We start from the raw sequence: 144,179 nt of genomic DNA on the forward strand, positions 1-144,179 counted from the left end.
TTTTTACTGAGGGGACTCCAAAGGAAGGAGAGATCACTTTGGGCTGGTGCAATCAGGGAAGATTTTATGGTGGAGGTGGGACATGAGTTTTACCTTGAAGGATGAATGGAAGAGAGCATTTCAGGTAGGGGTAGGATTGGTAGTGGGGTGGAGAATTGGGAAGTACAAGGTATGCTTGTGCATCAGTTTGATGGAGCAGTATATTTTCAGGATATAATGAAAACACTTTCAAACATTCTGTAAAAATGCAACTGAACTACTCTGTCACCTTGGCTTTTATTTTCATGTCTAAGCTAACTGCTCTGAGCTGGAAGATTCTTGGCAGCAGCTTCTTCCCCTGAGCCCACTTTTCTGTAACTTCTCAGCCTTCCCCAATTTAGTTTCCCTTTCCTTTTTTTCCCTCCATGTATATTCCATATCACCAAGTGCCTGCTAGCTGACTCCACCTGGATGTCCCATAGGCACTTCAAACCTAATGTGTCCAAAACCAGAACTTATCTTTCTTCCTAATCATGCCCCCCTCCAAATTTTCTCATTTCTATCAAGAACACCAGTGCACTTCCACTCATCCATATTCTCAAACTCAGGGTTATCCTCATCCTTTCCTTTTCCCTCACGCTACATGACCAATTGGTTACCTAGTCTTGTCTTTTCTACCTCCACAACATTTTCTGTATCTGTCCCTTTTTCTCTACTCAGGGACACCACCCTAATTTAGGTTCTAATCACCTCTCACTTGGACTACTAAAACAACAACAACAAAGAAACCCCCCAAATTTTCTAAGTATTTAAGCTTTCCTTCCTTCCTCCCTTCCTTCCTCCCTTCCTTCCTCCCTTCCTTCCTCCCTTCCTTTCTCCCTTCCTTCCTCCCTTCCTTCCTTCCTTCCCTCCTTCCTTCCTTCCCTCCTTCCCTCCTTCCCTCCTTCCCTCCTTCCCTCCTTCCGTCCTTCCCTCCTTCCCTCCTTCCTTCCTTCCTTCCTTCCTTCCTTCCTTCCTTCCTTCCTTCCTTCCTTCCTTCCTTCCTTCCTTCCTTCCTTCCTTCCTTCCTTCCTTCCTTCCTTCCTTCCTTCCTTCCTGTTTCAACAATCTGGCTAGCAGCTGTTGTGGGGGTAAAAGACCAACACAAGCTCAACAACAAGCATGCTGCCATGCCAAAGCCCAGGTTCTTTTGATCTGCTTTGCTAAGGAAAGTAACATTAAGGGGTTGACAAGCTTACTTTAATTCAGCATACAAATACCATTCACTTAGTTCAGGGGAAAAAACCAGCACCCTGAACTTCGGAGCAAATACAAACAAATTACAAACATCAACAGACAGACCTTGTCTGATTCAAATCCCAATACATAGTTACCAGAGTTTAACAAAGTCCCAGCATCCGGGTTTACAAGCTGGAGGGCTCTTAGCTACAGCTGCCAGGAGTCTCCATGCCACCAAGAGTGAGAGCCCTGCACAAATGGCTCTGTATTCTCTTCTTATACTGTTTCAGACGTCATCAAATGTCATCTGAATGGCCAGAATTTAGGCTCCTACGATTGGCTCTTGAGTTAGCACCTCCCCTTAGTACCCTGGTTGCTTCATACCCACATAGGCTTAGCACCTAATAGGGGTTTGGGCCTGGGGCTTAGCACCTAGTAAGACTTAATGAAATACACTGAATTACTCAAAGGAAACAAAAGCCAAACTCTTCAAGGACACTTGGTTGAACTGAGTGCTAAGAGCCCATCTTGCTTACCAACACACTTCCTTCCTTCCTTCTTTTATCAGTTACTTCTATTACTTAGTTACTTTGTAACTATTATATAGTATTAAATTCTATTGCTTAGTTATTTACATAGCTATTACATAGTTATTTTTATATTATAGTTACTTATCTCACCCTCAACTCCAAGCAAATCTCTTGTAACAAAGAAAAACAGTTGAGCAAAAACAACACAGAGATAATACCTGACAAAATACACAATATCCAGCACCTGTTGTCCCTCATCTATTCAATGAAAAGAACAAGATGCATTTTGTCATCTTTCCCAGAGCCAAAATTGTTCATTATAGTCATATGGCCTTTACCTTCTTGTTAGGATGCTTTTCAATTATAATTGGTTTTTTTTTCCTGCTACTGTTCTTTTCCCTGTATAATACATCATCCACAGAGCTGCCAAGTTGGTATATTATTAAGCCCAGGTCTGACCAGGTTACTCCCTGCTTAAGAAGCTTCCATGGATCCCTTTTGTTTCTTCTCCTTCTCCTCCTCCATCTTCAATAATAAGTTCTCTCTCTCTCTCTCTGTTTTTTTTAATCCTAGTGCCCAGGATGGTGCCTTGTTGAATTAAATTTAAAGAGTTCACAAAAGAAGATTCTGTTCTTAAGTTAAACAGTGCAGTATGGTATAGGTAGGCTTCCCTCTAAGTAATAGATAAATAGATGAAATAGATAAAAATCCAGATTTAACCAAAGATAAATTAAATGGTAATTCTTCACTTTATGAAATTATGTGCGCTTATTTATATAATAGTCAAGTTGTAAAGAACTATGACCAATGGAATGAATCATGAGAGAGAAGAAACAAAAAAAAAAAAACAAAAGAGAAAAAAAGGAGAGCAAATAATCTGCCTTAATCTGCATTCAGACTCCATAGTTCTTTCTCTGTATGTAGATAACTCTCTCCATCATGAGTCCTTTGGAGTTGTCTTTGAACCTTATATTGCTGAGAAGAGCGAAGTCTATCACGATTAGTCATCATACAATCTATATATCTGTGGTTGTGTATAATGTTCTCCTAGCTCTGCTCCACTCACTCAGCATTGTATTGTGTAGGTTTTTCCAGGTTATTATGAAGTCCGTATCTTCCCCATTTCCTATAGCACAATAGTATTCCATTATATCCATATACCACAACTTGTTCAGCCATTCCCCAAACGATGGGCATCCCCTTGATTTCAATTCTTTGCTACTGCAAAAAGAGCCACTGTAAATATTTTTGTACATATGGGTCCTTTTCCCACTTGTGTGATCTCTTTGGGATACAGCCCTAGAAGTGGTATTGCTGGGTCAAAGGGTATGAACATTTTTATAGCCCTTTGGGCATAGTTCCAAATTGCTCTCCAGAATGGGTGGATCAATTCACAATTCCACCAGCAATGTAACAGTGTTCCAATTTTCCCACATCCTCTCCAGCATTTGTCATTTTAGCCAATCTGAGAGGAGAGAGTTGTTTTGATTTGCATTTCTCTAATCAGAAGTGATTCGAGCATTTTTTCATATGCCTATAGATATCTTTAATTTTTTCCTCTGAAAACTGCCCTTTCATATCCTTTGTCCATTTTTCTATTGGGGAATGACTTGTATTTCTATAAATTTGGCTCAGTTCCCTGTATATTTTAGAGGTGAGGCCTTTATCAGATACTAGTTGTAAAGATTTTCTCCCAATTTTCTGCTTCCCTCCTAATCTTTGTTGCAGTGGCTTTTTTATACAAAAACTTTTCAATTTAACATAATCAAAATTACCCATTTTGCATTTTGCAATGCTTTCTGTCTCTTGCTGTGTCATGAATTCTTTGCTTTCCCATAAATCTGATAGGTAAACAATTCCTCGCTCTCCCAAATTGCTTAAAGTATCAGCCTTTATTCCTAAATCATGAACCCATTTTGACTTTATTTTGGTATATGGTATAAGATATTGGTCTATGCCCATTTTCTGCTCTACCATTTTCCAATTTTCCCAGCAGTTTTTGAGAATAGTGAATTCTTTGCCCAGAAGCTGGATTCTTTGGGTTTATCAAAGAGTAGATTGCTATAGTCGTTGACTTCTCCATCTTGTGTTCCTATCCTATTCCACTGATCCATGCCTCTGTTTCTTAGCCAGTACCAAGTAGTTTTAATGACTGCTGCTTTATAGTACAGTTTAATATCTGGTATAGCTAGGCCACCTTCCGTAGTATTTCTTTTCATTAATTCCCTAGATATTCTAGACCTCTTGTTCTTCCAGATGAATTTTGTTATTATTTTATTCAGCTCTGTAAAATAATTTTTTGGTAGTTCAATTGGTGTGGCACTGAATAAATAAATTTAGGTAAAATTGTCATTTTTATTACATCAGCTCGGCCTAACCATGAGCAACTGATATTTTTCCATTTATTTAGATCTGACTTTATTTGTGTGAAAAATGTTTCGTAATTATGTCCATATAGGCCCTGGGTTTGTTTTGGCAGATAGACACCAAAGGGATGAATTTCTAACTGTAGGTATATCAGACACCTGTGGTAGATGGGTAAATGTGATTTTGATTGGAGCTGGGAGAAATGAGAAAGGGCAAGGAAGATTTTGCTCTTCAAAGTTCAGATATCTCTGCCTTGAATACAAGGCCCTTGGCACAGCTCTACCTTTTACATCTTACCTCACATTGCTTCCCTCCACATTCTCTCCCTTCGGCTGGAGGGGACTAATTTCTATCTGCTGAACAGGACTTGGCTTTTCCTGATTTTATTTCTTTAGCTGTGTTATTTTATATGTTTATAATGTAGCACTGTGGAAATAACAAGGATTGGTGTCAGAGGATGTGGGTTATGAATCCCAGCTCTGCCACTCCCTGCCTGTGGGATCTTTGTGTCTGGACGTTCTCATTTTGTCAAAATGAAGTTCTAGATTGGAGGTATCAAACATGGAGATGCAGCAGAACAAGATTAAAATGTAATTGGAAAATATTTAATAAAATATAATAAAACACAGTGTTAAATTGTGGCTTTCTAAGTCATTATGCTGGGGGCAGATACCACTATTTTAGATGAACTCAAAAGTCCCTTTCATCTCTTAAGTACTTTTTTTTTAATTTGATCATTTTAATTTAATATTTTAGTTTTCAACATTGATTTCCACAAGATTTTGAGTTACAAATTTTCTCCCCATTTCTACCCTCCCCCCATTCCAAGATGGCATATGTTCCGATTGCCTCCTTCCCCAGTCAGCCCTCTCTTCTGTCACCTCACTCCCCCACACCATCCCCTTTCCCCTTACTTTCTTGTAGGGCAGCATAGATTTCTATGCCCCATTCCCTAAATATCTTGTTTCCCAGCTGTATGCAAAACAGCTTTTTTTGAGCATCTGCTTTTAAAACTTTGAGTTCCAAATTCTCTCCCCTCTACCCTTCCCACCCACCCTCCCTAGGAAGGCAAACAATTCAACATAGGTCACACATGTATCATTATGTAAAACACTTCCACAACGCTCATGTTGTGAAAGGCCAACTATATTTCCTTCCATACTATCCTGTCTCCCTTTATTCAATTTTCTCCCTTTACCCTGTCCCTTTTCAAAATGTTTGCTCTTGAGTACCTCCTCCCCCATCTGCCCTCCCTTCGATAGTCCCCATTTTTTATACCCTTCCCCTTACTTTCCTGTGGAGTAAGATACCCAATTGAGTGTGTATGTTATTCCCTCCACAAGTCAAATCCTATGAGAGCAAAATTCACTCATTCCCCCTCACGTGCCCCCTCTTCCCTTCCAAAAGAACTGCTTTTTCTTCCCACTTTTACATGAGATAATTTACTCCATTCTATCTCTCCCTTTCTCCCTCTTTCAATGTATTCCTCTCTCACCCCTTAATTTTATTTTTTTAGATATCACCCCTTCATATTCAACTCATTCTGTGCCCTCTGTTTATATATCTATATCTATATATATGTATATATATATACACACACACATATACACACACACATATATATGTGTATATATATGTATGCATGTATATATGTATATTCTTTCAACTACCCTAATACTAAGAAAGGTCTCATGAATTACACATATCATCTTTCCATGTAGGAATGTAAACAAAACAGTTCAACTTTAGTAAGTCCCTTATGATTTCTCTTTCTTGTTTACTTTTTCATGCTTCTCTTGATTCTTGTGTTTGAAAGTCAAATTTTCTATTCAGCTCTGGTCTTTTCACTGAGAAAGCTTGAAAGTCCTCTGTTTTATTGAAAATCCATATTTTCCCTTGCAGAATGATACTCAGGTTTGCTGGGTAGGTGGTTCTTGGTTTTAATCCTAGCTCCATTGACCTCCAGAATATCATATTCCAAGCTCTTAGATCGCTTAATGTAGGAGCTGCTAGATCTTGTGTTATCCTGATTGTGTTTCCACAATATTCAAGCTGTTTCTTTCTGGATGCTTGCAGTATTTTCTCCTTGACCTGGAAACTCTGGAATTTGGCAACAATATTCCTAGGAGTTTTCTTTTTGGGATCTTTTTCCGGAGGTGATCAGTGGATTCTTTCAATTTCTATTTTACCCTCTGGCTCTAGACTATCAGGGCAGTTCTCCTTGATAATTTTTTGAAAGATGATATCTAGGCTCTTTTTTTGATCATGGCTTTCATGTAGTCCAATAATTTTTAAATTGTGTCTCCTGGATCTAATTTCCATGTCAGTTGTTTTTGCAATGAGATATTTGACATTGTCTTCTATTTTTTCATTCCTTTGGTTCTGTTTTATAATATCTTGATTTCTCATAAAGTCACTAGCTTCTACTTGTTCCAGTCTAATTTCTAAGGTAGTATTTTCTTCAGTGGTCTTTTGGACCTCCTTTTCCATTTGGCTAATTCTGCCTTTCAAGGCATTCTTCTCCTCATTAGCTTTTTGGAGCTCTTTTGCCATTTGAGTTACTCTATTTTTTAAGATGTTATTTTCTTCAGTATTTTTTGGGTCTCCTTTAGCAAGTCATTGACTTGTTTTTCATGGGTTTTTTGCATCCCTCTCATTTCTCATACCAATTTTTCCTCTACTTCTCTAACTTGCTTTTCTAAATCCTTTTTGAGCTCTTCTGTGGCCTGCGAACAATTCGTATTTTTCTTGCAGGCTTTTTATGTAGGCTCTTAGACTTTGTTGACTTCTTCTGTCTGTATGTTTTGGTCTTCTTTGTCACCAAAAAAAGAATTTAGAGTTTGAGTTTGAGTCTGAGTTTGTTTTTTGCTGCCTGTTTGTGTTCCCAGCCAACTACTTGACTCTGGAGTTTTTCATTGGCGTATGACTGCTTGTGGACTAGAGAATACTTTGTCCCAAGCTTTAGTGTCCAAGCACTGCTGTTTTCAGAACTACTTCTACTCCACAGTCACTGCAGGCTCTGTCACAGCAGTGCTCCTCCTCCCCCAAGCACCACCAACCAGGACTGCAATCCAGATCCACTCAGGGCACAGGAAGAAATCCTGCCTCTGTGCCCACAAAGTGCTGCTTGCACTTCTGCTCTGATCTGCTGCCAGATTCCTCACATCATCTGAGCCAGGGACTTGGCAAGCAGCCTCAGGAGCATCCTGGTGCCGCCACCACCAATGGTACACCACCTCCGCCACCTCCAGGTATCACTCTAAACTCTATCCCACAGTTTCCCACTAACCTGCTGTAATATCAATTGAGTTGGGACTTTCTCACTGTTTTAAAATGATTAATTAAGTGTTTTTGAGTCTTACTAGGTGCTAAGCCCCAGGCCCACTTCCCAATTAGGTGCTAAACCTATGTAGGTGTGAATTGGTAGCCAAGGTGGGGCCCCAGGTGGGGCTAACTAAGGGAGGGTCTAGTTTACACATGAGTTTGAATAATAGGTTTGGGATATCAGAGGCTCTTAGACCACGTGGGTTTAAGTCGCCTCTTTGTGACGATTTTAGGTCACATGGGTGAGTCACATCTGTGACTCACCCTTGACCCTGAAAAAGATATAAAACCAGGGGTTGGCTTTCTCTTCCCCGGAGCTCTTACCCACAGCAGTGGTGGCGCAAGTGACTCTGGGCCAGCCCACATTATGAGCTCCTGGGCTGTATTTGGTCTGTCTGTCGATGTTTGTAATTTGTTTAGGGCTCTCACCTGTGCTGGTGTGCTGATTCGGAGACTCCAGGTAGCTGTAGCTAAGGGCCCTCCAGCTTATAACTGGGATGCCGGGGCTTTGTTAAACTCTGGTAACTATGTATTGGGATTTGAATCAGACAAGGTCTGTCTGTCGATGTTTGTACTTTGTTTGTATTTTGCTCTGAAGTTCAGGGTGCTGGTTTTTTCCCCTGAACTAAGTGATTGATATTTGTATGCTGAATTAAAGTAAGCTTGTCAACCCCTTAATGTTGCTTTCCTTACTACAGCAGATCAAAAGAACCTGTGCTTTTGCAGCGTGTTGGCAGCTTTCTGGGTGCTGGTTGTGTTGGTCTTTCACCCCCACAACAGCTGCTAGCCGGATTGTTGAAACAAATGGTGTAGTTGGTAGGATCTGACTTTAAGAGGAAAGCATGGCGTTTTGGGGTACTGGGTTGGTTGAATATTTCCCTGTTTTTGTGTTGCTCTTTGTATTTGGGGTGGCTATGGTTCTATGGAGCCCCAGGAGCAACAAAAGCCTGAAGGAAAACAGGAAGGTGGAAATGCTGGGAGTGGTCCTGAGAGATAATCCCTTCTTCCAAGGGCTTAAGCTGATAAGCCTGGCCCAGGAGGGCTGTGCTGCAGATTTGGCAGGAAGGGCTGGTGAGGAGAAAGAAGAAGCAGACAACGGCTGCTGAAATATTGATCCAGAAGAACAGAAGACTGCCTGCATGGGAACTTTGGAAAGTTGAAAGTGCTGAGCTGCCTTGGAGTTGACTTCAGTGAGAGGATCGAAATGGTGGAAAATTGCTTACGTTCTAGAAGAAGCCAGGTGAGGCCAGCTGGAGTTGGAACCCAGGAGCTTGGAGTCCAGCCCTGGGGCAAGATGGAAACTTTGCAGCTAATGCTGGGTGCGCTTTTTCCCTGCCTTCCCCAGCCAGAGCAGAGAACTTTGAGGTGAGCAAAAAGGTGGAGAATCACCTACATTGCAATCCAGATTCTGGCAGAAGCCAGGAGAGGCCAGCTGGAGCTAGACCACCAGGAACCCAGGGGCTTGGAATTCAGCCCTGGGGCAAGATGGAAACTTTGTAGCAAGGCACTGAGTCTGCCTTTTTGGTCCCTTCAGCTTGGGCTGCTTGGGATCCAGGAGGGAGGTATGGATTTGTTTTTGTTGGGGTGGGGGAAGTGCCTTGGACCCCCAGGACCCCACTCTGTTGGCTTTATTGCCCAGCGGACCCTCAGGACTTAGAGCCTGGGACTGGAACATAATGGGGAGAACAGACCCCAAAAGAACTTTGTTTGGACTCTTTATTTGAAATTGGGACTTTGGGTGCCACATGGAAGCCTGCAACGGCAGTTTGGAGAGAAGGAAACATCCCCAAGACAAGTCTATTTGTTTGTTTGATTTAGGACTTTACTAACTAAAGCATGCCCATGCCTCAGGGTACTAGGAAAAAGCTTGCAATGGCAGGGTAATCCTCAAGAAGTACTTTATGAGCTAAAGAGATTAACTTGTTTTGACCTAGGGGTGGACTTTTGAATTGTAAACAAGTATTTTGGGAATGATTGATTGTTGAAACACCTGCTCTTTAGCACTTGTGGGTTGAGAAGTCTGGTAACTGCCACACCTCAATGACTCATGGCCCTAAGGCCTGTTCCAGCCGGCTGACTCCTGGTCTGGTCTGTCCTGGTGAGACCCACCGAGCTGTGCTCCACTCCCAGTACTGTGTGAAAGACCCTTCCCAGGGACCATCCAGGCTCTCCTGGGCTGGAGATCTGTTTCCCTCTGCTATTTTGTGGGTTCTGCAGCTCTAGAATTTGTTCAGAGCCATTTTTATAGGTGTTTGGAGGGATTTGGGGGAGAGCTTAAGCAAGTCCCTGCTTTCCAGTAGCCATCTTGGCTCTGCCCCCAACTCTTAAGTCTTTGAAATGTGAATTTCCATCTCTTTGCCTGTTGAGCTCCTACTGATTCTTTAAATTATAACTCATTATAAAATCTTTTCCTTGAAAGCTTCCTTGATGTCACTCTCAAGTTTGTAATATTCTCTCCCTTAAATGCTACAGCTTTATTTTGCATTTCTTCAATGTTTATATTTTTTAATTTTGTGTATTATATTTAATTATTCTGTGTGTTAGATCTCCCCTACTAGACTCTAAGCCTTGTAAATGAGAGGACTGCATCTTATGTAAATTTCATATTTCCCCCAATGCCTAGCACAGAGTATCAATCAACCAATGAACAAGTATTTATTAAACACCTACTATGTGCTGAGTATGATGCCAGATGCTGGGGACATAAGTATAAGGAATGAAACAATCCCTACTCTCAGGGAACCTATATTTTAAGGGGAAGACAAGTACATGTAATATAATCTGACACGAAATAATGTGATATAATATGACATGATATGATATGACATAATCGATCACATAATATGATGTGATATAATGATATATAATTATATTATATAATTGGAATTATATACATGTATTGTTGTTGTTGTGTTTGTCCTTCATTCTTGAAGAGGACCATGACATCAGGGAAATGATGACATGACTTGCAGTTGACTTTGATTTGAGTGAGTGAGGGCTGTGCAGGGTCACCGGCCTCACCTTCTCCTCCAGAGCCATCTGGGTCCAGTGGCCTGACATTCATATATATATATATATACAGCATAAATATGAAGGAACAAATACAAATATAGACAAAGCAGACAAAGTGGTTTGGGAGGGTGGGCACTAGCAGTTGGTGGATAAGGAAAGGTTTTGTACAGAGAATGGTGATAAAATGTCAGAGGTGGATCACGCTGAGTTGGGATTTGAATCCAGGTCTTTCTGACTCTAGGTTCCATGCTCTGTCCACTACACTACACTGTGATTTGAATCCCAGCTCTATTTGCTACCTGGGTAGCATTGGGCTAGTCATTTAACCTTTCTTGGCCTCAGTTTCTTGTTATGTAAAAATGATGGGGTTGGGCTTGTTGACCTCAAAGATCCCTTCCAGCTCTACTTTATTGATCTTCGATCTTCCACTTTACCTTTTGCATTTCTAATTATCCTTTAAAATGCAACTCAAACATCACCTCCTCCAAGTATCCTTCCTCGATGCCCATTAGTCCACAATGATATTTCGTTTGAATTGTTGAATTAAAATCTCACTACATCAGCAGTTACCTACTCCTGGGCCAAGCTTTGAAAACAGACTTCCAGCAACTATGGCCTATGAAACAAATGGGAATTTATGACTACTGGTCTGTTGTCACATCATCTTAATGAATATCCCACAGATAGTCTTTATCCTTGGTGAAGTAATATTAACATTGGGCTTATAATTCAGACGTTGCTGCTGTATCTTGGAAAGTCTTTAATCAATTGTCTCCTCTTCTAATTATTATGAAACCTTAATAATTGTACCATGAACTGAGCAGCAGCTTAATTCATTTACATTGGGCCCAAAGGTCCTGAATCAGTTGTCAGCTTGCAAACAGGAGTTCAAGGATGCTCGGGGTAAGTTTCAGGCACAGACAGGAATGCTTATCTTATTTATGTAGGCTAATTCCTACCTATGGCATGCACCTTTCCCAGCCCCCTCCCAACCACGTTTTCTGTTCTGGCCAGGTACTAGGCCTCCACAGAAACGGCCAAGCCATTTCTAAATCATGTTCCCCTTGCCAGTGTTCCTCTATTAGATTGTAAGCTTCTTGAGGCCAACCATTGTCTGGCTAACTTATATAAGGACCCTCAACACATAGCACAGTGTCTGGCACATAGTATGCTCTTGATAGATGCTTTAAAAGAAATTTACATGATAATTTTGTTGTTGTTGTACATTTAAAAGGAATAGCAAGCTGTACATAGTAGATTTGCAGTTTCATGTGCAATCATCTTTTTTATTATACTATGTTGTGGAAATACTTGTTTTATTCCATAAATTAAAAATGAAATAAAGCTTTAAAAGTGGAAAAAATGCTTTATCATTCATCATTTCTTTTCTGTGATCCCCTTACCCTCTTTGTCATGGATAACGATTTCTGAATGTACTTTTTTTTCCTTTAAAGCACATCTGACATTACTTTCTACCTAGCAGACAGGTTTGATGAGGGGTGAATTTCTTTGCAAAACTGTTCCTGTGTGACACTCCTATGTCATTCCAAATCAGAGCCATGTGCAGTGCTGAGGGAGGGCCTAGTTCAGCAGAAAGGCTAATTCTTTTCACAGCTGAAGGAGCTGCCTTCTCACGTGCATCTCTTGAACTGAGAATTGATTGCACTGGAGGTACTATCTTCCTGGGCTTCAGGAGAATAAATAACCTCATTTAGAATGTAGAGGTGGGGGAAAGGAGCTATTGAAGACCAAACAGGATCACAGAGAAGCAAATAGATACCTGGAGTTGTCCAGATGCTGGACTTTTTGTATATTCCATCAGCATAAGAAATACGATGGTGGGCAGCTAGGTGGTGCAGTGAGTAGAGCAACAGCCCTGGAGTCAGGAGGACCTGAGTTCAAAAGCAGCCTCAGACATGTGACACACATACTAGCTGTGTGACCTTGGGTAAGTCACGTAACCCCAATTGCCCTGCCAAAAAAGCAACAACAACAAAAAAAAGAAATCCAATTGCTCAAGGGTTAACAGAGAGGTCAGCTTTGAAGGTCACTAGCCTACGGGACCTAGAAGACATCCCCCACTTTATAAGTGTTAGCACCAAGAGAGGACAACAAACACAGTAGTAGCAGTCTTGGTGATACAAATGAGGCCTGCTGCAGTTTAAAAAAAAAAAGCTTCCTTGCTTCTAAGCTCCCACTCCCCTCCCAAAAAAATCCAGAGCCCCAAGTTGTTTGGAAAACCGAAAAGGGAATATGAAGGAAGCATAAACTCAGGTGTTTCTATGAGGCCTAGTGCCTAACTTTCTCTAAACTCCCCCGTTTGCTTTGTTGTCCATGGCATTTCATGTAGCTAGCTCAGTTGGTTGACACTTTGATCGTTGCTGAGTGCTGAGGCCAGAAGCCTGCGTCCTGTCCTAGAATGAGAACATTTCTTTCTTCTTGGTTTCAGTACCCCTACCAGTCAACTCACACTTAGTTGCTCTGGTCTAAAGGGAGGCAAAGAGGGATTGTGGCTGGATTCACCAAAGCCATCACAACTACTGGAAACAGAAGGGGGAAGGGAATATGGATTATTTAAATGCTGACTATTGTGACAAGTACTTTGCAAATATCATCTTATTTTATCTTCACAACAACCCTGGGAGGTAGGTTCTATTATTATCCCTATCTTATAATTGAGGAAACTGAGGCAGAGAGGAGTTAAGTGACTTGTTCAGGGTCACACAGCTAGTAAGTATCTGAGACTAGATTTGAACTCAGGTCTTTCCAGCTCTAGGCTCAGTACACTATCCACTTTATTATGTAGCTACCTCAGACAGAAGTCAAAGGGCATGTTCTACTGATCTGAGTAGATTATATTATTTTTATTATGTCAAGAACATTATGTATTCATAATATCTAATCCCCCTTCTACCCAATGCTCCTTTAAAGTTTTAAACAACTAAAATTTGATTTTTGGCATCCATGCTGTGTATTAGAATTGTTTTGGTCCCCTATGCTGGCCTACCATCTCATTATCATTTTTAATTATGCAATATTCAACGTTAAGTGCCGAGCACATTAATTAAATTAATTGAACTCTTTGGTATTCTCAATCAGGCTTGCCAAGAGCACTAGTGTGACATACTCTAGTGTGGAGGGAAGCAGTACTAATAAAACAACCAGATAGGTTTGATCAAGGGGTTGGAGGGAACCTATTTCTGCTCAGGCTTGGATGTCCAGAGGAAGCACTCCCTCTTTGGTCAAAGGATGAGGATTAGTAAGTTCTGTTGTTGTTGTTCAGTCATCTTTCAGTTGTGTCTGACTCCCTGTGACCACATTTGGGGTTTTCTTGGCAAAGAAACTGCAGTGGTTTGCCATTTCCTTTTCCAGCTCATTTTACACATGAGGAAACTGAAGCAAATAGGTTTAAGTGACTTGGCCAGGGTCACACAGCTAGTAAGTGTCTGAGGCCATATTTGAACTCATTAGGATGAGTCTTTCTGACTCCAGAACCCGTGCTCTATTCACTGAACCACCTAGTTGCCCTAATGAGTGCTATGGAGAGACTAAATTAGAGCAGGAGGGGGGTTTAGGCACAATATGAGGATGAGTGCAATGATAATGATTAATCAGTAGATGTGATTCCTCCTTTATTGCTCACCAGGTTGGGTCCCTAGGATAGAAGGGCCACACTTTAATTCCCCCTTTATGCCTAAGCATAGAGGTTTTGTTTGGTGCCCAGAACAACTACCTCAAGTCATACATGAAACAAGTGGCACAATGTGAGCTTTCTGTTGAGGTTAGTGGAGAGACCTCAGGATTCTGGTGCTAGCCTGCTGCTGGGGAAGCCATCCCATATTGGTTCAGGGATGGGGAGAAGGACAGGGTAAGGGAAGAGCTCAACCCAGTAGGGTAAGCACCAGAATCCTAACAAAGGTGGGACAGTTGGGGCTCTGCCTCAGGGCACCAAATTTAGAGGGCGCTGACATCACTTGCAGTCCTTCAGCATTGCATAAGAACATACTTCTAGTTAGAAGGAATGATTCATTAAAATAGAGAGCTCTCAGCTTGGACTGGGTTGACCTCTTTCCCTTCCCTGCCCTGTAAGCCCCTTGAAGGCAGAGATTATTTCTTGTTTTGTCTTTGCATTCCCAGTACCTAAGACAGTGCTTGGCACACAGTAGATACTTCATAAATTCCTGTTGATGGAATGATTTGTGTAGCTCTTTCATCCTGGCTGCTAGACTGTAAGCTGGGGATGGAATAATACGGAGAGACAATCTCTGGATTTGGAGATAGAGGATTTGCATGTTTCACATCCTAGCTATGCAAATTTTCACCTGTGTGAAATGGACAAATGACTAAATGATTTGGGCAAGTCATTTTGTCCCTGGAGTGTGAGTTTCTCATCTGTAAAATAAGAAGGTTGGCTTACACAGTTTCTACACTCTAAATCCGTGATCCCCAGGGAAGAATAGCTGTATTATATTTGACCTCATATTCCCTACAGCAACTCATGTAGCATTTTCCACGCAGTAGATGCTCAATCGATGTTTGGTGGATTGTATTACAGTTATCCCTTCCACATCTTAGGGATTTTGAGTGTGCCCCCCCATCAGGAAAATCTGTGTAAAATTTTTTGGCCCTCCCTTCATAGCAGAGAAGTCTGATTTTTTTCTTTTTCTTTTATGGGACATTTACAATACCTTATTGTAAAATTTGGGTTAAGTATTTGATCATAGACTCTGTGTCATCTGCTGGCCTTCACGTGTCATCTTTGGCTTCTGCAAAACTCCACCAAAACTTCCATTTAATTTCGTATGCTGGCCCGCAGTGTATGGAGACCATGATGGAGAAAGTCCCGATGTGGAAGGGATAACTCTATTGTTACAGTGCCTTGAAGGTAAACTCCCTCTACCCCAAATGATCAGGGCTCATCAATTAATCATAATCATCCTTTTGTAAAAGGTGAAATGTGTTATAGAAATGTCATGTTATTGATATTGCCATGTAAAGAAAAGGTTTCTTTGGTGCTAATTGAAAATATGTGCAACCACAAGAGAAGTTACTATCAAGTGAGAAAGAATGGTTGGCTGACTCTCTGAGTTGCCACGTGGGAATTTTCTCTAGTTTCAGAGCACTGTTCCCATCTATGTGTAATAACTCGAGGAAAGCTGTTGTGCATTCTGAAGATTAACTGGGAGCAAAATGTGGACAGGAAACAGAAGCGATGGTTGGCTGTGGCATCAGCGTCTCAATACAGAGTTTTGGAATGAAATGAATGAGCTTGGAATGAAAAGGCCTGAATTTAAGTCTTGGCTCTGATATTAATTATTTGACTATTGGCAAATCACATGAAATCCAACAACTCAATGGCCTGAGCAATGATAGGTATCTCCTGGAATGGGTGGTTATGGTAATGCCTCAGGAACAGGCAGATGTGATCCTGACAACATGAGAAAGGAAGAGTTGGTCCTAAAGCCCCTTGGCTCCCTTCTTCCAAAGGGATCCCTTGATCTTCTAAGATAAAAGGCAAACTATTCATCTTTTAGAGTCTTTTACGCCTGACAGACTGGCCTTCTTATTGTCCCTCATACATAACAATACATTTCCTATGAATTAAAGAATAAAAAAATATATTTATTTGGCACTTACTGTATGCTAGGCCCTGTGTCAAGTTCCAGTGCAACAAACACAAGCAAGCTAGACAGTTCCTATTCTCAAGTGGCTCACATTTTAGTGGGGTTATAACATATACAGGAAAGGTAGTGGTAACTGTGAAGGAGTATTTTAGACAGAGAAATCAGAGGGAATGGTGACTGGAGCCATAGGGCAAATGATTGGCATGTCCTTTCTAGAAATAGCAATGTTGTTTTGATTATTATTCTGAGAGGAAAATCTGGAGGGAGGGCAGTAAATGGGGGAAGGTAGTTACAAAGCAACGCGATATATGGTGCTAGCTGAGGAGTGGCATGGTGGGCTGAAGACTGGGTAAGACTGGGTAAGATACCAGTCAGAGACCAGAGGCACAAGGGTAGGAGCCTTCCCTGTACCTTCAATTAATTCCATATTTTCTTCTACCTCTTAGAACCTGAAGTCTCCTTCAAGATTCAGGTCAAGTACCACCTGCTTTACAATACAACCCTGAATCCCTGCTGGTGTAGCTAGATTTCAGATTGTCTGAAAAAGAATTCAGGGTTGTATTGTAAACTGAATCAGAGTCAGCAGGATCATATGGCAACCAAGAGAGGCAATGTTTAGGTTGCACTGAGAGGTATGGTGTCCTATACTAGGGAGGTGATGTTGCTATTTAGTCTTTTCACTCATGATCAAATCCTTATGACCCCATTTGGGATTTTCTTGGGGTTTGCCATTTCTTTCTTTGGCTCATTTTACAAATGAGGAAACTGAGTTAAGTAACTTGCCCAGGGTCACACAGGTAGTAAGTATATAAGGCCAGATTTGAACTCAGGTCTTCCTCACTCCAGGCCTAGCACTGTGTCTGCTGTACGACCTAGCTGCCCAAAGGGAGGTGGTAGTTCCAGTCTATTCTTCCCTGATTAGACTATATTTGAAGTATGGCATTAATATTTTAGCAAGGCTGAAAAGCTGGATAATTCCTAAGAAAGCTAACCAGGATGGTAAAGAAACTTGAGTTGCATGCCATATGAAAATTGGTTGAAGGAAAAGAGGAATTTTAGGTTGGGAAAGAAAAGTCTCAGTGGAGGATGTCCTCAAGCCTTTGTCATGTAGAAGAGAGATTAGATTTGTATTGCTCAGCCTCAAAGGGAAGAATGAGGAGTGATGAATGCAGGTTGCAAAGAGGCAGATCATGTAAAGAATAGCAACAATCAAAGTGGTCCCCAAAGGTGTGCACTACCTCCAGAGGGAAAGGGTTTCCCCTCCCTGAAGGTTTTCAAGTAAAGGCTGGCTGACCACTTATTGGGAATATCATAGGGGACATTTTTATTCAGATGTAGGTTGGACTAAATGGACTTTGCCACCCTTTCTCTTAGATTCTGTGACTCCTTTTAGTTTTCAGTTCCTCATTTGTAAAATGGCAGCAATAAAAAATAATACCTACCTTGTAGATCATAAGCAACACTTTTTGTGCTTTGTAAACCTTAAAGTACTATAGAAATATTAGTTGTTCTCAAATATAATTTAACTAACACAAATCTAATATAACCAACATGGTGGACAGAATGCTAGACTTGGAGCCAGAGGAGCCAGGTTCAAATCTCGGCCCTACCACATATTAAAGTGTCCTTTGGCAAGTTAATTAAGCTCTCTGGGTTTCAGTTTTCTCATCTGTAAGATGAGAAGGTTGGACTAAATGACTTCTAAGGTCCTTTCTAGCTCTCAATCCATGATGCTATGAGTTTATTTGGTAGGCATAATGGGGATACAAAGAACCATTGGGACATTGTTTCTGACATCAAAGATGTTGTAATTTATCGGGAGTGTGGTGAGGTTGGGGAGTGGGAAGAATAGACAGGACATAAGTGAAAAGTTGAATAATAACAAAAATTTTTAAAAATAGCAGTTTAAGAAGGTATGTCATGATCAATGGCTGGCTTAATTGTCTAGGCAATAATTAATAGAATATTTCAGAGAAAAGAGAAAGCCATGTGTGTAATTAGGTGGTTATACAATTCATTGTGAAAGATGTAGGATTTTAACTGGGCCTGGGAAGATAGGTAGCTTCTGTCTTGGGAGGAAGCTAGGACCAGAGTTGGAGGGTGGTTATAGTATTCCAGTTCATAGATCATAGAATTTATAGATAGAAGGGATGATTACCCATAATTTAGTATACCTGCCTCACTTTTCAAATAAGAAAATGAAATTTGGTAGGGATGAATGTAAAAACTTATACTTGGGTTCAAAAAATTAACTTCCCAAGTAGAATATGGGGAAGGTGTTGCTAGATAGCAGTTTATCTGACAAAGATCTGGGGGTTGTAGTAAACTGCAAGCTCAACAAAAGAGTCAGAAAGGTGCTATGGCAGCTAAAAAGTCAATGCCATCCAAGGATGTTTTAAGTGGGCTATAGTGCCCAGGATTCAGGATGGCCTTATTTTATCAGGGAGGGAATTGGGGCCTATAGAAGGCAAGTGATTAGCCAAAAGTGAAATGGTTATGAGTAAAAGTGTGATAGGTGGGCAAGCACAAATCATTTTCAGAGGACACAGAACATGACTATGATCACATTGCATTTGAGCATTTAAGTATAACTTCATTCTAGGTGAGTAGGTTATACGGCTAAAGAGTTTGTAGGGGGAACACATGGTCCAGGTCCAGTGGGAATCTTTGAATGTCAGGTTAAAAAGTTGGGACTTTATGCCATAGTAGATAAAGTGTTATTATAGATTTCTGAGTAGGAAATGGCATAGTTATCATTTAGAAAGATGTAATTGGTAGCAGGGATCAGGATAGAATGAGATATAGATACTCTAGCAGTAGAGAGACTAGTTTAAAGGCTATTACATAGTTCAAACTTTTCATTCCATTCAACAAATATTCATTAAATGCCTACTGTGTGCACAGAGTGATTAGGATTTGAAAGGCAAGGTCATTGGGAAGAAGGTAGAGCCAAAGAAAAATGAACAGGAATTGCTATTAGGTTTCGTGTGCCTATAGCTCGATCTCCCTAATTAGACTGTAATCAGCAGGGCAAGAGACTTTATTTCCTAATTGCCTTGAATTCCCCCAGGGGAAATGCTAGGGGAAAGAGTTCTGCTCAGTACACGTTAAATGTACGCTTGTAGACTGACTGACTGACAGAGGTTGTGACAGTATGGACTGTGGCTAAATAGACATGTGATACATGATGCAGACATTCTGGCTCATTCTCAGCTGATCTCATAATTTCTGAAGCTTGTGAAGGAAGAATTTTTTTTAAGGTTGTAGAATTTATTTTTGATCTTGAGCAACCAAAAATAGGTTGAATGCATGTGCACATACTGCATAATAGAAGTTATTTCTGTATCTATCTCATTCTCCTTGGAGGGGTCATGGACATGCTATCATCACGTGTGGTTCTAGGTGTGGCTAAGAAGATGGGTCAGACCACCAATTCCTTCCAAATCCTCACAGAGACAGTAGGTAGGTGGTGCAGTAGGTAAGAGCACTGGACTTGAAATCAGGAAGATATGAGCTCAGATCCTGCCCCTGACACTTTTAGTTGCATGAACCTGGCAAATAGCTTCATTCTCTCAGCCTCAATTTCTTGATTTGTAAAAACAGGGATAATAAAAGCACCTCCCTCATAGGGATGTTGTGAGGAGGTAATCAAATGAGGTAATGTTTATGTAAGGCTTTGCAAACCTCAGAGTTTTATTGTATTTGCTGAGCTTGGTACTTAATTCAATGCATGTTTTGCATGACATTCCTCATAACTGCTTCTATCCCTTTTACGACTATAGAAGATATTTGTGTATTTAGTTGACTTTAAAATATTTTATTGATGGCTTTTGTTTTATGGTTTAGTCATTTGCTAAGACACTCTATCCACATCGAATCCTTTTTGTAAGATAGAAAGATACGCAAATCCAACTGACAAAAAGGGATCATGTTTGATGGTATAAGAACCCCCTATAACTCTTTGCCTTTCTCTAGAGAGGAAGGAAGTGTATTTCATGATCTGTTCTCTGGTCATTTTAATTAATCAGTGTCTGATTTTTTTGTGTTGTTTTCATTTACTATTCAGGTTATGCAGTGCACTGATTCTGTTTTTTTCATACTGCATTAGTTCATACAAGCTTGATGTTTGCTCAATATCCATTATGGTATAAAAATATACGGTCACCTTCTAATGATTTATTCAAAGTAGCTGTGCAAAGACAGAGATATGAGAAACTTAAACTATTTTGTTTCATGCTGGAAGACTCACAATTGGTGACATGCTTTATATGTGCTATGTATGTCTATAGTCATGTATGTGTTTCAGGGAAGTCTGTGGTCTAGCAATCCTAAAAGAGGCATTCTAAAACTGTTTTGATTCATGGAGGCATCAGTGGAATAAGTATATCACTTCTTCATATGTCTACTTTAAAGGGGGCAATGCTTATATGAATAAGTTTTATTGATACACACATAACACATATAATGTGTGTCATCAAGTATGAGGCTTCTAATAGGAAACAAAGTAGTTCCTTAACACAAAAAGTTTAAGTATCTCTTGCTCTGTCTTTGTCCTTTGATCAACTGTATTGAAGTCGACTGTATGTTATTTACACCATCATGGATGTGAAGGAAAGGCCAATTGTATAAGCTGTTATTATAACAGGTTATAGAGGATGTGCCTCCTTGTATAGAAGGGTATGATGAGATGGACCACACTTTACTTGTATGTCAGTTACCTCTTGGTCTGTCACTTGACTTGTTATCTGATTTTTCTTTTAATATTATGGGCTTTAGAGAAATCCAGGAATATATTGTGATGATTGATTTCTCATTAATATGTAATGAGGTCTGGCATCCTACTAGCTTTCTCAGCTGAGGAAGTCTTTCTTCACGGAGATATAGGGTAAATGATTCCTGGAAGAGTTGTGATAATGGTTAATTGCTGTAGAGAGACTGTGGAGCTTTCACAGACATTCTGTAACTGGTTCTGATTGTCTAACCACAAGTGAGGCCCATTTTTCAATTGACTACATAGGTGCAATTGTTGGTATCTTTGAATGAGCCTGAGGAAACTTCAGCTATCTTTTTGTTTCCTTCAGTTCTGGGGAAGTTTGATGACTCTTTTGCTCAAGGTGTCTGCTGAGAGATCATGTGGTAAGAGTAAGGACTACAGGGTCTTCTCCTCTGAGACCATATGTTCCCTGAGAAATAGGCTTAATTCTTGGTCTTTTTATTTGGTCTTTTTTTCATTTTAGGTGAAGGGAGTGGAACTAAACAACTTAGTGAATTGAGAGGTTGACATGAAGGTCTTTCAACTTTTTGTCACACTAGAGCCTGGGTTGTAGACTAAATGTTGCAGGTGGAGCCAGAAGCAAAGAGTGAGGATCGACCTTCTGGACACATGACGTTGAAAACTGAATGGCAATGACACTGCCTTAGGATGCAACATTGGTGGGATCAAGGCTGCGTGTGAATGAGATGTGGTCAAGTAGGAAATAAGTTGTGAGACAATTCTCCCGAGACAGAGGTGCTATAGTCTGTAAGTACTGGAGAGATGTACGCTTGTTTCTGCTACATCTTTAAAATAAAAATCCTTTTATAAGAGCCAATTGATGGATCAGATGAGATAATATTTGTAAAGTGCTTAATACAACACCTAGCACATAGTAGGTGTTTAATAAATACTTGTTTATTTCCTTCCTAAAATAGTTAAATGGAACAGGGATGTTAGTCATTGCTCCCTAATAGCAGGGGAACACAGGCAGTGGGAGCTAAAGCCAACAGTAGTAGAAAGTTCCACAAACTCCTCGGGATACCCTGAAACCCTTAAGGGAATTGTAGACTGCCTGACTCTAAGGAGTGTGATCTCTTTAATTAATTAGCTCAGGACTCCACCCCAGTTTATTAAATATTAATTATTTGATGAGCTGAACAAATCTCCTTTTTCAATAGAAATTAATCTTCTTTGTCTATAAGTAAATATTAAAATTACTGAATATATAATTTATTAATGAATACTATTAATAACAAAGAACATATATAGCTATTCATAATATTTTGATTATGCAGAAATTTACAGCCATAGTTTCCTCATACCCTCAATACAACAGTAAATATTTCCTCTTTGTTTGTCTAGAAAGTCTCACACTAATCAATTTACTCTAGATACTGGTTAAAATCTCTTACAAATCTTCCTATTTCTCTTTTATATGAGTTAGATTCACTTTCTTGGGGAATCATCTAGATTAATCCTTTTAAAAATGATCTCTTCAATAATTATCTGGAATTGTCTTTCCAGAATACTCTGTACTTTCCAGCTCTTCACAAACTCTTCATAAAGTTTTGCCTATAAGATTTCTTGGTAACATATCACTTAATGACAACTCTGGTAAGGAAGAAGTTCCATACTGCCTTCTTTTACTCTCCACAGTTTCTCCCTAGATCTGCATAGATTACAGCCAAAATATACACCTTGTACTTCACTCCATAGGAAGAATACTAAGTCATATCTCAACTCTCACTTCACTTCAAAACTACCAATATTAATTGCTTTTCCCCAGAATCCTCTTTGGCTCTTAAAGCAATAATGATAGTATCTCTAGTCTGTAAGATAGACATTTGAACATGGTTACATCGATTAAAAGAAGTCACTCACTAGTTTATAGTTCTGATGTGTATATTTAGTTTACTCATATAGCAGCCTTTTTGAACATATATGGAGACATGTGGGCCTGATGGTATTACAGTTAGGTAGATGGACCAGTAAGTTAGATTTGAAACTAGTTGAATGGCCAGACACAAAAAGTGCTCATTAATGCCCACATACCTGAATGAAGCAAAGAGGTGGCTGAAGCTCATTTAGGCCCTTTGAAGATACTCACAGTTCCCCTATGCAGCCAATCAAAAAAAAAAGGTTTCTCCCATACATCATACAGCCAGTCAATCCAAATTAGTTACAGAATATCTACACATGCTTCACAGCCTCTCCAAGGCACTTCCCCTTACACATCATGGCTCTGTGCTGTTTGACATTTCATTTAACATAGCATCTAACTTGCTTTGGATGAGTGCATAGATGCCACACTTATCAAATTTGCAGATAAATCTGGGAGGTATAACTAATATGTTGATTATCAGAAATATGTTTTAAAAGAATCTTAGGAGATTAGTGAACTGAGCTAATAAGATAAAATTTAATAGAGATAAATAAGTATTGAACTTGGGTTCAACAGATGAACTTCACAAGTTCAAAATGGAGAAGGCCAGTTGGACAAGCATTTGTGTGAAAAAATATCTGGGTCTCTTAGTTTGCTGCAAGATTAATAACAGTCAAACACAGAAATATGTATTACATGATTGCACACATATAACCTATATAAAATTGCTTACTGTTTTAGAGTAAAGGGAAGGGAGGGAGGAGAAAATTTGGAAATCAAAGTTTTAGTTAAAAAGAATATTAAAAATTGCCTTTACACATAATTGGAAAAATACTATTTAAAATTAAAATAAATAAATAGAAAAAGATTGATAGCAGTCAACAATATATATTAATATCTTATTCTTAAAAAGTATTTAATTTTTTTCAAATTGACATAAAGACAATTTTCAACATTCATTTTCTTGAAAGATTTTGAGTTCCAAATTTTTCTGCCTCCCTCTCTCCCTGCCCTGCCAAGAGAGCAAGCAATCTGATATAGGGTATCCATGTGCAAAAATGTAAAAAGGTATTTCCATGTTAGTCTTGTTGTAAAAGAAGAAACAAAACAAAAGGAAAAAAAACATGAAAAAAACCCAAAGTGAAAATAGGATGCTTCAATTTGCAGTAGGACTCCATCAGTTCTTTCTCCAGATGTGGATAGCATTTTCCATCATGAGTCTTTTGGAATTGTCTCGGAGCATCGTATTGCCGAAAAGAACTAAGTCAATCATAGTTGATCACTACGCAGTGTTACTGTTACTGTGTACGATGTTCTCCTGTTTCTATTCACTCCACTCAGCATCAGTTCATGTAAATCTTTACAGGTTTTTTCTGAAATCCTCTTGTTCATCATTTCTTATAGCACAATAATGTTCCATTGCATTCCCATACCACAACTTGCTCAGCCATTCCACAATTGAAGGGTATTCCTCTTCATTTCCACTTCTTTGCCACCACAAGAAGAGCTGCTGTAAATATTTTTGTACATGTGGGTCCCTTTCCCTTTTTATGATCTCTTGAGGATACAGATCTAATAGTGGTATTGCTGGATCACAGTTTCATAGCCCTTTGGGCATAGTTCCAAATTGCTCTCCAGAATGGTTAGATCAGTTCACAGCTCTACCAACAGTGTATTAGGGTCCCAATTTCTCCATATCTTCTCCAACATTTTTCATTTTCCTTTTCTCTCATATTAGCCAGTCTGATAGGCATGGATGGTACCTCAGAGTTGTTTTAATTTGCATTTCTCCAATCAATAGTGATTTAGAGCATTTTTCACATGACTATAGATAATTTCGATTTCTTCATCTGAAAACTGAATGTTCATATCATTTGACCGTGTATCAATTTGGGAATGACTTGTATTCTTGTAAATTTGAATCAGTTCTCTATATATTTGAGAAATGAGGCCTTTAGAAGAGACACTTGCTATGAAAATTGTTTCTCATCTTTCTGCTTTCCTTCTAATCTTAGTTTCATTGGTTTTATTTGTGCAAAAGCTTTTGAGCTTGATATAATCAAAATTATGTATTTTGCATTTTGTAATCTTCTCTATCTGTTGTTTCATCATAAATTCTTCCCTTCTCCACAGATCTGACAAGCAAACTATTGCTTGCTCTCCTAATTTGCTTATGGTATCACCCTTTATGTGTAAATCAAGCATCCATTTTGACCTTATCTTGGTAAATGGTGTGAGATATTGGTCTATACCTAGTTTCTGCCATGCTATTTTCCAGTTTTTGTCAAATAGTGAGTTCTTAGCCCAGAAGCTGGAGTCTTTGGGTTTATCAAACAGTAGATTACTATAATCATTTACCATTGTGTCTTATATGCTTAATCTATTCCATTGATCTACCACTCTATTTCTTAGCCAGTACCAAATGATTTTGATGATTGCTGCTTTATAATATAGTTTTAGATCTGGTACTCCTAAGCCACCTTCCTTTGCATTAATTCTCTTGATATTCTTCATCTTTTGTTCTTCTAGATGAATTTTATTATTTTTTCTAGCTCTATAAAATTATTTTTAGTATTTTGATTGATATGGAAATGAATGAGTATATTAATTTAGGTAGAATTATCATTTTTATTATATTTGCTCATCCTACACATGGAGCAATTGATATTTTTACAGTTGTCTAGATCTGACTTTACTTGTTTGAAAAGTATTTTGCAATTGTTTTCATATAGTTTCTAGGTTTGTCTTGTCAGGTATACTGCCAAGTATTTTATATTGTCTACAGTTATTTTGAATGGAATTTCTCTTTCTACCTCTTGCTGCTGGGCTTTGTTGGTTATAAATAGAAATGCTAATGATTTATGTGGGTTTATTTTATATCCTGCAACTTTGCTGGAGATCTTAATTATTTCAAGTTGTTTTTTAGTTGATTTGTTAGGATTTTCTAAATATGCTATCATAGCATCTGCAAAAAGGGATTCTTTTGTTTTCCCATTGCCTATTCTAATTCCTTCAATTTCTTTTTCTTTTCTTATTACTAAAGCTAACATTTCTAGTACAATATTGAATAATAGTGGTGATAATGGGCATCCTTGTTTCACCCTTGATCTTATTGAGAAGGCTTTTAGCTTATTCCTATTACAGATAATGCTTGCTGATGGTTTTAGATAGATACTATTTATCATTTTAAGGGAAGTTCAATTTATTTCTATGCTCTCTAGTGTTTTTAAACAGGAATGAGTGCTGTGTTTTATCAAAAAATTCTTCTGCATCTATTGAGATAATCATATAATTTTGTTGGTTTTGTTATTGATATGGTCAGTTATGATGAGTTTTCCTAATATTAAACCAGCCCTGAATTCCTGATATAAACCCTACCTGCTCATAGTGTATTATCCCAGTGATAAATTGCTGTAATCTCTTTGCTAATATTTTATTTAAATTTTTACATTAATATTCATTATAATTTTATTTCTCTGTTTTGGCTCTTCCTGGATCAGGTATCACTACCATATTTGTGTCATAAAACAAATTTGTTAGAATTCCTTCTTGCCTATTTTCCCAAATAGTTTACACAGTATTGGAATTAATTGTTCTTTAAATGTTTGGTAGAATTCACTTGTAAATTCATCTGGCCCTAGGGATTTTTTCTTAGGGAGTTCATTGATGGCTTGTTAAATTTCTTTTTCTAAAATAAGGTTATTTAAGTATTCTATTTCTTCTTTTGCTAATCTGGGCAATTCATATTTTTGTAAATATTCATATTTTTACTTAGGCTGTCAGATTTATTGGCATATGATTGAGCAAAATAGCTCAAAAGTATTGCTTTAATTTCCTCTTCATTGGGGGGGGGGGCGGGGCCAAGATGGCCGCATGAAAACAGCATCTTACCGGAGCTCCCTCACAAGGTCAGTCAGATTCCCATAAAGAAGTGAATTTGGGCAGATTTGAGAGAGTTAGAAACCGCGAGCAGTCTGAGTGGGGCAAATTTCCAAACCAGGAGAGTCTGAAAGGCCAAAGGCACAAATCTGTAGGCTTGGAGAGTGCTCGGTGTGCGGAGCTGCTCCAGACCAAACTGGAAGCAGCCAGTAGGGAAACCCACGTGGGAGACAGGCTGGGAGAAAGCTGGGCACCCGAAACCTGCAGAGATCCCCCGGCCTCCCAACACAGGACGGCAGTCTGTGCCACCAGCCACGAAATACCAAGTCCTGAGGCTTGCAGCCCAAAGTCATGAAACACGGCTTCTTGAACTTCCAGGAGATGTAATGGCCAGGTAAATGGCTTTAATCCCTCCCCTCCCCAGCCAGAGAATTCCTTGGGGGGGAAAAGAATGCTGGAACAGAGGAGAAAGAAGTGGGGCTTCAGTGGTCAAATAGTAGAAGTTCATTAGTCCCAGAGGGGCAGAGCTGGCAGGGGTCAACACCAGGAGCCCAGATGTAATCTTGCTCCCCCAGGGGAAGTGCCAGACATCAGCTCAAACAACAAACAGCTGAGACCATTGCTGAAGAGCAACAGTGCTGGAGAGCACCCCTAGGGAAAGAGATGTCAAGGAGCCAGACCACTCCCCCACACCTCAGGAAACTGAAGGCTATAATTCTAGACTCACAATCCCCAGAATAAGAAAGCTGGGACAGAGAGCCCTGAGCCCCAAAGGTAGAAATCTGTTATAAAGCCAGGAAAAGGCTAACCAACATGAAGAACACAAAAAACCCGAGGACCATCAACTCTTTTTATGGAGACAGGCAGGATCAAAATACCAATATGGAAGAGGACAGCAATGACACTATAGATACATCTGATACCTCAAAAGGTAATGTGAACTGGTCTCCAGCCCAAAAAGCACTGTTGGAAGAGCTAAAGGAGGATTTTAAAAACCAAATTAGGGAGCTAAAAGAAAATATGGAAAAAAATTGGCGAAATGGCTACAGAGATTCGGAATCTAGAGAGAGAAAATGACACCCTGAGAGGCAAAATCAAACAATTGGAAAAGGAGACTCAAAAGCAAAATGAAAACACTAACTCATTAAAAATTAGGGTTGAGCAAGTGGAAGCTAATGAATCTATGAGGCACCAAGAAGTTGTAAAACAAAATGTAAAGAATGAAAAAATAGAAAAAAATGTGAGCTATCTGATTGGGAAAACAACTGACCTGGAAAATAGATCCAGGAGAGACAATTTAAGAGTTATTGGTCCACCGGAAATCCACAATGAAAAAAAGGACCTTGACAGTATCTTCAAAGAAATTATCAAAGACAACTGCCCAGAGGTCCTAGAACCAGGGGGCAAAATAGTCATTGAAAGAATTCACCGATCATTCCCTGAAAGAGATTCCAAACTGAAAACACCAAGAAATATCACAGCCAAATTTCAGAACTACAAAGTCAAGGAGAAAATACTTCAAGCAGCCAAAAAGAAACAATTCAAATATCGTGGAACTACAGTCAGGATCATGCAGGATCTCTCAGCTTCCACATTAAAAGAGAGGAGAAATTGGAATATGATATTCCGAAGGGCAAAGGACCTGGGACTGCAACCAAGGATCAACAACCCAGCAAAACTAAGCATAATTTTTCAGGCGAGGAGGTGGATGTTCAACAAAATAAGGGAATTCCAGACGTTCCTGACGAAAAGGCCAGAACTCAATGGAAAATTTGATCTCCAAATACAAAACTCAAGAGAGACATAAAAAAGTAAACAGGGGGGAAAACCCCCACAAACATTATTAATCAATAAGGGCAAATTATTTGCATCTTTGTATAGGATTATATCATCTTATGTATATTTTATATATAGACATATATATGTCAGTCTTGAGAATGGTACAGCTATTATGACAATTGAAAGGGATACACATAGATTGTGAATGCCTGTATAAAATAATTGATATAAGGATAAAAAACACAAGTAAGAGATGTAAAGGGAGGGCTATGAGAGAAGAGGTAAGGAGGTAGTAGAAAAGGGTAAATTACACCAACTGAAGAAGCACAAAAACACATTTCAGTAGAGGGAAAGAAGGGATGGAGAAGAGCAGTATTTGAGCTTCACTGTCATCTGATCTGGTTCAAGAAGGGAACAACATACCCTGATAAGTATAGAAACCTAACTTGTCCTACAGGAAGTAGGAGGGGAAGGGGGGGAGAAAAGGGAGGGGGTGGTTAGAAGGGAGGGGAGAAGTAACAAGTGGGAAACAATAAGATAAGGGAAGGGAATAAAGAGGGAGGATAAACTGAGGAAGGTGGCAGGCAAAAGCAAAACTTTGTTGAGGAGGGGAAGGGGAAAGGGAGAAATAGAAGCATAAACAGGGGGAAATAGGATGGAGAAAAAGACACAGATAGAAATCATAACTGTGAACGTGAATGGGATGAACTATCCCATAAAACAGAAGCAGGTAGCAGAATGGATTAAAAACCATAATACTACAATATGCTGTTTACAAGAAACACATTTGAAACAGGGGGATACACACAGGGTAAAGGTAAAAGGCTGGAGTAAAATACATTGTGCCTCAGCTAAAGTAAAAAAAGCAAGTGTAGCAATCCTAATCTCAGACAAAGCAAAAGTAAAGATAGATTTAATTAAAAAAGATAAGGAAGGACATTACATCCTGCTGAAAGGCACCATAAACAATGAAGCAATATCATTGTGTAACATATATGCACCAAGTGGTATGGCATACAAATTCTTAGAGGAGAGGTTAAGGGAGTTACAGGAAGAAATAGGCAGCAAAACTATAATATTGGGAGACCTCAACCTCCCCCTTTCTGAACTTGACAAATCTAACCTCAAAATAAATAAGAAAGAAATTAAGGAAGTAAGCAGAATTTTAGAAAAGGCAGATATGATAGACCTCTGGAGAAAACTGAATGGGGATAAAAAGGAATATACTTTCTTCTCAGCGGTACATAGCACATACTCAAAAATTGACCATGTACTAGGGCATAAAAACCTCACAATCCAGTGCAGAAAGGCGGAAGTAGTCAAAGCACACTTTTCAGATCATAATGCAATAAGAATTATTTGTAACAAAGAAGCATGGAAAAATAAGCTAAAAATTAATTGGAAACTAAATAGTCTAATTCTAAAGAACGAGTGGGCCAAAGAACAAATCAGAGAAACAATTAATAACGTCATTCAAGAGAATGACAATAATGAAACAACATACCAAAACTTATGGGATGCAACAAAAGCAGTTCTTAGGGGAAGTTTTATATCCCTAAATGCTTACATGAATAAAATAGGGAAAAAGGAGATCAATGATCTGGACATACAGCTGAAAAAGCTAGAAAAAGAGCAAATTGAAAATCTCCAATTAAATACCAAATTAGAAATACTGAAAATCAAAGGAGAGATTAATAAAATTGAAACCAATAAAACTATTGAATTAATAAATAAAAAAAGAGCTGATTTTATGAAAAAACCAATAAAATTGATAAACCTTTGGTCAATTTGATTAAAAAAAGAAAGAAGAAAATCAAATTACCAGTATCAAAAATGAAAAGGGTGAGTTCACCTCTAATGAAGAGGAAATCAAAACAATAATTAGGAATTATTTTGCCCAACTGTATGCCCATAAATTTGACAACCTTAGAGATATGGATGAATATCTACAAAAACATAAATTGCCCAGGTTAACATAAAAGGAAGTAAAATTTCTAAATAACCCCATCTCAGAAAAAGAAATTGAGCATGCCATCAATGAACTCCCTAGGAAAAAATCTCCAGGGCCAGATGGTTTTACATGTGAATTCTATCAAACATTTAAAGAACAACTAATTCCTATACTTTGTAGACTACTACCAAATACTACAAATATGGTACTAATACCCAAACCAGGTAGAGTCAAAACAGGGAAAGAAAATTATAGACCAATTTCCCTAATGAATATTGATGCAAAAATTTTAAATAAAATATTAGCAAAAAGATTGCAGCAACTTATCACCAAAATAATATGCTATGACCAGGTAGGATTTATTCCAGGAATGCAAGGCTGGTTCAATATTAGGAAAATTATTAGCATAACTGACCATATCAACAACAAAACTAGCAGAAACCATATGATCATCTCAATAGACGCAGAAAAAGCCTTTGACAAAATACAACACCCATTCCTATTAAAAACACTAGAAAGCATAGGAATAAATGAAACCTTCCTGAAAGTTATAAATAGCATCTACCTAAAACCATCAACAAGCATTATTTGTAATGGGGATGAGCTAGATGCATTCCCAATAAGATCAGGGGTAAGACAAGGATGTCTATTATCACCCCTATTATTCAATTTGGTACTAGAAACGTTAGCTGTAGCAATAAGAGAAGAAAAAGAAATTGAAGGAATTAGAATAGGAAAAGAAGAAACTAAATTATCACTTTTTGCAGATGATATGATGATTTATCTAGAGGATCCTAGAGAATCAAGTAAAAACCACTTGAAATAATAAACAACTTTAGCAAAGTTGCAGGATATAAAATAAACCCACATAAATCCTCAGCATTCCTATACATTACTAACAAAGCCCAACAGCAAGAGATAGAAAGAGAAATTCCATTCAAAGTTACTGTAGACACTATAAAATATTTGGGAGTCTATCTGCCAAGACAAACCCAGGGCCTATACGAACATAACTATGAAACACTTTTCACGTGAATAAAGTCAGATCTAAATAAATGGAAATATCTCAGTTGCTCATGGTTAGGCTGAGCTAATATAATAAAAATGATAATTTTACCTAAATTAATCTTATCTATTCAGTGTCATATCAATTGAACTACCAAAAAATTATTTTACTGAGCTGGACAAAATAATAACAAAATTCATCTGGAAAAACAAGAGGTCTAGAATATCTAGGGTATTAATGAAAAGAAATGCTAGAGAAGGTGGCCTAGCCATACCAGATATTAAACTGTACTATAGAGCAGCAGTCATCAAAACTACCTGGTACTGGCTAAGAAACAGAGGGGTGGATCAGTGGAATAGGATAGGAACACAAGATGGAGAAGTCAACAACTATAGCAATCTACTCTTTAATAAACCCAAAGAGGCCAGCTTCTGGGCTAATAATTCATTATTCCACAAAAACTGTTGGGAAAATTGGAAAATGGTAGGGCAGAAACTGGGCATAGACCAATATTTTACACCATATACCAAAATAAAGTCAAAATGGGTTCATGATTTAGGAGTAAAGGCTGATACTATAAGTAATTTGGGAGAGCAAGGAATAGTTTACTTATCAGATTTATGGAAAAGAAAAGAATTCATGACCCAACAAGAGATAGAGATCATTATAAAATGCAAAATGGATACTTTTGATTATGTTAAATTGAAATGTTTTTGTACAAAAAAAGCCAATGCAACAAAACTAAGAGGGAAGCAGAAAATTGAGAGAAAATCTTTACAACTAGTATCTCTGATAAAGGCCTCATTTCTAAAATATACAGGGAACTGAGCCAAATATATAGGAATACAAGCCATTTCCCAATTGAGAAATGGTCAAAGGATATGAACAGGCAGTTTTCAGAGGAAGAAATTAAAGCTATCTATAGGCATATGAAAAAAAAATGCTCTAAATCACTACTGATTAGAGAAATGCAAATCAAAACAACTCTTAGATACCACATCTCTCCTGTCAGATTGGCTAAAATAACAAAACAGGAAAATGATAAATGCTGGAGAGGATGTGGGAAAATTGGAACATTGTTACATTGCTGGTGGAGTTGTGAGATGATCTAGCCATTTTGAAGAGCAATTTGGAACTTTGCCCAAAGGGCTATAAAAATGTTCATACCCTTTGACCCAGCAATACCACTTCTAAGGTTGTATCCCAAAGAAATCACACAAGCAGGAAAAGGACCCATATGTACAAAAATATTTATAGCGGCTCTTTTTGTGGTAGCTAAGAATTGGAAATCAAAGGGATGCCCATCAATTGGGGAATGGCTGAACAAGCTGTGGTATATGAAGGTAATGGAATACTATTGTGCCATAAGAAATGGGGATGATACGGACTTCATAACAACCTGGAAAAATCTACACAACATAATGCTGAGTGAGTGGAGCAGAGCCAGGAGAACATTATACACAACCACAGATATATGGATTCTGTGAGGACCAACCCTGACAGACTTCGCTCTTCTCAGCAACACAAGGTACAAAGAGAACTCCAAAGGACTCACGATGGAGAATGCTATCTACATCCAGAGAAAGAACTATGAAGTATGAATGCAGATTGAGGCACACTTCATGTTTGCCTTTTTCTCCCCCTTTTTTTTCTTCTCTTTTGTTTTTGTTTTTGGGTTGTTGTTTTTTTCTTTTTTGGTTCTGTTTCTTCTTTCTCGTGATTCATTCCATTGGTCATAATTCTTCTCCACAACTTGACTAGTGTATAAATTAATTTAATGCAAAAAAAAAATAATTTCCTCTTCATTGATGGTGAAGTCACCCTTTTCCATTTTGATTTTGGTAACTTGGTTTTCTTCCTTCTTTTATTAAAAATCAAAGTAATCAAAGATTTATCGATGTTATTGTTTTGTTTCCCCCCATAAAACCGGCTCTTAGTTTTATTTATTAGTTCAGTAATTTTCTCACTGTAAATTTTGTTAATCTCTCCTTTGATTTTCAGGATTTTTAATGTCATGTTTTGGGATTTTTAATTTGTTATTTTTCTAGCTTTTTTTATTTGCATGCTCAATTTATTGATCTGTTTATTATATCGATGTAAGCATTTAGAGAGATAAAATTTCCCCTAAATACTGCTTTGGCTGCATCTCATAATGTTGTTTCATTATTGTCATTCTCTATTGTGAAATTGTTGATTGTTTTTATGATTTATTATTTCACTCATCCATTCTTTAGGATTAAATTGTTTATTTTCCAATAATTTCTAATTTATCTTTCTGTGGCTCTTTATCAAATGTAATTTTTATTGCGTCATGATCTGGAAAGGATGCAGTTAATATTTCTGACTTTCTACATTTGATTATCAGGTTTTTAGAACCTGATACATGGTTAATTTTTGTTTAGGTACCATGTTTCACTGAGGAAAAGCTATATTCCTTTGTTTCTCCACAGATCTCTCGCATTTAACTTTTCTAAAATGCTATTCACCTCCTTAACTTCTTTCTTGTTCATTTTGTGGTTGGATTCATCTAGATCTGAGAGGGGAAGGTTGATGTTCCTCACTAGTATAGTTTTACTGTCTATTTCCTCCTGTAACTTATTTAACTTCTTTAGAAATTTGGACGCATATATGCATTTGGTTCATACGTTTAGTATTGCTATTACTTCATTGTACCTTTTAGCAAGATGTAGTTTCCTTCATTGTGTCTTTTAATTAAATCTAATTTTGCTTTTGCTTCATCTGAGATCAGAATTGATCCCCTGTTTTGTTTTGTTTTTTACTTCAGCTGAAGCATAATATATTGTGCTCCAGGCTTTTACCTTTACTACATTTATGTCTCTTTGCTTAAAATGTGCATATCGTAGGATTCTGCTTTTTAATCCACTCTATCTGTTTCTGCTCATCCCATTCACATTCACAGCTATAATTACTAACTGTGCATTTCCCTCCATACCATTTTCCCTCTGTTTGTACCCTACCCCCTTTCTCTCTCTTTTCACCTTGTCCCTCCTCACTAGTGTTTTGCTTCTGACCACCACTTCCCTCAATGTGCCCTCCCTTCCATCATCCCCTTCCCTTTTTTCCCCTTTCCCTCCCACTTCTCTATAGGGTATAATAGGTATCTATACCCAGCTGAGTGTGTGTCATTTCCTTTTTGAGCCAAGTATGGTGAGAGTAAGGTCCAAACAATGCTCATTCCTCTCCCTTCTTTCTCTCTACTATAGTAGGTCTTTCACACCTCTTCATGTGGCATAATTTACCTGATTCTGCATCCTCCTTTCTTCTTATCCCAGTATAATCCTTTTTTCACCCTTTTTTAATATCATCACATCAAAATCAATTTATACCCACATCCTTTGTCTATGTAAATTCTCTTTCTAAATGACCAGACAGAGATAACAATTCTCAAAAGTTACAAATATCATCTTCCTACGTAGGATGTAAACAGTTTAACCTTATTGAATAACATGTTTTTTTCTTTCCTCTTTACCTTTTTATGCTTTTTTTCGAGTCTTATATTTCAATATCAAATTTTCTGTTCAGCTCTGGTCTTTTCAACAGTCAGGTTTGAAAGTACTCTATTTCATTGAATATATATTTTCCCCCTGAAAGATTATGCTCAATTTTGCTGGCTACTTGATATTTGAATTATTTCTTTCTATCTGTTAGCAGTATTTTCTCCTTCACCTGAGAGTTCTGGAATTTGGCTATAATATTCCTTGGAGTTTTCATTTTGGAATCTCTTTCAGGAGGTGATAGGTAGATTCTTTCAATTACTGTTTTACCCTCTGATTCTAAGACATCAGGGAAGGTTTCCTTGGTAATTTCTTGAAAGATGTTATTCAGGATCTTTTTTTGATCCTTTCAGGTAGTCCAATAGTTCTTAAATCATCTCTCCTGGATCTATTTTCCAGGTTAGTTGTTTTTTTTTTCAATGAGGTACTTTATATTTTATCTTATTTTTTCATTCTTTTTATTTTGTTTGATTCTTGATGTCTCATAGAGTCATTAGCTTCCACTTGTCCAATTCTAATTTTTAAGAAATTATTTTCTTCATTTGGCTTTTGTACCTCCTTTCCCATTTGGCTAATTCTACTTTTTTAAGTTGTTTTCTTTGGTGGATTTTTTATCTCCTTTTCCATTTGGCCAATTGTACTTTTTAAGTAGTTGTTTTCTTCAGTAGATTTTTGTACCCACTTTTCCATTTGGCCAATTCCACTTTTTAAGGAATTGTTTTCTTTCTTTTTCTTTTTTTTATAAGCTTTTGACTTTTTTTCATGGTTCTCATGTATCACTCTCATTTCTTTTCCCATTTTTCTTCTACCTCTCTTATTTGATTTTTAAAATCCTTTTTGAGTTCTTTCAAGATGACTTTTTGGGCTTCAGAGCAATTCATATTCCTCTTTGAAGCTTTGCAGGTAGGTATTTTGATATTGCTGTCCTCTTCTAAGTTTGTGTTTTGATCTTCCCTGTCACCATAGTAGCTTTCTATGGTCAGGGCTCTTTTTTTTGTTTGTTTTTTGCTCATTTCCTAGCCTATTTCATGACTTTTAAAGTTGAGTTCTGCTCCTGGGCTGCAGATGGCACTTTCCCAGGCTTCTTGTACTGAAGGCCAGGGGCCTGGTCACTGACTTTCTGCACCAGGGCTTCCAGGGATGGCAATTTGCCTTCCACACTGGGGCTGGAGGCCTCACAACTGCCTGTTTTGCCACTAGCCTTCTGAACCAGGACCACGAGGCCTTGGTTGCTGATCTGTGCTGAGGCTAAAAGCCTCCTGATGACTTGCCTGGACATAGCCTGCACTGGGCTCTGCTCCCCTTTTATCCAAGTGAGACAGGTCTTTTCTGAAGTCCTTCTAAGTTATCTTGGGTTGGAAAATTGTTTCACTCCATCTTTTTTGTGGGTTCTGTCACTCCAGAATTAATTTAGAGGCTTGACTTAATGTTGTTTTGAGGGGAGCTGGAGAGAGCTCAGATAATTTATCTCTGCCATCTGGGCTCTGCCCTCTGCTCTAATGTAATCTTAAGTTTTATCAAGAAAGATCTAGCATAAAGAAATCATCTCTGAAATAGTCTGTTCAATTCTGGTCACCACATTTTAGAAAGGACATTGGAAAGCTGGAGAGTATCCAGGGAAAGACAACCAGGATGGTACAAGACTGGACATCATGCCGCACAAGGACTGGTTGAAATACTTTGAGCTGTTTGTCTTGGAGAAGAGAAGAATTAGTGGGGACATAATAGCCATTTTCAAATATTTGAAGGTCTGTCATATGGAAATTGTTATTGGTTCAACAGGACAGAAGCAGAAACTACAGGTGTATATTACAGAGGAAGATTCACATCTCTGGTGTGCCAAGGAGAGAAACATGTGTAATCCTGCTACACAAAGGTAAATGGCCTAGATACTATTAGACTCCTGCCTTTGACCCATGATTGTCTTCCTGTGCTGATTATTTGCTGTAACCTTACTAAGGCTTGTACTTTTTGTCCTCATTCTTTGGTCCAGACATTTGGGAGCAGGTTTAATCTGGCTCTGGCCTTGTTCCTTTACTTCTGAATAGATTTGTTCTCTGATATCCCTTGGTCTAGTCCCCAGGCTCATGGGTGGGTTAGAGTTAGTTGGTGAAAGCTAGGATGAACTCTGCTGGAGGCTTGGCTCTGATCCTCCCAAACCTTTAATAACAAGTTCCTCATCTTTAATGAACTGGCACAAACCAAGAGATCCATTTAACACCCAGGTGCTCAGGGCCTGGATTGAGGCCCAGAGGTGGATCACTCAGGAATACCTGCTGGGTGTGGAAGGCAGAATTTCCAGTTTCTGGCAGCAAGACCCAATCACAGCATTTAACCCCATAGTTCCCATAAATATCCTTCTCCCTTGCCCCCTTCTTGGTATCTCTCTACTCCCACTGAAGGGGCAGCAAACATTTAAAAACTACTTGCAGCTTCTGTATATTGTCTTCCCTTATTAGAATGTAAGCTCCTTGAGGGTAAGAACTTTAAAAAAAGTATATTCCCAGAACTTAGCACAGTGCCTGGAACATAGTTATACTTAACATGTGCTGTTGTTACAAGAGTTTGAAAGAAATTTTAGCCTCTTCCAAAAGTCTCTGGACTCAGGGCAAGCTAGTATTCCTCTTTTCTTCTGAATTTGATTATGATGATGATAGCATTTATAGAGCAGTTTTTAAAGAATGCAGAGCACTTTACAAATATTATTTCATTTTTTCCTCACAAAAATCCTTGGAGGCAGGTGTTATTGTTAACCCCATTTTAGACATGATAAAATGGAGAGAGGTTAAGTGATTTTCCCAGGGTCATACAGATAATAAATGTCTGAGGTAGAATTTGAATTCAAGTCCTCCTTTCTCCAGGTCTACCTTGCTCTCTACTGTAGCACCTTCTTCTGTAGCCAGAGCCCCACAGAACCTACCTGCCACAAGAGAGAAGAACCAGCAACTCTGGTCTGGTTGAATTGAATCCAGGCGATGAGAACTGGTCATTATCCCTTAGTGTTATAGGGGCCAAGAGGTTAGCCTTTTGGATGAAGTAGATCCAAGACTCAAGGGAAGCTGTGAAAATTGCTTTTATATCCTTTCCCTAATCTTAGCTTATTAGGGAATATGGCAACATTTGGTGACTAGCTTATCTGGATAAAAAGGGCTGGACTTGGGAGAGAAAAAGGAGAATTAAACTTTGAAAAAGAATCAAAGCTATTGCTGAGAGTAATAGATAGGTTAGAACCTGAGGGGTATGGTGGTAGGGGACTAAAATAACAAATTTATTTTAGTAACCACACTTAAGACTTAAGGTACATATATGTCAAGGGAGCTTGGCCCTAGATTTGGCAGGGATCTGTGTTGTTCAGGAAGCTAGGGATCTTTTGCCAGAGGGTAGGGACAGATGGTGCAGGGAGAGCTTGGCTGGGATGATACCCGTGTGTATAACAAGGAAGGATAGTAGGATTTCCTAGAGTCTGACATATAGTAGGCACTTAATAAATGTTTATTGATTGTTTGATTGGAAATTTTATTGGTTTGGGAGTGGATGGCATTCCCTGCTCCTATGACTAGAGTGGACTCATGTGGAACAATAAGGCTTCTTAGATGAACCTTTGAGAGGATTGATCTCTATGTTAGCCTATGACTTTGATCTTCTCTTAGTAGAGAGAGGCTAAAATAGGAATATGGGCTCAAGGGCTGACAGAATCACCCTTCCAGACATTCTACCTGTCTCATTGGTTACTATGAGCAAAGTCCTTCATCAGCCTTAAAGAATAAAACAAACGTGCTCTGTTAGTATTGATATTGTTTTAAAAACACTTTTGTTATTAATAATTATTTTGTGAGCTAGTCAAAGAATGAGGGGCCCATTACACCTGGTCATAATCTTAGCATTGTAAGATCATAGACTTAGAACTAGGAAGGAATTTAGGGAATCATCAAGTCTGACAAGGCCATTTTAAAGATGAAGAAACGGAGGCCCAAAGTGATAGAGTTGCTTGCCCAAGGTAACACAAGTAGTAAGTTGCAGAGCTGGGGTTCAAACTCAGGCCCTCTGCTTCTAAATGCAGTGGTCTTTTCACCATACCATGCTACCTCATCTGGCTTTGGCTATCTTCATGCCATCCCTCCTTTCTTCCCCTTTCTATCTTTGGCTCTGGAAACAGTAATTGAATCAATAGTACCATTCTTCAAAGGGACCTGTCAGTCACTTGTCCTGTAGATTGACTTACCATCACTTTGATTTACTAGTACAAATACACAACCCTGGACACCACTCCTCTATATGTATTGTCTTCCATAATTAGAATGCAATCTTCTTTAGGGTGGGAACCCTTTTTTTGTATTTCTGGCACTTAGGATAGTGGCAATCGTGTATGTAGTAAATATATTATTCCATCCATCTATCTATCTTTCCATCTATCCATCCATCCATCTATCCATCCATCCATCTATCCATCCATCCATCCATGGATTTTAATGATAGTTTCACCATTTAAGAAGGAAAGAGGTTATTAGAGAAAAAGAGTATGTATCCCGTGACCAGTACTGCTGTAGGCTGCCATGGTAACAGCTTCCTCAGGTGGTCAGGTGCATAGCCCTGACAATGGCTTTCCTTTCTGAAAACCTGTCTGGGGAGAGCTGTGAGTGTGGTGTTACAGCTGTCTAGGAATGAGACAAAGTGATTTTAGGGACACTGTCCCTCCTCTTGCTCTCACTCTCTAGTCACAGAATCATAGACTAGTAAAGCTGCAAATGACTTTCAACATCATCCATTCCAATCCTTTCCATTTGCGGGTGAGGAAGCTGAAGCTCAGAGAGGAGAAATGGTTAATTGAAGGTTCCCTGATAAGCTAGTAGCAGAGCTGTGTAGAGGACCACATCTCACGACTCCTTTTCTACTGGATTTTCCTCACCATCGCATTACCACCTCTATCTCCTCTGCTTGTTTATTGATGTCAGAAATCCCTCAAAAGGAGCAGGAGGGGATAAAATAAAAAGAAAGCTTTTCATTCTATAATTAGAGATAAGACTGAAAATGCAAATGCCCCTAGACGAGAGAATGCAGTAATTTAAACTCATTTACACTAAAGCATATATGATGGATGCCCCTCTTTTGCTAAAAGCATAATGATTTGGGAATAAGTAGGAAAATAGCCATATGCAGGGAGAAAATCGGCCACCATTTCAATGATTGTTCAATTTTCAGTGTGAGCATTTGCACCTTGGAAATTGGTAAAGGTTACAAATCAGGACTTGATTTATTGCTTTGTTGATTGTCTAGGCTTAAGAAAGTGATGGAGAAAATGTTAATAATATAGATTAAAATTTTAAAATGTATCATGAATACATATATACACATGTGTGTTTATGTGTGTATGCATGTATATGTACATACACATGTGTTTATGTGTATGTCCCTGGAGTAGATTATTAAAAATTTACCAGAGCTAAGTGGTTGCACCAGATACACATTTCCAAATTTTTAATAAGTCTGACCAATGGGAAAAAACATCTAGGAGTGGACTCTAAAGAATAAAGGCCTTTATCTAGCTATCTATTTATGTATGTATATATGTATGTATGTATGTATGTATGTATGTATCTATCTATCTATCTATCAATAGGCCTGAATAAAGATAGAGCAGCAGATGAGGCTTGGAAGCAAAAAGGTTAAAGTATAGTGGGACAATCAAAGTGAGTCTCTTTTGCTTAGTTTTATTTTCTTTTAATTTTGTGAGTTCGAATCTCTTCAATCAATCAGAAGTTATTTATCCAGAACCTTCTATGTTCCAGTCACTTTGCCAGGGATACAGAGACAAAAGTGAAAGTCCCTGCTCTCAAGAATCTTACATCCTATTGGGGGAGACCACATGTGCATTTGTAAGTATATATGAAATGAATTATGCCAAGAAAATAAATACAAAAAATGAAGATAATAAATACAAGGCAGTTATAGGGAAGATCGTTTGAGAGGTAAAGTGTTGGGGGGATTAAGGAAAGTGTCATATAGAAGTTGCTGCTTGAGCTTTGATGAGAAGAGACTTTGACATAAAGGGACTGTATGAGGTGGAGGTGAGGAAGGAAGGAATTCCAGTTGTGCCCAATGGCTGGTGCAGAGGCATAGAGATGTGGGATAGAGAGCCATATGGGGGGAACTGAAGAAAGGTTGGTATGGCTGTACTGAAAAGCATGAAAGGGGTAGTCATGCACAAGAAAAAAAGAAATGAAAAATTGGTTCAAGGGTATGAAAGGCTTTAAAGCCTGAAGAAAGGAGTTTACATTTGCTCCTAGAGGCAATAAGGAGCCATGGAGGCGATTGAGTGGGAAAGGGACATGTTCAGATCTGGACTTAAGGAAAATGACTTTGGCAGTTGTGTGGAGGATACAGTGAAGTAAAGAAAAGACTTGAAACAGAGGCCAGAGATGATGAGGGCCTGAATTAAGGTGGTGGCTAAATGAAAAGGGAGAAGGGGTCAGATGAGAGAGTTGTAATGGAGGCAGAAACATCAAGATTTGACAAGTGATTGGATATGTGGGGTGAGTAAGAGTGAAGAATTCAGGGTAATAACAAGGTTATGAACTTGAAGGAAGAATGGTAGTGCCTTCAACAGCAATGGGAAAGTTTGGGAGAGATATGTAGGTATTTTTTGGGGGGAGATTATAAGTTCTGTTTTGAGTGTGCTGAATTTGTCATGTCTCCCGCACAATCCATTTTGGAATGTCCAAGAGGAAACTGATAATATGGAATGAAGTTTAGGGGAGAGACTGGGACTGGATACAAACACATTGAGGCATGCACATGTATGTATGTGTAGATAGAAAGAGAGAAAGATAGATAGATAGATAGATGATAGATAGATTTTAGACAGATAGATAGATGATAGGTAGATGATAGACAAACAGATAAATAGATGATAGGTAGATGATAGACAGATAGATAGATAGATAATGCTTCCCCCATCCTCTCCCCCTTATCCAGCTCTCACTCTCAATTGAAGAAGAAGTCCCTACTGCTCCTCTCAGGGGGCTATCACTAGGTAACCCTGAGGGTCATGGATTTCAATACTCATGATTACCAAACCCTATGTGCTCCCCTCCTCCAAATCAACCAGTTGACATCAATTAACTTTTACAAAGACAAACAGAAAGACCATAGATTTTTTGTTGTTGTTCAGTCATCCAGTCATGTCTGACTCTTTACCGCCCCATGGACCACAGCACCCTAGGTCCTTCTCTCCTCCATTATCTCTGAAAGTCTGTCTGAGCTCATGCTCACTGTTTCTATGACACTATCTATCTCATCCATTTCCTTTTACCCTCAATCTTTCCCAACATCAGGGTCTTTTCCAATGAATCCTGTCTTCTTATTATGTAGCTAAAGTATTTAAGCTTCAGCTGCAATATTTGACCTCCCTGCAAATAGCCTGATAGAACATTTACTAAGAGTTTAATCTATGTCAGGCACTCAGGAGATAAGGAGACTCTCAAGGAGCTTATATTCTAATGAGAGGGAGAAAACATAGAAAAAGAGGTGGAAAATAGGGTTAGGGTGTGGGGGGGAGGTAACCTCAAGGGGGAAAGACATGATGTGGAGGTGAGACAGAGACCTGTTGGGGAGAGGAATGAAGATAGACAGGACATATACTGAGAAAATACAAGAAAAACAGGAGTTTTTATGTTCTCTGATAATATACAATACATAATATTATATATACATATGTACACATATATAATACATATTTATATACATATATAAAATATATACATATATACATACAAATTCACATATATGTGAAATTAATTAGGGAGAATTGAAAGGAGTTGGAGTGAGGGCACTAGATCACATGGATTTATAATTCACTCACTTAGCATAGTTGTGTGAATTCTTCCAACTCCATTTAGGAGCAACCTAAGTAGGAGCAGAAGAGGTGGATGGTGGGGATAATCTGGAGCTGAGGTTTGGCAAGGGATGAAGGATGCTAGGACAAGGAAGCAAGGTCTTTGAGAAGAGAGGATAATGTAGAATTGAGGGAAGAAAGTGAAGTTAGAGAAGGGAGAATGACCCGAGAAAGGATTGAAAGGGGTAAGGATTGGAGATCTCGGTGGGGGAGAAGAATGCATTTGGTAGTGGTGAGGCATAGGGGGAGAGAGTGTGTTAAGAGGTTACGGTAGAGGAGCAAAAATGTTGGCAGGTCCTATCAAGCTGGGCAGGCTTTGAATTCAGACCAGTAATGTTCTATATGTCTATATGTAAAAACAATAACAGCAGTAGCAACCACAACCACAACCACAGCAGGCATTTATATAACACTTTTAAGTTCACAAAACCTTTCTCATATATTATCTCATTTGAACTTCAGAACAACCCTCTGAGGTATACCGGTGTGTGTTGGTAGGCAAAATGGCCTTTGTTTTCTTTGAGTAATCCTTACTAGGTGCTAAGCCCCAGGCCCAAACCCCTATTAGATGTAAAACCTTAGTGAGTGTGGATTGGCAACTAATGTGGGGCCCAAGGTGGGGCTAAGTCCAGGGAGCGCCTAGTTTACAAGTCTGGGACAGCAGAGGCTCTTAGACCACGTGGGTTTAAGTCTCCTCTTTGTGATGATTTTAGGTCACGTGGGTGAGTCGTATGTGTGACTCACCCCGACGCTGAAAAAGATATAAAAACCAGGGGTTGGCTGTCTGTTCCTTGGAGCTCTCTTACCCACAGCAGTGGTGGCGTGGGTGACTCTGGTCCAGCCCTTGTTCTGAGCTCCTGGGCTGAACCTAGATGTTGGTAACTATGAATCTGTATTTGGTCTGTCTGTTAATGTTTGTTTGTAATTTGCTTCCCCTGAAGTAAGTGAATGATATTTGTGTGCTGAATTAAAGTAAACTTGCCAACCCCTTAACCTTGCTTTCCTTAGCTAAGCAGATCAAAAGAACCTGTGCCGTTGGCAGCTTTCTGGGTGCTGGCTGTGGGTGGATCTTACACCCCCACAGAAGCTGCTAGCCGGATTGTGGAAACACGGTGTTATTATCCCCATTTTACAGATCAGAAAACTGATGCACAGAGATATCAAATGACTTGACCAAGTGGCTCAGCTAGAAAGTTTTAGAGACAGATGGACCTAGTTCTTCCTAACACCAAGTCTACCACTTTGTCTACCATATCACATTGCCTCATCTAAACTCAGAGAAGCTCTTCACCACAACACTGGCCACTATTTGAGCAGTCACTTAATAGATACACTTTAAATCACCTACTAAGGCATATCTTGTGATCCTGTGACATGTAGAGGTATAAGAAGTATCAACAGAGATGCTAAAGTATGGCAAAATTTAGAATTTCGTTTATTTTTGCTTATTCAAGATTTGTCCTCTTGTATGTGCGGCTTTAACTCGTGTCTATCAGTTGTGCTCTTTGTGTTTGATTATAAGTTTTTTGAGGGCAAAGATAGTTTCTGTAGAAGTCTGCAGAGCAGCACAGTACCTATTCCTTTACTTACAATGAATGCATTAAGACTTTCCTTAACAGCTTCCTTCAGTGAATCAACATGTATCTGTTAAGCACCTACTATGTGTCAGGCACTAGGTTAGGCACCAAGAATACAAGTAGAAAGAAAGAAATGTTCGCTATTCATACTGAGTTTACAATCTAATGGAGGAAACAAAAAAGTAAATATAAAAATATATACAGTATAGAAGTAAAGTGAATAAATTCAACATATATACAAAGTAGTTAAATAGACTACTAAAGTAATTTGGGAGGGCAGGCACTAGCAGATGGGGGAATGAGGAAAGCTTCATGCATAAGATGGTACTTGAGCTGCATTTTAAAGAAAGAGGGACTCTGTGAAGCAGAAGAAGGGAGTGCATTATAGGTATAGGGAAATGGAATACTAACTCCCAAGTCTTTTTTTAGGGGTTTAGATGAATGACCAAGTATTCTCTTATGCTTCTGGAAGAAGAAGGGTCATATGATCCACTCAGGGAAAATGACAGGCTTTTTTCTAATGCTTTCTTATCATACTCCAACTACAGTCAGCCACATATGATACATATGATGCCTACGATGTTGCTACAACAGACAGTCATATACAATCAGCTGCACTGATTCCAGAATGCACCTAGCCTGCTAATTACTATTCTTGGAGGGAGTCTCAGTCCTTGTCATATGTTAGGGAGCCAGTACTGCTCATGGACTCTTGATTCAGAACTCTATATGAACAGGACCAAGGTTACAATTTCTGTCTGTGGGCTAACCCTATGGTTTGTACTAGCCTCTGGGCACATCTGGAAGGCCTTCCTTCCTCACCTCCATTTATAGAGTCCCTCTATGCCAAAGTCATGTTTTTCTTGAAGAAACAATGGAGACATTTAGGCTAAATGACCATATGATTAGATTCAGAGCAGCGATCAAACCCCAAAAGAAATCATTAATTATTGGATGCAAACTTGAAAGGAGTTCTCCAATGGATCACCTCAGGGATCTGTGTGTGGCTTTAGACCACACAACATTTTAAAAAATCAGTGACTTGCTGTAGTAGCAATTTAATTAATTAATCAAAAAATCATTTAATTAATTAATTAACAGGCAATCAAATTAATTAATTAATTAATTGGCCATGTGACCTGCTTACATCACAGGAGGCCTAAGTTACATGCAGTGGGAGGAGCTTCCTGACAGGAAAAGGAAGTTATGTCACAGGAAATGCTGAGAGAGAGAACAGTTATGGCTACTAATGGCTGCTAAATGGCCACCCTTGTGATTGTTAGAACTTAACAAGCTGACTTAGCTGTACTGTGAGTTTGTCTTTGGGGAAGACCCCAGCAGGAGGACAGAGAGGTTTTGGGATGGGGAGTCTCCAGGTTGTTATATTGTGTGTGGAATGTTTTACTGATGCGATAGACTGGATAAATGGCTTGTGGGATATGGGTTCTCTGGTGCCTGAACAAATGGTTTACTTCTTCTACCTTCTATGTGGAGAGTCTCGTATACTTTGCAATACACAGCTACATAGGCATTTTGACAATTATCATCTACATTGTTATTATTGCCTTACTGTTTAACTTGCATAGAGGCATAGGTAGCATACTTATTAAATTTTCAGATAATACCAAGCTGGGAGGTATAGCTAACACATTGAATGACAGATTCATGAACATACTAGATTACAGATACATGATTAGAAAAGATCCCTATGGGTAGAACATTGAGCTGAAACTAATCGGCTGAATTTTAGCAGGCATAAATGTAAAGTTTTCAGTTGGACTCAAAAAGTCAATTTCACAATTACGGGATAGGAGAGGCATGGTTAGGCAAGAAATGGTGTGAAGAAGCTCTAGAGTTTTTTAGTGTATTGCAAACTTAACAGAAGTGAAAGGTTTTGTCAGCCAAAAACACAAATGTGATTTTGGGCTACATTAAGGGAGGTATAGTTCCAACAATTAAGGAGGTGGTATAATATCAATTAAGTTAGGACTTTTTTTTTTTTACTAATTTAGAATGATAAATTAATTGTCTTTGATTGAGCCTTACTAGGTGCAAAGCCCCAGGCCCAAACCCCTATCTACTAGGTTCTAAGCGTATGTGGGTGTGAAGCCCTCAGCATCCTAAGGGGAGTGGCTAAGACCAGAGCCAATAGTAGGAGCCTAAGATCTGGTCACTCAGATGACGTTTGATGATGGCTAAAGAGTATAAAAAGAGAGAACAGAGCTATTTGCTGGGGCTCTCACTTACTGGAAGAGTGGTGTGTGACTGGAAAAGACTCTGGGCAGCTGTTAAGAGCCCCCCAGCTTGTAAACCCAGATGTTGGGACTTTGTTAAACCCTAGTAACTACTCATTGAGATTTGAATCAGACAAGGTCTATCTGTTGATGTTTGTAATTTGTATTTGCTCTGAAGTTCAGGGTGCTGGCTTTTCCCCCTGAATTAAGTGAATGATATTTGTATGTTGCATTGAAATAAGATTGTTAACTCCTTAACGTTACTTTCCTTAGTAAAGCAGATCAAAAGAACCTGTGCTGTTAGCATTCTTGTTGTTGGGCTTGTCTTTCACCCCCACAGCAGCTGCTACCCGAATTGTTGCGACAGGTGGCGATCATTCTGTACTCTGCCTTGGTTAGATCACATATGACATTTAGGTCTAGGTGCCAAATTTAGCATCGATATAGCTGGACAGTATCCAAAAAAGGACATCTAGGATGGTGAAAGGCTTCAAGTGCATGCCATAAGGGGAACAGCTGAAGTAAGTAGGGGTGTTTACTTTGAAGAAGAGAAGACCCAGGACAGATATGAGAGTTGACTCCATATTTTTGAAGAGCAACCATTTTGCCTTCAATTCATTCATGAAGATGAAATAGACTTGCTCCATTTGGCCTCAGAAGGCACAACTAGGAGCAAAGGGTAAGAGCTTCAAAGAGGAGAATTTAAACTTGGTGTAAGAAACAAAAATAAACGAACAAAAACCTTGCTAACAAATGGAGCTATCCCAAAGTTGAATAGTCAGTTTCAGGAAGATTTTCCTTTTTTGGAGGTGTTTAAATAAAGACTGAATGGTTACTTGTTGGGAATGTGGTAGCAGGAATTATATGAGTTGAACTATGGTACCTTCCAACTGGGATGTTCTGGGGTTCTATGTGCTGTATTTGAAGGCTAGGGACCTGGGTTCAGTCCCATCTCTGCTACCTAATACCTGTGTGACTTTGGGCAAGTCACTGAATCTCTGCTGACTTAAATTTTCTCATCTGTAAAATCAAGAGATTAGATAATTTATAAAGTTCCTTTGTGCCCTAATCTCTGACTATTCACTACCTACATGAACTTGGGAAAATTATTTAATCTCTTTCAGACTCAATGACATTGTGGCAATAGATAGTCTCTAAGGTATTTTCCACATCTAAATCTATGACTGTTGATCCTATGACAACTCCAAGGTCACATAGCTTAGTCAAGGTCAGAGACTGGACCTGAACCTGGGTCTTCTGATTTCCAAGTCCATTGCCCTTTCTATTAAACTAGGCTGCAAGGGGACAAGCCATAATGACTCACCATTGCTTGCCTAGACTTTGTTGTCATACATTAACTGATTTTGTGTATGGATTAAACTTATTCATTCTCTGTGCTATTTATTGAGTTTATGTCCTCTTTAATGTATGTAACAGAGGTAACACCTCATAGGTGGTAGAGAGCTCTCATCAGATGGAGGATAATTTGGGTTCAAGTCCAATCTCTGACACACGTCTTAACCTCATAGTGACCTATTCAGTTCTCCAAGACTATGAGTTACAGGGCAATACTGACCTATATTGGCAGAAGGAGTTTCCTCACTGGGGGCTACCTATGCTAATAAAATCACATATGATTTCTGGAGTAATACAGAAGCTACTTAGCTCTAGAGAAATATAGAAGTCATTTAACTCTGGAGAAATACAGAAGCTTCTTAAAGAAAAGTGCCCTGAGATTCCTCCAGGCAAATATATTTTCAGGCCTTAGAATAGGCTTACATATTTGGGAAGGTAGATTTTATGGAAAGGATACCAGATTGGGAGTCAGGAGACCAGGTTCTAGCTCTAGGGTTGATTAATTAAATGACCTTTGGTAAATGTTGATATAATTACTACCTCTTTTTACTTTATAGGGATCTTATTGAAGATGAAATTAGATAATAATACTATACAAAAGGAAGTTGTCTTTAGTAATCATGTCAACAAAAACCACAGTGATAGCAAGTCTTCGAGATAAGAAATTGCAAAGAAGTTGCCAAACTGCAAGGGGAGAGAGTGTTTCTTTATCGGTGAAATCATTTGGACCCCTCCCTTCCCAAATAACATTGATGATAGTTTATGATATGTGTAAGTTTGGGGAATTCCTTCCATAAAGTATGATTTCAAATTGTTCCTCTCTGTGTGGGAGAATCCCTGCAAAGCTGTGAGCCAGAGGCAAAATATTCCTTCATTTTATCTAGCAGGAACTGACTTGTTGCTGTTAAATTCATGGGAGGTAGTAAAATTACAGAAAACTTGGTGGCCCGGGATTTATTTTCAGATAAAATATCACTGATTTTTCTACTTCCATGGCTTTCTGCAGAAGGTGTTTTCTACTGAGCTTTGGGGTCACTATTGGAATTTTGAGAACTGGGTTACTAGAACTGAGTAGTGGAGAAGACCAAGCTCCTTGTCTCTCCCACTGCCTCCCCCGATCTGGTTACTGGCCCATTGACCTCTTTGTTGCAGGTTCAATAATGGCTTTTGGAAAGAAACTCTATCTTGTTTTGGAGAGGAGTGGGAATCAAAAGGAAGTGGGAAATGGGAAGATATTCCCTATGGGGAAAAATGATTGTCATGGCTATTCCAGGGGCATAAGCTCTGGGAGTCTCTATCAAGTCAAATCAACAAGTATTATTAAGCAACTTACTATGTGCCAAGTACTATGCTAAGTGCTGGGGCATAAACATAAACAGAAAGAAAGGTATTTCCTGCCCTCAAGGAAACTATCTCACAAAAGGGAGTTGAAAATGGCAGGGGTGAAGTGTAGGAGGGAAGGTATCCATTTGGAAAAAAGATGGCAAAGGCTACACAGTCAAAAGTGGAGGAAGGAGAGGAAAGAATGCTAGATATCTGGGGCTTTCCCTCAAAATGTAGGTTACAGGGGAGAAGAAGGCCAAAGGGGAGGGGGGATGTTCCAGGATGAGGAAGACAAAGGTACTGAGAGAATTTCCAGGGTGAGAAGGCAATAGAACCAGGGCAATGAAATCCAGAGAGTCAGAAGTAAAAGGTATTAGTTTGAAATGTGGGCTTAAAGATAGATTACCCAGGAGAACATAAACTCCTTGAGAGTAGAGGTTGTTTCATTTTTGATTTTATATTGCCAGTGACTGGTATAGTGACTGGCACACAGTAGGCATTTAATAGATACTTTTTGAATTTTTATGGTTAGATTGTTGTCCAAGGACCAGGTAAATTCACCAAGTAAAATGAGAATTTGCATATATATTAGAACAGATAAAGAAGATTGTACATGAAGTTGTGAATCTCCATTATGTCATCTTGCTTTTCTTTCCAAATGTATGATAAATTTGACATATACTATTCATTGGGTCATGGATTTAGACCTGGGAAGGACCGTTTAGGTCAGAGTCCAATTCTCCTCATTTTATAGATGAGGAAACTGAGGATGAGAGATATTAAGTGACTTACCCCAGGATCACACAGGCAGTAAGGGTCAGAAGCAGTATTTGAGCTTAGGACTTTTTGACTCCATGCCCAGCACTGTATCCACTTCGTCACCCAACTACCTCCTTTTAAAGCTGTTGAGAGGCTTTTTGCCAGATTGGATAGAGGTTTAAGAATTGTTTTTTGATAACAATTCTTAAAGACTGTCTACTTAGTTATGGGGGTTATGGTCTGCCTTGGTGGAAAGGGTACCTGCACCAACAAAATTACATGTCTTTAAATATTGATATATTTGGACTGCAAAAGAAAAATGAAGGCTTCAAGCTTGAGCTAGAAATATGTTACTGTCTTTGGGAAGAAAGCATACCCCAAATCCTCTGTGTTAGGTGGGAGATGTTTTCAGCATGACTCAATACATCTGTTCATGGTTTCTTTATTTTCCAAGGGTGAGATTGCTCCTTTTGTGGCTGTGGATTGAAAACCCTATTCACCATGACTGTCCCCACTTCTCAACTGGTTAGAAGCCAGGAGAAAGCAGTAAGTGTTGGGGGATTTTTGCACCCTGCTGACCTATGGAAACCCAGCTTGGCTGCTTTTCAGGTCTGGGATTTGGTGTATCAGGAGGGTGCCTTTCAGGGAGAGCCAAGGAAAGCACAGACTTCATTATAATGCCACTCATTCCCTACCCTCCTCTGGAGCTCTCCTATTCATTGCTAAAATGTGGGGGCCCCATGCTTAGAGAAAGACAGCTGTTCAGATGTCTTGGTGGGGAATTATTGTGGAAGCATATTTATATCCATGTGGTTGGCTCAGACATGTCAGTCACGTAGCATGACATGATGCCAGCTCAGGAACTGTCTGGGATCATGGACTTTAGTGTTGGGAACAGAGGGCCTAAGGGAAAAATTTACAGGCATGCCTTCTTTGGTTGTTTGCCCAGCCAGGATAGCTCTCACTGGACACTCAGGAGTCTGTTAAGGCTTCATAGAAAGAGGTCAAAGTATTCAAACCAGGAAAGTCACCTACAAATGATGAAAGATTATGGGGTCAGTATCCTGTCAAAGAATTTTAAAAGTTGAAATTGGCATTAAACTTTCCTGCTTCCATTGAAGGCTATACATGTTCTTTAACAAATATGGCCATTTCCTTTCAGCTCAGTGTTTGAATCTTCTTTCTTCTTCTGAGACTTTATTAAACAAACAAACAAAAACACCTTAAAAAATCCTCATGCCAGCCCTCCCACTCTCTTCTGTCCCTTTGATTTTTATTCAGTTTTCATTGTAGGCCTGATGGCGAAGAGGCCAATGTGTTAGTCACTCAGTGACTTTATTTCCTTGGGAATAGAGGTAGCCAGGTAGACAATGTGATCTGGCCTAGGAGTTAGGAAGGTTTAAATTCAAGTCTTATCTTTCATGTATATTGGCTAGTACTGTAACCTCTCATGCCCCAGCATCTCTCTTTAGACTAATAAGTGACAGTAGATCATCTGTCTTAGTGAAGGGAATTTCCACACTGAAGAAATCTTAAAGGTGCAGAATGAGTCACAAATTTTTAGACAGGGCCAATGTGCTGATTTGTTTTGCTTGACTAAATTTGTTTTTTGTGGTCAGGGGAAGTGGGGGTGGGGATTATGTGAGAATAAGTTAGTGGGTAATAATAGAAGTAGAAAAAAAGTGTTAATAAAACATAGAAAAAACATACAGAAGAGAAAGTTCAAAAAGGGACGCAGACAAACCAGGCAATTTTGTTACTCCCTTATTAAATTTAATGTATGCTTAAAAAAATCTACATGACAATTCTTGAGTTCATACAAGTCTTTTATTACTTCTTCATTGCACATTGAAATGTTTGTATTCATTGATGATTGTTAAGTATATACAAAGAAAATAAAAAATACAAGTCTGGATCAAGAAAAAGCAACAATACCCCCAAACTCTTTTAATGTTTTTTTCTTGGTTCTCAGCCCTCAAGTGGTGACACAAGGTTACCCCAATACTCACTAGGAAGTCATGGAACCAAATGATAATTTAGAAATAGCTGGTTAGCCATTCTATTCCCTTGACATTTTTGGGGGGGAAATGATTGCTCTGTCATATTTACATAGTTTATCACATCTAATTCTTTGGGACCAAGATCTATGAATGAATTTTGTCATAATTATGCTATGTGCTTCTATGTATTTAAATAATAAAGTCTTCTATTTAAATAATACATCTACTTTCCCCAGAACTTCTCCTAAGAGCTAGAATTACTGCTGGGTAAACAGAGCTTTGTCCAAGGTCACTAACAGTTGGAAAAGGGATACTTCTCACCCCACCCCCACCCCCCAGATCATTTACTTCCTCCTTGCAGAGACCACTGGTACACTGACTATTGTCAGTGTGCCTTGACTTACAGTCTTCTGTCAATCTTCTCTGGCTCATTGTTGTGGCACCCTCTTTTAGGCCTACCTTATTTCTGCTAGTCCTAATTCCCTATATTGATGAAGGCTCAGGACGATTTTCTTTTCTAATACAACTACCTCTATGGTAAGACTGTTGTCTTTGCTTTCAACCTGCCAACTCAACTGCTTTTGACTTAGGTAAAAAAAAAATTTAGTTATAGATATACCTTCCCTATAGTCCTTTGGAGTGCACAGTTCCAATGTAGGATTAGGCCAGACCCCCCACCCCTCAAAAAGATGCCAGCCTAAGATAGTGTAAACTGGATAGTTTGAGGAATACCGGAAAGGCTCTCATAGCAGAAATTTCTCTCACTCCATTAGTTGTCCTTAAAAGATGCCTCAAGTAAGGAGCTGTGAAGTTTAAATGGGTCAAGATATAGTTACCTGGAGGTGTAACACATTAGCGAGGTAACTCTGTCATTGTCAAAGCATAAAGCAAGACCCTAAGGAAATGGTCCATAGAAAAGGTAAGTTATTGGTTGGAATTTAGGCCACTTCAGAATATGAGCAGTAACCTTATATTCTTTGCCTGTTTCTTGGAAAGGAAATGCACACGCACACACACACACACACATGTATGTATGCATGTATATAGAAAAATTAATTGTATTTTCCTACCATCTCATTTTGGAGACAGAATTCCCTAGAACTTCAAAAGAGTCTATGTGGTTAGGGAGGAGGTTAACACATACATGTTACTAATTTGCCATTTCCCTTCTCGTTCTGATCCATAGGGTAACCAACCACTCACTTGCTACTCTATAGGACTCACTGTTCTTACAATTAATTCCTATTCCTGACTTTCTCACTCAAAGTTTCAATCTTAACATCATCTCTTTACAAACGGGAAGTAGAGCCTAAATTGTAAGACAACGTACAACATTTTGGGGAGAATCCTTGGTGATTTCCCCATCAACCCATTCCTAGAGGCTTTCTCTATCTGAAGGGATGCTGGAAAAGCAGGGAAGGAGAGGATGTTGATGAACCTGGCCGTAAGATCCCAATTCCTAACAGAATGAGGACAAAGCTACAGGGCAATCTCTTGAAGCTTGCAAATTTGGTGAAAGCTAGGGGGATGTCTAAGGTATGGCCATTTATGTTTATGTATGCTTGAAGCAGACAGGAGACAGAGGTTATAGGAGTTGGGGAGTGGAAGAACTGGAAGGGTGTTGGAAGGGTGTAGGAAATTGGATGAGGACGACTGTAAGTTAGGTATTGAACTTATTGGGGGAGGGAAGTGACCTGCTTATTCATAGAAAAGAGTAACAAAGACCTAGATAGGATGGAGTGAATTTTAAAGCAAGAGTGTGCTGAGTGAGAAAAGGGAAGAAGTAGGGGTTGAGAGCAAGGAGTATGCTAAATCTTCCTCCAGGGCCCTTTATGTCAGGGAATGTGAGAGAAGGAGCAGCAAACACTGGCGGAACATGCCAAGAGGTGTGGTGTCTTTGGAGAGAGACAGCACCAGAGGAAAGGAATGCAAGAGGAAGGGATTTAAGATGAAGGGGAGTTTGTGAATAATAGTGGAGAGATACTGAGGTATAATCCCTACTAGTAGAAGTCTGGGACTAGTCAACCACTTGAGTATGGAAACTGAGGTGTCATGTGGCTAAAACCAATGGGGGTCCACACCAAATCTGGCACTCATGTGATGATCCTCTGGGAGTGGAGAGCCACCAGGCTGCTTAAGGAGGAGTGAACCAGCCCAGGTGAAAAACAAATAAAGAAGAAGCAAAACAACAGAGCAGGTTAAAACTTCTATGACAATCAGTATTGGGAGTCCAACCTGGCTGAGACAGGAAGATCCAATCTCAAAAAACAAGAACAAAAGGAGCAGCAACCCACAAAAACTTCAACTCCTTCCTCTCTTCCCAAGGCACCCCTAAATCTGACAAAACAAAAATAAACCAAGAATAGATGATGGATAAACCAACAATAGATGAGAATACAGAGGGGAGAGAGAGACAGAGACAGAGAAACACATAGAGACAGAGAAAGACACACACACACACACACACACACACACACACACACAGACAGAGAGAGAGAAATGACCACTGCTCTGTGCCACCTTTGCTACATATCCCTCCACTGATTTCTGTACTGATCCTACATATCTGAGGCACAGTTCTTCAGGCTAGATAGCATAATGGGGGCAGTCTGTCCCAGTGCAAAGGTTGGCCATGGGAGAAGGGTATATTGGCCATGATACTCCAGAGGAGTGACACCCAGTAATTATGTAGAGGAGTAGGAGAGGAAGTGTACTTTCCTCCTTTTCCCCAGATAGTGTTGTCTGGGCCATATCTTCAGCTGCTTTGTACTGTTCTGTCTCTGCCTCCGGGGAATCTGCCTCCCTTAATTTGTAGCACTAGGTAATAGAAGTTCATGGCATAGATTGTTTGAGCATGAGTATAGGCCAATGCTATTCTTCTGTTGCTAAGGAGATGATGGAGGTTTTAGTTGTGTCTGTGGTTCTAAAAACACGAATATAGGTGCAACCTATGAACCGGCACAAACAAGTTCTGGGCTTACATAGTTTGGAGCCAGTCTTGAAGGCCATCTTTAAAATATTGAACCTTTATTCTATTTTCAGAAAGTGCAACAAAACAAGACAAAACACAAAAGCCTCATAGCAAGTCATAAATGAACAATACAATTCTCTTTCCACTCTGGTGAGTCCTACTTTGTACAGGGTCCTAGAGTTCTACATGATCCACTGCTGTTTGGATTCTTCCTGAAAGGGAAAGGGGGAATAAAAGAAAAAAAAATTGGTGTTTCTAGATAATACACCAATATTTCAGTGAGTCCCATTTTCACCAACCAGAGAAGCATACACAGGAACACTTTGCTTTATTGCACTTCACTTTGTTGAGCTTTGCAGATTTTTTTGACAAATTAAAGGTTTGTGGCAATCTTTCATAGAACAGTCTACTAGAGCTCATGTGCTCTATTATGTCTCTGTGGCACATTTTGGTAATTCTCACAATATTTCAAACCTTTTCATTATTATTATATCTGTTATAGTGATCTGTGATCAGTGATCTTTGATGTTACCATTGTAATGGGGCACCATGAACCATGCCCATATAAGACAATGTACGTAGTTAATGTTGTTTGTTCGGATTACTCCACCGATCTGTGATTGCCAGTCTCTCTCCTTCTCCTCAGGCCTCCCTATTCCCTGAGACAATAATATTGAAATTAGACCAATTAATAATCCTACAATGGTCTCTAAGTATTCTAGTGAAAGGAAGAGTCAATCGATGCCATGAACTTCATTGTTTTCTTATTTTAAGAAATTATCCCAGCCATCCCAATCCCGATCAGTCAGCAGCCATCAAACAAGCCCCTCTACCAGCAAAGATTGTGGCTCAAGGAAGAATAAGATGATGGTTAGCCCCCCTTTTTTAGCAATAAAGTATTTTTTCAAAATTAAGGGATATACATTTTTAAGACAAAATATATTGCACACAATAGACCACAGTATGATGCAAACATAATATAATGTAACATATAATGTTACATATAATGTAAACATTTATTAGCACTGGGAAACAGAAGTAAATTTGTGACTCATTACTATATTTACTTTATTATGATGGTCTAGAACTAGATTTTTAGTATCTCTGAGGTACACTCATATTCATCCAGCCTTATGTGCTACTCGGAGACCTTAGATTCTCCTGAAGGGAAATCATACCTGGGGCTGCTAAACAGGTAACCACCTTTTCAATCAGTCCCATGCCATTTGAATAACTTGTCATAATTGAACACAAAGCCCAGCACCCTTGCTCTCTGATATCATGGTTTAGCTTTAAGGGGAGAGGGCACACATGTGATTTTTCCCCCTCTCTCCAAGAATCTAACTTTGGTCATGAACTCCTCTGCTCTCTGTAGGAGTCTATTACTCTTGAATTTGGGGCTGCCAGAGAGGCAAATCCCAAGAAGGACCTGTCAACAATCCTCCAGAATTTGGGTTGAAAGAATTCCCATCACCCAGGTCTCATGGTTCCTCTCTCTCTGACTGCCAGTCATGTTGTTGAACACATTCACCTCTGCCACTGTCTTTCCAGGACTGGGTTCAGATACTTTTGAAACTCTACTTACTATCCCAACTGCTAGAATCTCTTGGGCTGACAGCTTATCATCTCTGCTGTTCTGGTTATATGATTCACCTCTCTATGGATGGCTGCCATGTAGTTGAGATCATGAGGCTGTTCCATACTTTGCTTCAAGACATCTAGTATAGGGTATTTGGGGAAAACACTTTCCCATCCCACCCAGGACCCTGATCTGATCCTAGAGTTGCCAAAAAACAAGAAGACAAAAAGGTATCTTTTGGATTCCTCTTCTAGGCCAATCAAAAACGTGGATCCTCCTACAACCATCTGTTCCATATCAGATTGAGACATCCAATTCATTTCCCATTAGTGAAACTCATCTTCCCAGAGGTAGTAAGAGACATGTCCATATCTTCCAAAGAAGGAGCTTTTAAAGTCTGAAACAAAGTCTTATTTCCCTATAAATTTATCAAGATGATCAAGGGACTCCATTAATCAACATCCTACCTTGGCAAATCATATTTTTATAGAATTCAGGTTGCTTATATTCAGACCAATACCATGTTTTGATGGTTTGGGAGGCAGATTGGAGAGAAGATTGGGAATATAAAATACTGCAGTGTAGAACTTGGACAGCTAGGAGGCAATAAGAATGAACTAAAAATAGGGGGAGAGAATATCAAAAACAAAGAATGGATGGAGCACTGGCAGGATGGTACTCTAATAATGAATTTTAACTGGTGTTGGCTCAAAATAGGTACTGCTTTGTGACTGTCAATACAGAATTTATGGAGGATAAATAAAGAATTCCCTGCCCTTGCCCTGGCTTTCTTATTGTCTACCTGTATTAGGCAATATCACAACCTATCTGCTAGGTGAGAGAAGGGAAGGGGGCGAGAAGGAGGAGGAAAAAGAAGGGGAAGAGGAGGAAGAGGGAGTCAGAATGAGATGTTTTCTTCCTGTCATTAAAAGAAACAAAGAAAAAAGAGCAAAATAGAAAGTGAGATAGAATAAATATAGGGAGACACAAAGAGAAAGTAAAGAGAAAACTAGAGAAAAAGAAATTTAGTAATAGAAAGGTAATAGAAAAAGCTAAACAAAGCAGAAAAGAGAGTAAAAAGAGAAAGAAAAAGGAAACAGAGAGAAGCAAAGGAAGCAAAAGATAAATAGCAAAATGGAAAGAAAGATGAAGGAGATAGGAGAAAAGAGAGTAAAACAGAAAGATAAGAAAAGGTTTTTTATTTTCTCTCTTTAAAAGAAACAGAATCAGAACAGAAAGAGTAAAAGGGAAAAAGAAAGGGAGAAAACTAGAAATAATGAGGAAAAAGGGATTCTCTTTTCTTTCCCTGTTTATTTCTTTTGCCCTATAAACTTTCATATTTTTAAAGAATTGAAAGGAATCTTTTTTTTCTTTTTTTAAATTAAATTAAATTTATTTAATATATAGTTTTCAGCACTGATTTTCACGAGAGTTTGAATTATGAATTTTCTCCCCATTTCTACCCTCCCACCCACTCCAAGATGGTGTATATTCTGGTTGCCCCATTCCGCAGTCAGCCCTCCCTTCTGTCACCCCACTCCCCTCCCATCCCCCTTTCCCTTCTTCTCTTGTAGGGCAAGATAAATTTCTATGCCCCATTGCCTGTGTATCTTATTTCCTAGTTGCATGCCAGAACTTTTTTTCTTAAAATCTGCTTTTAAAACTTTGAGTTCCAAATTCTCTCCCCTCTTCCCTTCCCACCTACCCTCCCTAAGAAGGCAAGCAATTCAATATAGTCCACATACTTATCATTATGTAAAACCCTTCCACAATACTCATGTTGTGAAAGTCTAACTATGTTTTGCTCCTTCCTAACCTATCCCCCTTTATTGAATTTTCTCCCTTGACCCTGTCCCTCTTTGCAAGTGTTTCTTTTGATTACCTCCTCCCCCTGTCTGCCCTTCCTTCTATCGTTCCCCCTTTTTTATCTTCTTCCTTTATGTTCAACTCACCCTGTGCCCTCTGTCTTTATCTATCTATCTATCTATCTATCTATCTATCTATATATATATATATATATGTATGTATGTATGTATATTCCCTTCAGCTACCCTAATACTAAGGTCTCATGAATTATACGCATTGTCTTTCCATGTAGGAATGTAAACAAAACAGTTGAACTTTAGTAAGTCCCTTGCAATTTCTTTTTCTTGTTCTTTTTCTTGATTACCTTTTCATGCTTCTCTTGATTCTTGTGTTTGAAAGTCAAATTTTCTATTCAGTTCTGGTCTTTTCACTGAGAAGGCTTGAAAGTCCTCTCCTTTATTGAAAATCCATATTTTGCCTTGGAGCATGATACTCAGTTTTGCTGGGTAGGTGATTCTTGGTTTTAATCCTAGCTCCACTGACATCCGGAATATCGTATTCCAAGCCCTTCGATCCCTTAATGTAGAAGCTGCTAGATCTTGTGTTATCCTGATTTTGTTTCCACAATACTCAAATTGTTTCTTTCTGGCTGCTTGCAGTATTTTCTCCTTGACCTGGGAGCTCTGGAATCTGGTGACAACATTTGTAGGAGATTTCAATGTGGGATCTATTTGAGGAGGTGATCTGTGAATTCTTTCAATTTCTATTTTGCCCTGTGGCTCTAGAATATCAGGGCAGTTCTCCTTGATAATTTCTTGAAAGATGATATCTAGGCTCTTTTTTTGATCATGGCTTTCAGGTAGTCCAATAATTTTTAAATTATCTCTCCTGGACCTCTTTTCCAGGTCAGTGGTTTTTCCAATGAGATATTTCACATTGTCTTCCACTTTTTCATTCCTTTGGTTCTGTTTTATAATATCTTGATTTCTCATAAAGTCACTAGCTTCCACTTGCTCCAATCTAATTTTTAAGGTAGTATTTTCTTCAGTGGTCTTTTGGACCTCCTTTTCTATTTGGGTAATTCTGCCTTTCAAGGCATTTCTTCTCCTCATTGGCTTTTTGGAGCTCTTTTGACATTTGAGTTAGTCTGTTTTTTTAAGGTGTTGTTTTCTTCAATATTTTTTTCAGTATTTTTTGGGGTCTCCTTTAGGAAGTCATTGACTTGTTTTTCATGGTTTTCTTGCATCATTCTCATTTCTCTTCCCAATTTTTCCTCTACTTCTCTAACTTGCTTTTCCAAATCCTTTTTGAGCTCTTCCATGGCCTGGGACCAGTTCATGTTTTTCTTGGAGGCTTTTGATGTAGGTTCTTTCACTTTGTTGACTTCTTCTGGCTGTACGTTTTGGTCTTCTTTGTCACCAAAGAAAGATTCCAAAATCTGAGACTGAATCTGAGTGCATTTTCACTGCCTGGTCATGTTGCCAGAAAACCTACTTGACCCTTGAGTTTTTTGTCGAGGTATGACTGCTTGTAGAGTAAAGAGTACTTTGTTCCAAGCTTGAGGGAATGCGCTGTTGATTTCAGAGCTATTTCTATACAGCCAGCTCTGCCACACCAGCACTCCTCCTTCCCCAAGAACCAACAGCCTGGACTTGACTCAGATCTTCAGCAGGCTCTGCATTTCTGCTCTGATCTGCCACTTAATTCCTCCCACCAGGTGGGCCTGGGGCCAGAAGCAACTGCAGCTGTAGTTCTGTAGCTGCATCACCCCACTGCCCCTAGGGCGGTGGCTGAACCGGGAACTCTTTTCACCCTGTCCCCCGCAGCTTTTCCCACTAACCGTTGCTGTTGTCTTTGGTGTTTGTGGGTTAAGAAGTCTGGTAACTGCCACAGCTCACTGATTTAGGGTGCTAGGGCCTGTTCTGCCCGGCTCCTGGTCTGGTTGGTCCTACCGCCGCCCATGTTGGCCTCTGCTCTGCTCTGTTCCCAGCTCTGTGTATGATAGACCTCATCCAGCAACCATCCAGACTGTCCTGGGCTGGATCCCTGCTTCCCTCTGCTCTTTTGTGGGTTCTGCCTGAAGGAAATGTTAAAGATCATCTTGTTCAACTTCTTCGTTAAAAAAAAAAAAAACTTTGTTTATGTCATCAGTTCTTATATTAAAGTAATTCCTAGAAATACAACTTCCCTTTCCCTTACCAAATGAATCTTTCATTATAACAGAGAAAAAGTCACATGAAACCTAAAGGCAAAGGATATAAAAGGATATAAACCGTTTTACTTTTAAAGTCACCCTGCCCCCCCCCCCCCCCATTCCTTACTACATGTATGGGAGTTCTACCACTTCTCCTCTCTGGGATCATGATTAGTCAGTAGCATTACTCAGCATTGGCTTTCGATGTAGTCCAGCCTCTCTATTTTGTGGATGAAGAAATGGACCAAAAGAGATAGGGTGATTTTGCAATCGAGTTGGGAACTTCATACCATTTCTTCTGACTCCCAATCTCTGGCTCTCTTTTTGGAACTACATTACCTTGTGGAAACAAAGCTCCCCTGAAGTAGAAAGGATAAAAATCCTTTCTAAATTAAAGCAACTGGAAATTAAAGCAACTGAAAGTATGGCAGCCATGGCAAATGAGTGACTCACCAAAGATGTTTGAAGGACCTCTGTGTAAGAGACCAAAAATGTCATATTAAAAGAGTTTCTAGCATTTCTGGTCATTTCTACTCCCTTATGGTCCCTTGGAAAAATGCAAAGGATATGGAATATCTATAGAATCTTAAACAAATAGAACTTTGGCATCTGGAGTTATAGGAAGATGATCTTGAAACTTAAAAACTAAAGTTCTACTTTGTTTCGAGTGAATTAAACAGATCGTTATCACCCCCAAAATTGGCATGGTCTTCATGTTTACCCACATTCATAAAAAGTTTACTTGAAATCATGGAGCTTTAACATAGGTCTATTTCCTGGACATATTCTGATAACTAAAAAAAGATAATTTTCAGGCTTGGATATGTATTACATGTTTGTGGGAAAGGCAGTTTTATATGAAGTATTGCTTCTTTTCTCAAATTCACTGGACTCATATTTGGTACAGCCTTAGTGAATTGAGCATCGGGAAAATTTCATCCTGTTTGTCATGGTAAAAAATTGCCAGGAGATGGCACTAGATAGCTTATAAACAAATCTGAGAGGAGCTAATTGAGCTGGGTAAGCATGAACTAGGAAAGGCCACCCTGAATGTGAAAGAGGGGTACATATCATCTTCCAGAAACACTGGACTGTTGCTCTGAAACCTTTGCTACACATTAAGTGATCCATGTCATTTATTTATATTCAGAGGCCAAGACTTTAAAACATCTCTTCAGTATGAGATGCCTTGTAGCAAGTGTTTTAGAACAGGTAAGTTATTTAAAGCAAAAAATAAGAAAGGGAGGTCAGTTTCTCATAATGGAATAGTTGGAATGGGAAGAGTATACTTCATGTAACAAAAGTCATAGGGTCAGAGATCAAGAATTAGAAGGGACCTCAGAGATGATTGAGGTCAATCTTCTAGTTTTACAGTTGAAGAAAATGGGGTTCAGGGAGGTTAAGTGTCATTATCATCATCATCATCATCATTAAGCATTTATTAGTGCCTACTATGTGCCAGGCACTATTCGGCACTGGGATACAAATACCACAATCGTTACTCTTAGCATACAGGCAGTGACAGAACCAGGATTTGAACATATTCTTGATTTCAGATTCCATTGAGTTCAAATCCAATGAAATTTCTACTGTACTGAATTACTTCCTGGCTACTTAGCTGATACAGCGTGATGACTTCATTCAGTACTCTCTTTGAAGAGAGACAAAGTGAGAGGTGAGGATATGAGTGAGGGCTATTAGAAAAGTTGCCAAAACTACTTGCCCTGTAAGTTTTTGTGAGTCAGCGTGCCCAGGAAGGGTCAGAGTGGCTAATACATTTTTCATAAGATTCTATTTTTGAAGAAAATCAAGTAGAGAGAAAAGCAAACAACACAGGCCTCCTCTATTCAAACAATAGAGAGATGTGCCCCTGGCTATCGTAACCCTCCTCAGTGAGAGACAGGGTCAGTGTCAGACCCAAACTTACACTTCCCATACTATTGGACGATGTCAACAAACTGACATTTTTATGGGCCTTTTCAGCTTTAAGTTCCACAACCATCAATCAAGCCTCACACTCGAAGCTAGAAATCACTTGGGAGATGCCCCTGTGGTCTGACTTCATTCTCCCTCCCTCAAATCTTCCTCTCTCTATTAAACATATATTGAATTTGTGTGGGTGTTTTATTATTATTATCATTTTTTGAAGATATGTTTGTAAATGTTATCAAAATGGCTGGTTGGCTCACAGCCTAGCTTAAGCTCCTTAGAAGCTGGACTGAGAATTCACAGATCTTTCAAAGGGTCCAATTCAAAGACAGATTCTCTTCTGCATTTGCCTTCTCTGGCTCCCAGCAGTGCCCCTATAAAACTCTTGTTTTTTTCTTCAGCAAGTACATATTTCTAAATGTCTTTGAAGCTGCATGTTGTGTGTACCCAGTAGGTCACTTTTTTTTTCAAGCCTGTCCTGATAGCTTCATCAGTTCTTTTGTGGGGAATGTGGTGGGGCAGGGATGGAGCTAATCCATTGTACCAGACACCTTGAGTTTGGCTACATTATTAGGAAGGCCTGAACTCAGATTAATCACATGAGTGGGCTGTGGCATTTTGTCCCAGGAAGGGGAGCGGCTCTCAATGTAAAGCCATACAGAACTTATATATAAATGGAGAGTCATAAAAGCATAGGACAGAAAGGAATCTGAATTTTTAGAAATGTGAAAGAGAAAGAAGGGAAGGTCAGAAAAGGAGGAAAGGAGAGCAGCAGAGAGCAGAAGAAAAACGAACAAGAAGAAAATTATGATGAGCATGTGGCTTGCAAAGGCTGCCTTGTCCACGGGGAAAGGAAGATAATGCAATGATTTTTTCACAAATGGCCCTAAGTTTAGGCAGCTGATGAACATCTGGGGTTGTAAACTCTCTCCTTATGTGGGAACCATAGGGGGAGATTGGGAAAATGAGCTGGAAGCATCCAAAACACCATGGTCTTTTTCAGGTTAGACACTGGGATTTAGTGCCAAGAGTTTTCAAAAGTTGCCTCAGATTGTCACCAGGACCTTTCTAGACTAAGTCCAACAATTCAGTCTGGCATGTTGAACAACAGATGGAGACAGTTAAAGGGCAATGGCAGGTGTGAGGGTCCCGTGGTATTGAGTTATGTATGCACATTAAAAGATAGTATATGGATGGCCCGAAGGGTCTATTCCTGTTCTTTTCATGATCGGCATAAAAGCCACTTACTTAAAAGAGCCAGACTCTGATATCTATTTCTATGTAGGGAATACCATCTCTTTAATAGGCCTTAGTGTATAGGGCTGGGTTCATGGCAGACTCCTAGCAGTGCATTGAATTATTAGCATAATGTAAAAGATGCGCCTTCTTTGGTTCTGCTTTTCTTCTCTGTGAAAGGGGGAGGAGAGGAAGCACGGAGGAATAGCTGGTCATAGAATCAGGGAGTCCTGGGTTCTTCTGATCTGCTGTGGGACCCTAGTCAAATGACTTAACCTCTCGATGACACAAGTAACCCACTGAGACTAAGAGTTGCAAAGAATTTGCTGATATTCATGAAAAGAATTTCCTCCTGGAATCCCCTAATCAGTTGGAGGCTTGAGACTGGAAGTCAGGAGAGAAGCTAGGACTGGATAAATAGATCTGAGAAGCATATGCAGGTGGTCGAATACATGGGACCTGAGAAAATCACCAAGTGAGATATTATACAGAGAGAAGAGATGAGGCCCCATTACAGAACCTTGGGGGACACCCAATTTTATCAGGAGTGATCTGGTTGAAGATCAAGCAAAGGAGACTGAGGAGAAGCGGTCAGGTAAGAGAAGCATCAGGAAAGAGCAATGCCACAAAATCCCAGAGAGAAGAGGGGGATCCCTAATGTCAAAGCCTGCAGAGAAGTTACGAAGGATGAGGACTGAGAAAAAGCCACTGGATTTGGTGATTAAGAGATTATGGATAACTTCAGAGAAAGCAGTTTCAAATAAATGATAAAGCTGAAAACCAGACTACAAAGCGTTAAAGAGAGTGAGAGGAAAGGGGGTGGAGGCATCCATTGTGGATAGCTTTCTCTAGGAGTTTAGCTACAAAAGGGAGAAGAGATGTAGGGTGATAGCTAAGAGGGATGGATGGATCAAGGGAACATTTTTTTAAGGATGAGAGAGACATGGGTATGTGTGTGGAAGTAACAGCCAGCAGACAGAGAAAGATAGAAGATTAGTGAAAGAATGAGGATGGTGGGGGCAATTTGCTAGAGAAGATGGGTGAAGGAGGAGAGAGTTGTATAAGGTGTCTGAGTGATATGAGACAAGTTCACTTCTCTGCTTCCCAGCTTCCTCAATTTTAAAGAAAGAGCATTGGGCTAAAGTTCCTTGTAGGTCAGTCTTCATATCTGTAAAAATGATGGGGCTGGATTAGATGACCATTACAACTCTTTCCAAGAGTAAATCTGACATATTCCTATCTAGTCTAAAAATTCCTTGAGGTCAGGGATGAAATCAGAGGGTTTTTTGTATCTTTCACAAAACTTGTTAGGATTTTAGGTACATAGTTGGCACTCAATAAAGATTCTCCTCTTAGAAACTTAGTTGCTTCCAACAACCGTAATGGCTGACTCAGTGTCAAGAAGTAGCCCAGACTGAGAAAAGATAAATTTGATTCTGTTCTTACAATGACTAAAACAACTGTTTAAAATGTATCTGTTTTAATGACTAAATTACATTGACTATCCAGCTCTCTGATATGCTCCTTGGCAATTGGCTCACAGGTGATCAATTCAAGTGAGTGTAAACATATGGCCCAAGCAAGTGGTATTTGGCAAGCATTAGAGCCAGGAAGTTTGCACTGAGCATATTGGAACAAAAAAGGGTGAACTTAACCTCCAAATGTGTCCGAATTACTTCCAGGGAATAAATTACTTAAAGAGTCATGTTGGATTTTGAGACCTATTCAATAGGAATTCTGCTAATGGGAAGTACTATAGCAAAAAACAGAAAGTGGGGGTAGAAGGGGAGGACCTGCTGCAAACCAGCTGTGTGACCTCGGACAAGTGACTAAGCTCTCTGTTTAAAAAAAGGCTGGACTGGGTGATCTCTAAGGTCCCTTCCAGCTCTCAGGCTTTAACTCAGTTCTTCTATTTTAGAACTTGCCAAGTACAGGCATCATTTATCTTGGTTTATTTTCTGAAATATAACTGCCAGAGAACATGCCGTCTGCCAGGCACCCCGCATGAGAGGACAACAGAACCCTGGTCACCCCAGTTTTGGGACCAGGTGCAAAAATCCCTCCTTTAAATTATCCTCCCAGAAGGAGGGGAAACTTGAGAAATGCTGATTGATGCAACTAGTATGTGTTTTATTTTTCATCACCAATCTTGACTGCCAAAAATCTTTTAATGCTTGATATAGGTCTGTGTGTGTTTTCTTAAGTGTAGAACACACTGAAAGGCAATCCGGAAATAAATACTTATGGATACCTGTTGGGGAAGAAAATAGACAAATATTATCTGTGTCACCATAATGGTAAACTCTGCAGGACGTCTATTTTCTAAGCAGCACTAAGCTTTTCACAGGTGTTCACATTCAGTTCTACACCCATCTCATTTTTAATGTCTTACAGGTGGAAAACAGACTTTCCCCACCCCAGTTGCATGGTCCTGGTTAGGCTGTTGAATATAAAGAAAGCTATACCTGAAATCCGGCATAGTACAGCAGAAACAGTGCTAGATTTGGAGTCGGAGGGTCTCGGTTTAAATCTTAGCTCTTCTACTGGGCAAGCTATGTGTAATTAACTTACCTTGAGTAAGTTACTCAACCTCTTTGAGTCTCACTTTACTTACCTAGAAAATTAGGGTGTTAGACTAGATGATCTAGAAGGTTCATTCCAACTTTAGACCTGGTAATCTAGTTAATTATTTGAAAATGTGACATTCCTTTTTGACAAAAGCTATCCATTAAATATAGCTATGAGGGGTATGAGTTTCCATAGAAACAATTTTGGGGGGGGGGTTTGGTTTTTCTTGGACTAGACTTTTGATTTCATTGGTCTAGGCAACTCCAGGGAAGAAAATTCCTCCTATTATTTCAGGTCCATACCTAGTCTGCAATTTATAATCTTAGGGAATTGCTTATGGTCACTGAGAGGTTAAGGGAATACTCAGAGCCATAGAGGCAGTACATGACATAGGCAAGATTTGAACCCAGGTCTTCTGATTCCAAAGCCATTGATGCCTCTTTTCTCTAACCTTTCTTTGGGAGACCTTTGGTGATGGTAAGGATACAATGTGGTACAGTGTTAAGAGTGTCATTCATTTTCTTCATCTGTAAAATGTGGGGGTTGGACTGAATTGCCTCGAAGGCCCTTTCTAACCAAGTCTATGAATCTATAAGTCTGTTTGCTCTCTGCCACATAAATTTAGAACTCTATTGAGTAGAAATCCCCTCACTTCACAACATCATGGATGGGTGTCTAGGGGGCTTTTTGCAGACAGATTTTTTTTTCATGAGAAGAGACCATTTCCTTTTTATTAGGGTGCTTTGCCAGAAGGTAATGTTTGCCTGGGAAAAGTCCTTTGGCCAGTTTAAGTGTGTGTTTAAAACTAGAGCATTTTGTTCCTTGAAAAGGTTTTATGAAGCCTCTGGATTGATCACCAGGGCTTCTAGGCCTCTAGCACTCTATGTAGTCCTTCGTTGCTGGGTTCCATTAACCTCCACATGGGGAGTGATAAGCTATATTTAATGAATAGTTTTTGTCAAAAAAAGAACACACTAAATTCTTCAAAATTAGAATGTAGAATTTCCCCACTGTACACTCATTCATTTTAAGTAACTGCAGAACTTAATTTAGGGGTTTAAGGAATTGCCTTGGGATGACTGAGAAAGTGCCCTAATTAATACACTTGATTCTGTTTTCTGACTCTAATAACTTAAAGGAGGAAGAGATTAGTGAGGGGGAAAGAACAAGTGGAGAAAAACTCAGGGCTATGATTAGGGTGAAAACCCTGAGTAAAAGTCATAGGGAAATGGAGAGAGTACTGTTCTTTGGGTTTAAAGCCAAACCCTGGGGATTAATGGAGCTGGGAGCTGGGATGTAGGACCCAGAGGTTAGGAGCTGTTGTGCTGTTAAGCACCAGCCTCTATAAAGAGACCCATGGGGTTCAAAGCAGTAGAGTGGGATTTGTGCTGAAAGAGCAAACACAGGCACTTCCTTGGGCATCCTTCAGTTTATTGTTTGTATGATTCTGGGCAAGTAACTCAGAACTTGATCAGGACTTGAAAAGTTGCATAAGATGGGCTTTGATTTCATTTTTTTTTCAGAAAGTCTCTAAATCATCCCATTACCTTTTCCCTTTCCCCCTTAAAATGCTGGGACAAAGGATTCTACTCCCAACTTCTCCAACTGAAATTATTCACAAACTACCCTGATTTCTTGCATTCCCCTCACTTTTATTATAGTGGAAAGAGCCCTAACTCTGGAGTTAGATCCTACCTCCGATCGTAATTATCTGTGGAAGTGTCATTTAAACTTATGGGCCTCAGTTTCCTCAATTGTAAAATGAGGAATTGGATTAGATGGCCATTGAAGTCCTTTTCAGATCTAGATTTATGATCCTAAATCCTTGCTTTATCAGCATAAACATGGTAAAGAGCGAAAGGGCTGAAACATTTAGAAGGCAAACAGAGCAAAACCTTTAATTTTATTCTAATTGGGTCAAGCTGGACAGGCTTTCACTTTGCACCTTAGGAAAATTAGCTTCAAGATACTAACCACTCCCTCAGAGTGAATCAACTTAGCTGACCCCTTTGTGCCTGACCTCTTTTGCTAAAAAAAAAGTTCCATTTGGTTTCCTAGATGGGTCAGTCAGTAGTGACCATCTCTCAGCAGTACAAACACTGCTATATTGCTTTGTGGATGTCTCCATGAGAGAAAAAATTTACAGCACTATTTTGTCCACCAAAAGGTAAAAAAAGCTTAGCTGAAAGAAGGGAGATAAGAAAGTCATATTCTGGAGGAAGTAGCAATAGGATTTTGTCCTAGATAGAGAAGTCAAGGATGCCAAAGTGGTGACAATTATTTGAGGTTGACATTGATTGTTTCACTCCAGCAAATACAATAATCATTTACTTGAGGCCTATTAAATATCAGGCCTTCACTAATGTGACTTTGATGTCTCATAATGGTGAACAGGTGACTCTGGGCCCCAGAAGGCCATGCTGAAAGAGCTGAAGCTTGAGAAGGTCCTAAGTATCTAGAGAGACTCCAAATGGGACCTGGGCATTGGACTATAACTCTGTGGCTTAAAGACTAGAGAAACCAAGTTAAGAGAGGCTCATGACCAAGTTGACTACAGGAACTTTCTTTGAATGCCCAGAGTTTACCATAGTGCCTGGCATGAAGGAAGCACTTAATAAATGCTTGATGACTGATTGATTGAATGATTACAATATATTTTTAGTCACAAAGACTTTCAAAGATGATTCATTAAGGGAAAGGGGCATGTGATCGATCTTCACTGGTGGAGGGACTATACCAGTGGGTCAGTGATCTCACCGATGTGGGAATTCCCACAAGTGATGCAGGTTACTGCCCTTCCTGTGCCATTCTCCTCCATGTCTTCCCATGAGTTTGCCAGAGGAGATCCACACAACATTCTGGGGTCCATGCTCACAGTGTCTTGACATCCAGAAAATACCATCAGACATCCATTGGTTATCTAGCCTTAGCTTGCATTACGTGATCAGCCCATCTTCCATTTTGATCATATATTTTTATGAGATCCTTCACACCATTTCTCTTGTACAATTTCTCAAATGTGATGAGTTGCAGCCCATTCATGACCACCTTGCCCTCTCCATTGTCCTTTTTAGCATCTCCTTATATTCAATTCTTCAGGGGTTATAGTATTGTAAAATGCATGTTCATAAAATAACATTGGAAGACTATGGTGTTAAAAAGATGGCGACACAGTGACAAAATGATAGATCCATGTAGCATTTCAGTAAATACAAGGTCCTGTTCTAGGCCCTATGCAGCTACAACCTAGATGCTGCCATCTCATCAAGTTTTTGGGCATCCAAAGCTCTTTACAACCTGACTCTTTCCTACCTTTCCAGTCTTCATACACCATACACTTTGTTATCATTCAGTCATTTTTCAGTCATGTCTGACTCTTCATGACCCCATTTGAAGTTTTCTTGGCAAAGGTACTGGAGTGGTTTGCCATTTCCTTGTCCAGCTCATTTTACAGATGAGGGAACTGAGGCAAATGAGGTTAAGTGACTTGCCCAGGGTCAAGCAGCTAGTAAGTGTGTGAGGCCATATTTGAACTCAGGAAGATGAGTCTTCTTGACTTCAGGCCCAGCGCTCTATACACTGTGCCACCTACCTGTCCTCGATGTCTTTTTACCTTTTTTTTTATTCCCAGCATTTTAGCATGGTGCCTGGCACATAGTAGGCATTTAATAAATGTTTATGGATCAACTGGGAGTAGACACTTAATAAGCTTAATAAACATTTATTGAGGTGAATGAATCCATGGTCACACAGCTAGTAAGTGTCCGAGTCCAGATTTGAACTCAGAGAGATGAGTTTTCCTGGCTCTAGGCCCTGTACTCTATCCACTGCACCACCTAGATGCACCAATACTTTATTTGACTTCTGTGAATTCTGTGATTCATCTATATTCCCATTTCCATACCTTTGCATCTTCTATACTTTCCATCTTCTATATCTTTGCATCGGCTCTTCCCCTGCCTGGAATGCTTTCCTTTTTCGCTTATACCTCTTAGAATACCTTCAAAATTCAAAACTCAAATGCTGCCTTCTAAAGGACACCTTCCTGATCACTACAGTTGCTAAAGATTTCTCCTTCAAGACTTCCTTTCACTTAGTCTGTATCTTGTAGACCAGTCAAGAAGCATTTCTTTGTGTTCAGCACAATGCCTGGCACAAAGCAAGTGTTTAGTAAATGCTTGTTGATTAATTGGCAGATGGAAGAGAGTGTGGCATGCTCTATGCTCAGAGTGGGAAGCGGGCTTAGTCAAGGGATATAGAGGACAGATGAGGATCTTGATCTTTGCTAGATTGATTGTGACTTGTAGGCCAAAGCCCATATTTCCAACCATAAATAAGGAGGTCAACAATTACTTGCAGGGAGAAAAAAGTTTGAGACAGCCTTTGGTTTGAACAAGAAAAATAAATCTCTGCATGCCTCTTACTTTAATGCTGAGAAAACTCTGGAGGTGTGACCATGCCTGTAGGTGCCTTTGGGCAAATCAGGAATTTACCTTTTCCCTGCTCTCTGTTTAATCAGTTCTGGTTTCTGGGGTGTTGAAGGAAGATGGGAAATCCAGAGGAGTATGGTGGCTCCCTCTAGGTACAGAAGACATGAAAACCTGGCTTTCTCTGGGCTGAAGCTTCCATAGGTTGACTAGTGAAAATTCTTCCCTCAGTGGACTTGGGACTCATATTCTTCTCCCTCCATGGAATGTATTGACCTCAGACACAAAGCATAAGGATTTTCATTCAGTTAGTTTCTTTGATTCTAACTTCTTTTATAACCTCTAAATAGTAATCCCTCCCATATGAATAATGTTTTCAGCTTTTCAAAGTGCTTTCCAATCTATTATTTCATCAGCCTCCCATACCTCACCTTCTATATCCCCAATTTTAAGTAGCTCAGGTATGATTATTTCCTTCGATAGACTCAAGAATTGACTAAGCTGCAAAAAAGAGATGTGCTAAACACTACACAGATAGTTACTGTTAAAGCTGAAATTAGATCTTGATCTCCAGACTTGTGACCTTTCCACTAAACCATTCTCTCCCATTGATACGTCATTGATCAGATTGAAGACAATTTGTGTTACACTGGGCATTTGAAGACCTGGATTCTAATCTTGGGTCCACTATGAGAGTGCACAAAAAAGATTGAGAGAGGATATTTATTGAGTACTTACTATGTATTAAGCACTGTGTTAAGTGCTAAGGATACAGACACAAAAAACAAGGTAGTCCCTAGCCTCCTCAAGAAACCTGCATTCTAATCACTATTGATTAGAGAAATTCAAATTAAAACAATTCTCAGGTGCCACCTCACTCCTGTCAGATCAGCTAATATGACAGAAAAGGAAAACAACAAATGTTGGAGGGGATGTGGAAAAATAGGGACATTAACGCACCATTGGTGAAGTTGTAAAATGATCCAACAAACTGTGGAGATCCTTTGACCCTGCAATACTACTCACTAGCTCTGTATCCCAAAGAGACCAAAGGAAAAGGAAAAGGTCCTATATGTACAAAAATATTTATAACAGGTCTTTTGTGGTGGCAAAGAGTTGGAAATTGAAGGGGATGCCCTTCATATGATTGTGATGAAATACTATTGTGCTATACAAATGATGAGCAGGATGCCCTCAGAAAAACCTGAAAAGACCTATATGAACTGATACAAAGTGAAGTGAGCAGAGCCAGAAGATCATTTTACACAGTAATAGCAATATTGTATGATGATCACCTGTGATTGACTTAGCTAGTCTCAGCGATACAAGGATCTAAGACAATTCCGAAGGACTTATGATTAAAAATGCTATCCACCTCCAGAGAAATAACTGCTGGAGTCTAAATGCAGATTGAAGCATACTTTTTAAACTTTCTTTGCTTTTCCTATTCTCCCCCATGTCCTTTTTTTTGGAGGGGGGTTCTCTTTTGCAACATGACTAATATGGAAATATGTTTCATGTGACTACATATGTATAATCTATCAAAATGCTTGCCTTCTCAAGGAGTTGGGAGGGGAGGGAATTTGGAACTCAAAATTCTCAAGAATGTTAAAATTGTTTTTACATGTAATTAAGAAAAAATAAAACAAAAAGTTTTAAAAAAAGAAACTTGCATTCCAATGAAGGAAGACAAGACAAGCAGGGGAAAGACATCATGGTCAGGCATGTGACAGAGATGGAGAGTGGAGAAGGGCAACTAATTGAAGAGCAACTGTGTATTAAATGACCTTTGGAGGTGCCTTCTAACTATAATTTAATTTAGGTAGCAGCCTTTAGAGAAGAAGGATATAGAAATTATTTTATGTTGGTGAGTGTTTTTATCCACTATTTTGTGAAGTTAATAACTTTAGGAAGGCTAGATAGAGCATTTATTAAGCCCTTAAATTCTGGGGATACAAATAAAAGCATTCTGGATAATCTTTGGCCTTGGGAAGCTTACATATAAAGGAGAGTTTAATCTAATCCCTTCTAGGAAAGGTAGGATGGATATGGTCACTGTTCCCAGATCTGTTTGTGGAAAAGGGAAGAGGGAAAGCTGGGAGGGCCAGAGCCCAGGACAGGAGTGATTGTTCAGAGTTCATGCCAAGAGTATGTCATGAAAATGGCCTCTTATTTTGCTGAGGGTCCAGTTTTTTCCCCATGAAATTGGCTCTTCCACCCTCCTCACCTTTCTCCCTCAATCTCTGCTCGTCCTGTCTCTCCATATCTGACGCCAGTGAAGCTGGGACTCTGGGGTTCAGTCAATTCAGGCCACTTTGGCTATCATCCATCCTTGTGCCTGCAGAGACTCCCTGCCACATAATCACTGAGCCAGATGGAACATTTACAGCCTGGGAACCAATTTACATTGATGGGAGGGGAGACTCTCCCTCTTCAAATGATTTCTGCTACATTTGCTTTGATTATTAGTTTAATAACAAGGATTTTATGGCTCCCAGGTTAATTTGTCTTTTTATGTCCTTTCTGTCCATGTTCCCAAGCACTTGACTTTCAGACCAGAGATGTTGCAAGTTAGTAGCTATTACTGTAAGAAAGGGGGCATTAGTGGTTGATGGAGGGTGCATTTGATTTGGGAGTCTGGAGAATTGGGTCATTTCATTTGCTGCATAATGCTGGGGGAAATGAATCTCCCTTTCTCCCTCCCTATACATTTGCAGCCAAGCCATTCCCACTCTGGCCATCATCTCAACTCTCTACCAGATATCACCAGAAAATGGTACTCTACATGTAAAAACTCCCTGGGCTTTAATAGTCCAGCTTTGGCTATATCTTGTTGGGCTCCAGGCCCCCACTGCACTTGCAGGCATATCCTCCTCTCATCTGATCCTTCCTCACTCTCCTTTTTGTCTTGTCTTCCCTATTAGAAAGTAAGTTCCTGAGGCCAGGGACTGTCCAGAATGCTTTTATTTGTTTCCTCAGAACTTAAAGGCTTAATAAATGTTCTATCAATCTGCTTCCTGAAGTCATTGACTTAAAAAAGTAGATATACTCATCAATGTAAAATAATTTCTACATCCTTATCCTATGAAGACTGATAGCTAAATAATTAAATTATAGAGTTAGAAGGCACCTCCAAAGGTCATCTAATACATACCCATTTCCATTTCTATATCCATCTCCTCATTGCCAATACCAGACTTTCTTTCTATTACAGCAACTTCTCCTGCTTTGAGGATTAGTATATCCACATCTATTACCATTACATCATCTTTCAACTCCTCTCTAACATTCTCCCTCCTTTGTCAATGAGTTCAATGACTGCCTCATAGTCTGTCTCTCCAACATAGCTTCAGACCTCATACTAGAAGACTTCTACATACATGGTCATGTTTCCTTAATCTGCTCAACTCCCGTGACTTCATTCTACCTCAACTATACACAAGGATGGTCATACCCTGGATCTTGCCCACCACCCACAAATGTTCTACTCCTATGTGTGAGAACTCTGAAACTCCTTTATCTCATAATAATCTTTTATCATTCCATCTCTCCCTATACGTTACAGCCCTAACTTCTTTATTTTTTCCTCCTTCCTTCCTTCCTCCCTTCCTTCTTTCTTTTCTTCCTCCCTTCCTTCTTTCTTTTCTTCCTTCCTTTTTCCCTCCCTTCCTTCCTTCCATCCTTCTTTCCTTCATTTTCCTTCCTTCCATCCTTCCTTCCTTTTTTACTTCCTTCCTTCCTCCTTTTTCTTTCCTCCTTCCTTCCTTCCTCCCTCTACCTCCCTCTCCTCTTCTATCTCTCCCACTTCATAAGAGGTCTCTTGTGACAAAGTAAAATTTCACCTTGTTTTTCATCCTCATTGTGACCTTCAATCCTTTCATCCTTTAACAACCTCTTGGATCATCACTCCTACTATGACTACATTTCCTTCTTTTTCCAGTCTCTACCATTTTGATGAACCAGCTCATCTCTATGCTATCTTCTATTCTTATACCCCTTTCCCCTTATTCACTGCCAAATCCTAATGCTGAATCATTTCTTTTATCTGCCTTCTTGCTTCTATTCACATGCTACCGAACAGAGATCGGAGAATTTACAAAACCATGCTGACTATGTTTACTACAAATTTATGTTACCTAACTTTGACAGGCCCCTTACTGCAGCTGGCTTTTTACTTCTCCTTAATCAACCCCCAACTGCCCATGGCAACTGTTCCAAACCATCTCAGTGAGGGCATCATACTTAACTGAAAAAATCAAGGCCATTCACTTAAAGCTCCCTCTTCCTCCCTTCTTTTCATCTCACATCCCTTCAGTATCACCCCAATATCTCCTCCTTCACTGCAATCTCTTACACAGAGGTGGTCCTTATCCTTGGAAAGGCCCACATCTCTGCCTATATCCTTAATCTGATCCTTTCTTGTCTTCCCCAGCCATTTGCCCCCATTGGTGTCCCACTCTGTCTCTAATCTCCAATCTCTATCTATTAGTTCCTTCCCTTCTGTCTACAAACACAACAAAGTCTCTGACATCCTTAAAAAACCCTCACTAGATCAAACTATGCCCACCAGTTAGCTAGCATCTTATTTTTCTTCTCTTCTCAGCTTAACTCCTTGAAAAATCCACCTGCAGTCAGTGCCTCCATCTCTCCTCTCACAGTAAACCCACTTTCACATCTAACCTCACCATTCAAAAGAAATGGTCTTCTCCAAAATTACTAGACATGTCTAATGAGCAAATCTAATGGTATTTTTTCTGTCTTTTAAAAAATTAGTTAATTTATTAATTTTTAGTTTTCAACATTTCCTTCTTTTTCCAGTCTCTGATTGTGTAACTTCCCCAATCTCTGTTTGATAGCATGTGAATAGAAGCAAGAAGTCAGATGAAAGGAATGATTCAGCATTGGGATTTGGCAGTGAATAAGGGAAAAGGGGTATGAAAGTAGAAGATAGTATAGAGATGAAGTGGTTCATCAAACGAGTAGAGATTGGAAAAAGAAGAAAATGTTGAAAACTAAAAATAAATAAATTTTTTAAAAGAAAGAAAAATACCATTAGATTTGCTTGTTAGACATCTCTGGTAGTTTTGGAGAGGACCATTTCTTTTGAATGGTGAGGTTAGATGTCAGAATGGGTTTAGTGTGAGAGAACAGAGTTTTCAACATCTCCATAAGTTTTAAATTTAAATTTTAAATAAATTTAAATTTTCTCCCCTCCCTCCCCCCTGAATCCCCCCCTCCCCAAGAGTACCTGCTATCTGATATACACTTTACATACACATCCCTATTAAGCATATTTTCACAAGTCATGTTGTATAGAAGAATTATAACAAATGGGAGGAACATGAGAAAGAAAGAAAAAACAAACAAACAAAAAAAGAAAATAGTCTTCTCTGCATTCAGACACCATAGTTCTTTCTCTGGATATGGATGGCATTTTCCATCATGCGCCCTTCAGAATTGTTTTAGGTCTTTGCATTGGTGAGAAGAGCTAAGTCTATCAAAATCAGTCCTCATACACTGTGGCTGTTACTGTGCACAATGTTCTCCTGGTTCTGCTCACTTCACTCAGCATCAGTTTTAATGGTATTTTTTCAATCCTTATCTTTTGTTTTTAAATCTCTGGAGCATATGATACCGTATCCTGCCAGAAACTCCCTCCTCTCTGGTTATTCACAACACTAATCTCTCTGGGTTCTTTTCCTACCCATCTGTTTACTCCTTCTTGGCCTCTGTAGGTGACCTCCATCCATGTTATGCCTGCTAACTATAAGTGGCTCCCAAGTTTCTGTCCTAGGTTCTGTTTTCACTCTGTACTTTCCCAGGTGGTGATCTCATCAGCTCTAAGGTGTTTAATTATTCTTAGGCAGATATCACCATGTCAGAAATAGAACTAAGTATCTGTCACATCATAATTATTTCCCTTCCAGATTTCCCTATTATTGTCAAGGCCACCATGACCCTTCTTGTTACTCAGGTTCACAGCTTTGGTGTCATTCTTGAGTTTTCGTTCTTGCTTATTATGCATTTGTAATCCAAAATCACGATCTGCCTTTCTCCATGATATTTCTCAGATACATTCCCTTCTCTCTATTAGCACAGCCACCAGCCTAGTTTTGCTCTCTCCCCACTTCTTACCTGCACTCTTGCAATAATAGCCTTTAAATTGATCTTCCTGTCTCAGCTCTCTCCACATACTAATCTATCCTCTGCATTGCTGACAAGGTGACCATGCTTCCTCCCTATTCTATAAACTCTAATGACTCTCTATTACCTTGAGGATCAAATAGAAACTCCTCTGTATGACATTAAAGCTCTTTACAACCTGGTCCCTTCCTATCTTTCTAGTCTTCTTATACATTACTCCCCTTCTATGCACTCTGTGCTCCACTCACATGAGCCTATTTGCTTTTCTTCCCAGATGACACTCTGTCTCTTTTCTCTATGCCTTTATACAGGTTGTACCCTATGGATTAAAAGGCTCTCCTTCCTCACCTCTGCCTTTTAGAATCCATAGTTTCCTTAGAGATTCAATTCAAAAATAACATTCTGCAAGATGCCTTTCCCATTCCCCAACTGCTAGTCGCTTGCTCATCACCAGTTCATTTGGTCCCTAGAGGAATAGTGTCCCAGGATTCTTGGGGTAACCCTGTCAGTGGTTATTCTCCTAAGTTCTAGCTCATGAGCCCTCACCAATGTTCTTTCTCTTAACAATCAGCTGGTGGACTAATTTCTTTAGTGAAACCATGTATGCAATGGCATAGCAACTCAGCTAACCAGAGGAACACTTTCCCACAAATATAGAGTCGAGGAGGGAGAAACACAGGGCACAAACTTATGATACACTGATAATGAAATATACCTGGCCAAGGCAACTCACAGCTCTCCAACTATAAAGCCTCTATGTTCTTTCTTTCTCCGGAAGATCTTTATAATGTTTCCTACAAGTTGCCCCACTGTATAGTGAATACCTACAGTCTTTGCCTACCATTAGCAATTGGCTGGGCTATGTGGTACTACATTCTTCAGCTGAAGTATGATAGTATTTTTTTTTCAGCCTGAGTACTACAAAGCTCTTCCAACTAGGTCAATGACCCCTGGGATCAACAGAAGCTTCTTTCCTTTGACTCATCAGAACCCCAGGTCTGAGGTTGTTTGTACTCTCTAGACAGGAAAATGCTTCCTTGTTCTGTAGACAAATTCTTCCTGACTCAAAGGTACCTTCCCTCCATAAGTCACTCCAGGTAAGGTTAGAACAATTAGTTTCAGTTCAGTCATTTTTACCTCCCATAGTCCACTGGGAATTTTATGTAGCGGAATAGTTAGAGACTAAGGTATGAATGAAGTCTATGCCCTAGAGGCACTCATTGTCTTATTGGACTCCTCAAAGGCAAATAAAATCTTCAAGTTTCCTACCCTTCCTAGGATAGGCAAAGTCTATTTTGTCTCTGAAGATGCCCCCCTTCACCTTTCAATGTCTCTTTATTTAAGCCTCTGAAGGCCTTCGGTCTTTTCTGAGGTTTTCCTGGGATACCCCCTAAAACTTGTTGATTGCTTGTATGTCTCTTGTCTCTCGCATTAGAATGTAAGTTCTTGAAGGACAAGGTTGAATTTTTCTTTTTCCTTTTTTCTTTGCTCTCAGCACAGTATCCAGTATATAGGAAGCATTTGTTGAAAACTTATTTTTTAAATTATTTATTTTACTTTATTTCATAATTTCTTTTGGCATTTATTAATTTCTTTTTAGTTTTCAGCATTCACTTCACAAGATTTTGAGTTCCAAATTTTCTCCCCATTTCTCCCCTCCTCCCACCCCAAGACAGTGTGTATTCTGATTACCCCTACCCCCAATCTGCCCTTGTTGAATACTTATCGATTGAATGAATGATGCCCCATGCCCAAACCATGATCAAAGAGAGCTGTTTCCTTTTTTTCTTAAAAGCAAAAACAAAACTCCATCAAAGGAAACTCTAGAGGAGACCAAAGTAGACATTCAAATATATTTTGATTTACATTTAGAGTTCTTTTTATTGTCTAGCCTGAGTCCTGATTGCTGTAATTTAAGCTTATTACCTTGAGTCCCATCTGCAGCACCACAAAAGATGATGTTAATCATTTCCCTCCAAGGAATGTTGTTCTAAAGAGTCCTCTGAGTCTTTCAGTAAGTTAGGTACTAGAGCAGACGTTCTCAACATGGGTCTCTGGGAAGATTTTGAGGGGTCTGTGAACTTTGATGGAAAAAATACTTTTCCTTAACCTTTGCTTTCCTTTGTAGTCCCCTATATTTAATTTTATGCATTTAAAAATATTATTCTGAAAAGGGAACTATAGGCTTTGTCAGAGTACCAAAGGAGTCCATGATACAGAAAAAGGCTAAGTAACAGTCTCTATATAGAGTAAAGGGTGCTAGGCTACAGGTTAATGTATTTGGATGCTTTGGAGCAGTCAGGTAACTAACTTTTTTTTTTAACCTTGTTTCTTCATTTGCCTGTAAAACTTGTCACTCTCTTCACCCATGGGCCCCTAGAAAGCCATCTCAGGTTCTAAGTGGGTACTTTGTGGGTTAAAATCTTCTATAAACCATGATTCAAAAAACCCCACTAATGGCTTTGCTAGTGAAGGTATTTAATCAAATAACATAGCAATAAGATAGTGAGAGTATTATCATTCTTTTTTCATTATTATTTATTTATTGATTTAATATTATTAGTTTTCAGCATTGATTTTCACAAGAGTTTGAATTACAGATTTTCTCCCCATTTCTACCCTGCCCCCACTCCAAGATGGCATGTATTCTGATTGCCCCATTCCCCAGTCAGCCCTCCCTTCTGTCACCCCACTCCCCCCATCCCCTTTTCCCTTACTTCCTTGTAGGGCAAGATAGAGGTTTGTATGCCCCATTGCCTATATATCTTATTTCCTAGTTGCATGCCAGAACTTTTTTTCTGAACATCTGCTTTTAAAACTTTAAGTTCCAAATTCTCTCCCCTCTTCCCTCCCCACCCACCCTGCCTAAGAAGGCAAGCAATTCAACACAGGCCACATGTGTATCATTATGCAAATCCCTTCCACAATACTCATGTTGTGAAAGACTAGCTATATTTTGCTCCTTCCTATGCTATCCCCCTTTATTCAATTTTCTCCCTTGACCCTGTCCCTTTTCAAAAGTGTTTGCTTTTGATTACCTCCTTCCCCTATCTGCCCTCCCTTCTATCGTTCCCCCTTTTTTATCTTCTTCCTCCTTCTTTCCTGTGGGTTAAGATACACAATTGAGTGTGTATATTATTACCTCCTCAGGTCAAATCTGATGAGAGCAAGATTCACTTATTCCCCCTTACCTGCCCCCTCTTCTCTTCCTACAGAACTGCTTTTTCTTGCCACTTTTGTGTGAGATAATTTACCCCTGTCTCATCCCTTAATTTGATTTTATATTTTTAGATATCATCCCTTCATATTCAATTCACCCTGTACCCTTTGTCTATATATATATGTATATATATATATATATATATATATACACATATATATATGTATGTATGTATGTATAAATGTATATATATGTCTCTTTTAGCAAGCCATTGACTTGTTTTTCATGGTTTTCTCACATCACTCTTATTTCTCTTCCCAGTTTTTCCTCTACTTCTCTAGCTTGCTTTTCCAAATCCTTTTTGAGCTCTTCCATGGCCCAAGACCAGCTCATGTTTTTCTTGGAGGCTTTTGATGTAGGCTCTTTGACATTGTTGACTTCTTCTGGCTTTATGTTTTGGTCTTCTTTGTCACCAAAGAAAGATTCCAAAGTCTGAGTCTGAATCTGAGTCCGTTTTCACTGCCTGGCCATGTTCCCAGTCAACTACTTGACCCTTGAGTTTTTCATCAGGGTATGACTGCTTGTAGAGTAAAGAGTACTTTGTCCCAAGCTTGAGGGGCTGCGCTGTTGTTTTCAGAGCTATTTATACACAGCTAGCTCTGCCACACCAGTGCTACTCCCCCAAGAACATCCAACCTGGACTGCAACTCAGATGTAAGTAGGCTCTTCACTTCCACTCTGATCCACCACTTAATTCCTCCCACCAGGTGGGCCTGGGGCCAGAAGCAACTGCAGCTGTAGTTCTGTAGTTCTGTAAGCCACCTCAGAGGTTCCCCACCTCCGCTGCCTCCCGGGCAGTGGCCAAACCTCGAACTCCTTTCACTCTGTCCCAGAAGTTTTTCCCACTAACCTTCTCTGTTGTTTTTGGTGTTTGTGGTTTGAGAAGTCTGGTAACTGCTACAACTCACTGATTCAGGGTGCTAGGGCCTGTTCTTCCCAGCTCCCAGTCTGGTTGGTCCTGGCACGGCCCATGCTGGGCTGTGCTGTGCTCCGCTCCCAGCTCCATGTGATAGACCTTACCCCACGACCATCCGGGCTGTCCTGGGCTGGAGCCCTGCTTCCTTCTGCTTTTTTGTGGGTTCTGCAGTTCTAGAATTTGTTCAGAGCCATTTTTTATAGGTGTTTGGATGGTCCTGGCAGAGAGCTTTAGGCAAGTTCCTGCTTTCCAGCCACCATCTTGGCTCCCAAGTATTATCATTCTTAAGCCTCAAACTGACTCTTCTAGAAATGTCTAGACCCTGGGCCATGGTGATTAATTAGTCATTTTCTTTTGGAGGAAAGTTATAGCATTTTCATCAAGCTCTTTCAACCCTTCACTGTGCCTTACCTCTAGTCTTCAGGTGACATGCAATCTTTTGGGCTACTTGCCACTAATCATGCTGTTAGCCTGCTGTGGTGAATAAGCTTGTGACTTGGAAGGAAGGGCAACAGATTTTTACCGAATTTCTATGAACCATTGCCCCTCAGTCAAACTGTAGCACAGGAGGCAAGCAGATGCTCAAGCTAAGGCCATGTTTGTTTGTTATTTTAATCTCCTACCTCTCTATTCTCTCAGTTCAACTCTCATCTGATTTACCATGAAAGAAAACAAAACAGAACAGAAAAACAACAGCTAATTCTAGTCCTTTGTTCTTGTCACATAACCCTGGAGGGGTAAGAATTCCTCAAATTCTTGGGGTTCCACTTCCTCAAATGGCATAGTTAAATGAAAATATGGTGAGGAAGTTACTTTTAATCTCCTCTAGTCCTTGCTACTCTGCTCTACAAAAATCTCAGTGGCTGGGCTGGTTGGGGAAGATTGCAAAAGCTGGTGGTTTTATCTCTCAGCCCACCTCAGAGACGTAGAACAGCTAGATGTTTCTTTGATCTTTCTCCTGGTTTCTCTACATGTAAAATGAGAGGGTTAGACCAAATGCTTTTGAAAGTTTTCTAGCTCTGAATTTCTGTGACTCCTTGAGCTGGAGTGCTCAGGCTTGGATGCTTTTGTGGTAATGATAAGCCATATAACTCTATAAGACCCAAAGCCAAGCATCACTGGCTTTCTTCCCTTCTTGTTTTTAAGCTTTATTAGAGTTGGGAACAGTAAGTTTAAAAATGACTGAGGAACCTATAACCTTTACTCCATCTCCCTAGTCATCCTTTGGTGAAAGCTCAGTCATTTTGAAGATGATGAAGTGGGGGCCTGAGCTCAGGGTCTTAGATAGTTGGCTACATCAGGAAGACTGTAGAGCAGCTGAGCCCTTCACTGAAAGAAGGAAGGGAAAGCTGGGTTCATAGGCTTGCAGAATCTTGAGTTGGGAACCTTAGAAATAATTTAGTTCCTCCTACCCTTATTTCACAGATGAAGACCCTGAGGCCCAGAAAGGGATTCCTTTTCTTGCTCAAAGTCACATAAAGAGCAAAGCTGCTGTTTGAAACCAGGAGCTCGATCTTTCAATCCTGTGCTCTTTACATAGGGCCACAGAGTCTTCCTTAACAAGTTAATATAATAACACCTCAGGCAACATTACTGAAAGGAAGGGAAACATTTTTGAAAGGCAACATGCATCTGGACAGTGGTGGTATGAAAAGATGGAAGGGTTTTGCCATAGTTGTGGTAGAAGTGAGTGTTGTGGATAGGCTCATGTGTGTTAATCTTTGGTCTTTTCTACAATCAACATGTATTCAGAGCCATCTTCTTTCTGTTACCTAAGAAGCTAAGATGAAATTCTGGACTCAAACTCAGCAAGACCTGAGTTCAAATACTGCCTCAGATACTTTGTGAACCTGGGCAAGTCACTTACCCTCTATCAGCCTTAGTTTCTTTCTCTTAAAACACTCAGTATAAAAGCATTTAATAATAGCACCAGGGTTGTAGTGAGAATCAAACAAAATAATAGATGTGAAGAGTCCTACAAAACTTAAAGCACTATGTTAATACTTATATTATTTTTCCTAGTTATTATTATATTATTATTATAATTATTAATAGTGTTATAATTATTAATTGTTATATATTATTATTATTTCCTAAGTAAACAAAGTTAGCAGCAGAGAATGTGGAAGGAGAGAGCTATACCCTAGAAAGAATTCTTCTTAGGGCTTACTGTTTGTGAGTAGGGAAGGTCTCTGAACCTTTGGAAATAACAGAGCAGGGGACATATATGAAGTGGGCAGGACAAAGGCACATATGGCAGAGTCTCTGTGGTGTTGATGAGGTAGAAAAGAATGCTTAAGGCAGTTGGAGCAAAGAGGACTTGAGATAGGAGATGAGACCAGGATGTGACCAGCTAGAAAAGTGAGCAAAGACAATGACCTTGACTCCTCTTCCAAAAGAGTTCTCCTGCCTAGAGGTTGAGTGGGGAAATGATGTGGATACAAACAGTGCCCTAAGGGTTAAAAATAATATTAAAGGTTGTTTTTCCAGTACTTTGTGAAGCCCTGTAGCTTATTCTGTAACTTGAAGGTGCCCTAAAGTCCTTTCACTCCTTATCTTGAACCTGTACCAAAAGAATTGCTTTTGTCTCCCTTATCCTGTGTTTCCCAGGTCCTTCAATTTTTAAACTGTATCCTTCTGCCCTATCCCTAAATCCTTAAACCATAAAAAATTCCCTTTGTCTCCTTCATCCTGTCCTGTCTTTAATCTTTAACCTCCATAAAAACCTCTAAAACTATATTATCCTTCTGAAACCTCTATATGAGCATATCTCCCCAAAATATTTGGGTCTTAATTAGCTTTCCTGTTAAGGAGTCCCATGATGCTTTTTTTGTGTAAAATAAAAAGCTCCTATTGGCTAAAAGAGAAGGGCTAAGTGAATTCTTGAACCAGCTCCCCCAAAACTCTGCCCTCAACTGTGTGACTGTTATGGGGATACTTAGGTCAGGACCAAAGAATTATCCCTTTTCCAAGTGAGACCCAGGATCGACAGTAGATCTGTGGGCATAGGTGGAGGCAAGGGGTAAGATCTAGGCAACAGAACACATCATAGGAATGGCCTTCTGACACACCACCCAAGGGGAACAGTCACTGTTTAAGGCACAGCTCAGCTTACCATGACCCACCAGTGGGGGCTTCCTGACATGCAGGTGTGTCCCTGTGCTGTGTGGGGGAGGGGTGTAGAGATCCTGCCCTGGGATAACTTGAGCCTGTCAGGGGTGCTGAGTGACATAGGGTAGGAGATAAAATAAAGAACTTCATTGAATCAGATTACTTGTCTGCCAGATGAGTGTCAGATGACCTGATGAAACTTCTATCTCCTGTGGTCTTCTTGTCTCTCCAACTTCCAGTACCATCTCAGTTAACAAGTTTACCACCCGGAAATTTGAAACTAAAAAAGGCCAGGTTAGATCAGAGAGTCTCAACTCCCTTCTCCTCCCTGCTTCCTATCTCCTAACAACAATGAGGATTAAGTTGAGATGAATGCTGTGAAGGCTCAAAGCAGTCACTATTCTCATTTTATCATGTGGAGAAGTGTATGGGGGAGACCACAGTGTTGGCAGGTGAGGCTGGTTCAGAACACATTTAATCTATTTATTCCAATACCAAGTGAAAAAAAACTATTCATAGGTTTTTCAGTGGAAGAAAGAGAAATTCATTTCTAACTCCAGGATTATGTTTTGTTATTGTGCCTAACAATCACAGTGTCTTTTGTGCCTATGGAATCCCATAGGAAGAACATTTGTTCTCTCTCTCTAGAACATTATTGAGTAACATCCCACTTCTGCAGGAGGTCAGGTTCCTCGAACCTCAGCTACCTGGAACGGTGCCGGGAATCTGAAAGTAAGCAAAAATAACCTCAGAGGAACCATTACACTAAAAACCTTAGATTTCAACGTTCTAGGGAAAGCCCTAAGGCTTTCATTCAAGGTTTATTGATTCTTAATTTAAATACAATTCTAGAAACTTTGATTATCTGATTTTTTCAGCTTTGAAGCAGATTAGAAACAACAAATTAAAAGGGGGTGGGGGTGGGGAGAGGGTTTGACTGCAAACGTGACAGCTAATAGCCCAGGAGAAAAGAGGAAAACTACTCCTTTGTTACCTAATCTAATAAATAGTTGTAGTGGGTTCTGCCTCTCTAAAGGCATTTAAACAGAGGATGACTGACCACTTGTCAGGTAATCTCGTTCAGGTAGGTAATGGAATGGATGATTTCTTAAGATTCCTACCATCATGGGGCAACCAGGTGGTGCAGTGAATAGAGCATCAACCCTGGAGTCAGGAGGACCTGAGTTCAAATTCAACCTCAGACACTTGATACACTTACTAGCTGTGTGACCTTAGGCAAGTCACTTAACCCCAATTGCCTTGCCTTCCCCCCTCCAAAAAATATTCCTACCATCTTTGAGATACCGTAATGTTCCTGAGTCATTAAGAAATGTTTAAATCACATTCATTTAAATAAAGTTTGGATTATTTAGCTTCTGTTTAAGAGAATAGAGAAATGTATAATGTACTTGAGAAAGCTTAGGTTTAACTTAAGAAAGGTTAAAATAAGAACCATTTCAGCACATTATGGCAATGGGCTTTACTTCAGTTTTCTGGAAATTTCTCTCATATGGAGCACCTCAATAATGGGAAGGTAAATTAGGTATTCCTACTCTCTGGACTTTGGTCTCTAGGTTAACTATGCTTTAATATATGCTTATATTGTCAGAGAATCTTTTCAATGAGTTTAGTAGTAAGAGTTCAAAGGGGCCTCAAAGGTCATAGATTTAAAGCTGGGAGAGACTTTCAAGATCATCTAGCCCTTAATTTTATAGACGATTACATAGGGTTACTGAAGGATAATAGTCCATTAAACCGACTATTAACTTGGAAGACCTGAGTCCATAGTCCTAGGGTGTCAAATACCCTCAGCTCCTAAGGACATCTCTTACAGATAAGTCATTTCCCACAGGCACAGGTTTGTTCTCCTATACCTCTAACAAAGGAAATGTCAGGAGAACATTTTCTAGTATCTTTGTGCTATAGAAAAACACCTCCTTTGAGGGGGGCCTAAACTTAGGCTTAGGTTCAAGCTTGACACAGCATCCGTGTATGTTACCAGGCTCATAGGATAAGAGTAAGCATTACAAAATCCTTGGAATGCAGGAACCTAGGAGTAGGGATGCCTGTGATGGAGGGAGCTGCCATTCCAGGGTTATAGGGAATGCTGGGGTTGCCAACTTCCATGTGATTCTGCCCATATATCATTCAATGAACATCTCTGGCCTCATAAGTCTCTCGTGCAAATCACTTCCACCACTTTTCAATTCTGGCATTAGCAGTGATCCACAGTCAGGCTAATGTATCAAGGTCACAGGAGAAAGAGGAGCTAGAATTTGAATTTGAGTCTTGTGAGGCCAAATCTAGCTCTTTTCTCTAATACCTTGCTGTTCCCTCTCACTGAGACAAAGCATTATGTGATAGCACCTTACTGGAAGCACCTTTACAGAGGCCCTTCATTTCTATGAGTATCAGCTTGAGTTAATGCTCAGAATGATCACCAAGTCATGCTTTCAGCTTCATTGCCATTGTTCATCTCCTCTTGTGTCTTTCTTTGAGAATCTAGGAGGATAGAATTCACTTGGAAACTAAGCCAGAATGAGAAAAGCAAGACAAACTGAAGGGGTTACATTTGTGATCAAAATCATTGCCCAATGCCCAGAAGTCTCTCTACACAATTTTTAAAATGATTATCAAATTCTAAGCAAAAAAAATCATTTTTCTTTTATTTTCTCTGTCCACTTGCAATCTCCCATTGTCGTTACCCCATCTTCTCTCTCTCAAATATCTTTACTTGGTTCTTGAATTTGGTTCTACTAGGAACTTTTAGGAATTTATCAGGACTCTCTGGGGCTACTCAGTGACCATTGTATAATCCTGGAATCTTTCCCTCTCTTTTCTTTCCTCCAAAAGGCCTACGGATATTATTTTGTCCTGTGAATTTGAAAAGATAATGTATTATATTTTAAATCAGGCATGCACATCATTGTGAGTCACTTATGGCCCACCAAAGGATTTTGGGCAACCTACAAAAAATGTAAAGGATGTACAACAGGCCTGTACAACATCCAGGCTGTGGGCCACTTTGGCCGGCTGCAATTGGCCCATGGGTCTTATGTTGTACAGGCCTGTTTTAATGAATCCTATGCTCCAATTCTAATAATTTCCTTGTCTATACTTTCTCAGTCATCTCTTAGTTGCTTCAAAATTTTCCTCAAAATTCACCTCTTCCAGGAAGTCTTCCATAATTATACTACCTGCTTTCCTTAGTTCTTTTATTTTCTACCCTATCCCCATCCCATGTAGAACCATCTCTACATTATGGCAAATTAGGATGACACCCATACTTCCTTTCACAGATGAATAAACTGAGGCCTACAGAGGTTAAATGGTTTGCCCAATATATGAGGCTGCGGAAGACTAATTGACCATGAACAGTCTTGAAAGGCCAGAATCTATAATCCCCATAGTGGATTTGGTGGTGATGATAGGGAAAAGTTAACTAACTGAATGTCTTGGCAGCCAGTGATTTTAAGAGGCAAGTCCCAGGCAACGGAGGAGGAGGAGGTAGTTCTATGACCTGGAATCAAAGAAAACATTTGAGTTGCTTTTTTATTTAGTCAACTCATATTGGGTGTATGGGATATTAAGTGAGGGCTAGCACCTCTGGTGTGAGGGCTTGCCAAGCCTCTTTCAGGACTGCCTATTCACCTTTGATGTCCAACCAGTCACCCAACTCTTACTTGTGGCTCTAAGAAGCTGTAGCACATACAGCTGCCATACCACAGTAAAGTCATCATGGTGAGAAGCTAAACAAGGTTGAGGGTAACTGACAGGCCTCAAACATGTGGGTGAATTAGGTAGATATCTACTCCAAGTATGTGAAGACTTTCCCCAGTGGAATGGGCAGATGAGGTCAATTTGTTCCAATAGCAATAAATGTGGCTGAAGCTGGTCAGACGTTGAAGACGCCAAGGGCACCCACTATATCCTGGGCCATTGCTAGTTGTCCTGACTTTTGTCTTGCCACTGGACTTCAAGGACTCTCTGGAAGAGAGAGTGAGGCTTTGGACTTTGTGCACCTCTGCCTCCCTTAAATGCAGTTTATGAGCAAGTCAAGACATCACCCATGATGTCATTGGTCCTCTTTGAGAAAATGAAAGACAAACGACAACATCCAACCCATGAACATTCACCAAGTGCTTGGGGGACTCAGGCTGATTGCCTGGGAATCTTATTCCCCTTCGCCTTCAGCACAAACCCACAGTTAGCCTATCGACTTCTTTGCTATGTAGTTTTCCTTTCAAGGCTATGCTTGATGTTTATTTTTAACCTAATATGAGCTAGATGAAGACTTTGAAGTGGAGGAAGATGTTTTGCTCTGAAGATGCCCTGGCCTCAGAAATGCTGTACTCAATTTTTATTATTTAATAGCTTCATTTCCCAAAAAGACTCATCCACTGGACATTTTTGGATTTTAGACATCTTGACAGAGTATCTGTAACTGCCAGCTCTGGGAGGACTGGGAAGGCAGGACAAAGAGGGCAGGGAAATCTTAGAGCAAAATGGAGAAACTTAAGATGATTTAAATATTGAAAATTGCTGTGCATAGAGGCATAATTTCACATTTTATATATAATAAATTGCTTTTCAAACTTTATAGCACCACACAAATGTGAGTTATTGTTCATTTCATCTTTTTCCATAGCATTCAGATAGGAACAGTCTTGGAGAAAAATCACTGTCTGACTATTACTTGTTTTATTTAGTGTCTTCAGACAGTTGCAAAAGGTGGATCAAATAACTGCTTTTTGTAATTGAATAAAAAGTATTAGGATGTAAATTCAGCTTCTGTAAGCTCCCTGAAAGCATCTTTGGGACAACTCAAGTAACAGGATGATGGCAATGGGATGTGTTTCAACCTGTTCCCATGAGATTTTGATTTCTTCTGCTGTGCCTCTACATTTTTAAAGCTTTTCTATATAGCTCAGAGAGAATGACTATTTAGTGTGGAGATATCTTCTAAAAACATTCTTAAATTTCTTACAGGTCAATGTGACAGAATGTCTAGGCAATTATGGGCAACAGTTTTGATTGTGTTAATGGTCTACTTCCAGTAGAGTTTATTCCTTGAATTTTCAGGATACATTAAGGTGTCTATTTGAAGAACAAGGATTTGTCATCTATTGGTTAATAAAAGGTTGTGAACTTACTATGTATAATTTTAGATACCAGGTCATATTTGCCAGGCATTTGGTAGATGCTAAATTTATGCAAACTGTCACAATGTGTTGCAGTTTCTAACATTTCATAGCATTATAGATTGGGAGTTGGAAAAGATCTTATTACTCAGGATCACACAACTACTAAGTGTCTGATGTGGGATTGGAACCCAGCTCCTCCTGACTCCAATCCAATGCTCTATCTGCTATACCATACTGCTTCTTTCCTGGCAGAATATTCATTGACCAGTAAGTTTAGGCTACTTGAGGATAACCTTTTTGTAGTTCTGGGGGTGATAACCTAACCCTAAATTATCATTATTATCACCCTTACCTTGTCCTTTTCAGGATTTTTAGTATGTGGTTCATGTGGTCTGAGGAAATCACTGTGCTGCTATATAGAATACTATTATAGAATACTATATACTATATACTATAGAATACTAAATAGAATACTATTTAATATTTAGTGGACTATTGCACCAGTACATAAAATTACTTTTTTATAATTGAATGAGAATATTGCTACCTGCAGTGTTTATGTTGCACAGTTTTTACCATTTCATTGCATAATTGACATTAAACCATAAATCTGGGCTTCTTAAGGACAGCCATTATGTAATTTCTAATGACAATGACCTGATCTGATTCAATGTCATGAACACATCCATTTCTATTAAAAAAATTCCCATGGCTCAGACATTTGTTCATTGCTTCTTCATTGATGCTGTTGTTGGATTCATTTGAATGTTGTTTGTTTTCATTGTTCAAATTCAAATTTGATTTTACTCTTAGTTCTTGTCTGTCTCATAGGCTCTATCCAGAGGAAAAACAGCCAGAGTTGTATTCAACAAATCCAATTATATATACCAGAGGTGTCAAACTTGAAGGCCAGTGGCTTCAAGCTACATACAAAACCTCCTTCTCATTCCTGTCCTCACCTTTGTCCTCTTCATCCTTCTTTTCCTTCTCATTAAGGTGGATATATTTTGGGATAGTAGTGGGTAGAGAGCCTTGGAATGAGGACACTTTGAATTCAAGTCCAGTACGTGACACATTGGCTATGTGACCCTGGGTGAATCACTTAACCTTTCATTGCCCCAAGCAACTCTCTAAGACTGTTGTGGAACAGGTGCTAACCCCATAAGTAAAGGAAGTTTCTTTACTGGATATTCCCTCTGTCAATTACACATCACAACTCTATGTGTTGGCAACCAAAAATGGGCTCCTTAGCACTTAGTCAACAAGTGCCCTTGACTAGTTTGGCTTTTTCCCCTGAACTGAATGCTGTTTGTATGTTGGACTGGAGTAAGCTTGTCGGCCCCTTCACCTTGCTTCCCTTGCTTAAGCTGATGGAAAGAACCTGTGCTTTCCTGGTCAACCCCTTCACCTTGCTTAAGCAGATCAAAAGAATCTGTGCTTTCCCCAGCGTACCTTACCCCCCCCCCCCCCCCCCCCCCCCCCCCCCCCCCGCAGAAGCTGGATGGTTAAAAGCAGCTCCCGTTGGAGCCAGAGGCTGCTACAGCCACAGCCACAGCCACAGCCACAGCTGAAGCAGGAGCTGCCAGTAGCAGAGCTGACCTACGGGAGGAAGCTGAACAAAGACTTCAGGCCAGTGGGTAATCTTTTTACCATAGAGGGGGAAGCATGATTTTGCTTTACGCAATCATGCTTCTCTGTAGCCTCCTGGTTACTCTTTCAAGGCGTACTTATTGGGCCTGGAAGCTTTTGATCAATATATCAAAATGGGGTTGCTGGTTCATGGGTTGGTTACTGTGGAGCCTAAATATATGTTTTGATTCTTCTGCCTTCTACTTTGAGAGTTTCTTATATCTGGCGGTTCCGAATCTTTCAGACATGTTTATGATCCTCTTTGAGATTATAAACTCTGCCCTCCTAGTACACTCTAGTACAGAGAAAAAAGTTCGATGAGTTCTGCATCTTCAGTCAAAAATATCTGTTATATTTATAACATTCTTCCTCCTCTACATACCCCACAACAACTCTTTGTGACTAGGAGTCACTGAGCCTATATGGGGCATCTCAAGTGTACAGGTTGTATAGAATTGGCTGGAAAAAGGCTGAATGTGATTTTTCAGTCCTTCTCTTACATCAGTTATTTGCACTGAGCATAGCCATGCTTCTAGGGAAATAGAACATTCAAGGTCCATCAACAACAGTGGTTCCATTTCCTTTTTTGAAAAAGAGAATATATTACCTCTGTCTTTTCATATCATCTACTTTTCCCAATTTATTCTTTCTCCTCTCCTTCCCAGAGGGTTATCTGTTATGACAAAGAATAGAAAAGGAAAAAGAAAAGTTCAGCAAAACTAACATACCAAAAATATCTAGTGTTCTGTAGTGTATATGTATGTAGTGTTCTGCACCCAATGTCCCTCACCTAGGCAAAGGTATAGTAGCAAGGTACCATCTCACATCTCTTCTTTAGGGTCCCACTTGGTTGCTCGAATTTCTTGCCATTCAGTTTTGATTGTTTTTATTATTCTCTTTTACATTGTTGTTGTGATTGTACATATTTTTTCCTGGTTTTTCTGACTTTACTTTTCATTTGCTCATATGTATTCATCATTTCTTAGAGCGATATAATTTTGTGTATTAAAGTTTGTTTAGCCATTCTCAATTGAGGAACTTCTATTTTGTTTCCAGATCATATATCATTAAGGCAGAATTCATGACTTCAAAGATAACCATAAATATGCCTGAATGGTATATAATCACAGGATATAAGGAATTCTCTAAGTAGAAGGCAGAGGAGTTAAAGCATTTATTGAAACTCAAAAGTAGCAGACCCACGGACCAGTGCCCTCAATTTGACATCCTGGCAAGAACCTTCCAAAACCAGTATGGCCATCTCACAGTAGTGACCAGGAGTCCACAGAAAAACATTAAGGCAGCAAGCCAAGCCATACTGGTGCTTCCTCCCTCCCCCCAATGCCAGGGTCCTCCAGCAAGAAGACCACCCACTGGCCTCAAGCCCCTGCTCAGCACTCTCTGGGTCTCCACAAGGGTCAGTCCTGCCTTTCTGTAGTGCCTACCACTGCTGCTTCTGCCACAATCTCCAAGCTGTGTTCCAGCTAGCTGACTGCTTCCTCTCTCTTTCAGCTCTTAACTGCTCTCACCAACTGCCTCTTAGCTGTACTCCAACTGTTCAGCAAGCTCCTCCCATCACAGGCTTCATGTCATCACGTGGACCAGAACTCAGGCACCTACCATTGGCTCCAGTCCTAGCCACTCCCCCCAGGACCCTGAGAGCCCCACCCCTGAAGCCCAGTGAATGGGTGGGAAAGATCTTCCCATTCACTGATTGCCTTTACAGATCATTGCTACTATAAAAAGATGCTGCTGCTATAAATATTTTGGTGTAAGAGCTTTCTTTGTTTTGTCATTGACCTTCTTGGGGTATACAACTAGCAGCAAAATCTCTAGGACAAAGCCTATCAATGCTTTAGCCATTTTATTTGCATAATTCCAAATTTCTTTTCAGAATAGTTGAATCAATTCAGTTAAACCAGCAGTGCATTGATTTGTCTATCCTACCATAATTCCTTCACCATTGATTATTCCCATATTTGGTCATTTTTGCCAATTTACTGGGTATAGCATGAAACCTCAGATTGATTTGATTTGCACATTTCTTATAATTTGCGATTTGGAGTATTCTTTCATATAGTTATTATTTTTTTTCTTTTGAAGACAGCTGGTTAGAGACTGCTAGGTGGTATGGTGACTAGAGTGCTGCACTTGGAATCTGGAAGATTAGTGTGAATTCTGTCTCATATATTTACCAGCTGAATGACCCTGGGCAAATCACGTAATGTCTCTCAGCCTTAGTTTCCTCATTTGTAAAATGGGGATTATAACAACACTTATATCACGGAGTTGTTGTAAGGATCAAAAGAGATAACACATGTAAAGCACTTTGCAAACTTTAAAACACTACATAAATTCTGACTATTATATCCTTTGACCATTTATCTATTGGGAAATGGTCTTTGCTTTTATATATTTCTGTTGGTTGCACATGTTCTAAGGTCTTCAAATGTAAGAACTGTGTCTTATATTTCTCTGTAACTCTCATAGCATCCAGTACAGGGGTGGGGAACTTGCAGCCTTGAGGCCACATGTAGCCCTCTAGGTCCTCAAGTGTGGCCCTTGGACTGAATCCAAACTTCACAGAACAAATCCTGTTAATAAAGTGATTCGTTCTATAAAACATGGGCACAGTCAAAAGGCCTTAGTGCTCAATAAATATTTAATGATTTATTAATCATCTCCCACTTATTTCTCAATCATCTACCCTCTAGCTTTATTCCCATGTCTTCAGAGAAGCTGCTTTCTCCAAGGCTAATGAAAATCTCTTTATTCCTAATTGCAAAGTCCACTGCTCAGTTGTTATCTTTCTTTACCTCTCTGCAACAGGTTAAACTACTGACCATCTCCTTCTGGATAGTCTTTCCTTGTAATGCTGCCCTATTGCGGGGCTCTCCTGACCTGTAGGGCTGGTTTTTCTTGGACTTCTTTGCAGTTTTATTATCCATGTTCTGATCCTTCTCTGTACGTATACTCTTGAGAACCTTTTTTCTCTCTCTACACTCTCTCCTGGTGATTGATCTCAAAGGCTTCTATGGATTCAACCACCATTATATTCAGGCAGATGACTTCAAAAGCTACCTAGTCCTCATCTTGATCCTAATTTCTACTCCTGCATTTCCAACTACTATTTGACATCATCAGCAGGATGTTCTATTGTATTTTTTTAAGGCAATGGGGGTTAACTCAACTTGCCCAGAGTCACAGAGCTAGTGTCTGGGGCCAGATATGAATTCAGGTCCTCCTGACTCCAGGGCTAGTGCTCTATTCACCATGGCACCTACCTACCCCTGTTCTATTGCGTCTTAAACTCAACATGTCCAAAATAGAACTTATCTTTACCCCTCAAGTTAACCTTTCCAGCTTTCCTACTTCTGTCTAGTGTTTCTTGACTCTTCAATTTTATTTATACTTGATAACCAATCAATCAGTTGCTAAACCTTATTGATTCCCTCTTCTCATATCTTTCTCTATACTCACATCACAACTGCCATATGATGGTTACCTCTTTTCTCTTTACTTATTTCCTGGACCACTGCAGTCTTCCAATTGTTCTCCCACTATCCAGTTTTCCTACCTCTCCAGACAGTTAGCAAATTTATATTCATAAATTTCAAGTGTGACCATGTTACTCCATTGATCAAGAAGCTTCAACAACTTCCCTTTAAGATAAAATACAAACTCCTATGTTTGTGATTTAAAACTGTCTGCTACCTGGTTCTAGCTTGTCTTTCCAGGATGATTACACAACAATCCCTTCATTCACTCAACACTCCAGACAAACTGAATTTGCTGTCTCCCATATATGATATTCTATCTTTTACCTCTTTGCCTTTCCGTAGGCTGTCTTCCATGACTAGAATGTTCTTCATCTTCACTTTCACTTCTTGGAGGACCTGGCTCCCTTCAAGGTTTAGTCCAAGTGCTGCCTCCCTCAAAAGGCCTTTCCTTATTTTCCAAGCTATTAGTACCCCTCCTAATCACTGCATTTATTTAGTATATATCCTGTATTCAGTTGTCTATGAACATATTGCATACCCCAATTAGAATGGAATCTACTTGAGGGCAGAGATTCTCACTTCTGTAATTCAATCACCAATGCCTATGGTAGAACCTAACCTAGGAGGCACTTAATTTATGGGTATCAGTTACCAGACCCCTTGAAGAAAATTGAACTGAGATTCTCATCCTGAGAAGGGCTTTATATTTTTGGCAGCAGCAAACGTGGGTTTAGAAGAGATTGTCATTTAATGTTGTTATTGAGTCATTTCAGTTGTATCCATCTCTGTGACCCCATTTGAGGTTTTCTTGGCAAAGATACTGGAGTGGTTTGCCATTTCATTCTCCAGCTCATTTTACAGATGAAGAATTGTGGCAAAGAGGGTTAAGTGTTTGCCTAGGGTCACCCATCTAGTAAGTGCCTGAAGCTGGATTTGAACTCATGAGCATGAGTCTTCCTGATTCTGAGCCCACCTTGGGACCTCATTTAGCACATTAATGCTATTTCTTACATTACTCAGGAAAATGGTTGTCAGGCACAGTAATAATTTTCATCTTTGTTTTAGTTCTTCCCGGGGCAAAAGAGACTCCAAAGAATGGGCCAGTGCCTTGTCTAAGAAAGTTAAACATGTGCAAATCTTTGGTTTCATTCAATTCACAAGTCACTGAATCAGAAGACACAGATCTATAGCAAACCAGGCTCAATTAGTTCTGGTGCTTGCCTCATAGATCTGCTTGTTATCTTTTAATAATGTAATCAATTCTGTTAGCCTGGTACAGAATCAAAGAATTCTAGAAATGAAAAGCACCTCAAGGGGTCATCTGCTGTAGCCATGTTAAGGCCTACTTCTCCAAGTGTTCAGAGGAGTCCACATGACATGTACCACAGACCTCCTGTCACTTGCTCAGCCAGAATTGAGAAATACTTTGCCCATCCTCCTTCATGTAATTCCACTATTAGTGATAATCCCAAAATGTGGAGTCAGGAAAGTTTTCTTCTATTGTCCTGTCCTTCCCCACACTTTCAAGGTGCTCAGGCTTTCTTTCCCCTCACTCCTCCTCCACCTCTAACAAAGCTATCTCAAATCCTCCAAGCTATAAATGACTGATAATTGTACAGATTGCTCTCCCTGCTAGGCTTATTTGCATTTCAAGCAGAATCAAAGCCTTAAAGTGAAGGGATATTAAGCCATAACATTGAAATGTCAGTGGGATGTGGGAAAGATACAGGGTAGGGAAGATTCATCAGGGAATGAAACCTTGTCTCTAGAATCATCTTATACAGACAGGTGCTTCCCTAACTATGCAACCTATTTTGCAACTTATAGCCTTATAAAATTGCCTGGGTACGGGGGTGGGGAATAAGAAATTAAGTGAATTGGCCAGGGTGATACAGGCAGCATTTTTCAGAGACAGATCTTGAATGCAGGTCTTCCTGGCTCTGAAGACAGCTCCATTAGCTACTGCTCAATGAATTCAATTTTACTTAGCAAGAAAAATACTCATTATAACTAACATCTATGCTATTGAGTACACAAAATCAGAAATTTTTCAGTAACGCTCAATATTTGTTGAGTATATGAGAATAAGTAGCTGAGGAAGGAGAAAACCTTCCATTTGGAGGTTCTTAACCTGAGGGGTGTGTGGTTAAATTTCAGAGGGCCTGTGAAGTTGAATGGGGGAAAAATCATCTTTATTTTCACTAACCTCTAACTGAAATTGAGTATCTCCTTCAATTACTTAAAAACATCATTTTGAGGAGTCCCTAGCCTTCCCTAGATTGCCAAAGGGGTTTATGACACAAAAAAGGTTAAGAACCCCCAATCTATTTAGATAGTGATATTCCAAAATGGAGCAATTCTCCCAGCGGTCTCAATGGGGTTGGATTCTCACACTAAGACTCTACATACTAATGCCATCTCTGACCCTGAAGAGTTTAGAGTCATGTTCCATTCTACCCTTTCAAGGTCCCCAGCTGTCTTATTTAAGCTCCCTTCTCCAGTGACCAGCACAGTGTTTTGCATGTAGTAAGTATTTAATATGTGTTTTCTGAATCTAATCGAGGGAAAAGTATTTTATTATAGAAAAATAAATTGTCTGCCCTGTAAAACTTAGAGCAGCTGTATCTCTAATGATACAAAGGAATGTTATATAGCAGCACAGGATGAGAGCTTTTGCCACAACTGCACTGTGCTATTTTTTTTTAAATGGAAGGTAGTACACAATGGAGTGAAAGATTTGTGTGGATTTTTTCTTCTGCCTTTTCTTTGATCTAGAGATCAATAGCATTCCCCTTTGAAGAGGTTACTCCCCCCAAGGATGAGAGCAGCCCCAGGTGGCTTTTAGAATAGTCATGTGATCATTTATCATTCTTTTTCACTTATTTTGCCAACTCCGAGTTGGAAATTTTGAAACTTCTTGGGTTGATTTGTGAATGCAAATTAGGAGAAGTGCATTTTAAATTTAAGTGAAGTTATGGCCAGTGCTGCTTTCTGTGTGAGCTCCCTTAGGAACCTTTAAAGGCAGCTTGCATAGAAGTCATTGACTGACCAGCTCATAGGTCAGCACAGGCTCTGGACCACTTACATATGAACAGGCACAGGGAAGATAGAAGAGAAAATTTCAAATTGCTGAGGATTTAGGGGAAGGGGAAGAAGAACCAGTTTTATGATTGTTACAAGGAGAATAATGTCCAAACGATTGCCTCTACATCCCTTACACACACTTTTATGAGAGAATAAAGGAAAAATCAATGAAATACTTTTTGCTATTGTAGGAACATGGTATACTCACTTTACCTGACTTTACCATTGGAAAAGTTTCAGTTGAATTTCATTTTTCTTGACTTTTCCTTTTAATTTTTTATCTTGTTATTTTAGAAAGTTGCTTTTGGTTTTCTTTTTAAAATTTCATGCTGCTTCTCCTTTTATTTTCATAGTTGAAAGTATTATAGAAATGTATGAATTAATAAAAATGATTGCCAAGAATCCTTTTTTATTTTTGTATTTGTAACTGTAGCACCTAGCACTGTGTTTTCAACACAGTAGGTGCCTAATAAATGCTTTCTGGTTTTAACTGAAAGATTGAAAAGTAAGCTACATTGGGTAGCAAACATTTTGGTCTTATCTTTGCATCAGAGAATTGCTTGAATCAGCCTCCTCCTCTCTCCCTCTCTCTTTCCCTCTCTCTCTCTCTCTTTCTCCCTCTCTCTCTCTCTTAACCCTGGCTAACAAAGCAAAAGAAAAAATACAGGTTTTTACTCTAGATAACCAAAGGAGGTATTGCTTACAGCTAAAATTTGGTTTGAGTGTTTGTAGAATTCATGTGGAGAGAGGTGTCCAAAGGTGGAGTAGGATTTTTATTTTAATTTTCAAAAAAAAGGTTAGGAGGTGAATTCTTCAAACTGTAGTCTGGGGAGCTTAATATCAATTCTAGAAAAATAGTAGGCAGGATTATAAAAAGAGTGGTTTGTGAACTCTTGCAAATTCATTAAGAATAAGAACTAACAGACTAATTTCATCTTTTTTTTTTGATGAGGTTACTGGAATTGTAGAACAAGGTTATTCCACTGACAGCCTACCTGGAGGTCAGCAAGGCATTGTTTTTCATTATGTTGAAGTATTTCACCAGGTCTTTGTGGAAAATATAGGGAGATGTAGGCCAAATGATAGAATAGACAGGAGTGTCTGTTACTAGCTGACCAAAAGGGCCCAAATGAATAATGAAGCAAGGTCAACACAGAAGGAGATGTCTAATGGAATGTGTCAGGCAGCTGTGCTTCAATTCATTGGATCATAGATCTAGAGCTGAGAATATCCTTAGAGGTCATCTAGTTCAAACCCTTGATTTTACAGATGAGGAAACTTGAGGCCTATTGAGGGGAGAGACTTGTCCAAAGTCAGACAACTAATAAGTGTCATAATTAGGATTTGAACCTAGATAAGCTGATCCTAAATCTAGCTCTCTTTCCATTGTACCCTCCTCCCTGTATTTCAGTGAATGTTTATTAAAGCCATTGGCTTTGTGTTTAACATTATTTTTACTCAGTCAACAAGAATTTATTAAGTGATCACTATATGTCAGTCACTGTGCTATGCTCTGGGGATTTAAACAGAAGCAAAAAGAAAGTCCTTGCCCTTGGGAATCTTATATTCTAAAGAGGGAAGATAATTCATAGAAGGAAGCTGAAAAGCAGGCTGTGGGGTGGGCAGAGGGACCCACAAAAGGACATAATGGAGAAAGATGTACAAAAAATTGGGAGTTGGGGTCAGAGAGGAATGAAAGAGTAAAATGATTGATGGGGTGGGGTGGGAAGACTCATTCCTTAAAATGGAGGTTCTGTGAAGAAATAACCAATCAGGGGAAGGGGCTGCAGAGTCAACAGGATCTCCCACCTTGAGAAGGCTTCAGGAACAGAGGTATCTTCTACTCTAGGAGCTTGGGGCAGAAGGCAGCTTCCAGGCTGAGAAGGCTGCTGGAATGGTAGAGAAAGAAGCCTAGAGATTCATGAGTGGGATGGAAGAATGAACATGGCTAGCCTGGGTTGAGACTTAAAATGGAGGTTCCAAGAGGAAATGATCAATCAGAGGAAGGAGCTACGGGGCCAGAGGACTCTATCAGCACAAGAAAGCTTTAAGGAAAGAGGGTTCTTACTGGATGTGAAGTCTGCTGGAGCACAGAAGAGAAGGTGGCGTCTCAGGTAAGAAGACGGTGGTGACATGGCAGAGAAAGAAGCATGGAGATTTAGGAAAGGATCACAGAGAAGAATGAAGGAATGAACTAACTTGGTTAAAGGCATTGATGGATATATTTATCACATTTTTGGGTGTTACAAAGCTGGGAGGACTAGCTAACCTAATGTATCAGAGAATTTGTATACAAAGAGATTTCAGCATATTAGAACTTTAGATTGAGTATAACCAAAGAAAAATTGGTGGGGATAAATGTAAAGTCCTGAATTTGGGTTTAAGAAATAAACTGTACAAGAGGAAGATGGAGCTGTGGCTATATAGTAGTTCATTTAAGAAAAAAATCTGAGAGTTCCAGAGCTTATCACAGTTCCTGGAACATAGTAGGTGCTTAATAAATGTTTATTGATTGATTAATGAATTGCAAACTCAATATGAGTCAGGAGAATAGTCCACTTTAGAGGTATATATAGAATTTAGATTCAGGGAGGTCATTGTTCCAATATTATTCTGCCTTGGTCAGAACACAGATGGTATATTCAAAGTAATAATCACTGACATGCATATAGTGCTTAAAAGTTTGAAAATGCTTGATAATAATAGCATTTATATGACACTTTAACGTTTGCAAATTACAAATATTATCTCATTTTATCCTTATGATTAATCAATCAATAAACATTTATTTAGCACCTACTAAGTGCCAGGCACTGTGCTAAGCTCCAGGGATACAAAAAGAAGTAAAATATTGTCCCTGCTAGAAAGCAGATTACAATCTAATGGACATAGCAACCCTGGGAGGAAAGTGTTATTAGTATTCTCATTTTATAAACGAGGAAACTGAAGCAGACAGTTATTGTGACCCTACAGGATCACAATAGCTAGTGCCTGAAGCCATATTTGAACTCAGCTCTTCCTGATTCCAAGAGAAGCACTGTTTACTATGCCATTTAGCTGTTTTATAGAAATGATTTCATTTACTAGGGGGAGGGGGTAAGTATTCTACGATTTGTCTCCAGAGACAGAAAAAGGAAATTGATGCTGAGAGAACTCAAGTAACCTGCCCAGGGTCCTATTGCTTAGTAATATCTTAAAAACAAAACAAAACAAAACAAAAACCCAAAACCAAACAAACAAATGAACAAACAAAAATAACTAAGGTTCTCCTTTTACTGAGAAAAGATTTTACAGTTTTTAGTTACCCCTTCCCAGGTATCCCAGATAAGTGTGTGGTTAAGAATCATCTTCTCTCCTTCATCCCGTAACCCCTTGTTTGATTAACCTTCAGATGTGGTACTCAATTTATCTTATAGAATTAATTTTTTTTCAATTATCAAGCATTCATTTTTCTCCCTTCCACCCTGCCCCCAACCCTTGTAACAAATAAGCATAATTAAGCAAAAACAAATCCCCCAAATCCTAGTCATTCCCTGAAGCACTGCTTGAGCCCAGACCACCCTGCCCCAGCCAGATCCAAGTCCAATATTCTATCTGTCTAGTACACTGATATTTTTATACTGTGACCAGTACTGGATCCCATAGTTTTTGGAAGGATGTTGGTAAGTCGGAGCATGTGATGAAAGGACAGGAAACCGTTCCATGGAAAGATTGGTTGCAATGTTAAATTTGGAGAAGAAAAGACTTGGGGATAGAGGCACCATGATTACTGTCTTTAAATATTTAAAAGATTGTCATATGGAAGAGGGATTCAGCTTGTTCTGGTAGGCCCTAGAAAACAGAAACTAGGGAATCAGGATCATTGGGTTAGAACTACAAGAGCCAGGTTTGAGCCCAATGCAAAGACAATTTTCCTAACAATTAAATCAGTCCAAAATTCCAATTGGCTGCCTAGATAGTTCCTCTCACTAGAAGTTTTCAAGAGGAGGTTAAAGGACCCCTTCTCAGGATACTGTGGATGTCATTGTGGCTCAGAAAGGGTTGAAGTGGATGACTTTTGACGTTCCTTCCTATGTTATGGTTCTGTGATTGTCTAAGTCCTATACTTCAAGGCCCAAGTCAAGTTCCATTTTTTCTCCAATATTTTTCCTGAGAGTCTAAGCCCACAATGAACCCTTTTTTCCCTCTCAGAGCTCAAGGTTAGTGATATGGTGTAATGGATACAGTACTGGACTTGGAATGAGGAAGACCTGAGTTCAGAGTTCAGAGCAATCTGTTTCTTCTTGCTAGGATCTTTTGAAGCACCCACAAGGTGAACCTAAACCACTCTCCCAGAGCAGAGTTTTCCTCTGCCATTCCTTCTGAAGCATTTTCTCCTTTTAAAAGCTCTCTCTAAGCAGAACTAATCTTTCCCTATTGTGAGTCTTCCTCCTGAGGTATAGTAAAGTCTTTGGAACAGGAATAGAGTCTTTTGAGGTGGTGTAAGCCTCCGTCAGCCCATCTCTCAGCCTTAGACACCTGCTAGCTATGTGACCCTGAGTGAGTTGCTTTAACTCTATTTACTTCAATTTCCTCATCTGTAAAATGGGAAACATAATAAAACCTGCCTCCTGGAGTTGTTGAGGATCAAATAAGATAATAAAGTAAAGTGTGCTTAGTACAGTGCCTAGCACACAGTAAATACTGTACGAATGTTAGCAATTATTATCATTATCAGCATCAGCATCTATTTAAAAACACAGAGTAGAACACGCTATTAAAATCACAAGGTAGAATACACTATTTGTTTGTTGATTATCAGTTCTTACTTATCAAATAGACCTCAAGCCCTTTGAGGGCAGGTACCTGGCCTCCTCTTTCTTTTATGTCCTTAGTGCCTGAATGACCAGCATGAAGAAGGTGCTTAATAAATATTTATTGATTAATATTGATACACTACTATTTCAGTAGAGGGCTCTAGTTTTTGCTTCCTACTAGCTTGTATAATTACCATGATATTATATGAATGTTTAATATCCTCACATTCTTTTTTTCCTCAATGGTTATTAAAATGAAACATATTTTACAAAACATGTTTGCATAATTTTCTCTAAAGTTGGTAATGAATTATAGATTTTTGTCTTCCACATACGCAGTTATGATTATTTTTTTTAAATGAGTAAATTTCCATCAACAAATATATGGTAATATTGTCTTGGTACCCACTGTGGGCTAAGGGGGGCAAGATTTTCAATGAGCTTCCTGTCAGATTTCAGAGCAGTCTGTTCTTCTTGCTAGGATCTTTTGAAGCACCCAAACTGTGAACATAAACCACCCTTCCAGAGCAGAGTTTTCCTCTGCCAGTCTTCCTTCTGAAGCATTTTCTCTTTTTAAAGGCTCTCCCTAAGCAGAACTAATCCTTCCCTGTTGTGAGTCTCTCTCCTGAGATGTAGTAGAGTCGTTGGAATAGGAGTAGCATCTTTTGAGGTGGTGTAAGGCTCTGTCAGCCCATCTCTATGCCTTTCTGCACTGACTTGGTTAGATCTGCTCTGCCTCAGCTGATCCTGGGCAAATAATTTAGCAAATAACTCATCCCACAACAAATACAAATTTAAAAGTATAATTATACAGTAGATTTACAAAGCACTTTACATTTTTTCAAATTTTCATATATATAATATCATTTTTCTAACAATCCTATGAGGCAAAAACGGCAGACATTATTCCCCAATCAGATTTCTTTCCTCCAGTAGAGCTGTGAGTTCATTAGTGTAAGGGAACTCTCTCTAGATCAACAACTCATTTACAATTTATAGTCTGAGAGTTGACTATAATACTGAGAAGCTAAGTGGCTTATGCAAGGTCATCCAGCTAGTTAGTCAGAAGCAGGCTTTGAATTGAGTTCTTCCCTACTTTAAAGCTGGCCCTTTATTCACTAGGCTGTGCTACCTCTTCCCAGTAATGTATTGTATGCTAAATGATTTGTAAATCTTAAAATTTTATGTAAGTGCAAACTAGTAGAATTATTTTATTCCCATTTTGTCATCGGTACTATTCTCATATTTCTCACATTTTTTTTGTTAGTATCATCATCTTATTCTCATCTTTTACACTGGTGTTTGGTAGAAATGGTCCCATGAAAAGTCATGATCCTACCATCATTCTTTTAAAGTTAATATACTGTGAACTATTATACAAGTGGATAAATTATCATTATTATGAATCATTATTATTCTCATTTTTACAGGTGACAAAAGAGAGGCTCAAACAAGTTGCGGCTTGTATAAGGTTATATACATAGTTTATCAGGCCATACTTTCCCTCTTTGAGTAGGTATTACATTTCTCTGTCTCTGTCTCTCTCTTTCTCTTTCTCTGTCTCTGTCTCTCTCTCTCTATAATACATACGTACATACATATATTGGGTAAAACAATCAACTTGATAATATCTACAATGTTACTCTCTGTCCTATACGTAAATAATATAATATGATATATTTGATTTGAGGGCTTTTATTGAATGGATGACACCTTTTCATATACGATAGTGATACCTAAGTTTGTTTCCATAAGGATTTCGTGGAATACAGAGACTACTAACATACACACCCACACATATATATACATATATATATATGCATACACATATACATATATATCTTAATTCGATGTGCAGTGCCACATTTATTCCTGCTTTCATATCTTTGTTCATTTCCTCCCGCAAGACATAACTTCCATCTTTCCTTTCTCTTATCTAAGTTCTACAAGGTCCAACTTCAAGCTCACCCCCTTTATGATAATGACAGGTAATATTTACATAGTGCTTTGAGGTTTTCAAAGCTTTTTCCATTTCAGGAAAGTCTTTGTGGAAGGCAATGCTTGACTGATTTGAAGAAAAAAATCTTAGTAGATGGAAAGGATTTCTCACTATGCAATTTGTATAGTTACTTATTTAACACACTAGGTATAAAGTATAATTCACTACATTCAGAGAATTCCATTAAGATGATCATCTTGATTCTTTACTCCGAATATTGCCTGAAATGACAGGGATTTTCATAGTAATAGTGTTTGTTGTAATGGAACCCAACCATCTCTTCATTTGCTTTTCTCAATTATAAGTTATTATCAGAGAGAGAGCAGTATGCATTGACTTTTCACTATTCAGAATTCAAAGAGCAAGTTCCTGTTGTGAAGGAGCACCAAATGTCATGACTGCTTTTAACACAGGCAATTCAAGCAGTTTATATTCCTTGTAAAAAATAATTGTCTCATTAATCTTCACCCCCAACTACCTAGGCCCACTCCCAAGGTCAAGCTCAAGGATCCAGAGGAATTGCAAAATACAAAATTATTTATTCACAAGCAGGAAATCATCACCCTTGAATTCTGAATGCAAGACCCAGTCAATGTTAAGATATTAAGAACTAGAAACAATAGGAATGGATGGGGATATAGAAGCATCCCTGCCTAGATGATGTCTGAGAGGACGAAACTTTCCCTAGTAACCAGAGACATATGAAAGTGGTGATAGGGAAATAGGAAGACAAATCCTAGGAATTCTAGGAAGTGAGATCTAATTTCCCATGAAATTCAATTAGCTATCTCTAAATCTATTTTTTAATTTCACTAAGACAAAACTACTTCCTGGGAAGTCTTTCTAGTGGTCAACATTCCATCATAGAGATTGTGGCCTGGCCTGAGAAAATGTAGATAGATGATATCCTTTGCTTATATCATGGGATAATAATTGAAAGAGAATGCACCATGACACAACACTGCTTTGTTATTTAACTTTAGGAGAAGGAAATGAAAACTAATTCTCCTCAGTTATTGATTATATACTTAGAAGGGATGAGCAGGGTTTTCTCTATTTCTCATCCTAGGAGGCCACTCTGATTTTTTTCAATTGAGAAAACAAAAATGTATACACTTACCAAGTGGGAATACTCTTAAAAGTCGTCTAATCCTTAATCTTACAGCTGAGGGACTTAAAGTAGCCTGCCAGGGGACCTAGCAAGTTAGTGACAGCCAGAACTAGAACCCACGTCTTCTAGCTCCTACTCCAGGACTCTTTCTATCTTTCTAATTTCCTTTCTTGAAAGGTTTCTTTAAAAGCATTCAGCATTCTGCTTTTTTAAAACTCATTTTATTGATGTTTTTAGTCTTTATATCACAGTCTTTCCTGGAGGAAAATGTTCCTTGCATCTCAAAATTGCACATACTCTCGTGACAAAGAAAAGCAATTAGGAAAAAACATCCAGTGTGGTGACTTTATCTACAATATAGACAACAACATTCTGCAATAAGGAGACAGGTATGTTTCATTACTTTTCTCTGGGACCTTCATAGAAAAAACACTGATTTCTTTGTGAGATGTAGGTATGTAGGGGAGTAGGAGAAGATGTTTATTTGCCCACAAAAAAGATTCATCAAAAAACCTTTCTCTTATATTCAAGAAATGATGGTTTATTGTTTGATCAAAAATATTCACTTTAGATATCGGCCTACTTTATAGAACAGTAGTGAAAAAAAAATGGAAAGTATTTAAATGGTGAGCCTCAGACCATTGGGATGGGATCCTAGAGAATGATATCAAGATAGGTATAGAGTAAAATCTAATCTAACTCAACACGCATTTATTGAACACCTATCTTTTATCTAGTCTTTGTGGCATATGTAGTGGGAGATATAAATATCTGTGGCCAGGTAACCTCTTTTCATCTTAGGGGCTCTGGCCTTGGTCAAATGCCTAGATTCAATTCTGGGAAGTTTCTCTGTCTCTGGCTCATTAGGCCTGCAATCCAGGGTAATTCTGGATAAAATTTATTAATGCCTAGGTTTGGCTCATGTCTAGGTTCTCCCCAAAAGAGACTGACAGACTTCTATAAAAGTTATAGAGTGTACAAAGTAGTATGTAAACAGATAGGTATTTATTTCTACCACAAAGGAATGTTTTAAATGCAAAATTTTCATAAACATGCATTGACAAATACTTAAAACATAAAACAGTAACCTATTGTTCTTGGTAGGTGAGCAGGATGCCTAGAAGACTTGCAGGACTGCTGCATTTCACTTCAGCTCTGTGTAGTCCAATCAGCTCTGTGTAGTCCAATCAGCTCACTCAAAGTCCCCATCTTCTGGCCAGTGAGACATGCATAGCTCATCCTCATATAAGTGGACCTCTTCTCCTATGAGAAAGGGTGCAGGTTTCAGAAAGCACCTCACCTCCTTTTGCTTGCACTTGGGCCTTTATAACTCATAAAGTAGCCATTAAAAATAGATGCATCAGGATCACTATCCTGTCATCTATGTTCAGGGAAAGAAACACAAAGTAGAAGAAGCAACTAGGAACATGAAATCCAGTGTCATGTTCTCATGACTACTCATGGAGCTCCCATAGCTCCTTCAAGTAAGGGAGATGGGGGGTGGAAAGAGAGAGAGAGAGAGAGAGAGAGAGAGAGAGAGAGAGAGAGAGAGAGAGAGAGAGAGCGAGAGGGAGAGGGAGAGAGGGGGGGAGAGGGAGAGGGAGAGCGAGAGGGAGAGAGGGCGGGAGGGAGAGGGAGAGGGAGAGGGAGAGGGAGGGGGAGGGGGAGAAAAAGAAGATGATGATGATTCCACCTTTCCCATCTCCTCATGAGTCTGAGGGAGAAGTGGCAGAATCCCAAACATCACACTGGAAAGGGTTGCTCTTATTTCTTAATTATCATTATCACCTGCACATCCCCAAGTACTGAAGACCATGGAGACAACCCAGAGCTTTTCACTGAGCACATGTACATTATTAAGGAGTCAGAGAATGGTCCCATCACCATGCATTCTGTTTTCATCACAAAATGCAAGTTCTTCAAATATAGTTTTCTCACTCAATACTTATACATATCAAGAGAAAAAATTGTACAAGATAGAATGGTCAAGTTCTAGATCAGTAAGGTACTGGACCTTTCAAATTCACAGAGTGAGAGTGCTGATGCCACCATGGTTGATTAAATAAAAATTCCTTTCAGTTGTCAATTCCCTTACACTACTGAACAGTTTGACTGCTTGTTACCTGGTTTGAGTTTGGGCTTCAGGCCAGCCTTTTGGATTATGTTTCACTTGCTTCTGCTTAGTGTAATTTACTCAGGCCTGGGCCTGCTTCTTTTGTTTTTCGTTCTGTAGCTTTTATTTTTATTTCATCCCTACCTATCTGGTTCCTGAGTCCCAGCAAACAAGTTTCTTTAAAGTTTAAGATCAGACCAAGACATTTATAATTGGGTAATGGCCTGTCACCTCCAATTGTGACTATCTGAGGCTCATTCACAACTGACTGATTCTCTCATTCCTGATGGTGGTCCCTCCCCTCTGTTTCTTTGATTCATCTTGACGCATTGTTGCCTGTTTGCTTTTTGAATCTGGCTCATACCTCAGTACCTATTCATTTATAATCCTGCAACTTTGGAATTCAGGTTTCATTGCTTCCATTTTTGGTTACTGAGTAAGGCACCTTTTAGCAACAGGTGATGGGGACAGAGAAACATATAGAAGAGCTTCTGAGCATTCACCTACACCTATTTGAGGAAGAGGACATGTTTAAGTTAGGATTTCATTCTATTCGGTGGAGTATCATTGTCAAATTGGCCTATCATTCTGTAGAGTTGCAGTGCAGTGTGTGAGACTTATAGTAATAAATCATCAGGATACTCTAGGAAGCCTGTAGAAACTTAGTTTTAGTGGTCTGAGACTTCTTTTGTGCCCCTCTTCTTTCTCTTTCCTTCCTAAAGCTTCAGACCCAATGGACTAGAGGTCTCTTTCCCCTTGTCTGATGTACTCTTCTGCTTACTTTGACACTTGCCTTTCTTTCTCTTACTACATTTGTTAGCTAACTTCCCCGACTCAAGTCCTGCTCTAGCTGCCTGATTTCACCTGATGTCATTTAATCTCAGTGACTTCTATCTCCCTGGTTTGATCCCCAACGACTGCCTGCTTTTGTGGTCTTCCCTGATTTTGTCCTACCGCAGCTATCCACTGCTCTGGCTGGGTTATCAACAGCTATTCCCAAGCAGAAATATATAATATGTAACTACAATATGGGCCTGCAATCTGGATAAAAATCACAGTCTTATTTCTACCCACTGGATCAGTTTTGTTTGGCCTTTTATTTATGCTTCACTGAAACAGGCTATTATTAGGTCAGCTAGGCAGGTTGGGGTTCACTGTCTGTTGCTAAGAAAAGCTTGATGAGGGCTCTTCATTTGGCTGTCAAAGGAAGGCCTCCCATGATTTCTGTTAATTATGTTTTGAATCCTGAAATTAGTCCTGTGGTTTTCATTTTAATCTTGACTGGGCTGAGAGAATTAAGAAGTTAAGAGCAATATTAGCTTTTTTTTGTATTTATCAAGTAAAGCTGATATGAGTATAATCTACTGTAACTTGTGCTAGCCAGACTTCATCTAGAATATTGTATTCAGTCTGAGGAGCCATACTAATGGTCTTCTTCTTACCACTCTCAGCAGACACCTGTGTCATTAAAAGCTGGTGTCTGTTCAGAGGAAGCCATGCCCCTGCTACGTGGAATGGAAAAGTGTGTATTAATTGCTTACCATGTGTGAAGTACCATGCCAAGTGCTGTGAATACTGGAAAAAGGAGCTGTCCAAACAAAACTAAACACAGGGGATGGGGCAAGAAAAAATAGTAGGACTCAAACAGCAGAAAACAGTCAATTCCTTCCCTTGTGATAACACACAATCTTTTAAAGATTAACAGGCAGCAGATCTTCCTACCTGCTTGTCTCCAATCACACAAGATTGACTGAGAAATGCTATAGGCTCTTTGGCAGCTAGGTGGCACAGTGGTTAGAGCTCTGGGCCTGGAGTCAGGAAGACCTGAGTTCAAATATGGCCTCAGACACTGACTGGCTGTGTGATCCTGGGCAAGTCATTTAACCCTATTTGCCTCAGGTTCCTCATTTGTAAAATGAGCTGAAGAAGGAATTGGCAAATTACTCCAATATCTTTGTGAAGAAAACCCCATATGGGTCATGAAGTTAGATACGACTTAGCAACAGGCTCTTCATGAGGAATGTTGCAAAACCATGGAAACCAGAGACCTCTATGTCCGCAACAGTGAGAGATCTTCTTTTCCTGGCTGCTCATGTGACTCATGCTGAATCTCTCTATTTTGGTCAGTAACCAGGGGAACAGTATCTCGTCTATTTTTTTCCTGGGAGAGTAGAGGTATCAGAAACACTTTAGGATTAGTTTACTAGCATAACTCAGTGAGTTCCAAGAGATTGACATAGTTCTGCATTTCCCATACTCTGGCTAGCACTGTGATGTACCTGCAAAATTCTCCTAGGCATGTGAGGATGACTAGGATATGAGGGGTAGTGCATGGGTCTGGATGGACCCCACATTGCACCTGGATAGAGTGCTGGGCTGACTGATTAAGACTAGTCAATTTAGGTAGAATAAGCCCAATGAGTCTCACTACATGTCCCCAGGTTCCCAAGGTTGAGATAACTAGAATGGAGGTATCTTTGAGGGCTATATTTACCAGTGTTCAGGTTCCTGGAAACACAGTGCCTTGGCCAGCAGCCTTGGAGGCTGGTTCCTCCCTTGTTGGTGGAGCTTGCAGCCTAATTATGGGTTCTAGCTACTCCCTTGGCCCTGTGCCTAAAGGACTTCTCGGGCAGTTGGGGCTTCCATGGTTGCTGGAGGATTCTCCTGCAGAACTTCCCATTTTGCCTCCCAGTGAGCCTCCTGCTTGCTGTCATCACAATCTTTCCCAATGAATATCCAAAAAATAAAAAAAAAACCCAGGTGCATCTGTCCTCCTTTACCCAAAAGGACCCCATTAGGGTCTCATTCCTTTAGTCATAAACTGGGCACATCAAGACTGAAACCATACACTGCTTACAGTCATAGCTACTGTGAATGAGCAAGGCACGATGAATTAACTGATAGAAAGCAAGGGAGGACAGACACAGTCAATGATGTTTGCAAAGATATGAAAGTAGGAGAGGCTAGGTTAAGATTGGGGAGTATTGAATAGCCCAGTTTGCTTAGAACATAGTATGAAAGAAGGAAATATTCAAAAAGCATTTATTAAGCACCTACTATATATGCATTTTGCTAAGCAACGGGGATACAAAGAAAGGCAAAAACAGGCCCCTTTCCCTCCCAGAGCTTACATTCTAATGGGGGATGCATTTGAATAAAGTGGTACATATAAGACATTGTGGGAGTCTTTGAATGCCAGGAAAACATTTGAATTTCCTCTTTTAGGAAATGGCAATTCACTGAAGGGCTTTGAGGAGAGTGATATGGTAAAATGTATACATTACAAAGATTATTTCCTTTTTTATTTGAGGGGGGAAGGCAGGGCAATTGGGATTAAGTGACTTGCCCAAGGTCACACAGCTAGTAAGTATGTCAGGTGTCTGAGGCTAGATTTTAATTCAGGTCCTCCTGACCCCAGGGCTGGTGCTCTACTCACTGCACCACCTAGCTGCCCCACAGAGATTATTTCCATAACAGTATGAAGGCAATCTCAGGGAGGCAAAAACTGAATGCAAAGAGACTCCTTGGAAGGCTATTCTAAGAGTCTAGCTGAGGGTGAAAGTAGTAGAAAAGAAAGTAGGAAGCAGAAGAGGTGAAATCAATAGGATTTGGGGACAGCCTGGATATATGGGCTCAAGGAGAGGAAAGAGTAAATGTAACTGAGCTTTTGAGTCTGGGTTCTTTGAAAAATGGCGGTGTCAACAAGTGAAATAGGCAAGCTAGGAAGAGGGTCAGGATTACTAGCAGAAGATGAATTCAATTTCAGACAGGTTAAGTTTCAGATCACTTCTACCTTTACTGATAACACAACGTGATCTAGCCCCATCTTCTGGGGAGGGGGGCTGATAGCCCTAATTAGGTTCAGAGATGGACAGAACACAGTAGTGGGCACCGTATAAGGTCAGTTAAACAGTCCTTATTCCATTCTCCCTCCATTTGTTAAAGTTGTCTGCTTTATTAATTTTTAATAGTATTCTATCATATGCACTCCTTAAAGGTAATGATATGTTAAATCCCCACTAATTTCCCTCATCCCACTACGTAGCAAGCTAAACCCTTCTCAAAAGTGCCTACACATCTTATGATTGGATTTTGCTAATTAGCTAAGAATGTAAATGAGTTGAGTGACATAGATTTGAATTTTAGAGCTGATGAGAGCTTGATTTTCTCTTTTAGGCTCTAGAAGGCACTCTGATGCTTTTATACCTTCCCTGGCTATGGGAAAAGAAATGTCTTTTCCTAACAAGGCACCGATGAGTACTCTGGCTCTTGAGGCAGAGACCTTGAGTTCAAATCTCACCTCTGATATCTGAGCAAGTTACTTAAACTTTTTCCTCATTAGATTGTGAGCTCCTTAAAGGCAGGGACTGGTTTGGCTTCTCTTTGTATCCCCAGAGTTTAGCACAGAGCCTAGCACATAGTAGGTATTTAACAAATGCAGCTTGCTTTAATCTTCTTGGGACTTGGTTTTCTTATAAAATTAGAGGTTGGACTTAAATGGTCTCTAATCCCTTCCATTTGCAGAGCTACGATCTCATGAACCCAAGCGCTGTTTCCACACTCTCATTTGGAAAGGGAGATCGCAATGGATACAAAAGAATGGAATAAGTAGAGTTCTGAAGCCAGGGAATAATACAAGGCTCTAGACATCAATGAGGTGGACAAGAAACAAGAAAATAAAATGAAAAGTTCCTAATGGATACCAGAAAGTCCTCAAAAATAGTTAGCAACTAAGATGATAAAATCTATAAAAATCAGAGTAGAGTGAAGTATGTATCAGCAATGGGCATGGGAGGGAAGGAGAGGAGGGAATGAGCATTTCTATAGTATCTTCTATATGCCAGGCAATGTGCCAACACTTTCTATAAATATTATTTCATTAACTCTGTGAGGTAGGTGCTACCACTTACAGTTTACAGTTGAGGAAACTGAAGCAAATAGAGGTGAAGTAGCTTGTTCAGGATTACACAGCTAGGAAGTGTCTGGGTCAAATCTGAACTCTGGTCTTTCTGACTCCAGGCCCAGAACTTTATCCATTCCTCCATCGAGCTGCCTTGGTGACATGGGAGCATAGCTTGGACCTTATGAACATTTAGGTCTGGGGGGGGGGGGCAGAGCCAAGATGGCGGCTGGTAAGCAGGGACTAGAGTGAGCTCTGTACTGAGTCCCTCCAAAAACCTATAAAAAATGGCTCTGAACCAATTCTAAAACGGCAGAACCCACAGAACAGCAGAGGGAAGCAGGGCTCCAGCCCAGGACAGCCTGGATGGTCTCTGGGTGAGGTCTATCCCGCACGGAGCTGGGAGCTGGGAGCTGGGAACAGAGTGGAGCAGAGTCCAGCCTGAGTGGCGTGGAACAACCGAACTTGGAGTCGGGCGGATGGGGCCCCTAGCACCCTGAATATGTGAGCTGCGGCAGTTACCAGACCCCTCGACCCACAAACACCAAAGACTGCGGAGAAGGTTAGTGGGAAAAGCTGCGGGAGTGGAAGGAGTTCGCGGTTCGGCTTCCAGCCCCGGGGGAAGCGGACAGCTACAGTTGCTGCTGCTTCTGGCCCCAGGCCCACCTGGTGGGAGGAATTAAGTGGCAGATCAGAGCAGGAGTGCAACAGCCTGCTGAAGATCTAAGCCCAGCCCGGGCTGGGGGTTCTTGGGGAAGGAGTAGTGTGGGTCTGACAGAGCTGGCACCTCCCCCCCAAACGTGGAACATAGAACTCGTTAGTCTACAAGCAGTCATACCCCACTGAAAAACTCAAGGGTCAAGTTAGTTGGTTGGGAATATGGCCAGGCAGCGAAAGCACACCCAGATTCAGTCTCAGACTTTGGATTCTTTCTTTGGTGACAAAGAAGACCAAAACATACAGCCTAAAGAAGACAACAAAGTCATAGAGCCTACAACAAAAGCCTCCAAGAAAAACATGAACTGGCCCCAGGCCATAGAAGACCATTTAGGCCTCTACCCATAACTAGCTTAGGGGAGGAAGAGGAAATTACGCCAACTTTGCACAGCATTAAGGGCTGGTATACCCTGGTCAAATCAGTTTGTCCTTGGTGGGAGTCAGGGTGCAGTCTGTAGAAGAGTAAGGAAAATGAAATTAAGGTAAGAGAAGTTTTCCATGGCTTGGCTTGTAGGGTGGCCTTTCCCATTTCACTTTGGGGTGCTTTGTGATCCTGGCTTCCAGTGACTCCAGGTAAGACAACCAGGACCCCATGGAAAGTAAGTTCCTTGAGTGCAGGGACTGTTTCAGTTTTTTTTTCCTTTGTATACATAGCATTTTTTTTTCTTTCCACATATCAGGCTGGTGAAACTGAATTGAATAGTGTGGTATGTCTGTGTGTTCTTGAGTGCCTTGCACAGTCCATGTTTAGGCCTTGTGTGGCTTCAGAGCCAAAAGGAAAAACATTCAAGAGGAGATCTGAGCTGTGAGGTTGGGCCTTGCAGCTTTGGCCTGAGAGTATATCTGATCTTCCATAAGTAAATCTTTGGATTTGCCCAGCAGTGGGTATCTTCATGTCACTTGGTTACCAAACAACAACCAGGAGACCCCTAGGAATTGATCAAGAAGGGGAAGAAGAGAATCACATCTACAGTAGCAAAGAAAGGACTTTGACTTATGGTTTATCTCCTCACTTTTATACTCCTCCCATTCTGGTAAGTCAGTTCAAACTTGACCAGACTTGATGACTACAAATTATCTAGCTTACATGTAGCTTAGAATTTTTGTGATAATCTACTCGCTAAATTTTTGTTTATAGCTTAGTACAGAAGAGGGGGGAATCTGTGTCCTCGAGGTCAGATGTGGCCCTCTAGGTCCTCAAGTGTAGCCCTTTGACTGAATTCAAACAAGCCTTGTTCTGTGATGTTTGGATTCAGTCAAAGGGCTCCAGAGTTTGTTCAGCTCCCTGAAAGGAGGAAAAGCCTCTGGGAAGAAGCTGTCGTATAAAGGAGATGGTACCTTGGTTATATTCCTATTCCCAGGTTACTACATTAGAGAATTTGAGGAATTTCCCCTTGGATGAGATCTGGAAGGTAACTGGTGGCATTGCTAGGCCTGGAGTCAGGAAGACTTGGGTTCAAATCCAGCCTCAGACACTTACTAGCCATGGGCAAGTCACTTAACTTCTGTTTGCCTCAGTTTCCTCAACTGTAAAATGGAAACAATAGCTGCACCTACCTTGCAGGATTGTCGTGGGAATAAAATGCAATAATATAGTATTTGTAAAATGTGTTTATTCAGCTCCATGTCTAGCACTTAGTAGGTGCTATACAATGCTTATTCCACCTCCCTTCTCTTGGTAGAGCCTTGAGTTACCTTGATCCCAATGGTGGAACTCCTTTATTCTGTGTATCATCTGGTATATATTTTCATCTATGTACTTCCTCTGATTTCTGTTTGCTATAGGCTTGGATAAAACAGTTTATTTAATATTTGATATATGTGGTTTTTGTGGAATAGGAAATTGTTAGGAAAAGCATTAAGCATTATATATGAAGCTTGAGTTCCTCCTTCCTCATTAAAGGATAGTGATCAGGAGTCTAACTTGAACCTGAAAATTATCTCCCTTAGACTAACAATATTCAGGGGCCAGATGATATAATTGTAGCCTGGTACTCCTTTCTAAGGGGAGCAGGGTGACTAGCGTCTGGCCCCAACCTCCTACTTTCCCTCTTGGGAGGAAGCAAAGCCTCCCTTATGGAAGAATAGGTGGGAGACACTCAGAAGAGGTCTACTCGTGCCTCTCTGTGAGCCACAGCTCGACAGACCCACTGGACAGACAGAAGCTACATGGGCAACACAATCACCACCTCTTACATTAGTAATAGTAATAATATTTTTAAAAGTGCTAGCCGAGAACAAAAGAAAACCTACAAGGAAGCAAAGAAAATATGGACAGCTCTCAACACAATGTGTAGTATTTATCATACAGGCTTTCTTGAAATGAAAATTTATTGTTACTTATTTTGAGTCCTCTTCATGTTCTGCTATGCACATGACATCCTTTCCCTCCTTTCTTACTCTGTATCTAAGTTCCAATATTTAAGTTTATGATATGTTTTTGTTTCTTTTCTCTATTCTGTATTTGTGTTCTGGTGTTTAAGTCTGAAATAAAATTTAAAAAAATTAAAAATTAAAAAAAATAAAATTAAGGAGCAAGAAAGAGGGAAGCATTGGGTAAAGAAGGAAGGCAGAAGAATGGGGAAAATCACCTAACATAAAAGAAGAACAAAAGGAAGAGCTTTTTAGTGAATGGGAAAATGGGGGGAGAGGGGCAACATTTGAATCTTACTCTCATCAGAATTGGCTCAAAGAGTAAATAACATACACCATAAGTTGGGTATAGAAATCTATCTTACTCTACAGGGAAGTAAGAGGAAGGGGGAAAGAGAAGGGTGCTAAGAAATATGATGGTGCAATAGTAGAATAAATTAGGTACACAATACACACAGTAGTAAGTGACCATAGTAATCTAGTGTATGGCGGACTCAAGATTTAAAAAAATAGTAATAATATTGCAGTAAGGTGATGGAACACACATATCCTAGAGCACATAAGACGTTTGATGTTAAGGCTATCATATCTAAAACAATATCAACATATAGGAATCCACCCGAGGTGGCTTCATTTTGCAGGTGTTTTGGCTCATACAAACCCAGCATCCTGCCACCTGGCAGCTGATGATTCTGTTTCTTGATTCAGAGATTGCTTTCAGCCACAGAAATTTAATCCACTAACCATGAATTAATTCAATTCCTCTGAAGTCAATTCCAAGCTCATGCTTAATTCCCTCCCCCCAGGTTTATTCTGTGGGTGACAGGAGATAGCAGCCCTATATTCATTATACCTCCAATGAGTCATTTTTGCGTGTCGGATTAAACCATTTTACAGAGGAAAAGAAAGAACTAGTGAGGTGAATGTTGAGCATTCCTGGAAAAAGGAGGAAATACAAGGTCACAGCTTTTGTGTTTCCATCTTGAGCACTGTAGGAATCCTAGTGCTTGCTTTGGGTGTTTGGCGAAGAAATTATGAAATTCCAGCATAATTTCCCTTACCTGGCACACTTCACAAATACCGCACAAACTTTAAAGTGCTATGTAAAGGTGAGTTGTCATAATAAATATTAATAATAATGAAAAACAAGAATCTCAATTCAATGGGAGCTCTGAGACCATCTGTACAATCCAAATTATACCTGTATAAGAATCCCCTCTATATCCCACCTCCCTCATGCTCATATGGCCTCTATTTGGAGACCCTGAATGAAGGAAAATCTTATATTTCTGGACCCCCTTCCATTGTTGGACAGCTCTAATTACTGGGAGGGAAGGTTTTATTTACAACACGCTTCTCTGAAATTTCTGTCTTTTGTTCCTAGTTCAGTTCTCTAGGCCAAGCATTCTCAATCTTTTTTGTGCATCCTGGACCCTTTTGGCAGTTTGGAGAAACCTATGGACTCCTTCTCAGTATGATCATTTTAAATGCATAAAATAGAATATATAAGATTGCTTAGGAAGCCAATTATATTAGAATACTCTTTATCTACCTATCTGTCCATCCATCTATCTATCTATCTATCTATCTATCTATCTATCTATCTATCTATCTATCAGCAAGCTCAGGAATGCCTTCCCCCTGCCCAAGTTAAAAGACCCCCAATCTAGGTCAAACATAATACTATCTTGTCCTTCTTTTACCCAACAGTATTTTTAATACTTGAAGATAGCTATTATGTCCATGCTATGACTTTCTGTTAGGTTAAATGCCCTCAGTTCCTTCAATAACCATAAAGCATGGTTGGCCTTCATTCAGCTCCTCCCCATCCTGTACATTCCTACTCCAGAAACTTTCAGATGTTTTTTTGAAAATGAAGTGCCTAGAACTTAACACAATACTCTGTATGTGGTCTGATCAGAACCCTGTACAATTGGACTCTAACTACTCTTGTTCTAACCATGCCTTTTTTTAGTACCCCTTGGGACTCTTAATTTCTTTGTTTGCCATATTATACCATTGATTCACGTTGAGTTTGCAGGTCACTGGAGGCCCTATATCTATAGCTGGAAGCCACCTTAGGGGCCATTTAATCCAACCTTTTCATTTGACAGATGAAGAAATTGATGTCCTAGGAAGTTAAGTGACCTGCCTAAGGTCAGAGAGACAAGAATTGAACTATTCCTCTAATTTCAGAGCCAGTGCTTTTCTCACTGTACCAAGCTATCTTTTGGTCAGAGTATTTGTATTTTAAAAGTTGGGCTCCTTGAAACAAAATGGGTGTCCATACTCTGTGATGGGAACTGAAACTCATAAGTTAGGTGGAACAGATGCAGGTCTATGGGATAGAAAAGTTGTGTTTGGCTTGAACATTTGCTCTCTGCTTGAATTGGATCAATACCTCAATGTATCAGAGCCTCAGTTGCCTCATCTTTAGAATGAGAATAATAGCCCCAACACTACCTATCTCAAAGGCTATTGTAAGGAATGGCCCCTGTAAATTTCAAAGTACTACATAAATGGAATTCTAACCATGCTGCTGCGATAGTGGTGGCTGGTATGCTAAAGAGTTCTACAATAGCATATTTTTTTAAATTTATTTTTCATTTTTAGTTTACAACTCTCAGTTCCACAAGTTTTTTGAGTTCCAGATTTTCTCTCCCTCCCTCTCCTCCCCCTTGCCCCCCAAGACAGCATGTGATCATGTAATCTGGTATAGGTTCTACATACACCTTCACATACTATAGCATATTTGTGTTTGAAAGGGGCCCTTAGGGACATTTCATGCTATTCACATTAGAGAGCATAAACAATGCCCTGCTCCATTGACCTTCAGGGCCAATTCTGATTACCTACCAATACTTTGGAGGATACTATTACCTTCTCAAATCCAGAGAGGATAATTAGAACACTGTTCATGTTATTTGATGGTGATGCTATTATTTGTAAAAAGTACTTAGTGTGGTATCTGGCACATAGTAGGTGCTATACCAATGCTTATTTCTTTCCCCCTTCCTGATGGCATTGTTAGATTTACTTATAAGCAGACTAGGGGGGCTGCCCATGTAGTATGGCTGCTGGAGCATTGGGGCACCCTCCTTTGTTCCCCAAGTGTTTCAACTAATATATTCAGTTATGACATTTCTTTGGGGATATAACTTGTCATCTTAAAATTAAGGTCGATGAAAATATCTTACAACAGAGGTAATGGTCATTTAAAATTATTACTAATGTATAAATAACTGAAATATGACCCTTTCCTGAGGTTTGTTTAGAGAAGAGAGAACAATGAAAGCACAGAACACATGAAGTAAGAGGAGATTTAGATGTTGGTATGCAAGCAGTGAGGAGACTCCTCTGACCAGAACAGAAGCTTCCTGTTGGGGAGAAATGGGAAATGAGGTTTGATAAGCAGACTTAGAGAGCAGTGTGTTGTAGTGGATACAAGGCTAACCTTTGAGTCAGAAAACCCTGGGTTCAAGTCCATACTAATTGTGTAAGCACAGTCAAGTCATCTAACTTCTAAGTCCTCCAGGTAAGCCTCTAAGACACAGTATAAATAGATTATGAAGTGCCATCTTCATCAGTGGAGGGAATGCCCATGCTGGAAGTACACTACACTGATGAAATCATAGGATTAGGTCAAATTCTTTTTTTTAAGAAAGGTTTATAGTTTGAAAGAATATTAGAAGTGAAAGCAACCTCAAGACCAGCTAGTCCAACATCTTCACTTTGACAGATGAGGGAGATGAGGCCCAAAAGGAGCAAGTAACTTAGTCAAAGTCACAGAACTAGAAAATAACTCCAGTAAATACTGGGTCTCCAACTCAAATGTTCAAACTCTGAAGTCCAGTTCACCAAACTTGTGGGACCAGAGATTCTTAAAAGTTTAGAAAAACAGGAGTAGAAGTTAGGCCTTGGTAGGGTAGGGGTGGGCTGATGAAAAGTGAGGAACACCTGTTTTCCCATTTTATTTAGGGCTCAAAAAGGATAGGTAGAGTGTGAGAAACAACAGTTTTGACACAGTGGGCAGTTGTAATTTCTTGCACAGTGGGCCCAGTGGAACACTATTATTTTGAAGGTGAGCTATTTAGCCCAGGTTGCTAGTGGGGGGTGATTATCTTGCCTTTGTACTTTGTTCCCTGCCAGTTTCCTAACTTAAGGCCATTTCCTAATAGACAACTTGTTCTTTGTAAGCATAATTACATCCTACCTACAGGTGTGAGCTCATTAGAAACTCAATGGTAAACCCAGACTTCTTTTTCAGATGCCTTCTTATTGGGATGGAGTGGTCGAGGGAGCAAGAATCAGGTTCTATAATTGAGTTTTTCAAAGGTTTCGAATGATGTCTCCAGCTAGACTGGGAGACCCTTAGAGCTTCTGTTTCTTCCTTATATGCTTTGCTCCCATCCATCGAATCAATGTACTGATTTCCCAGTTTTCTTGGGACTGGCCTTCCTGTAGCTGACAAGCTTCAGGTAATTGGTGAATGAGGCAGATGTACTTCAGAAGTATATCTGCTCTATAGGTCTGACTTGGGGAGAGAGAGGAGTATCAAGTAAGAGAATTGATTTCTTTTTTTTAAGTTAATATACTAGAATTTAGGATCATAGAATCCCCATCAGTTTATTGGACTATGTATGCCAATTGATACAACAATTTTTATAATTTTATCATAATTTACTATAATTTTTCCTGTCTGTGAAAATGCCCTTTAAATGTAAATAATTCTAAGCAGACATTATAATCTTACTTTGAAATAAAAACATTCGTCTTACTATCTCTAGTACATGCAAATGGATTGCATCAATTGATCAGACTTGGTCCTTCTTTTGTTGTTGTTCAGTTGTTTCAGTTGTGTCTGACTCTTCATGACTCCATTGGGGGTTTTCTTGGCAAAGATATTGGAGTGGTTTGCCACTTTCCTTCTCAAGCTAATTTTACAGATTAAGAACTGTCTGAGTTCCTCTGACTCAGTAAGTCAGACAACTGACTAAGTGTCTGAGGCCTTGGTCCTTCTTGGTATTCTTAAAATCTAATCCTTAGAGTGGTAGAGATGAAGCTGAGGTCCAGAGAGGTTAAATAGATGGGAGGTACTAGATATACAAAGCATTTATTAAATGCCAAGCTCTAAGTGCTGGGAATATTGAAATAACCAATAAAATAATCTCTACCTTCTTTCTACTATGTCATACTCACACACCCTTGTCGATATTTTCTTTTCCAAAGAGTGACCTTGGGGGGACTACATGTATTCTAGCACAGTTTCCCCTGCTTAAGACAGTTTGAGAAAATCTCTCATCTATAAAATGAGAATAAAAATTATTTTACTACCTACCTTATAGAGTTGTGAGGAATCTAATTTGTAAACCTTAAAGAATATACAAATAAGGGATGGGTGATAAGGCTAATGAAATTGTGGGGTCAGACCATAATGGTCTTCAAAGTCCATAGTACATTCTTTTGAATATCCTCAATAGTGCAAATCTTGGTCCTTAGGAAAATCTTTTTAGGGTGACCACTCTCTAAGGACAATAGTCACTTGAATACTAAGTTCTGTTATATTTGTTAAAAAAAAATGAGTCACATTGTGTGCAGATCCTCTGCTACTTACTGTTTGCCTTTGAACAAGTTAATTAGCTTCTCTGGGCTTCAGTTTCCTCATCTGTAATACTAGATGACATTCAAAATCCATTCCAGCTCTCAGTCTGTGATTCTCTTTAACTGCCATGAGTTGGCAAAAAGCATTTCATTCTTTCTTTCCTTCTCTTTTTCTATTGGGGTTATCCTCTTCCAGTTCTTAAGTCTTTTTGGCTTCTTGAAAAAATCCTGAATTTAACAAACAGCAGATAAAAGGAACTTTTTTCATATACAAAACAGAACAGAAAGGATTCTATATCCAGCTGCGAATGTGAATTATATACAGCTTGTTTCACCCTCCAAGACAAATTCTATGTATTATTTTCAAAGCCATCCTGCCTTTCTTTGTTTCCTATTGACCTACCTTCTGCACTCTTTTGACCATTTAAACTGCTCTAGTGATCCTCTTTTTATTTTCTTCTTTGTATAAAAACAGAAATTGGCAACCCAAATGCTTCTCTCCCCCTTTTTAACTTCTCCACTCCTCTATTTTACTTTTCTCCTACTGGGAGAAAAAAAATTGTTTCTGAGAAATCCACCTTCCATTTAAAAGATTCTTGGTGAGAACACAGTTGCTCTTTTGGGCTATATTGATAATATTATTTCATGGTAGCCTTTCCAAGGCTGGTAACTAAGGTAGATTCTCAGTAACGGGAATGGTAGAGGAGACGTCAGATGCCAGATGATTTACAGGAAGCCTAATCAGCTGGGATCTTTGTTTGTTACCTTCCTCATCCCATTCAATTCAACTTGATTGTCTTGTATCTTTTTTTAAAATTTATTTTTATCCTGAACTTAACCACCAAAAATATATAAATTTTCTTAGAATTAGTAGCACAGAAAAAGAGGATTATACATGAAACTACAGATCTCTTTTATGTGTAGATCTATATTATGTACATTTATTATTAAGTACATAATAAATTCAACCTGTAGCTTTTAAAGCTGCCCTGCTTTTCTCTACTTCTTTTTGGCTTTCCTTCTTTTCTCTTTGGTGCATCTAAAATATGCCTAAAAATCCCAGTTTTCTTTCTTTTCTTTTTATTTGTGGTTGCTACATTAACTCTATTTTCCATCTCCCTTCTACCTCTATCCATTGGAGGAGAGGAGAAAAAAAAAACAAACAGACAAAACCTTTGTAGCAAATCTGCATAATCAAACAAAGCAAATTCCCCTAACTGGCCTTGTCCAATAATGCATTTTATTCTGCTTCTTGAATCCATCATCTCCCTGTCAAGAGGTGAGAAGCATGCTTATCATTAGTCCTCTGGAAATGTGGTTGACCATTGTGTTGATCAGAGTTCTCAAGCCTCTCAGGGTTGTCTTTCTTCCTAATTTTTGTTACTGTATAAATTGTTCTCCTGGTTCTACTCACTTCAACTTGAATCAGTTTATGCAAGTCTTTTCAAGTTTTTCTGAAACCATACCTTTGGTCATTTTTAGGACACAGTAATATTCCATTACATTCATATACCATTATTTGTTTAGTCAATTGAAAGATGCCTTATTAGTTTTCAATTCTTTGCCACTACAAAAAGAGCTACTATAAATATTTTTGTACACGTGGAGCCCTCTCGTTCTTCTTTATGTCTTTTAGGTATAGGCCCCATAGAGGTATCCTAGGTCAAAGGGTATGCATACTTTAATGACTTTTTGAATATATTCCAAGTTGATTTCCAGAATGGGTGGAACAATTCATAGTCCTACAAACAATGTAATTTCCTTTGATAATTGGCATTTTCCTTTGGTTGTTGTTGTTTTTGACAATCTAATTGGTACAAAATAGAAACTCAGAGTTGAATTAAATTTCATTTAGCTAAATATTAGTGATTTGGAGCATTTCTTTTTTCATGTTGGTAGCTTAGATTTCTTCCTTTGAAAACTGTATGTTTATCCTACCGAGGAAAAGCCCTTATTTTCAAAAATATATGTTGGAAAATGAGACTTTTATCAGAAAAACTTGCTGCAAACATTTTTTCCAAGTTAATGCTTTCTCTTATAATTTTAGCCAAATTGGTTTTATTTGTGCAAAATTTTTTACAATTTACATAACAGAATTATCCATTTTATTTTTTTTTTGTGTGTTCCTCTATACATTATTTGGGGCAGCTAGGCAACACAGTAGGTAGAGTGTTGGGTTTGGAGTCAGGAAGACACTTACTAGCTGTGTGTGACCCTGGGCAAGTCACTTAACCTTGTTAGCCTCAGTTTTCTCATCTCCAAAATGAGCTAGAGAAGGAAATGATAAATCACTCCACTATCTTTGCCAGTGGATACAACAGAAACAACTGAATTACAATTCCGTTTTTTAATCACAATCCATAGTTCCAAAAGATAATTCCTTCCTTGCTTCATTAATTTTTTTATTATGTAACTCTTGAGGTCTAAGTCATGTACACATTTAGAACTTACCTTGTCATATGGTCTGAGATGTTGGTCTATACTTAGTTTCTAGCAGATTGTTTTCGTAGAAGTCTTTGTAAAGTAGTCAGTCCTTACTCTAGTAATTGGGATCTTTGAGTTAATATAGTACTGTTACTGTGTTTTCATTTTTTTTTACACTTCTGTATCTTATGTACTTAATCTGTTCCACTGATTAACCTTTTCATGGCCAAATGATTTTGGTGATTACAGATTTGTAGTATAGCTTGAGATCTGGTAATTCTAGACTCCCTTATTTCTCATGATTTTAAAATAATTACTTCCCTTGACATACTTTATCTTTTTATCCTCCAGATGAATTTCATTATAATTTGTTCTAGTTCTTTAAAATAATATTTTGGTAGGTTTAATTGGTTTGGCACTATGGTAAATTCATTTGGGCAATACCATTTTATTATATTTACACAACCTACCCATGCACAATTAATATTTCTCCAATGAGTTATGTCTCTACTTCTATAAAGAGTGTTTTGTAGTTTTATTTATGTAGCTCCTTTGTGTGTCTTGAGAGACAGACTCCCAAATATTTTACATATTTTGTAGTGATTTTGAACGGAATTTCTCTTTCTTCCTGCTTAGTTTTATTGACAATATAGAGAAATATTGATGGTTTATATAGGTTTATTGTAGATCCTACAATTTGAGGGAATTTATTGTTTCAGTTTGTTCATTTGTTTTAATTTATTATTTTTTTTTTACTCTTTTGGGTTCTCTAACTAGATCATCATAGTATCTGAAAAAATGATAATTTTGTTTCCTCTGTGCCTATGTTCTCTCAATTTCTTTTTCTTATTGTTATAGCTACTGTTTCTAGCACTGTGTTAAATAATATTGTTTATAATAGACATCTTTACTTTATCATTGATCTTATTAGAAGGTCTCTAACTTCTCTCCATTGGATAAAATATGTCCTCTTGTTTTTTAAATGCTACTTACCATATAAAGGAAAATATCAATTTATTCCTATGCTTTTTGGTGTTTTAACTGCCCTTTATCTCTTATTTATTAGATATCTGTACTATCTATCCATTCATATTTTAAAAAAATTCTAAGCTACCAAACCGTTTTCTTAAGTGCATACATTTTAGTGTCCTCCAATAGAAATTCCCATTTGTTCTTATTCCCAGGATCTACTAGTACTAAGTTCTGAAGTTAGCCACTCAAATTTAGGTTTTAAGACATTCATAAAGCCATTTCAGGGAGATGGGCCCAAAGAATACCCATTCCAGTGGTTTTAACCTGTTAAGTTCCATTCCATGAATAGAGTTCCATGAATTTGAATAGTAAAAATTACATCTTTATTTTCGCTAACCTTTAACTGCAATTTAGCATTTACTTCAATTACTTAAAAAAGTCATTCTTAGAAAAGGCTCATAGACTTCACCAGACTGCCAAAGGAGTCCATGAAATGGACAAAGGAGTGAGGGCCACATGATCCAAGTGAAGAAAGTTCTATTTGTGGCAAGGAGGGGGCTATCAATGTGTGGCTCAGAGGCAGAAAAGATATCTCTAGCCTCTCCTCTTCCCACCCTTCTCCAAGGGAGACTTTCATTCCTTCCTTGAGGGGAGGCAGCAGGTTGGGAACAAGGGACCCTCACTTTCATCTCCTCAGAGATAGTTGGTAATAGGCCAGAAGTATATCTACCTGCTCCCTTGAATATTGTTTATCTAGGGGATATGATCAGGTTCCATTTAACTTCTGATTGCTTTGTCATTTTGTTTTTGGTGGAAGGAGGATCCAAACCTCTCTATTCAAGGCTTTACCCCTTTTACCCTGAAGAGTCCAGAAGAGGGACTGAAGAAAGCTCTTTCACCTCTCACCAACTCTGCCCCATGCCTCCCATGTGTAGCCAGAATGGCCTTTGTTTTCTTTGAATGACTCAGCTTACCTCATTGAGCCTCTGGACACTGTGGCTTGCTCTTCCGGGGCAGGAGGCCCGGGGAGCATGCCGGGAAGCAGACAACTTCCTGTGTGATGAGTCATGGGGCTGGCTGAGGGGAGGTGTTAACCTCTACCCTAGGGGGAGGGGCCAACTCAAGAACCAATCAGCCCTGGTCATTCAGGCGGTGCTTGATGATGTCAAAAACTCTATAAGAGGGGAGAGGACAGCTTGAAGATCTTCTCTTTCCTTTTCCGGTTGGAGCCAGCGACAGTTACGACAGTTACGTCAGTTACAGCGACAGTTACATCGTCAGTTTCAGTTGCAGCTTGAGTTACAGACACAGACACAGCTGAGGCAGGAGCTGCCAGTAGCAGAGCTGATCTACGGGAGGAAGCTGAACAAAGACTTCAGGCCAGTGGGTAATCTTATTACCATCGAGGGGGAAGCATGATTTTGCTTTACGCAATCATGCTTCTCTGTAGCCTCCTGGTTACTCTTGCAAGGCGTACTTATTGGGCCTGGAAGATTTTGATCAACATATCAAAATGGGGCTTCTGGTTCATGGGTTGGTTACTGTTGAGCCTAAATAAATGTTTTGATTCTTCTGCCTTCTACTTTGAGAGTTTCTTATATCCGGCGATTCCGAACCTTTCAGACATGTTTATGATCCTCTTTGAGATTATAAACTCTGCCCTCCTGATACACCATGGCAGAGCATTCATCTCCTCCTAAGGAGAGAGATTCATACCAGTGGGCTTTGGGATAGAGGTTACACTTAGAAGGGGGTCCATGGACTTCACCAGACTGCCAAAGAGGTCCATGAAATAAACAAGCAAAAAGATTAGGAATCCTTGTCTATCTGCATCTAGGAGCTCCTCTCCCCACTTTTTTTTTTCCTACAAATAATTTTGATTATCAGGTTGAATAATGGCAATATTAGGGGAGACAACATGGAAACCAGTTAACTTTAGAAGGAGGGAGGACTATCCTGTATAACTGCACTGAGGTAGGTGTATCTGAATGGAGCAAAAATTCTGAGAAATTTTCAAACTTTTCAGACACTGTACTTGACATGACCTCAGTTTGCTTATGCCATGTCCCTGAGTAGTTCTGTCATAAGACAGAAGAGGTGTTTGAGGGCTTCAGGTACATACCTATTCAGTTGCCAAGTTATGTTGATTCTACCTCTGCAACATCTCTCTCATCCATACATTTTTCTCCATGCGTATGGCCATTACCTTTTATAAGGCCTTCCTGACCTCTCACCTACATTGTTGTAATTCTTTTCTAATTGGTCTCCTTGCCTTGTCTATCCCCTTCCAATACATTTTTACTTTTTAAAAATTTCTTTCTAACATTTTTATTTTAAACTTAAATATTAAAACAAATATACAATAAGAAAGGAAAAAGAAATATTATAAACTGAAATACTTAAATACAAAATAAGAAAAAAAGCTTTGCCATATGTACAGCAGAATATGAGAGGATTCAAAATATACAGCAATAAATTTCCATTTCAAGAAAGGCAATATAATAAATACTATACATTGTGTTCCAAGCTGTCCATCTTTTCTTTGCTTCATTGTTAAGTTTTCTTTTGTTCTCTGCTGTGCACTTTTTACTCAGTTCTTTCCCCCCTTCCTCCTCCTTTCCCCTGAAAGCCAACAATTAAGTCTAAATATACATACATATATATGTGTGTGTGTGTATATATATATATGTATATATATGTACACATATATACAGATCTATACATGTACACACAAAGAGATATATATATACATATACAATACATACATTTACATACCTATACATATACTTAGATATCTATAATCATACTAATATGAAGACAAATGCATGCATGTACATCTGTTTTTCCTCTGTTTCTCTGAGGGTGGATAGTGCTTTCCTTCATAGGTCCAAGTCTTTCCATATTTTTCTAAGTCTACCAACTCATCATTTCCTACAGCATAGCAATATTCCAACCTTATTCTGTCTACTTATTTTAAAGAGTCTAGAACAATATTGATTAATATGGATGACATATAGTGTAATTTCTCTCTTTCTCTTTTGATGAAATCTATTTTTAGCTTTAACTTTGTCTGAGATCATGATTATTGCCCCTGTATTTTTTCCCTAATGAATTCTACTCCTGATCTTTATTTCATGTTTGTGTGTCTCTTATTTCCTATTCCTCCTGACTCCACTACTTTACTTCTACCCAATACTTTGCGCTCCTATTACTTAACCTACCACCAAAGATCTCTCCCTTACCCTCTCTGCCCCACCCTAAAATCCCTCCCTTATCCTCTTCCCCTTACCTATCCCTTTAAGAGGAGTGGGAAGCCTGCAGCCTCAAGGCCACATATGGCTCTCTAAGTCCTCAAGTTCCACCCTTTGACTGAATCCAAACTTCACAGAATGAATTCCTTTAATACAAGTTAGTAAAACCTGCACTCAGTCGAAAGGCTGTACCCAAGGACCTAGAAAGCCACAGCAGGTTCCCCACCCCTGCTAGTCCTTCATTTCTTTATGAATTTAGAAGACTTTTATGCTTAAATATATGCATATATATATGCATATATATATATACACACATATGTGTGTGTGTGTGTGTGTGTGTGTGTGTATGTATCGTTTGCTCTTTAACCCATTCCTGATGAGAGTAGGATTCCAGAACTACCAGCCTTTCTCCTCCCTCTAATTCTTCTTTGTCAGTTCTTCCTCCCAGGCCTCATTTGTATACGATCATTACTCTTTTTACCTTTTCCTAGATGGTTAACTTTTTAGTATCACATCATAATTAGCTCTACCCCTATCTTTCTTTTGAACTACCCAATTACTAATAGCAATCTTAGACACACAATTTACATTTCCTCATATAAAAAGTAATTGTCCTTATTGAGTACCTTGCAATTAGTCTTTGATCTTTACCTTATATTTCTCTAGGATCTTGTATGTCAATTTTCCTATTGATTTCCAATACATTTTTCTAATAGCTACTCAGGTGATGTTTCTGAAGCCCTCCATCCTACTTCCTTACTCACTTAACACCTCTGGCTGTCTATAACCCTTAGGATCAAATAAAAAATCCTTCCTTCAAAAACTACCACCAGATTACCTTTCCAGGCTAATTACACATCAAGCTCTTTTCATTCAATAGTCAAACTCAGAAACCCCCGGCTACTAAAACATATAAGGATCCATGTGGGCCACACATTGATTTAGACAACCAATGTCCACGTGTCTATACTCTGTTGTATTTTTATTTATTTTGTTAAATATTTTCCAATTCAGTTTTTCTCTTTTCCAAATTATATATATTTTTATAGTAGAGGGATTTCGTTCTTATTTTTTCTTTTTCTTTTTTGAGTTTAAATCATCATTTATTTATTTATTTAATGTTTTTAGGTTTTAGCATTAATTTTCACAAGAGTTTGAATCACAAATTTTCTCCCCATTTCTACCCTCCATCCCACTCTAAGATGTCATATATTTTGATTGCCCCATTCCCCGGTAAACCCTCCCTTCTGTCTCCCCACTCCCCCCCCATCCCCTTTTCCTTTACTGTCTTGTAAGACAAGATAGATGTTTATGCCCCATTGCCTGTATATCTTATTTCCTAGTTGCATAAAACAACTTTTTTTTGAACATCTTTTTTTAAAACTTTAAGTTCCAAATTCTCTCTCTTTTTCCCTTCCTACCCACCCTCCCTAAGAAGGCAAGCAATTCAAAATAGGCCACCCATGTATCATTATACAAAACCCTTCCACAATACTCATGTTGTGAAAGACTAACTATATTTTGCTCCTTCTTATCCTATCCCCCTTTATCCAATTTTCTCCCTTGACCCTGTCCCTTTCTAAAAGTGTTTGCTTTTGATTACCTCCTCCCCCTATGTGCCCTCCCTTCTATCATCCCCCCTTATTTATCTCCTTCCTCCTTCTTTCCTGTGGGGTAAGATACCCAATTGAGTGTGTATGTTATTCCCTCCTCAGGTCAAATCTGAAGAGAGCAAGATTCACTCATTCCCCCCTCACCTGCCCCTTCTTCCCTCCCAACAGAACTGCTATTTATTGCCACTTTTATGTGAGATATTTTACCCCATTCTATCTCTCCCTTTTTCTCTCCCCAATACATTCCTTTCATCCCTTAATTTTATTTTATTTTTGTAGATATCATGCCTTCATATTCAACTCACCCCGCACCCTCTGTCTCTCTATATATGCATATTCCCTTCAGCTACCTTCATACTGAGTCCTCATGAATTATACACATCATCTTTCCATGTAGGAATGTAAACAAAACAGTTCAACTTTAGTAAGTTCCTTATGATTTCTCTTTCTTGTTTACCTTTTCATGCTTCTCTTGATTCTTGTATTTAAAAGTCAAATTTTCTATTCAGCTCTGGTCTTTTCACTGAGAAAGCTTGAAAGTCCTCTATTTTATTGAAAATCCATATTTTGCCTTGGAGCATGATACTCAATTTTGCTGGGTAAGTGATTCTTGGTTTTAATCCTAGCTCCATTGACCTCCAGAATATCGTATTCCAAGCCCTTCGATCTCTTAATGTAGAAGCTGCTAGATCTTGGGTTATTCTGATTTTGTTTCCACAATACTCAAATTGTTTCTTTATGGCTGCCTGTAGTATCTTCTCCTTGATCTGGGAGCTCTGGAATTTGGCAACAATGTTCCTAGGAGATTTCTTTTTGGGATCTATTTGAGGAGGTGATTGGTGCATTCTTTCAATTTCTATTTTACCCTCTGGCTCTAGAATATCAGGGCAGTTCTCCTTGATAATTTCTTGAAAGATGATATCTAGGCTCTTTTTTTGATCATGGCTTTCAGGTAGTCCAATAATTTTTAAATTATCTCTCCTGGATCTATTTTCCAGGTCAGTAGTTTTTCTTTTTCTTTTCCCCTCTTTTTTAATTTATTTAACATATTTAGTTTTCAGCATTGATTTTCACAAGAGTTTGAATTACAAATTTTCTCCCTATTTCTACCCTCCCACCCACTCCAAGATGGTGTATATTCTGGTTGCCCTGTTCCCAAGTCAGCGCTCCCCTCTGTCACCCCACTCCCCTCCCATTCCCTTTTCCCTTCCTTTCTTGTAGGGCAAGATAAATTTCTACACCCCATTGTCTGTGTATCTTATTTTCTAGTTGCATGCAAAAACATTTTTGTTTGTTTTTGAACATCTCTTTTTAAAACTTTGAGTTCCAAATTCTCTCCCCTCTTCCCTTCCCACCCACCCTCCCTAAGAAGTCAAGCAATTCAACATAGGCCACATGTGTATCATTATGTATAACCCTTCCACAATACTCATGGTGTGAAAGACTAACTATATTTTGCTCCTTCCCAACCCATCCCCCTTTATTGAATTTTCTTCCTTGACCCTGTCCCCTTTCGAAAGTGTTTGTTTTTGACTACCTCCACCCCCATCAGCCCTCCCCTCCATCATCCCTCACATTTATTTTTATCTTCTTCCCTCTTCTTTCCTGTGGGGTAAGATTCCCAATTGGGTATGTATGGTATTCCCTCCTTAGGCCAAATCTGATGAGAGCACTGATCACTCATTCCCCCCCTCATCCGCCCTCTCCCCTCCTCCCACAGAACTGCTTGCTCTTGCCTCCTTTATGCGAGATAATCCACCCCATTCAATCTCTCCTTATCTCCCTCTCTCAGTATGTTCCTCTCTCACCCTTTAATTTGATTTTATTTCTTTTAGATATCTTCCCTTCATCTTCAACTCACCCTGTGTCCTCTCTTTCTCTCTCTCTCTCTCTCTCTCTCTTTATATATATATATATATATATATATATATATATATATATATATGTGTGTGTGTGTATATACACACACATAGATATATACATACATACACATTCACCCATATATATACATAAACATATATGTATGCATATTCCCTTCAGCTACCCTAATACTGAGGTCTCATGAATCATACTCGTCATCTTTCCATGTAGGAATGTCAACAAAACAGTTCACCTTTAGTAAGTTCCTTGCAATTTCTTTTTCTTGTTCTTTTTCTTGATTACCTCTTCATGCTTCTCTTGATTCTTGTGTTTGAAAGTCAAATTTTCTATTCAGTTCTGGTCTTTTCACTGAGAAAGCTTGAAAGTCCTCTATTTTATTGAAAATCCATATTTTGCCTTGGAGCATGATACTCAGTTTTGCTGGGTAGGTGATTCTAGGTTTTAATCCTAGCTCCATTGACCTCCAGAATATCGTATTCCAAGCCCTTCGATCTCTTAATGTAGAGGCTGCCAGATCTTGGATTATTCTGATTGGGTTTCCACAATACTCAAATTGTTTCTTTCTGGCTGCTTGCAGTATTTTCTCCTTGATCTGGGAGCTCTGGAATTTGGCGACAATATTCCTGGGAGATTTCTTTTTGGGATCTACTTGAGGAGGCGATCGATGGATTCTTTCCATTTCTATTTTGCCCTGTGGCTCTAGAATATCAGGGCAGTTCTCCTTGATAATTTCTTGAAAGATGATATCTAGGCTCTTTTTTTGATCATGGCTTTCAGGTAGTCCAATAATTTTTAAATTATCTCTCCTGGACCTCTTTTCCAGGTCAGTGGTTTTTCCAATGAGATATTTCACATTGTCTTCCATTTTTTCATTCCTTTGGTTCTGTTTTATAATTTCTTTATTTCTCATCAAGTCACTAGCTTCCACTTGCTCCAATCTAATTTTTAAAGTAGTATTTTCTTCAGTGGTCTTTTGGACCTCCTTTTCCATTTGGCTAATTCTGCCTTTCAAGGCATTCTTCTCCTCATTGGCTTTTTGGAGCTCTTTTGCCATTTGAGTTAGTCTATTTTTTAAGGTGTTGTTTTCTTCAGTATATTTTTCAGCATTTTTTGGGGTCTCCTTTAGCAAGTCATTGACTTGTTTTTCATGGTTTTCTCACATCCTTCTCATTTCTCTTCCCAATTTTTCCTCTACTTCTCTAACTTGCTTTTCCAAATCCTTTTTGAGCTCTTCCATGTCCTGAGACCAGTTCATGTTTTTCTTGGAGGCTTTTGTTGTAGGCTCTTTAACTTTGTTGACTTCTTCTGGCTGTATGTTTTGGTCTTCTTTGTCACCAAAGAAAGATTCCAGAGTCTGAGACTGAATCTAGGTGCGTTTTCGCTGCCTGGCCATGTTCCCAGCCAGCTTACTTGACCCTTAAGTTTTTCGTTGGGGTATGACTGCTTGTAGAGTAAAGAGTACTATGTTCCAATCTTGGGGGGGATGCACTGTTTATTTTAGAGCTATTAGAGCCAGCTCTGCCACACCAGCACTTCTCCTTCCCCAAGACTGGACTCAGATCTTCAGCAGGCTCTGCACTCCTGCTCTGATCTCCCACTTAATTCCTCCCACCAGGTGGGCCTGGGGCCAGAAGCAACTGCAGCTGTAGTTCTGTAGCTGCCCCACCTCCACTGCCCCCGGGCTGCAGCCGAACCCCCGAACTCTATCACCCTGTCCCCAGCAGCTTTTCCCACTAATTTTCTCTGTTGTCTTTGGTGTTTCTGGGTTGAGAAGTCTGGCAACTGCCACAGCTCACCAATTCAGGGTGCTAGGGCCTGTTCCACCTGGCTCCTGGTCTGGTTGGTCCCTGCACAGCCCACACTGGGCTCTGCTCCACTCCGCTCCCATGTGCCATAGACCTTACCCAGTGACCATCCAGGCTGTCCTGGGCTAGAGCCCTGCTTCCCTCTGCTATTTCGTGGGTTCAGCAGTTCTAGAATTTGTTCAGAGCCATTTTTATAGGTTTTTGAAGGGACCTGGAGGAGAGCTCAGGCAAGTCCCTGCTTTCCAGTCACCATCTTGGCTCTGCCCCTCCAATTCAGTTTTATTCTGGTTCCAGCTGTACTTGGGAGTGTTGTGGGCTGCATCTGCTGGCCTTGTGTTTGACACTTCTACTCCATAGTGTATCTGAACTAGCCTTTTCTTCTGTTAGCACCTTAAGCATGCCATTCCCTTTCCTGTCTCTATACCACTGCAGAGGTTGCTCCCCATGCCTGGGATATACTTACTTCCACCTCTTAGAATGTGTAACCTCTGCTGAAGCCCAGGTTAATTGCCACCTCTTCCATGAAGACCTCTCTGATTCTGCCAGCAGCTGGTAGTGCTCCCCACCTGTTTATCTTGCATATAATCATTTAGGTACACATATCCTCAGATAGAATGTAAGTTCCTTGAGGGCAAGGACTATCTAGTTTTTGTCTCTGTTTCCCCAGAGGCTGACCCATAACAGGCACTTAATAAATGTTTATTGGTTAATGTATTCCAGACCAAAGACTGGACTTAGCCCTCTCAGCTCTGGAGTTCCTGCCATGAGATTGAATGGCCACATTATCAGGCCAGCCCCAAACATGCTTTATAGCCCACCTCAGCCATCTTCTTACCATCTCAACTGCTGCTTCTCAGGAACTATAATTAGATCAGAACTACTATTACTAGTGAAAAGTGTGTGAATCAATTTCTCTATGACTCCACTTACTATCCCTTGAACTCTCCAAACCGAAACACCGCAATGTGGCTACAATCCCCTAGGTATCATGTCTCACCCCCTCCCTCTCCACATTAGAATATTAGCTCCTTGAGGGTGGGAACTATCTCACTTTGATATTTGTATCCTTAGCTTACTATGGTGCTTGGCATATAACAAGTATTTAATAAATGCTTTCTCCTTCATTCATTTAATAGCATTATTTAAATTTGAGGCCTCCCTAAAGTCTAAATTTTATTAAAGGGAGAGACAAGGTGGCATCAAGAGATACTTTGCTAGTGGTTAGAGTTCTGGACTGAATTCAAGAGACATGGGCTTGAATTATACCCATAGGTATAATTGCTAGGTGTTTGATCATGGGCAAAACATATTATAAAACCTGGTTTTGAATCAGAAAATAAGACTGCCACTACTTGGCCCACAGGTTTATCCTAAGGAAAGTAATTGCAAGCCTGAAAACATTATGTAGATGTGAGTTATTGTTATCAGTAATGGAAAGAGTACTGTAGTGAATGGGTTATTATGAGATCTGAGTTCTGGCTCCGGCTCTGCTCCTGTGACAATGTGTAAGTCACTGAATCTCTCTGGGCTTTACTTTTCTCTTCTGCAAAATGAAGAAATTGTCTTAGGAGATTATTCTAGGGGAAATTCCCTTTAGCTCCAAAGTTCTGTGATCTCCTTTTTTTTTTTTTTAAGTTTCAAGATGAACAAATTCTCAGCAGGAATGAAGCCTTCGTCTCCTGAGCTCTATAGCGATATACGGTTAGACTGGCAATTTTTTTTCTGCCTATGGCAAGACACATAATATATGTGACTTACGGGCATAAGTTATGTCTAAATTAAGTATTTAAGGAGAAAATAAAATCCTTGAAAGTGTTTATTTTGGGCATATTTTAATCTCACTACTTTTACCTCCAGGCTAGGTAGCACTATTACTCTTATCTGAATTGTTGCTATGGAAACAGATTTATACTGTTCTTTCTTTGCCACAGTATTTTTCTCAGCCAGTTTCTATCTTATAAAAATCTTAACAGCATTGAAACAGACATTAAACCCCAAAGGATTAGAGATGGAATTTGTAGTCCCTCTATCCTGCTATACCTAGCTTTCCCCACCTGCTTCCCCACCCCCAAATGTATCACTATTTAGCAATTTGCAATTGTCTTGTTTTGTGGAACAATAGACTATTTTGTATTAAGATTCATACTAGCTGTGAAGCATCTTTCCTGAATAGCCAGATAATTTTGTTGGCCAGTCCCTGGTGGAGGAGTATTGGTGATTCATTCTCTCTCTCTGTCTCTCTCTCTTTCTCTTCCCCTCTCTCCCCCTCTCTTTCTTCCTCTCTCTCTCTCCTTTTTTCTTTCTTTTTTTTCGGGGGGGGGGTGAGGAGTGAGGCAAGGCGGAGATGGGAAGATAGTTTTATTTTTGGACAGCAGTTTTCTCCATCTCCACAGAGCACCTGCAGCAGGTACATTTGCTCCATCCTGGGTTGAAGGATGGAAGTCACTCACCAGCCTTCAAAAAATATCAGACACATAGATGTCTCATTCACCAACATCAAAGTGACCAGGCATGAGATGAAATTTCCTAGTCAGAAGCTAGCTTGGCATATGTAGGGCTCTGATTTCACTGAGCAGTCAAGGCTAGGGCAAAAGGGAAAGGACTTGAAATCACCATGGCCATGGATTCCTTATCTGGTAGGGATATTTTCATCAAATTTTGATGCAGTGTGGTTTTTTTTTTTCCATTTTTAAAAAACTTAACAGATACCAAATAAATGAGCATTTCTATGCATTGTACATGAAACTGAGAATCTCTCTTATGTTGTTGTTGTTCAATCATTTCAGATGTGTCTGACTCTTTATGGCAAAGATATTGGAGTGGTTTGCCATTTCCTTCTCCAGCTCATTTTATAGATGAGGAACTGAGGCAAACAGGGCTAAATGGCTTGCTCAGGGTCACACCGTTAATAAGTGTCTGAGGTCACATTTGAACTCAGGCCTTCCTGATTCCTGGCCATGCACTCTTTCCATCCACTCTGCCACCTAGTTGCCTCTATAATGTAAAGTTTGCTTTTCTTTTTAAGTATATAAAAATCTAACATGTAGCTTTCAAGGCTGTCCTGCTTTTCCGTGATTATGTCTAGCTTTCCTTCTGTTCTCTTTACTTTTTTTTTCTAATGTAATTTTGCTTGGTTCTCACAAGGCAATGAAGAGTTACGAAAAAATGAATTTTCCAGATAATTAAAACTTGTATCTTTCCTTAAGTACTAAAACTTTTAACTTAACTATATGAGATATATATCTTTATAAACTCTGTTAATCTTCCCCATTTTCTTAAACAGTATGCCTTTTCTTAATGACTGAGGATCATCGTTATAAAAAATTTCATTCTGTTACGTTAATTTTTCTGCCATATGTGAGCTGCTTGAAAGCAGGGATTATTTTATGTTTGTTTTTGTTGTTTAGTATCTCCAGTGCTTAACACAAGGCTTGAACCATACTAGGTGTTCATTGACTGACTGACTAATGTAAAGGAGGACAATTTGGTGTTTGTCATTCAGTATTTTAATGATTCCTTTTCCTCTTGAAAATTGTGGCTGGGGTGTAAGAGTAAGAAGAAGGCAGATGATGAAATAATAGTCCTTGAATAGGAAGGAAAAGAGGGAGAAGGGCTAATATATCTGTGGCCACCCTGTGCCTCAACCTACCAACAGTTGGAGACTGAGATCTCCTTCTCATATTGCTTTGGAATGAACTTATTCATTTGGGGTCCATACCCCCTAGGGCTAAGGATCTCAGGGAGGAAAGCTACTCAGAAGTGACAAAGATCTCCCAAGGTACCAAATCACCACCTTTTGCACAGCGATGCCCTCACAGGTGTGTGTTAGAATCAGCTTAAATCTGCTCAAGAAAGCTAATTATTAAATTTTCAGTGTAAGCACATGTACCTTAGCAAACACCTCAAATCAGGGCTTGATGTATTTGTTCTGTTGATTTTCTACAATTACAGAAATGATGGAAAAATATCAATAATGTAGATTAAAATGTGTGGTATGGACATTTTTTTTCTTGGATAGCTAGTTGTTAAATATTTACCAGCACACCCCTACCTCAGGGGTCCTTGAGGACTCTCTGTCTCTATTCCCTACCAAATTGTCCTACAGTGTTAGGCTTTGGGGGTTGCTGTTGGATTTCCTAAGGTTTTCTGACTTATCAACTGTCACTTTTGGCATAGTCACCATACCTGTCAATCCTTGTAATTTACTCCTTTGGTCTACTGTGGGCTGGGAAAGCAGATAACCAACCTTGGCAGGACTATGTCTATAATAAGGCCAAATAAGCTCTGAGCAAGGGCTTGAGTAGATTTCTTTCCTGTAGGAGTGAAGTCTTTCTGATGTCTTTTTTTTTCTTTTCAAATACCTTTTTAGTGAGTGGATTTTATTTTGATGCTCCAAGACTTTTTCTGGATAGCTAAACTTTCCAGATAAATCAACTGGGGATATTGTTTGGTGATATCCCCAGGAAAGGGTTGGGATTTCATGTTTGTGTAACCCTGGTGTCAGAAACTCTTTTAGAACACAAGAGGCAAAGGTACGTTTCGAAGGATTTTCTTATACTTTTGGTACCTCCCAGGATACCTTGGACAATGTATGCTTGGAGTACTAAAGCTGATTGCCCACTTGATAGCATATAATAACAATAATACAGAATATTTTTCCTTCTTTTAATAAAACTTTGAATATGAATCGCAGAATAATCAAACACTTATCTCTGAGAGATACGTAAATACTAGAATCATAGATATTGTGCTAGAAGAGACTTTGGAAGCCATCTAGTATAACTTCTTTATTTTATCTTTATCTTGATTTATATCTTTATTTTACTGATGAGGCACAGAGAAGTTAAGTGACTTGTCCATGGTCACATATTTAATACGTATCAGAGGAAGAATTTGAACCCTTGTTCCTGACTCTGAAAGTCAAGAACCCTACCTACTATTCTATATTGCCTCTAATCTCTGGGGTTCTGATAGTTTAGCATATTCATATGGCTTTTCTATTGGGGATCTTTTTTCACAAATCTCTGTAGAGCTTCCTGTCTCTCAATGGGAAAGAGGTGGTAATGTTGTTCATCTTCTGGATACTTCTCATGGTTTTTTAAGTCAGGACACCAAATCTCCAGTTTCTGAAATGCTGGAAGGGGCAATTATCTCAGTACTAGGCACAGGGATGGAGAACCGGCAGCCTCGAGGCCACATGTGGCCATCTAGGTCCTCAAGTGCAGCCCTTTGACGGAATCCAAAATCAGTCAAAGGGCCTATACTTGAGGACCTAGAGGGCCACATGTGGCCTCAAAGCTGCAGGTTCCCTGCCCCTGGCTTGGCACATTTACTAAATGAATCTAACTTTCAGGACTGTTTGATAAGAAGGAATTGTGGTCAGAGTAGGGGTATAGAACAGAAAACAAAATTAGTTTCACATCTTTTCTAGCCTTTGCTGGAAAAGGGAGGGGTAGGAGATTTCTTTTTCTTTTTACTGGTAAGATAGCCACAAGCTGCAATGCATAGCCTCGGAATACAGAGGCTATGCTAATGATTAAACACCCCAGCAAATGAAAACCCTAACCATTTGAAAATCAAGCACGGAAATGCAAACTTTTAAAGCCAGCACCCTTGTACTCCCATATATAACTGAAGAGAATATGTAAGGAGTATGTAAGAATATATAAGGAATATATAAGAAATTCATGTTCTTCGTAGCCCTTGTTTTCTGGACAGAAAAGATAGTGTGGTATAGTGGCTGCCATCTATCTCTGCCACTAACTTTTGTTGAGAAAACTTGCCTTCTTCAACAACATGTACATCTTGATGGGGGGAGGTACCTAGGATCATAGAGTCAAACAGACATAAAATCATAGATGTAGAACCGGAAGAGACCCCCAAGATCATTTAGTTCACTCTCTCCTCCCTGTTTTGCAGATGAGAATACTGGGGGCCTGGGAGGTTGTCACTCTGCCCAAGGTCTCAAGGGTAGGAAGCATCAGAGGTGGGTTTTGAAATCACATTCTTTGACTCTAGAGCCATTGTCATTTCTACTGTGGGAGAAAGGAGACAACTACCTGGTCAACCTAATCAGCCAAAGTCAGCCCTAGTGATTATTAGTTGATAGATGGCACCGCCACCTGGCTAAGGCTTGTAGCAAACAAGAAGGAAGGCAGAGCCAGAAGAGGACGGTATGTGTGTGTGGGGGGGAGGGAAGTGATCTTGCCTTTCTTAGAAACCCCAGTGCTTAGCATAGTAGTTGGAACTAGTGGTACTCAAAGAGTGCTTATTGACTATTGTTTGACTAACTTACTGAGGGAGATCTCCCTTTAAGGAGACTAGGAAGACTAAAGACTAAAGAGTCAAGACTAAAGACTAAAGGGCTAAACAGACATAGTTAAGTCAATTAAGTAATAATTTATTACACCTTAATAGGAGCTGGGGATATGATTAAGAAAAAAGGCAGCTAGTCCAGCCCTCAAGAAGCTTCCATTTTACTGATGTGAGCCATGTTTGATGCAGCCTTATTTTTAGATCAGGGAAGTGAGAGACTCAAAGGCAATGGAAGGTCAAGCCTGAAACCATAGAGACAGCTGAGGGTCCTTTGGGAAGGAGCCACACAGCTGGAGACTCAACAGCTCAGAGGAATCCCAAAGCAACAACCCAAGTTTAGGCCCATATGGAAGGCAAAGTAGAATGTCAGGAAGAATACTGCCCTAGGAGTCAGAGGACCTGGCTTCAGAATCTGGTTTCTCCCACTATTACAATCTTAGGCCAGTCACTTAATTTCCTTTCACTTCAATTTTCTCATCTTTAAAATGATGGAGTTGGACCAGATTGCCTCTATGATCCTATGATGATACACTATTTCTGGGAAAAACAAATAGGAGCAGGTTGGGGGAAAGGACAAAATGTTGTTCCAGGCCTGATAAAAGTCTAATGTTCTCTTATTATAGGGTCTACTCAGGCTGGAGTTGGAGCAGGGCTGGGGTCCGTTAACTTTGCTTTAGCTTCTCTATTCCTAATGCAACGTAGCAGGAGCAGCTTGAAGCCAGATCTGACACTTTTTCTACCCTTTATTAACAAGAGCTGAGTGTTCACTGGAGCCCTGATTGACCTGAGAGAAAACCACATTCCCAAGTCAGTGGCATCCTTGAAGAATCATTTCCTCACTTTTAAATAGAGGAATGTAGCGATCCTATGCGAAGCACATTTTATGTCTTCACCCTCCAGATTGCATACTTAAAGATGTTCCTATTCTAGCTTTATTTTGGTCCCAGCGGGATCCTGGGACTAATGGCTTTCACATTGGAAGATAACAGCATAGCTAATGTTAGAGCCTAATGTGTTGAGCAGCTTCTCCCTGGTCCTGATCTTACCTAGCTTTTAGTTTTAAGGTTGGGAGTTGGGTTCACATTAGGTCCTGAGACTGCTACCAGTGTCTAGACCTGGCAGCTGTCAGGAGTTTAAATGAGAACTCTTTTAAGAAAATAGTTCTGTGGCTATTATGGGCCTTGGCTCTCATCTCAGAGAGAAGCTGCTTATCTCTGATTTTTGTATAATTCAAATGAGAGGCTCTGCATAATGTGGTTCTTTCCTTTAAATTACTCGGAATCAGTGGCCTGGCCTTCTGAAAGGTCCTCTATGTCTGACTGAATAAAAATGAGTAGGAGTGAGTGAATGTCTAATGATCCCTATAGCTACTTTGATTTTCCTTTTCCTTATTAAGCAGGGTGGAGGTAGAAGGTTCAGAATTGGTTTTAATGTTTCCCAGACTTTGCTGATGTAGTAATCTTTTACCTCCCTCCATATCAATTAGTATGTCCATTCCTTGTAGTCACATTAGTTAAATAGCAGAGACAAAATAAAGTGCTTTGAAACAATATTCTCAAAAGAGTGAGAAAATCAAACTGAAAAATACCCACCTCTTATCATTAGGGGTAGAACAGGGCTCTTTATGCAAAGAAGATTAGAAGGATTGTTTGGCTGCAGAAAATTTCTCAGCCTGAAGGCTGGATATCAGTTCATAAGGATTTGAAAAATCCATGATCAAAACCATTTTGGTGACATTTTTTTTGTTGTTGTCACTCGGTCTTCTGCAAGAGACATGATTCCAGAATATTTGAATAATAATTATTTTTTCAATAGTGTTCATTTCCTGCCCCTTTCTTTTATGTGAAAGAAACATGTTTTAAAAAAAAGTTTAAAAACCAAATTGATAAGACTTGAAGTAACTAATCTCATTTCAAGTTAATTGGTTATTATAAATATGTAAGGAATAACATTTAACATTAATAATATTTCAGGGTCTCAGGTTACCTCTTTGCAGTCCCTTGGCTTGTAAAATTTGAAAGATTGGATAAAATGTCCCAGGAACTAGCCAATGAATCAAACTTCATCGTTAGTCCCTGACTCATACTGAAGAGTCCCACAAATAAGATAATCTTTTAATATTTAAAAAAAAATCCATGAATTGATCGAAGAGTATAAATGGGAGCTGAACTCCCAGATCCACAGGGAGACAATAAGAAAGCATGTGCATTGAGTTCAGGTTTAGAAGGATTACATTGTTGGGGACTGAAAGAATTCAGGGATGGCATTGCTGAGGGAGTGTCAGTGATCTTGGAAAGATGATGGAGAATGGGAGAGGTGCCACACAAATGGAAAAAAAGGCAAATGTGCCAATTTTCAGAAAAAGAGAAGAGCGGAGTCTGCAAACTACAGGTCAATACTTGATCTGGATTTCTAGTAAAATTGTAAGATATACTATGAAAGAGATAGCTAATGAATGTCTAGAAATAGAAAATAGAACCAGTAATCCCAAAGAATCAGTGTGGCTTCAGTCAGTCAGGTTATGCTAGACTAATCTCACTTCCTTTTTGGAAAGGATTACTAGGCAGATAGATGAATAGAATACTGGAGAAATAGTTTTCCTAGATTTTAGCAAAAATACTGACAAGTGCTATTCTTTGTTTTCAATGGTTTCTTGATTTTTTTTATACCTGTTATTTCTCAATGGACAATCCATCTATAGTTAGTAGGCCACAACATTCTGTTCACCTTGTGCTATTTTTGTAGAAGAAAGGGACAGATATGGGTTGGAATTTAGTATAATCAGGTGAATTTAGAATGGGTTGAAAGTCTAGATCACAAAAGTAGTCATTAATGGTTTGGTATCAATTTGGAAAACAATCTCCAATTGAACATCCCAAGGATATGTCTGGCTCTAAGCTATTTAATTCTATTCATTAATGTTTCAATAAAGGTATGGAAGTCATGTTTATCAAACTGTAAGATGATACAAAGCCAGGAGGGAGAGCTAATGCTTTGCATGTCAGAATCAGGATCCAAAAAGACACTGGACATTCAAATCTAGTATGGTGAAATTAAGCAGGGACAAATGTAAAATCTTACTCAGGTTCAAAAATTCAACATCACAGGTAAAACATGAGGGTTGTCTAGATAGATGAAGGTTGTTCCTGGGTTTCATTAAGTTCAGTTTGAGTCAGACATTTGATATGACAGTCAAAAAACTAATGCAATCTTGGGCTATGTTGAGACAGGCTTATAGCAGAGGTATCAAACACACAGTTTGCAGCTCACAACACTCCAGAGTAAAGCCTGAACTAATTTAAGTATAATGGGGAAATATTTAACAAAAATAAGTAAAATACAATAGATTATAGATAATATAAATATGTGGTTTTCCAAGTCAATATGTAGCCTTAAGGGATCTTTACATTTCTATGTGAGTCTGACACCATTTTCTTATAGAAATAGAGAGGTGATAGTTCCACTGTACTTGACCCTCATCAAACCCCACCTTGATTTCGGTTCTGGATGCTACAGTTTAAGAATGGGATTGCTGAGCTAGAAAATGTCCAGAAGATGAAAATCAAGATGGTAAAGGGCCATGAGTTCATACCATGCAAGGATTGATTTAAGGAATTGGGGATGTTTAACCTAGAGAAGGGAAGACTTAGGCAGGATATGATACCTGTCTTAAAGAACTTGAAGGTTCATTATGGGGAAGATAGGTTAGCCTAGTTCTGCTTGAGTCCAAAGAGTAGAACTATGAACAGTGGATGGAAGTTGCAGAGGCAAGTTTACATTTGACATAAGGAAAAAAAAATGAAAAGGTAGTTGATTTGCCTTGGCTGTTTTTTAAGTGGAGGCTGGAATGACCATTTGTAAGATACAGAACCTTAACTAAGAATGTTTGTTTACCTGATGGTTCAAATGGTATCTTGACAATGGGCATGGGAGATACCCTATGTTGCGGAGGAGGTGGGAAATATTCCTCCCATAGGGGAGAAGAAGATGTTGGCACACTAGCACTTAGGGGAAGAGAAACTTAGATACCATGAAGCTGCTGTTGATAAGGCTGCCCACCTCCATGACCTACACTGCCAATTGGCCCCTCTGTTAGCTTCCTGTTTAATTATTCCTGATAACCAGTTGCTGCAATTAGTTATTTCTAAGACACCTAGGTGACAAAATGGACAGAGTCTAGGAGTCAGCAGAACCCGAGTTTAAATCTGGATTCAGACACTTATTAGATGAATGACCTTGGACAAGTCACTTAATTTTTATATGTCTCAGTTTCCTCTTCTGTAAAATGGGAATGATACCTCCCAGAGTTCTTATGAGGCTCAAAATGAATCTCTGTAAACTTTTGCAAAGTGCTATATGAATGTTAGCTATTATTGTCACTGGACATAGAAGAAGCCTGATAGTAAGTTTGGGAGTAGAATGGTAACTTTTTATAATAAACAGATGCTTTTAGGGAGGAGGTAGAAAAAAGGATTGAAGTCTCCCCCATGTCTAAAGCCCTCGAAGTGTAATTTTAAAGCTGAAAGACATCTTAGGAATCAACTTTTCCAATACCTTCATTTTATGGAGGAGGAAGTTGGGACCCAAGGGAAGAAGTGAATTGCCCCGAATCCCAGAGGAAAGCTAATTCAGTTCTAACTGAAATTGAAGTTAAGTTGATCTGATCTCAAATGGAACTCAAATCTCATAGATTCGCAGACTGATGGAATTTGAAGGGACCTCAGTGATCAACTTTTCCAACACAGAAGAGAAAATAAAGTCCCAGATGTGGTGTCAGGATAGAGATTAGAATTCCGGTCTCTTAACTTCCCTAGGCCAATGCTGCTTCAATCAGATATGTATATAAGATATCCCAGTGCATTGGAGTGGCAACATGGGACTTCAATGG

Source organism: Trichosurus vulpecula, chromosome 2 (genome assembly GCF_011100635.1).
Source record: "Trichosurus vulpecula isolate mTriVul1 chromosome 2, mTriVul1.pri, whole genome shotgun sequence".
In the NCBI taxonomy this organism is placed as follows: domain Eukaryota; kingdom Metazoa; phylum Chordata; class Mammalia; order Diprotodontia; family Phalangeridae; genus Trichosurus; species Trichosurus vulpecula.